Source organism: Lineus longissimus, chromosome 12 (assembly GCF_910592395.1).
Source record: "Lineus longissimus chromosome 12, tnLinLong1.2, whole genome shotgun sequence".
Classification (NCBI taxonomy): Eukaryota; Metazoa; Nemertea; class Pilidiophora; order Heteronemertea; family Lineidae; genus Lineus; species Lineus longissimus.
In genome coordinates this window covers 12,426,702-12,551,856 of record NC_088319.1, presented here as the reverse complement: position 1 = coordinate 12,551,856, position 125,155 = coordinate 12,426,702, and the positions used below count along the sequence as shown (strand labels likewise).

The window sequence follows — 125,155 nt, the reverse complement described above, 5'->3', positions numbered from 1 at the left end:
GACCTGGAGCTAAATTCTTTGAAAAGTCAATTTTCAGGTCTAGAAGTGAGTGAAAAATGTGTATTGGTAATCTTTCGGCATTTATCGGAAAGTACACACTAAGTCCGAGACTTATCTTCTTTCATAACTCTTCAAACTTTTAAAAGCGCAAAACAAGTTACCTGTAAATAAAGTGTGTATGTAAACCTTTAACTATTTAGTTATAAGACTTGGTTGCCTAGAAAATGCAGGCATTAAGTTCAAAGAAATGCAAAGGTTTAGACATGTTGGAGTCATGTAAGAAGTGCGATAAATTTCTTCGGTCAGAAATGGCTGGACATGAATTTTCCACAAGGTTAAAGGAAATTTTTAAGTGCTTAGCATCGTACTAAATACATGAAGAACTTCTTCTTTGAATGATGATACTATTGATAGCATTCAAAACATGCTAACTTCAAGGTAAGCTAATTACTAGAAAGTGTGAGTGACAGAAATCAAGATGAAATATGTCAGAAGTTGCTTTACTTGGTATAAAGTTGATTCAAAGTTTGATCATTCCAAAAAGGTGTGCTCGATTGCTTTCATTGGTAAAGTGTTTCAGCAGAGGTTGTTCCTTTACATCATTCCAAGAAACGCTTTCCAAGTTGCTTTCATTGGTAAAGTATTTCAGGGGATGTTGTTCCTTTACATACTTCCAAGGAAGGTATTCCAAGTTGCTTTCCTTGGGAAACTGTTTCAGATGTCTCTTCTTTAGATCATTTCTAGAAATGCATTCTAAGTTTGATCTTTCTTCGTTTTGAAAAGATGGTGGTGTCGATGAAAATTTGTTTGAATTTTTTCTGTTCAATGTATGTCCCATTATAAAAAACTTAGTTATGCGCAAGATTATTCGATAAATGCGCTATTTCAGTACGGTCTCTGACAACCACTATAAAATATGGCAAATTATCTAAAATTTTGATTCAATAGGCTATACGGTATTCTTTGAGGCACTCAATAGTATAATAGGCCCATATATATTCATGTATATACAGGCCTGTTGATATATATGAGTTGAAAGTTGCATTTGTGATAAAATTGTGTGGGCCCTTAAAGAAGTATGCCGTTCTAATTTATTATTGGCTCAGGAAAATAGAAATGCCATTATACAAAATGCTGTAGTGTAGTTATTATGCACGCAAATTTGCTGAAACTTGGTATTTATAGTATTTGTATATCTGGCTACACAACGGCAAACACAACTAGAAACATTTTCAAATCTAATTATAAATTTTACCATAGTTGCATTGGCCTTTAATGAATTCTAAAGTGGTGCTGTTAAGTTTAATATGTTCACCCATGTTCACGTAGGTTTTTATTGCTTGGGAATAGGAGATATTAAAGAAAGTGTCAGTGCTAGAACTTGTCATATTTCTGAGGAATATGGTACATTTATGTTATATAGTGTTTTTGTTAGAAATCTAAAAAGGTTGGGCAGAAAAAAGGCACAGCCTGTGAATCTTTCATCAAAATACTCTGTCAACTTGAGAAGGAGTGTGCAGTATGAATGGAATTGCCCAGATCTATGCACTCCTCAGTTTCTAAAATTGGAATTTTCGAAATAATTGTAATCGTTGAACGGAATTGGAATTCGTTGGGTACCAATTACCTCATGCACCTGCCATCATTTATGCATCGAGACCAGCCTACATAAATGGCAGCAGTGTCTCGAGCAATTTTGTCGAAAACAATTTTTGGCGCTAATTTGATGTGCGATGGAATTGTGTGCATTCTGGTAACAATGACAACAGGTTTTAGATGATGTGCTTGTGTTTTCAATTGAAACTTGAGGGTTCGCAGAAGTGGTGCATTAATTTGATGAAATGGGGAAATCAATTTGACATAAGTTCATCTTGCAAAAGTTCTCATGACATTTGTTTTGGAGAATCTGGTGTTTCTGAAGTTAGATTGATATTTTTTTCTAGTTCGTCTGAGGTAATAACTGTACCAGTAATAATACTATTGGCAGTGTTCATTGTCTTATCTTATCGCTTCAAAATCGTAAGCATTACCCAGCTTATCCAGAAACCTTCCTGGAGAACCAAGGGCAGCCACAATCTAGCGCACACAATGACACTTCTGGCCAGTTGAAAACGTGGGGGGAACGGGTATTGAACACGGGACCTCCCGATCACAAGGCCTACCCACAACCACGCTGTGGCACCACGCTCCGAAACATTTTGGATGAAATCTGGGACTGATGCTGTTACCAGTAGAGATTTTCTCATTTATTTGCAAATAACAATTAGTATTGATTTTCCAAAGCATTTCCACCAAGTCAGATGACCATCATCAAGATGTTAGATCAAAGAGGTAATTGACATAAATCTCGCAAGAATAGATTAACTCTTTACCAAGAAGACCTTTTAAGTGTCAATCAGATAGAAGTAGAGAATTTTCTGAAAGAGTTAACACATTTCACTCACCCAGAATGACCCGTATCACATTGGAAATGACAAGCCAGTAATTTCTCACCGACATATTTTTGACAAATTAGCCTTTTGTCCCAAAACTGGAAAGTGGAAATCAAGCCATTCAGGAAATTGATATTTCACGAGACAATCTTGCTGATAATGAAATTCCGCTTTTGATTTCGGAATGTCTGCATGGGTACCTGTCTACACCATAACAAGAGTTTGTGAGCATTCGCGAGTGAGGTGTAAAGAGGTAACTTAGTTACTGCGAGGGTCAAGATTCTTTCTTGGTCTTTCAGCAGGTTTTCAAAGACCCCCCCCCCAGTCCTTTATAGCAGACATCTTGCTGTCACACTGAGTCAGAGTTAGAGTTCTGGTTTCTCAATTTGTGCCGGACTATTTTTCAGACGATAACCTTGAGTGAAGTATTCATAAATTTTCTGTCTTATGAAATCTTTGGTGACACATTTCTGTTCTAATTCTAGATTTTGGCCAAAAAAATTTATTTTTATTTGCAACTGAAGTGTTTTGTCTATAATGTTGGCCTACAGTAGAACTTCCCTTAGCGGACACCTCTCTATAAAAGACAACCTCTATAATAAGTGTGTTAGGTTTGGTCCCAGATTGGTGGTTTCCATTTAACTTGACCTATCTAATCAAGACACCTCTCTATTATGGACAGCATTGGTCAGTCTTGAGGGCCGTCCTTAATAGAGAGGTTCTACTGTGTATTGCCATTCATAATCGAGACATCAAAAGTGCCTGTAGACCTCGATCACGGTGAAAGTTTTCTAATCTTAATCATTGTGTCTCCAAGGAAATTTGGAGTGGGTTGTTTTTCAGAATTTGGACTTTAAACGAGAGTATGCAGTTCAAGTCTTCAGTTAGTCCTGGACTTTGACATGAACTTTCATAGAACTGTAAATTGGAGAACAGAATGGAAAACGGCAATTTTTTCAACCAAATGTAGAATATTTTCCTGATTATCAAATTTCCACCCGCTAATTAAAGAACAAATGAAAGATATCTTTGTTATTTTAGTTGTGGTCGACTTTTAGGCCTATAGAATAAAATAGAAACTCGACCTGTTACCTATAGTTACCAGGACTTTTTACTCCAGGCTGTTAAATATCAAAATCTGTTTTCGCCATTTCTTGATGGAGGATGATTTGATGTGTTTTTTTGCGGTTTTGTTTTCCAGGTAAAGTGATTCAATCAATAATGAGACTAATTTGCTCTCGAATTCATGAGAAATTTTTTTCTGATGATTTAGGTATTTTGTTATCTTCATGAAAATGTTGTGGGCCTGCTTGTTCAAAATAAGTTTTTTCACTAACATGTTAAGTCTAATGGGCTTAACTGAAGGAGGTAATGCTAAGTTAATTTAATGCCAGCGTTAGGGACAATTACCTTTACATCTGTCGCTTTGTGAGCATTTCACCGTAATTAAGGAAATCCAGCTTGATGATTTTAAAGGTAATTCCATGGCATATCTTCTATCTATCTCAACAAAAGCTCCACATTACATTGATTTTTAGTTGGTATTCAGATCAAAATTCTGATCAAAATATATATGCCACTTATTTCAACAGTTTATTTCAAGTGACATACCCCGTTTCATTTTGTATACATTTTGGGGCATTTTCGCTGATATGAATGCATTTGGCCTACTTTCATGAATATTTGCCATGTTCGTATAATTTGTTATGATGCATTTTGTGCTAAATAGGCATTTTTATCAAGAATTATTGTAGGTTGTTAGGAGAGTTAATAATGTGCATTATATGGTCAAGTTCTAAAAGGCAAAATGTTGAAACATTCTTCTTTCCCAGGACTGATTGGCTCGGCTTTTGGGAAGGCCTGCCTGATTCTCGGCAATCTGAGGAACCAATCCGGCGGGGTGAATGTGCCGATTGCCAGAATGTAATCACTGAACCCTCTTAAGTGGTCCATCCTTGGGGTCTGAGTGGTTTGTTATTGAGCAAACACTCTAGGAGAAAAAGAACCCTGATCTTACTCATGTTCTATGGCGACAATGTCCTGATAGGCCTTCGCTATACACCTTATTACAGCTATATCATGCATCTCTAAACTTGAACATGTAGAGTAGAACCTCTCTATCGAGGACACCCTCGGGAATGACAAGTGTTGTCCTCAGTAGAGAGGTGTCCTGATTAGAGAGGTCAAATTGAATGGATACAACCAATTTGGGACCAAAATTAGTCTCGTCAATAGAGAGGTTGTCCTTAATAGAGATGTGTCCGCTAAGGGAGGTTCCACTGTAATTGTTAATCTAAGACAACAGACAATCTGGTGCCTGCTACCTTCAGACGGGATGGGGATGTAATCTTGCGATAAAGTAAAGGTTTCCATGGCAACCAGCCTGTTTCAGGAACTGGCAAATATCAAACTCAGAAATTGACTTGCTGCTGAAGAGATATACCCACTCTGAAGTGGATCTATAGTGTTCTCCATCAAAGTCATTTTCGTCGGGTTGCGTGACCAGTTCGAAATGCTATGTGGAATTAATGCTTTGCTCTTAGAATGATTTTGAAGGGCTTTAATGTTAGGCATTACATTGATGAGACATTTCAGATGTTTAAAGGATTTCCGTTTTTTCCCTACTAAAAAGGGCGTAATTTGAGCGCAGAAATGAAAAAATCAAACTGTGCGAAACAAGTTAGGGTCTGAAAGAGTTAATTTGACAGCAGAATGGAAAGCTCTGTGCCTCAGCTCTCTCCGTACAACTTTGAATTTTGGAAATCAGACAAAAAATAATCATTTTAGAGACATATCAATTAGGCTTTCCATGATATATGTAAATCAATTAAAAATTAGGATTTAAAGTGCCTCGAATATTTGAGGACCCTCAAGATTTGAAGAATGGCAACTTCAAACAAATTCTGAAAAGCTCGTGATCTGTAAAATGACAAGTACATGCCATCCAATTATAGATCATAAAGCTAAGTAAATTGCACATTCATGAATATGCGTCTTTTAAAATAAAAATTCATGTACATGCCAAAAACTTAACCAAAATTCATTAGCTTTAGTGTTCTTCTTTGGCATATGGCAATCGACGAAAGTTCTAATGATTCACACATTTGAAATGTTCACGATCATGATGTATGTCACTATGCACCCTTTTCAACATTGTTGGAAAAATACGTAATTATTTGAAACTCTGCTGTAAATGCCACATGTTGATCTGACTGTGCACAAAACTAGTGAAGATCTTTTAGATACAGTTGAACCTCCCTTTTAGCTGACTCTTTTATTTAAAGGACACCCTCTCTATAAAGGACACTAGTTTGGTTTGGTTGTTTCCATTCAATTTGACCTCTCTTATTAGGACACCTCTCTATTAAGGACAGCACTTGTCAGTCCAATGGGTGTCCTTGATAGAGAGGTTCTCCTGTCCATTATATTTCATACTAAGTTGTAGGGGATTTTACGTACAAAGTGCACCTTGCTGCTGATTGTTACCGCAATCACCTTGAAATAAAGACGCCGCAAACCCCACCCGTGTCATGGTATAAAAATGTCCTTGATAGAGAGGTTCCAAGTTAACATCACCTGTATCTCCAAAGCAATTGTATTTCAAAGGGTTAAAGACCATTCCTCAACATTTTCTAAGCGTAAAATGAGTTAATTCTCCATTAGTTGCGTACATCGGTTTTCATCATCTTTTAGAAATTTTCTCCAGCAGTTTAAATGCTCCCATTATAAAAGATAAAGTATAGATATCTGCTCTTATCATTGGTTGCCATGGCAATGCGAATTCATGTATTTGTATGAAATTGTAGGAGACCCATCTCAGTGTAGGCATCATGGATTTTTTCTTAATTTTCGTATGTTTCTGTTTTGAAGATAATTTATCTGATGTAAAATAAGGTGGCCTTAGACATGGCTTATGATATTCTTAGTTCACGGTCTGTTGCGGTGAAACCTCTCTGTTAAGGACACTCTTGGTTGTTTTCCATTCAACTTGACCTCTGTAATCAGGACACCTCTCTATTAGAGGCAGCACTTGTCACTCCCGAGCTTATCCTTAATAGTGGTGTTCTACTGTACTTATTATTTACACAAGTTGAAATATTCAAATTCAAAAACAAATTCGAAATTATCAACGAACGGTATAGGCCTTATAGCTGGCACTTTCTGACCAGAAACAGGTGTAGAGCTAACGAGAAAAGTACTCCACTTTCGCCCAAAACACACAATCTTGATACTTTTGGCATCAGATGAATATGGTATTGAGAATTCAATAAATTGTTGATCATTTCTCTCATCCAATGTTTGTCCCGCATCCCGGTAAAATATATAAGGAAGCCTGTCCTCAATACAACCCAAGAATTTCAGCCCATCCCATCATTTCGAAAGTGAAAACACTGTGGCTCACAGTACTTTTATTTCACTGCCAGTACATATACAGTGGAACCTCCCTTAGCAGACACCTCTCTGTTAAGAACACTAGTTTTGGTACCGAACTGGTTGGTTCCATTCAATTTTAACTCTCTTATCAGGACACCTCTGGATTAAGGACAGTGCTAGTCGGTCCCGAGGGTGTCCTTAATAGAGAGGTTCTACTGTAGTGTATATAATAGTTGTGAAATGAAAGTAGGCCTAACATTTTCCAGTTCAATTTTCACGATATTGATCAGACACAGTTCCAAATTCAATTTCATGAAGAGCATACCTCCTTGATCTAAGGTTCTGAGTGTCTGCTTAATATCTAATGCATGTTTGTATATGTATATATATATAGAACTGAGGGAGAATCGGATAACATATTCTGCTCGATTATATTGTTTTTGCAAAATATATAGATACCTACAAGATGCGTTTTGATACCTTAGTAAAAGTCGGTTAAATTGTTCTGCCTCTCCTTTTGCCAGATGTTTAAGTTTGCCAGAATAACTCTGGATTTCTAAAGTCTATCGACTCAGAATTGGTTACAATATAAATATCTGGCGATCGGTTGCCTGGCAACTCACTGAATTTGAGGTAAATGATAACAGTTGTGCTGGAGTTGATGAGTCTGATCTTGGTTTCTTGATGTTGAAGGAATTTTAGGGATACTGTGAAACCCTTTATTTTTGCGGTCCTATATGTTTGTAAAAACATCATTTTCAGATTTTTACTCCATTTATATCCACGATCGGATGTATTTTCCAATGATGGCGACATTTTAAAGTGATCGAGGATCCATCTCAAGTGCTATAGAGCAGACAAGTGATTAAAATCGCAGCGACTTACAATTCAAATCACATGCGACGATAATCACTCATTTTATGGTCATTGCAGGTCGCAGTTACCTGTGAGTCAAATCAAACCGAGCGATTACCGATTTTGCCCGCAGACAAGAGAGCCTTTTGTTGCACATGGCTGCAATTATAATCGCGGGTAGCTGTGATTTTAACGCTTGTTGGCATGGCGAAATTGAAGAGAGGGGTGCTGAAAGTTCAAGGCATGCTTCAAAGAACTTAGGTGCTGATCCCCCTAGCGCAATATTAGCACCCCTGGGTGCGACTCCAACAGACTATACCTTGTTCACCTCAGTTGATTCAACAGGTTTTCTGCCGGCCACCTCCCGGATTCCCCTTCATTAGCGTAGTCAACGAATCATTAGCTCCGCTAGCAGAAGGAATCCTCTTAACCAGATACTAATTAATCAAGCTCGTTAGCTCAACATATATACCAAGGGAAACGTGATTTTCCCAATGCTGGCAATCCTCATCTCCCATTACTGGAAAACCTGGCAAAATAAGCTGAACAAACAATAATAAGAAGATTTAGGAACGGGAATAAAAAAGTAACTTGTTAAGATATTAGTGATAGTTTCTTGAAACAGGATATGGAATACTTCAGGCTTACTTCACACCTTTTACCTGGATAAATTTGAGATTCATTTCGAGGCGAATTGTATTTTTAGCGCTAAATATGATAATTCCGGGGCATGTTGGCGGTATATATGTTATTATATTCCTGACGGAATATTTGCCAGCCAGGTGCATAAATAAAATTACACCTTGGTAAAATCAATCTCAGATCATTAACTTGTTCATTGGTACAACTTCAGTTGGAAAGATATCATCTTGTATCCCTGTTAAACCTAAAAATATTTTTAAGGAGTTTTATCTCTTTTTTTCATGTCACTATGTACAAGTACATGTACAATATAGGTTTGTGATAGTCATCGCAGTTGGGTCGATCTGCGACTCGATACCAAACCGCGGGGTTGCAGACATGAGATATTTGGTCACACAAAGCAGTAATTATAAGTTGCTGCAATTGAAATCACTCATCTGCGTGCAACTATAGGATATCTTTTCCTATAACCAAGTTTGATTTGGCAAGATCGACGAGAATCCCTTCAAAGGTTTTTTCAAAGACTCCTCAAAAGGGTCAAATTATGAAAAATATCACAACTTTCTCATGAAAGTGTGAAAAATTCCATGGCCTTGAAATCCTGGCAACGGGCGTGCACCAATCGTTCGATAACCAATCCATTTGTTGTGTACTTAATCAGCGGTCTGCTCAACGAGTCAAATACTGTAGAAAATACCATTGAAGGTGTTGTAGAGAAAACAATCTTTAGACATGCATAACCAGCGAGATCCCTTGGCAACAACATCAAAATAATACAATTTATTATTTATTTAGATTTGCATGTATAGGAGTTGTTAACGCTGTGTTCCCCAGCGTGGAGACATATCCTAGAGGGTGGGGAATAGATTTTGGTCGGTTTTTGTGCGGGTATTTTTGTCTCTTTAGGGACAGTTTCCCTCTGCTTTTTTTCAAATTTTAGCCTTTCACCAAAAAATGTATTTCAATTTCATGTATTAAAGCGTGTAGCTTCTGGCTGAGGTGTCCTTCAGCAAATCATTGGAGGGATTTTTGGTTTTTTTCCCCGTTTTGAAAAGACTTTATTTAACAGCAGAAATGGAGATATCTATATACCTCCGCTCCCCGTAGAATTTTGAATATTTGAATTCGGACAAAAATAAATCATTTTAGAGGCATTTTGCAAGTTAGGGCAATTCCAAGGACAGCACTTTTAAACATGAAAAAAAATCATGTTTTGCTGTGGGCATTTTCACAATCTCACCTTCCTATTATCATCTATCCTATCTCATTAAAACATCAGCCGCCCTAATAACGACTCATGGCAAAAGTCCCAACACCAATGACAATCCATCTTTAATCCGCTTTTAGTGAAAAACGGGCAAATTTATGTGGAAAGCTGAAATTGTGCGTTGAGCGTGACTCTTCGTTATTGAATTTCTGTATCCATAGCTTTACATTAATGTACTTCTCAATTAAGCAGCGCTAATTTTATTGGCCAGCAATCACAGATTATTCTATGCATTATTGAGAGAATTCTCTTCGGACTCTTCTTAGTAGTTTCCATGCAAACGCACAAACACGCGGGAGCTGTGCGTAGCCTGGCGGGACATATACAAGGATTTTTCAATGCTTGTTGATCGGTTCAGATGCAGCAGTTCCATTAGACATTTTTTGGATTCGCATTGGAATTTTGAATTGTGCTATTTCTTAAAGGTGCAGTGCACCCGTTTAAATTTGACAGTTATTATTTGAAATTCAAAGTGATGGAACAGTTTCGTTCTAAACAGATTCTTTTCTGCTTATCGTCAAAAATCGGCTGATCTGGAGTGAAGATTTCCCAAACCAGTGTCCTCATCAGAGAGGGTGTCCTTAGTAGAGAGGTGTCCACTAAGAGAGGTTCCACTTTAGTTTCATTATTTCATGTTTTGTCCCTTTTTCTGCAGGCACGGCAAAATGGAAGTGGTCGGCATTGGAACCTGGCAAGTGTCATCGTCGTCAAATTAGTTGTCGTATTCCGTATCATGTTGTTGGTCTACGTTGATGTATTTCAGGTTCTTGAGTATTTACCACATGTGCATATCGATGTTGCTTCTACCCAAGACCAATTATGTTGTGATGGTTCTTTATTGTCTTCTGTGTATCACGGCGGCTTTTACATACCACAACGCAAGGCGATTATGGCGTGACAATCCTTTTGGTCAAATGGATCCTGTCTTCTTTCGAAGAGGGCAAAGGAGTTTTTTTTACCATGGCCTATCGAGATAAGCCCATTAAAGAGTTTAATCATTTAAAAATATCATTTTCTGAGTATCGTTATCAGACAGATACAAATTTGACTTGAGATGATTAGAAATCACTTATTGACTCATATCGAGTCCTATCAGTCTCCTATATTCTGATTTTATGGACTTATCAATCTTTGGTGTGATTTATTATGAGTTGAAAACTAGGTGAATATGATCCTTTTGACTGTCCAGACCTTTGCACTAATAATTTTCATGGTAATATTCCAAAATCTGATATACTTAACTATAGTATTTTTTTTGTCCCATTTATGCCTTGAATCGTTGTATAAATCACTTTTGTGCGATAAATATATTTAACCGTATAGTATAGGCCTAGACATTGTATTTCGTTATGGCAACCACTAAATGTCCCACGTAAATCTTAATTGTGCATTTTGTATATACTGTTCGGTGGTCTGTGGTATTATTTACATATTTTGGTGTTATATATATTCTGTGCAGTTTTATAGAATTTTGTTATGGACTGAGTCACTCAATCTGACTTGACATTCGTGAGATCTTGTATGTGAGTTCCTTGGAGGGTAATATTTTGTGAGGTCTGTTAGATTTTCGTTGTTGTCTATTTTGTAGAATTTAATGATTGATGGCACAATATAGGCTGTGCCATATCACTTTCACCAGTTGCCAATATAGGTAAGGTGATACAATTATAGCCCTGGTACAATTATAGCCTTTGTGTGTATAAATGTATGTCGCAAGTGGTTTTGTCACTCCAGGGTGGCCCAGAAAACTTTCTCCCTCACACAATGGATACACAATAGAATTCTATTGTGCAAGGGAAATGTTTCTGGGACACCCTGTAGTGTATAATTGTACCACTTTACCTTAGGCCTACTTCATGGAGAGTCACAGATTCAAAGTGATTGTAGTTCCTGGTCATTTTCTTCCCTGTTTGGTTCCCTGCAAGGAAAGGATCTTTTGAATGACCCTGGTATGTGAAGTAGGTATCCAGTGAGAGTGATACTCCCTAAATCTAAAAACACAAGACGTCCGTCATACCAGGGTCATTCACATGCTCCTCACCTGGTTGGATAAGGTGTTTTGCCCAAGAGTACAACTCCTACTCATACTAATGAGCCATTGACAGAGCTTTAGGCATGATTTCCTGAAAAACCACAAAATTTACACTCCATTTCCACATTTCGTCATTTTGACTCGGACCAAGGCAATATTTTTCTCATTTTCTGCGAAAACGTCAGAATCTTTGTGTATAGAACAGGTGGAACTTGTATCCTACAAGTATATGTGATCATTTATCAATGTCTCGGAACTTCTACCTTGAAATGGGAAACTTTTTAAGCAGTGATTTTGTGGCAGACATGTTCATTCTGTTGTTTAGGGTAAGGCCAAGGCAAGAAGTTGACTGTTTCACATCCTCTGTCTCAATATTTTGAGTTGGCCTAATTGTTAGTCTGTCTTGATTGAGTCTCTTTCCAGAAAGCAGCATGGACAATTGTCCTAATCCTATATGGACCAATGCTGTCCTTAATAGAGAGGTGTACTGATTACAGGAGATGAATGAAAATGACAGATTTGGAACCAAAATGATTGTCCTTAATAGAGAGTGTGGCTTTTAAGAGAGGTGTCCGCTAAGAGAGATTCTGCTTTTTGTATATAAGTACATGAGATGTGTAAAATTTAAGTGGATTCATCACATTTCTTAGAATGTTTTACACTGAAATGGAATAGGGGGCCATGGGGTGACATTAATTGTCGGAATGGCTCAAATATGCTCACCAGAAATTTGAGATTGTTTACCATAAAAAGAAGGCTGTGAAAACTAGATTAATGGGAAATAGTGAAATTCTTTTTCCTCAAGGAAATGTTAAGAATTGCATATACTTATGCATATAGATTTGTAAAGAGTTTGTCCGACATAATGCCGTGTGCTAGAATTTCTGAACGTATTAGAAACTTTGAGTCACTCGCCTAGTATAGTTTGTGCGAGAATGTTTAAAAAAATTTTTTTACAAAAAAGGACTTTCTCAGAAATATTAGTGTGTGTCATGATAAGAAAGAGTGCTGTGTGCTGTAGGTGTTTAACTAGTCTTAGTCAGAGGATGTGAACCATCCTTGTATATATATACATGACCAAATTTTACAAATTATTTCTCAATATCTCAATATTAGGCTGTAGTGACGTTCTCTCATTGTTTCAGTTGATACTTTAAAGGTCACTAATGAGGCCTATTTCTTGCATAGGCTTTAACCAGTGCCTCCTAGAAAGGATTTTAAGGGTTGATCATAGGTACCACCATTTTGGCGAGAACTTAAAATCGTTAAGAAATGAGAACTCCTTCAAAACGAAGTGAATGCCAATTTCAAGGGCGGGAGTCACTTCATTCAAGAAATACTGTGTCAAGTTGAGGGACGCTAGTGAATATTTTACGTGTACTAGACCAAGGTTTGACAGAGGCAGCTCAACTGGCTCCATAGCCTCGACACAGTAAACTGCCTCTCTAAAAATCTGGTTTCTTGAAAGATTGCAAGAAATCTGTTAACGTTTCGGAGCACTTTTGGAAGTTCTACTTTCATGTGAAATCTGCAAAACATGATGAAATGTCTGAATGTTGGTATTTGTGGCATTCGCGCCCTGACAGAACACGGGCAATAACATGAAAATGCTCTCATAAATTAGCCTGTTTTCGCCATACTCCTGAGAATTCCTCAAGGTAACACGGCAAGTTCCCATCGTGAGATATCTTTGAACAATGTACCATCAAAATACTTCGTAAATGCCTCAATTTCCTGAAAAGGCCAAACTAAATGATTTTTTGGGTTGGCAGCCATGTTACCATAAGGTTTTTACAAGGAACTTTATATATTTGTCTCAAATAAGAGGACGGTAGATAACTGGGAAGATTAGCAACATGACTGGGGCTGTTTTTGTTGCAGGAAAACATGGTGCCTGTCACCTCTGAGGTCCCAGGTTCGATTCCCCGACTACCCCTGTATACTCATGTAATAGAGAGAGCAACTCTCTTCAGCAGTGTAGGTTTCCTCCTACTGTTCAAATTGCCCAGACATTGTCTAAAGAGCCAATTCATGAATAATCCAGGACTTATCAAAACGGGAACTTTGTTTCGTGTGGTTTTATACATTTGGAGAAAAATTTTGTGAATCATTCAGTAATGCGATAACAGGAAACTTTCCGTCATTATCGAAAAATTTCACCCAGACCCACACCATGATAACAAATTACCATTGTGTTAATAAAACTCTCAGAACAATTGAATTCTAAATGATTACATATAGCATATTTGGGTCAGGATATAGAAAACCACAAACTTGTGTTTGTGAACTTTAAACAAATGACTTTTGGCAGTAAACAGGTCGTTTTCTAATTCTCGTTGATAAAAAGGTCAGAAATTTATGGCGTGCCCTATATGGTTGACATTGTGTAGAGAATAATCAGAAAATCAAAGAAATTTGTTTTCGGATCTTATCTACGCGACTTCTGATTAAAGGATCAACCCAGTGATAACTGATATTCATATTTTGTTATGATATTTTGGAATTTTATGTGTTAACCTTTGGGTAGGTAGAACTAAAGACCAATTGGAAAATGTCTTTAACCCTTGTTTATTGCTATACTCCTTTTCACAAGAAAATGGCAAAACCAACCTAAAATGGCTGGGAAAAGTTGTCAGTATTACTTCTTATGGTCTGTTCTTGGATTTTGGCAAAGTAACTATTTTCATATACTTCAGACTTTGAAGTTTCAAAAGAAATATGACATTTTGTTCAAATGTTTCACTTTCTGTTGGAGCGTAGATTATAATTTGAAGTTACAGTAGAACCTCTCTATCAAGGACACCCTCGGGGCTGACAAGTGATGTCCTTTATAGAGAGGTGTCGTGATTGATGCTGGAAATTTCAAAAATAGAGGGGTTAATTTTTGTATAGTGCGTGAGGATGGAAAAACGCCATCCCAGTTTCCGTATCTGAGAAAACAACCTGAAACGGCCAAGAAAATTACCCGACATGTTCGAAATAATTCAGCGCAAAATCTTTAACGAGGTTAATTGTTCTAATTATAAAATCATTTACATCGCGGCATATTTTCCTCATTAAAGTTATTTTCTTTTCATATAAATCTGTCCAAGATTTCTTTGCGAAAACACGAATTCCAGACCACATTTTGTATATTATGTATTTATAATGCCGACAATAAGGCTATTCTTATTTTGCATTAACCCTTTAAGAGTAGTTTTCAAAAAGGTAGAGCAGCAACATTTAAAATGTCTGTAGCATGTAGGTCTTTGCAAAAATGTTTAAAGTTAACGTGACCAGTATCTTTATTAAGGACACTAGTTTTGGTCCCAATTTGTTGTTTCCATTCAATTTTACCTCTCTAATCAGGACACCTCTCTATTAAGGACAGCACTTGTCTGTCCCGAGTGTGTCCTTATTAGAGAGGTTCTACTGTATTTGCTATAGCAATTATAATCATTTCAACATGCCATGGAGACATACATATAAAACTGTGCAGCAGGCTCTTGATCTACCTGGCTCAAGAAATGATATTGAAGAAACCGAATCGTTAGGTGTGAAAGTATATTTTGTAATCTAATGCCCGAGATTCTAAAATGTGCTCTCGGTAAAACGGCTGTTAATGCATATTATGCATATGTAATTTCATATAAAAGTCTGAATTCCTTGGTATCTGATGCACCAGGTATAGAAGGTTTCAAAATGTTGTATTTGCAAAACATGTTTATTTATGTCTGTGTATTTATGAAGATCTTGATCAGATTGGTTCGTTTGTCAAGCAATTACGGTAAGCCTATCTCATTTATCTGCTGGATTGTTGAGGCTTGCACATTTTCTGAAATCATGGGTAGGCCTATTCTACGGTTACCAGGGGGTTAGTTGGGCTGGTTACCAGGGGGTTAGTTGGGCTTGTTTCTCCGTCTGTCTTATGTTTATACAGTGGAACCTCCCACCTTAGCGGACACCTCTCTATTAAGGACAACCTCTCAATTAAGGACACTAGGTTTGGTCCAAAACTGGTTGTTTCCATTCAATTTGACCTCTCTAATAAACACCTCTCTATTAAGGACAGCAGGGTGTCCTTAATAGAGAGGTTCTACTGTATATGATCTTTCATTTTCTCCATTCGTGAGTATCGTCATATTTCCCTATTTTTCGATCTGAAGCCCATTTTAGGCTCTTTAGGCTATAGCCTGAGCTGCGAGTGGCTTATCAGTTGAGCTTATCCTTGATTCCACAGCATTAGGCAACCCGACGAAATGTGAAGGCCGAAGTTTTCCCTTGACCTTCGAATTAACTATATTTCAAATGCCTATCAACAGATATTAATAATTGCATTCATGTAGAAGTAAGAATTACCAAGGCTTATGGAGGATATTAATAAATGAACAGTAATATGGCAGAAAAATCATATATGCCTGGTTAAACATACAACGTTTTGTAACTATTGCATGTTACGTCACACCCTGTAGAATTATGAAAATAACTGCATTTTCTATAATTCTGGCCTCATAATATTTAAACATTTCTGAGATGTAACATTTTTGTAAAAACGAATTGCGCAGCAATTTGTTATAGATTAATCATTTTGTGCTGGTGCTGGTGCAGATGTGTGGAATTCATAAATATGCCCTGTTTTTTGTTGAATTCAGTATTCTCTTCCCAAACTGTGTTCCTCTAAGGTTGTACTGGGATTTAATTGTACCACCATACCTTACCATACATTGAATCATCTTTCAGGAAGGAGTTGTCAAGACTGTCAGTGATAGAATCTTCTCACTTAAGATTTCTGTTCCAGAAGGGAATAGTTAGAAAAATTTGAAAAAAACTTATTTTTTTCTCAAAAAATATTTACGATATTAGTTTTGGTTTATCTTTTCAGAACACACAAACTATGAATGTATAAACTGAACAAAAGGTCGAAGAAATCCTACTATAGGTGTCGCCAGGGACCAAGTCAGACAGAATGGCCAAGGTCGGCTTGCTCAACGCAATATGCGCCAAGCTAAAGACGGACGTCAATGAGCTTGGCACTGAGGCTTTGGTGCAAAATTCCAGTGGCAGCAAAAATGGCCAGGATACGCCATATTCCTCCTATCGAAGCAGTCCGGGGACAGGTCAAGAGCTGTCAAATCATGCCTCATTAGATTTGTCAACGCACGGAACACCGGTGCAAGACTCGCAGGATTCGCCGCGTAAGAACCGGCGCAAGGCAGCGGCGCCGCGATGTTTGAAATCGTACGAGGAGGAAACGTACCAAAAAGACGAACTGGAGGAATTCGAGGCGAATAACAAGGATGTCGATTTTGCGGCGTACACTGGCGATTTGGACGAGAATAGTAACAAGTTAGACGATGAGGATGACGGTGAAAGGTTTGTTGACGGTTCCGACGGTTTCAACGGAAGTGAACCGTTCCGTAATGATCTGAGCGATGATGAGGATGAAGATGGATTCTATGCAAGGGATGATTCCGATGTTGACCAATATCCCGATCTTTCGCCCGACGAGAACTCCAGCGACGAAAACGATTCCAAACCACAAACGAGCAAAGCTAACACTGATGACTTTGGCGCTATCGATCTATCAGTTCAGAAAAGCCGACTGAAAAAAACAAGAAGCCCGTCGCCTGCGCAGAAAGTACGGAACCATGTTCACGTCCCAGTCAATTTGAAAGGGGAGCGCCACCTATCTGGGAGTATTGGGAAGAACTCTGGTGAGGCTGCCGATTTGAAGGACTATGCAGAAAGTACCATGAACGAGTTGTTGAGTATGTATGGCCTGTCCGAGGATTCTGGGGCCATTGCAAAGAACGTCCCGCTGCAGAATTTCTCATCCGGGCGGATTTTGGAGCGACATGTTGGCAGTCTTCATAACGGACGTCCCGTGAACCGCCCTGAAGCAGAAGGACGCAGTGCCCACCTCTATGCAAAATATGCTGAAAGTCTGTCCAAGGGATCCAGTGCTGAAGGTGAGTTTTTGAAGCTTTCTGAATGACACGAAACATTCATGACACTGAGACAGTGGACCCACCCTTTTCCCCTTATCACCAATAGCACCAATAGACGATTTCAAACAAATGGCCACAAATACTCGCGGCATGTTGGTTTAGATGAGAATTTCTGATCGATTCATGACCAAATTGATGAAGCGATGATTTAACGTCAATAATAACGACCGATTTAACATTCTTGTTTTTACACCCGCGGTTAATGCACTCCGATTAGCTCTTAGAGCCAGGTGGCCTATAATGCATCATGGATAATTTTGTTTATTCTAGAATCCATGGTTACGGGTTCCATTTCCTATATTACTGAATCGCATTTGTGGATGCTGTCGCTGAAAAGATTAACATATTTGCGGGATTTTAATATTTTCCGCCTTTCACCCTAACGCAATAGCGGCTCCAACTCATGGCGTAAACACAATCAGTTACTATGGCAACCTTTTCTTTGATTTCAATTAAATTGATATGGGCCATAAACAGATTGGGTGTTTTAATCTGTCGGCGTGGCAACTGGTCTCCGGCCATCATCAACTGGTTAGGTGGTGTATTTTGATATGGTTTAGGCTGTTCCCACAAAATCGTGTCCCCTCGGTTGTGAAGAAATAGTTATACACAATGCCATTGTGCAGTTATTACGCATGCAAATTTGTTGAAACTTGGTATCTATAGTATTTGTACATCTGTCTACACAATGGCATTGTTGAAATTTACCTTCAGTTCATATTTACAAATCACAAATTTTCAAATTCAAATTCAAATGCGAGTTCAATTTTTAATTTTTGATCGAACCGAGTTGGCCTTTAAAATCTCCTGTGGAATTTCATTCTCATTTACCGTGACAACTACCGTTGACGTAATGTCATATTGTAATCAATATCATCAACTAGGGATGCTGAACAAAGTTGTGAACAGCTTGATGGATTTCAACATTTTCTATCAATTAATGCAAAATTCACATTACTGAGTTATTTGTGACGTTAGCGCCGAGAGAACAATGGGCTGAGGGCGCATACTCGCCGGCCGTATCCTAGATACTTCGGAATTGACATGGTCTGATGAACCGGGATCGCACGCTAAATGAGAATAGGCCAAGCCAAGTAACAAGTTGTTTCTTTTACTAACTTTGAGAGCCGTTTGTGGATCGTTACCAAACCTGTCACGCTGCGTTTGATAGGCCTCAGGAATGTCCTTTCAAAACTCAATGATCTCAGCATGTTACTCTAACTTCTTTGCAATATTGAAAAACTTTAACTGATATAAGTGTTGGTATGAACTCAAGAAATCTTACCCTTCTAATAAGCCTTATCTTGAGATATATAGGTCTATGCCTGAGTTGGAATTGCTCTGTTTACAATAGTGGTTCGCTCGGAGAAGTTGAGGAAGAAGTTTCCTTCCACTATTGTCACTTGATTCTCACTGGGTCTGCTACCCAAGAAATAAAACCCACTTTGGCCTGAACGAGGAAATGTTTCTCGTTTCTATGGAGTTTCCTGCGGGACTTTGATTCATCGCCTACCGTCCCGAGGCTTTTACATCAGTGTTGCATTAAAGCGTGAGTTCTGTCTACATTTGTGCGAAACTATGGCGATGCCATTAGGTAAAATCATCAAGGTTTATTGGGACGTTTACGTCAGGTTGTGTATTATTGTAAGGGGTAAATATAGAGACGTGGATGCTGAATTTGAGGAAGTTACAACAAAGGAGACGAAGTTTGTGTAAAAATAACAAAATTATCACGTTCTTGACATTTCTATTATATATCAAATTCAAATCTACCATTAAAGACGGACGACGCTCATTGTGGTTTTCTCACGGACCTGCTGTGCTGGAAGCCATTTTTGTTGGAGAAAAAACGAATATATCGCATGCCCAAGTTGTCCCTTTAAGTGTCCTTTAAAAGGGTTACACCCTTCGTAATTACTTATGGTCCAGGAAAGTAGAATTGCAGTTATATACAATGCTGTAGTGCAGTTATTATGCATATAAATATGTGCTGAAACTTAACGAATGGCGTTGACCTTTAAGATAATGCATCTTGGTGTGGGCTGTGTAAATAAAACCCACTATGCTCCCTCTAAGTTTAAAGGGGATAGGAGGTGAGCCAAACACTTGACCTATGATGAAATCACACCAAACCATTCTTATCATGTATTGCAGGCAAGACTTGGTTATCATTTCTGTTCTTCTCAAATTGGTCTGTTTGCAGACTAATATAAGTCACAACCAGATGGCCAGGATAGGATCACTTTAATTGCAGAGTCCAGGAAGAGATCACTTTAATTGCAGAATCTATGTAAACAAATGTTGTTGATAATGAGTAAACATGAAATCTGACGGCATTTTTCATTCTTTGATAAAATTATGCTCTTCAAGATACAAAGACTGAATCCTGTCCGCCAACAATATGTTATATTTGTGCGTCTTCTGCGGCAAATAAATAGGGAGAAATTACCCAGGATTCAAGTGGTGGCTAATTAATTTGATGCGAAAAGTTGGCCCGCCGCCACTCTGTCTTTAATACACTCGCTATCAGAGTCAGCGCAGTAATTCTGCGTTTTATCATGAAATATTTCCCGCTAATGTGCTGGCAATCAAAATTAACTTTCTCGCCAATTTATACATTAACGAAATGCCGTGGAACGTGGCATGAAGCCTTTATTGTTTCGCTAATAATAAACAGGAATATTGCCGTGAAACGCTCCTTTATTGAATTGCAAACTGTTGCCATGGAAACGTGTGGAGTATTTTTGTCCCAGTTTGATTTTGGTAGCAATAAGTGAAAATGTTATTGATTGGGGTTGGAACGATGCGGGGATCATTTAGATATCAGCGCGGACCACTTATACGCTGAAGCTATTTTCTTGCGAAATTTTAATCGCTTTTCTATTGGTTGTCACGGCAACGCTAAGCTCCAGACCAGGTACAGCTTCTGGGACGCAAAACCTCTTTCCTGAGATTAGCTCCTAGTTAATTCATCGTATTTTCTATTGTCTTGAATAATTCACTCGCGAGATAATAACCACGGAAAACTCACATGTGAGCGTCTTGGCGTCTGTGGGGCACTTTCATGACTTGGGCATTGTCCGTAACAACAAGAATCACTCATAATTAAATCACCGTGGTTACAAACAAAAACAGAACATACACACATATCATGCCAAATAATAAATCTATGTATAAATAATAAAGTGCGTGTCGACGAATTTTCTCCAAGCAGACTAGCTGAGAAGTACTCAAAATGCTTGAACAAAGAAATTATCGTTGTATAATTAGGCCATTGTGGGTTGTCCAAACATTCTTCGTTGCCACGGTTCAAGTAAAGACAACTTTGGGTCGTTTCTAAGGTTTGGGAGAATTTATTATTAGAGTACTTGCACATATTAGCATAATACTTGTACTTTGGTTGTGTTTTGATCCTGGTCTTTTGCAAATTTAATGCCATGTGGTGGTATTTCAGTGTTATGTTTTTTGTTGAATTAGTGGGGCACTATTTGGTGTAAAATAGGAAATGTTGACCAAAACAGATTAACCCATTCAATTACTGGATCTTTGCATACATGTCAAGCTAGGCTAGGCCTATATAGGTTACATAATTTAGCTTAAAAAATGTGTGTTTTCCTAAAATATTTAAAAAAATTTAAGTTGTGCAAGACTTGTTTGAATTCAGTACATGACCAAAAACAGTCGTTGGGCTAATTATCAATTATACACAGGAAAGAGTGATTAATCAAAATGCCAGAAATTCCATCACATTTATTTCATATCACAGAGATAATTTCATAAACAGACCCATTTTGTCGACCAAATGCATTATATTTAAGATATTTGATATATCTTTCATGACGGCTGAACAGAACGTGACCCTGACTTTATTCTTTGCCATTTAATCCGATCATCTAAAATATCATTGGCAGAACGACAACTGTCTAAGTGGGCTATATGTGGCATTAGTTCTATCAATTTCAATGACCCACCATTCATATTTTCCAGCTCCCAGACCTACCTCGAATCACCCGCCTCATGTCCGCAAACATGACGATTATGAGAGGGATACTGATACGCCCCCTAGTGCTGATGCCAGTAACCATACCGCTCATTCCAAGACGGGAGCGAATGTCACCAATAGCCCAGGTAAATAACTTATCACGAAATTGACTACAGTGGGACCTCCATTAGCGGACACCTCTCTAATGCGGACACCTTTCTCTCAATATTTATATAATGCATCCCATAATTCATTTTTCAGGTAGTGGAAAGTTTGTTGAAAGTGCTGCGTACATTCGAGCGTGCTTCAACAAAGATATAGCGCCGTCTTCCGAGGCCAAGTCCCCTGCTGAATCACTCTCCGGAAAGCTGCTCCCTGACTATGCAAAGTACATTAAGAGGTGAGATATTAGAAATAACTTTGAGAAACTTGACAGTTCACTGCCATTTTCCCAAAAAAGATCATCATCTTTTTGACTTGCCGTGTTTCTGAGCGGGAAAGTAGGACTGACTTGACGCTTGAGTTGAAGATTCGGATCTTGGTGCGAGTGGAGTACATACTCCCTTGAGCTCGAGGCTCTGTTTAACCATGTCCTTGAAATCCCGCTTGCTAGAGTCAACAAATGTTTGCTCATCTTTGTTACAGGTTCAACGGTTTTGAGGACTGTAAGGGCACCCACTGCCAGGACATGATGTACCGTGAGCACTACCACTGCATGGACTGCAGCTTCAAAGTCTTCATCAAGAAGGAGGAGATGATACGCCATTTTAAGTGGCACAAGAAACGAGACGAGTCACTCCAACACGGCTTCATGCGCTACAGCCCGCTCGACGACTGTGAGGACCGATTCGGGGAATGCACGCATAATAAGAAGCAGACGCACTATCATTGTTTACAGGTGAGTAACCATGGTAACTGTACTAGGGATTGACAGGAGAATACATTTTATCTAACAGATCACGAGGTAAAACCAACCTAAGTCCTCAGTATTCCTTAAAATCATTATTCCATGTTATGATGAAAAAATCTTTTGATGGAAAATTGTATCTTTCCAGTCCGGTTGTAACAAGGTCTATATCAGCACCTCTGATGTCCAGATGCATGCCAACTACCATCGCAAGGATTCGGCGATTATTCAGGAGGGTTTCCAACGATTCCGCGCCACCGAGGATTGTGGGACAACAAAATGTCAGTTCTATGGGCAGCGTACAACACATTTTCATTGCCGGCGCCATGGATGTGAATTTACTTTCAAGAACAAGGCTGATATGGGTAAGAAGATTTTAGTTTTTTCCCCACCTAAGACTGGCTTTATTTGATAGCAGAAATGTAAAGATCGATGCTTCAGCTCCCTGCAGAACTCTTGGTGAACAAAGACCACACCGCTGCAAGTGAGAAACATGAGCAGCTTGCGTGGACTCTACCTCTGGCCGAGGTCAGAGTCATAAAGGCCAGTAAACCAATTTGGTGCCGAACCATAGTCGCATCCTGCCTTGGGACGAGAATACTCCTGTGAGAATTAGACCTCTAAGTGCAGGGCGGAAGCTGAAGAAGAAGACGCTTGGTGTAAAATCCATATATTTTATTTTCACCTGCAGTGGCGCCGCCAGCCCTTGTGTGGTAGTCTGTGAAACTAACAAGGACTCAAACTACATTTTCAGCTGTTTTTGACTTCAAATGATACCGAGCCTTGTCGTTGCTTTCAGAAAAACATAAAACGTACCACCAGAAAGACGAGGTCCTGAGCAAAGATGGCTTTAAAAAGTTCATGAAATACGAACATTGCAGCTACAGTGGATGTAAATACAGCAAAATCAGCAATCACATACACTGTATTCGAACAGGTAAGGAGGAGTTTATGTCCTTGGACAAGGAGCTTTTACCCTTATTTGTTGGTGAACTTCGAATTTTCAAAATCCGACCAAAAATTGGGATATTATAGGCATATTTTGCAAGTAGAGCAGCTCTAAGGACAACCGTTCCGGAATTCATTTGAAAATGTAATTCCAAATTAGGTTAAAGTTCCAGGATGCGAGTCAGTTGATAAAAAATGCAAAGAATATTCTCTCCAACTCTTATTTTTTCTACCTTGTTCAAAAAGTTGTGTCAATAAAAGATTTGAAATGCAATTTTCAGGTTGCAACTACGTCCTCCATTCAACGGGTCAGCTCTATTCCCACAAACGGAAACACGAACGCCGCGACTTTGAATTTGCCTACAAACGTTTCAAGCAGGAGAGCGGCGATGACAAGGGTTGTTCCTCAAACGATGGTAGCTCCATCGGGGCGCCGAGTGGTGCACCAAGCCCTGCGCCGTCGACTCAGGTGCGCCCGATTGCTCCGCGACAGGCGCTGAACCCCCAGCTCCCACATGGACTAGTGCTTCCACCGGCCCTTTCTTTGCCACAGCAGCAGGCTATGTTCAGCCACGCTCAAAAAGCGCTCATGACCGCCATCAGTCTCCAAAGTCAGGGCGGGAAACCCATCGGCAGCGGGCAAGAAAAACCCAACGATCCAGAATACATGGATTTAGAAGATTTGAAAAACTTTGATACGAAAGTCATAAACTCTGGTACCTCAACGCCGGATTCTTTATCCCCGCCTCCAGTCGTGCATCCTGCTCATCCACATTCCAAATTCACCCTAACTGCTGAAATGCGTCGGCAGCAGCTTCAGTCCGCCTTTGCCCGATACGCATCCGTCCTAAAAAATGCCGAGTTAAATGATTCCCTGAGTCTTCCGATACCCAATTTTATGGCAAATCAGCGGTCTGAAGATGCTGCGTCGCATACTGTTACCCGAGAGGATGGTCACGCTGAAGCCGACAGTGATACGCACACCGTAACTCACAGTGATGCTCCTGCTGAAACCCGCGGTGATGCACATACCGTAACCAGCAGCGATGCACATACCGTTTCCCGCGGTGATGTGGTAATAAAGGAGGAACGTGAGAGTCCCGTACCGGAGGCGTTGCAAGTGAAACAGGAATCTGACGAGATGCCGCAGATGCCACTTTGTGGTGAACAGGTGTTACTAAATCGACCGCTGCCAAAGATTATGGAGAAGAAGGAGAGGGACGAATCGTGGAAAAAATATTTGATCAGGTGAGTCTTTCATAGTGACCAAGCGGTGTTATTCTTCTTCTGATTTTAAATGCTCTCGCTAAATGCGGAAACCATATTTGCTACCATTTTGATTGTAGCAACGTAAGTGCTACACTCGTTCATGCACTCACAAAATGGAGGCCAATACCAACACTCTCTTCCCAATGATCCAAGTTAAAGTCCGAGGCCTTGTGTCACCATGTGCCAACTGCAACCCAGGTCGTGACTGGAATTGTGTCCGATTCAGATCAGATTCTTAGTCAATAAGCTCTTTTTCACAAACAAGGTTTATACAGAGCTTGATAGAAATATTAAAAATTGTGCAGGCACAGCGTGACGCAAGCGTGAAATTGTTCCGGCAGCGAAAGGGTAAAATTTTGGTCTGTTTTATCGCAGGTACACTGCCAATGATCCTTGCCGTGCTCGATGCTCAATGTTGTATAAAGATCACTACCACTGCAACGTGGAGGGTTGTGACGTCATGTTCTACACCAAGGAACGTGTTCGTGAACACGCAAGGTTGGTGCGAATCTTTCTTCTGGATTCTTGATATTTCCGTCTTCAGGTCCTGGTTCTTCAAAACAGATTTAGTCACTAACAATCTTCGAGGCTGCCAGACTGTGGAACTCGTTTGACTCTTCAGTGCGTGAGAGTGGTTCTGTGGCCAGATTCAAAACAGGGCTGAAGACCCTGCTCTTTAAAGTGTACTTCTTGTGAAAGCGTCTGTGAGCAGGACACTTGGAATAGGTGCTCAACACGACACTATTTACTTACCTACGTACTTACCTAGTTCTTACTTACTTACTGAAATGATCTTGTTGTCGCTTTCAGGCTTCATGACCAGGATGAGAAAGTCACCGAGTTGACATTCCACACGACCTCGGCCGATCATCCGTGCTGTGTTGAAGGCTGCAGCATCGAAGGACAGAAACACTTTCATTGTTTGTGGGTAAGTACGCTGGAACCTCCCGAAGCAGACACCTCTCTATCACCTTACTTATCACGATAATATCATTTTAGCTCTGCCCCTGAAATGTTGTGACAAATTCAAGAACGAAGCCTCATGGCCTTATAATACCTGTCTAAATTCTTTCAGCCTGAATGCGACCACGTCATCCGTATGACGGAACCTCCACTGACCCGCCTGAAGCATCACAGATACCATGAACAACAACGAACCAGCGACAACCTCAAATGGCGCATGGAGCGCACAGCGCCGTCCAATGATGGACTCCTCAGGCGGAAACGCGGACGCCCGCCAAAATATCCCAAGGACGAAATCCCACTGGTGCCGAAAGTAAACGTAACAGAGAATGCGATATTCGAAACGAGTACTCCAGTCAGTGTCAAGATAACGCGGGAAATGTTCTTGTTAAGTTCAACAAAGATCGTGAATGGATTCAAAATGTTTGAAGCCGGATTCCCGTGTCCGGATCAACTGTGTAAGCATTTCATGAAGGAACATTATCACTGTGTGCGACCGCGTTGTCATCATGTGACAAATTCGCCGGACGTTATGAACCTCCACGCGCAAGAGTTCCATAATTATGTGTCGATCATGGAAGGATTTGAATTCTTCGACCGTGACGTGAATTGTCGGCGTCCGCACTGTCAGCACAATAAGACCAATCGCCATTTTCACTGTGTTCGACCGCGTTGCGATTACTCATTCGTCCGCCATAGCACGATGTTTCAGCACGACAAGAAACATCATGTAGAATACAAAGCGCCGAAACCAGCGGAAGAACCGGAACAATCCCCGACGTCGACACTGGAGGATTTGAAGTCTAAAACGATCATCAAGGCGTCGGGAACATTCTACCCAATGTCTACCATTCCTCTTCACAAACCCATCGCACCGAAATCTTCCTCAGGTATTCCGCAGCCAGTCCCGATCAAGATGGAGCCGTCCCTGATGCGCCCCGTTGCCAGCATTCCTCCTTTTATAACCACCCAGTCGTCTGCCAATTCAACGTTCTTTGTTCCAATGGCATCAGCAGAGTCCATGATGAGCCTCGTCAGCATGCCTACTGCCCTACCGATTTTCACCGCGCCCATCATGGCGTTTCCTCCCGCGAGCGTGGCGACGCCCGTCATCCGCCCACCGAGCACGCCTACCTCAACCGCAGCATCAGGAGAGATAACGCTACAACAAGCGAGCGCAGCTGCAGAGGCCCTCAAGGACTTAGAGTCCTTGAACCAAGACTCAAACGGAAACGGCACCCTGGAGTCCGGTCATGACCCGAATAATCCCCTTGCTGGTCAGAAATCGCTCCCCCTGACTGTCCTGTTACAGCAGAAGACAGCACACGCACCTCACATGGAAAGCTGGCACAGCCTTCGATCAAAAATGCATTACATCTTAAACCAGAACTGTGGCCGCCCTTTCTGTAAGTTGAAGAAACGTGACCATTATCATTGTTTTGATTGTAATCAAGCGTTCTCTGATCCAGAACGGCTCAAAACTCACGTCGGGCGCCATGGGATAAAATTTGAACGAAATAAACATCCAAAAATGATGGTAAAATCACCGGGATCGTCGCGCACTGGGGCTTTAGATGACGAGGACAGTTCATCCCATGCTTCAGATTTGAATTCGTCGCTGAATCTGAACGGCGAGGAATTTTCAAACATGATGGCACACGCTCAAAAGGATGTCCCGGAAATTGGGAATAATGATATGGATATTGATAACGAGGCTACGAATGACGCCGTGGACGGTAACTATGGCAACTTAGAAATTGATTTGGATAGTTCGTCGGAGATGAACAGTTGGATGGAGGATTCTAATTCGCGTCGCTCGAGTCGTAAGAGAAACTCAACACGTGGTCAGGAGGATGGCGTGGATGCGGATGCGGTTATTGTCAAACAACGCCGCGTGACGAGTCCGCGTGTCTATAAGGATGAACCTGTACCGGATGGTTACACGCGATACTGGGCACACGAGGATTGCGGGCGACGGGGCTGCTCGTATCGCCAGAGTACGACGCACTTCCATTGTCGGCGGAAGAGTTGCGGGTTTGGAATATGCAGCAGAATCCGTATTGAACAACACACGTTACGTCACCAGCGTATCGATAAAATAACTGGGGACGACTTTGAACAATATCGCGCAAACCTCGAATGTGGGTTTCAAAAATGCTTGTATTCGAACCAAGCGACGCATTTTCATTGTTTGAAGTGTTCATTCACGTGCACGGACACGATCAAGGTCACCACGCACCGTAAACAACACAACAAGAAGGACTTCTTCATCTCTCAGGGGTTCCAGAAATATTCACAGAGTCAGAATTGTAAACAGAACTGCAAGCATAATCAGCGGCAGACGCATTATCATTGCATCGTCTGCGGCTCGCCAGTGGTCGGGCAATCGCAGATGGCGCCGCATAGACTGAAACACGCCGGATTGGGGCGCTTTCAGTTGGTGAATGTGACAGACTCTGTTGCGGCGAAAGCAAAGGGCGGAAAGTCTTCTTCGGCTGCTGTCTCTTAATAATTCTTTGGAATATATTCATTGACATTTTTCATCAAATATTTCTTGAATTATCACTCAATTTCAGACTGTTTTGCAGTTTAGGCAGACGGTCAGTTTGTCGTCTGCTGCAGTCTGTCAATTTCCTCTTGCCTGGCTTGTTAGCCTTGCTGAACAGTTTGATGAAATTCACATTGAAATTTATGGAAATGAATAACCTAAAATATTGTTTGAGGAGTAGTGAAATGCATCAAGAATATTTAGGGAAAAATCACCGAATAATAATCACTTGAACATTTGAATAGAATCCACTGGAATGTCAAGTTCACCAAAGTATTTAGCTAAATCACCAAGCTTTGAGTTTCAATCTATATATAAGTCTTTTTATATCAATTTCTTTCACCAGTATGAAGTCCTTTATTTTGTGCGAGATTTATTTCATTATCAAGCAATTTATACCCTGTTTATTTAAGAGTTTGATGTATTCCGATAACTTGGGGAAATTTTGATGAAGATGTCAAAATGGTTGAAATATTAAAGGGATTTTGAAGCAGAAGTGTCGCAAGATAATGCTGGGTCGTTCCTAATGATTGTTCCTGTAGGTACAATAGCGCAGAATGCCTCAAAAACTTGCATAGTTGACACTTTATCAAAATTTCCCATGAGCGTTAATTTCATTTCATGACCAAACAAAACCAGTTATGTAAATAGACCACTTGTACAGCTTCTACCGATATGTTGATTTTTATACTATAGCCATATTAAGGGTCAGGTAATATTTATATTACTAGGTAATGTTTATGTTACTAGGTGATGTTTTATTACATTACTAGGTAATGTTTACATTACTGCACATATATTTTGCCATATTAAAAGCCGTCATTTAAGAAAATCGTTTCAGTTGTAAACCAGGGTTTTTCCCCAAACAAACTGCTTCAATTAATTTACTTAAGTCATGCTAGATTTAAGAAAATGAAAGTTTAATGTGACTGAACTGAATTTATGAAAACTAAAGTCTGTTGTGACTGAACTGAATTTAAGAAAATGAAGGTTTAATGTGACTGAATTTAAGAAAATGAAAGTCTGATGTAACTGAACTGAACTTTGTGGGATTTTGTCAAACTTGGGTTTAATTGTCAACTTTCTTTCTACTGCTGTCCTCATCTAAGTTCTTCCCAAAATAGTCCCAGGTGTGGGCCACTCCCAATAACATGTAGAGCATTCCCGTAATAAAATTAGATGCCCTCCTCCAAAATTTTCTTTGGGCAGGGTTGGCTCTCAACTCAATATCGATTATGATTGTTGTACAGTCCAAATCACAAATGACATCCTTTCTGCTTCGCGTCAGTGGCATGCAACATACGCACGAGTTGTTTGTCAATGACGCACTTATCTCTCTGTTTCGTGTATATAACACACGACTGATGCACGCCATACGTGCAGGGTAGCACGTCAATGACACGAATTTAGGGATGACCATTGTGATTTGGACTGTATGGAGGTTGTCAGGTCTCTATGTTTTCTACCAAGGGTTTTCTAACTGCTGTTTTTAACCGTGTCTGTAAATTATCGATTATGCATCACATAATGCTGCTGTTGACGAGCTTAAAAGTAAAATCCGCCCATAAATAGAAGTGCATGGTGGAGGAAAAAAGTGTTTGTGTCTGAAATTTATGCTTTGAAACTCCTGAAGATATTCAGGTGCCCCTAGCCCTGGAGAATTATGCATTTAGCATGTTTAGGCTAGCCTGTATATTGACCAATAGCTCCTTTAAAGTTTGGCATTGACCAATACCCCCTTTAAAGTTTGGCATTGTGAGTTTTGAGTTAATCTGCTGATCTGCAAACAAAGTGTCATTGCCGTTTTGATTCGCTAAGTTTCTTCCCAGTCCTGCTCTCCACCACCACTTCTGAAATCTTATGCAATAAGACCCTGTTGTTATTCATATTTAATATATCACATTATGAGACTGCTTTCTTGTATCATAGGGTGTTCCAGAAAACTTTAAGCAAGAATTTGTTTCAGTCTGGCCTGTGCTTAATTTTGGTCTAAACTAATATTTTTATTGTTAATTTGAATAATTATCATTTATCTAAAGTTGAAGCTGAGAAATTGAATACAAATTTGGTGAAAAAATAATGAAATTGAAATGCCATACCTACAAAACTTTGAAAGGATAACTGTTTATGACTTTCAAAGCAAAGGCACAATACTGGGCCATGACGCCTACAAATTTATTTGATGTTGATGACTTATTTCGAATTAAAAGTAAAATTAGTCTTTTTAAAAGCTTTTCTGCTACACCCTGTGCAAAATATCTGCTATAATATTTGTCGCTTGGTGTATTTTTTCTACGGTTGTCGTTTTTAATCTTCCTTGCGGTTCACAAATGAAATTTACTGCTGTAGGTCCTTCTTCTGCTGATGTGTTTCTTCAAAATTACATTTTTGTTGTTTTTTATAATCTTCAGCAAACTTTATGCCTGCTAAAATTTCAGAATGGTTCCTAGCTCTGATGTATTGCACTATTCTTTTTTGGCTGTATTTTACATTAAACTGTATTTGGGTGAAAAATACTATACTGTAATTTGACTGTACATGTATTTGGGTGAAATGTACTGTATTTTACATCGCACTGTATTTGAGTGAAATGTACTGTATTTCATATAGTACTGTATTTGGGTGAAATATACTGTACTTTATTTACTGAATTTGGGTAAAATGTACTGTATTTCACATAGCTCTGCACTTGGGTGAAATATACTGTACTTTATTTACTGTATTTGAGTGAAATGTACTGTATTTCATATAGTACTGTATTTGGGTGAAATATACTGTACTTTATTTACTGTATTTGAGTGAAATGTACTGTATTTCATACAGTACTGTTCTTGAGTGTTTTACCAATATTGAACCAAATTTCACCTCTCCTATGCATGTCTAAGGTATAGATTATTTGCTATAAAGTTTGAGCAGCGGACTAAGATTTTATGATCAAACATCTGCAATGTCAAGGTGTTTCGGCATTGAAAAGATGATGCCATATCTTTTAGTTTTTTTCCCTCCAAGGGAAGTAAGATAGTCAGAAAGGTTGTAAGGGTTTAACTGGTACTCAAGCAAGGTAGCAAAAGATGGTGAGGTTCACTATCCCGTGCCGAGAATCTATTCACCAACAATGCCAAGTGTTTGTGTGCGACATCATCACCAGTGTTAGGGCAGGCCTCCCCGTTTTCTCAAAAGCGGATACCATGAATCAGGCTGGAGAAGCCGGTGTCTCCATCCCAAACGAATAAGGATTTAATTGACCAGTTGCGGTAAAAAGTCTTTTGGCATGTCATGACAGCTTGATGAACAGGCCGTAATATGCCACTTAAAAGTTTGTTGATGCACTGAAAACCTTAAAAAAACGTCAATCATTGCTGGATCTCTGTCGTGAATGCTAAACCATCCGATAACGAGGACCATTCTTGGTGAATTGGTTCTTGGACCAGATGGGAAACCTCACTAGTAACTGAAGGTGTCTGCAGAATGATGGGCTGAGGTTGGTTAAACTGTCAGTCATTTAGTTGGAAGTACGTGTAGTTTGGCAAAGAGCATTGCCAAGCTTTGCAACAATGCATAGAAACTATTTATTTTAATTATAATTATAATTTATTGTCTTCTAGAAGATTTTCCCTGTAATTGTCTTTATGTCCTAATGTGACTAAAAATAAATTGGACGAAATTATCTGAATAAGCCAAATGTTCCATGAAATATGTTATAGGTGGGGTCATCTTTCTCAGCAAAATTAACCCAAAAAGGGAGGAAATTGAATAATGATATGAAGTGTCCAGATATTATCGCTACATTAGCTGCGCTTACACCACGAAATATTGGTGGACCAATTGCACTTACACCACCACATTGCCGCGACAAATTGGTTCGGCAATCCATTGCCGATACAAATTGCCGAGCGAATTTGTCCCACCAAGCTTGATGGTCCAAATTCGCCCGGCTTGTTAAAAGCTCGGCTTTGTCGTGGTGTAAGCGCAAATGGATCGGCAATTAGCTAGTTAGATGGTTCGGCTCCAGGCGGCGCTTTCGAAATGGCGCTTTCTGCCAAGGCTTTCCGCGTTCTGCTTATTGTTTGCGCGCCATCTGTAGCCGGATTTTATAACTAGCTGCAGCGCTGGTGTAAGCGCTTGGTGGATTTTCGATGGTGCGGCATTGGTTCCCGAACCAAGATTGGTGGTCCATTTTCAGGTGGTGTAAGTGCGGCTATTGTATATCAGATTCACTTGAAATCATATCCAATTGTTTGAATTTTATTTCAAATCATTAAGAACATGTTTAAAAAGCTTCATTAAAACTATTTCTTTTGAAGTATAGTTTAATAGAATAATATACTCTTTGTGCCAAATATCTATTCTAAGTTTGTATAAAATCAGTCATGTCAGTAGGATACATCGAAATTCTGTACCCTGTTGAATGAGCTGCCTGATAATCTTTTTCATTTCTTGCCTTCGTTTAGTGGCTAAATGTAAACCAAAAGCAATAGTGGTCCAAGGTATGAACCTTGGGGCACACCACACTGCAATACTTAAGCACTTGACCTGCTTTGCTATGGATTGTGACCTTTACATAAGAGCAGTTGGAAACAGTGTCAGGTCATTGAAAGATTGTTTAAAGGGGTATGACGTTTGTTATTACTGCTGGTGCAGAAAAATAGAAGGCATACACAATGCCGTAGTGTAGTTATTATGCATACAAATTTGCTGAAACTTGGTATTTACAGTATTTGTTTATCTGTCTTCACAATGGTAATGCTAAAACATCATACTTAGTCTGTATTTGAGCAACAGCGTAGGCCTTTATTAAACCCAAGTTCATCCTGGTTGCAGAAATTATGTACATTCTATAATGTATAGGACACATGCATGTCAGTATACAGGGTGTAACAGAAAACTTGGGTAATAAAGATGATTAGCATGTTTTGTATGTATTTAGTTCTATAGCATTTATTGTCTTTCGTCAGTTTTAGCTCGCATGGGTGAGCTTATGTCATCACATCTTGTCCGTCATCTGTTGGTCCGTCCGTCGTCCGTCAACAATAGGGGCACATTTATTGGGTCTAGAAAGTTGAAACTTTGATGTGAGGATATCTTATGACAACATGACTCGACACCAAAAAAACCATCACAATTTGACCTACTTCCTATATGGAGACACCTATTGGGCATCTGTACAAGTTGACCCAATTTAGGTCAATTGTGACCTAGTTTATCAAGTTCACAGAGGTCAAACTCTAAAAGTGTCATTGAACCTCCATAATGTATGTCATTAATTTGCATCTGCAACTAAATGATTCCCAGGTGAGCAAAATCTCCCCAGGACATTTCTTTTTTTAAAGATCTTGGTAACAGATGGAAAGCACATGAAAAGCTTTTATTGACTTTGTCGAACTATACCATTGGTCTTCTAGATATGCTGATGGGATTTTAAAGATGTGAGAATCTGGTGACATTTTTGTTGCATATAAAGTTAGTGAGGTAGTTGTTGGAGCCCGGGGCTAATATTCAGGAGGTTGTGGGCTCTTTTCCGACTGTTTTTTCTTCGTATCCTTAAGCAAGACACTTTGAAACACTACCTGAAAAAGGGATATCATGAAATATTGATTACTGCCTGTATGTTTGATTTCCCTTGTTATCCCCAGGTGTGATTATTGTTAGGTTCCATTAATGCTACCTGTTTCTACTAACTTATCTATTGTAATTTATAAAACTTTTTTCAAAAACTTTTTGTGTTTATTTCTGTTAATTCATAAGCCTATAGCTGTTCTCAGTTGTAGTCCTCACAAGTGCCTGCTGATTTTGGGAAGTGGAAGTTCCCAGTTTAGGACACCGAAACTTTGTTCCATTGAGTAGAAAAAAATGGAGAGAAAGTCATATTTAGCCTAAAAAAACCAACAAATTCTACTGAGATTTCCAGGAGTAAGCACTGCTGCTGTCCTCCTGCTTCCTCCCTGCCAGGAACTGCTAAATGAATCCCCAGGTGCCACTGCGTCGAACACAAGCGAGATATTTCAGTTCTGACAAACGATATGGCAGCACTTCAATGGCAAACTCATGCCTGGTGTAAAAGTTGATTTAGTCTCCCTGTTTTAAAAGTCCTGCACTATTATTTGCTGATCCTTCAGTGACTTCTAGGTCAAGACTTGATACTGTGACTGCCCAAAAGAATCTGTTGGGTGGTAGATCCCTGTCCCTGCATTTCTGAAATCTGTGGAGACTGTCCCAGGGGAGGATGTGTCATGTGAGATTGTGACTGTCTTCAAGTGAAAAACTGACTTATGCCCCTCCAAAAGCACCAATAGATGATAATGATGATGATGATGAATATTGACACCAGGTAGTCAATTTTCTTTGAAGCGATACGGTACCAGAGACTTTCTTGGGCGATACGTATTAGCATAGATGTACCCTCCAGAATGGTCCTCGCAAGTGGTTCAATATGCTACGCTCCGGAAGCAGTGGACAGTCTGCTGTCATCTTTCTTTCTTGCATCCCATTCCTGTCGTAACTGGCCTAAAATAGACCTTTTGCTCTCTGTGTCATCTCATTTCGGACAACACCCCGCTCATAGTCACACCCATCTTTCTTCCTCCCGTCTTCACAGCCGTCCCCATGTCGTCTCCGTCTCATCTCAATCTTCAAGACTTCATGAAAGCCTTCTTTCGTCTTAATCTCATCTTATCTCTGGCATCCCGCCTGCTGTCTTCGCAGCCTTCCACTCTCGTCTGTGTCATTGTAAAGATACAGGTGGAATGTCAATACGAATAAGAAATGGGAGAGGGAGTCGGAAGGGTGCACAATCTTTCTACTTTCGGCAAATCATCCCGGCGGACGCACCCGAATCCGCTGGAATATGGGTATTGGCCGGCCCCAGCGTTAGCCCCTCAAATATACACTGAACTTGGGATGTGCGTCGGGCCCGTGTTGAAATGCCGTCCAGTGCCAGTTGGTGCGTTTTTTGCTGATTTGTGCAAAATTCAACATATCTCAAAAGTTCAATGGTTGACCTGCGATTTTTAAAAATATTTTTGTGTAGCGTAAGCAACTGTCTTTCACGGGAGAATGGTCACTGTAAGAATTATTCAGGAAGAAATGCATAATATTTGGGGTTTTCCGTGATTGTCCGGCCCAATTAGCAATATTGCCATGGCATTTGGGATAGTGAACAGAGCCAGGAGCAAATGCGACGCTTATGATTTATTTAAAGAAATAAAATGCCCGATTTAACATCCTGCAGAATAAGGGGAATCGGAGGTTTCCATTGATAGACGACACAAATGGGTTGTCCCTCATGCAATCACATTGGAAACGCATTTTAAAATAGATGTTACGTCCTGTTTAAACGGGCACGTCATCATAACGTACATTCGGGAAAAACTCCCTAACGAGACATCAATCAATCTGAAATTCTCACAAAGTCAGCAGATCGAGTGAGACTTGGCATCGATAATCACCGTTGACGACGCTTGGAGAATGGACGTCATAGTTCCGGTCATGCGCAAAGAGGTTCTCGTCTGCCACGTGGCCAAAATTCTTTTGGCGGGGGCTTGAACATTTCTCCTCAAAAAACTTTGATTTTACGTTTCTTTTCGCAAGTAAATACTTTTTGGGCGGTAAGTTGATAGATAAGATATCATAGCTCAAACATACATAGATTTTGATCTGCTTCTTTCACTTTTGATGCAGTATTTCATGATTTTTGTGCAGTGCGCACAAATTGTCGTGGCGCCCGAATTTTTGACAAATGGGCGTTCATTTCCTCCAAAAAAAGTGTCGAGTAGGAGTTCCAGCATCCTGGTCGAGTTGCCTTATTCAGATATTTGTCTTCTATGCGTATTTCTATGTCTGTTAAACTAGATTTTATAAATAATTTGAGCGTTTTTTCGATTGAAAAACGTGCACAAAAACGGAATACAATGTCTCAGTGCCTGCTGACCATGTGCTATGCCATGTGCATTGTGCGTGCATTGGACTGGGTGTTGAGTTCAGAAGTGTGTGAATTTAAGAGGAGGTAGTGAGATTTAAAGTTTACGCTGACCCTTTCGTGTCGATATGGATTTATCATTTAGAACAAAAAATCTAATGAAAATTGTGATCCTTTTCAGCACCTCGTCAACGTAATGATGATCGAGACAGGAAAATAGTGCAGCTGATCAAAGACCTGGTATAGCACCGTGGTCCTACTGGTTAAGAAATCTAGGCTAGTTCACGACCGAGGGTTGCAGGTCCCGTACCATGGCCAACTTCTCACCAAGATCTGCTGACCCCTGAGGCAACACCATTCGGACTGGAGATCAGAGGACAGCAACAAAGGAAGGACATGTTGCTTCTCGTAGGGGTAATACAGTACCACTGTATACAATGACCCCATTTTTTGTTGGATTCATTTTCACTGAGGGGTGATCAATAATGAGAATTTCAGGCCAGTCTGATTTTCACCAGTTGAGAGGGTGATTACCTGACAGTTATGTGGAGTTCCCCCAAAACTGTTAACTCTTTTATTCCATTTGTAAATTAGCGTTGCTTGTTATGCATAATATTTTTTGGGCCAATCAAGATAAAATTCATAGGGCCTTTTGTCCTTGGCAAGAATTGAAGTTGTGAGAAAAAACACTGATCATTTGTGAAATTTGTTGTAAATTTGTGTTGCTTCTTTTGTCCTTGTGAAATGTAGGTGAGAAGTTCTCAGAAATTCGCATTAACTTTAGACTGTATCACCCAAGTTTCAACTTTGTAGTTCCAGCTCTGGATGTAATTGAGAAATTAGTGCCTTTTTTTCATTTGTAGTTATTAGAATAAAAAGTGTACGATATTGTCATTTGGTTTGCTTAAGTGTATGTCATAACATTGCAGGATTGGAGCTGCAAAATAAATGAAATTATAAGGCTTCATTTCAAACCAAATGCTTTGCAAGGACAGCATTGTCTATGCGTCCCTGTCGGAGTTGACAGTCAAAGATATAATTTCTGTGACTGGCTGGCGCTCCAGAGAAACTCGACCTAGGGAATACTGTGAGTTTTGCCTTGCAATATTAGATGTTGAGTGCCCAAAAAATGTATGCTCCACCCCTGAATTGGTTATGAATAGGTGTTTCTTATGGCTTTGCCATAGGCCTGATAATTTCAGTGGTCTGCCAAAGTGATCTGTATTGCCTTGGACAAAGTCACAACCTGCTAGGATAGTCCAGGAGTGATGTCCAAGCCATTGGTGTCCACAACAACCTTTAAAGTCGCAACCTGCTAGGATAGTCCAGGAGTGATGTCAAAGCCATTGGTGTCCACAACAACCTTTAAAGTGATCTATATTACCTGGGACAAAGTCACAACCTGCTAGGATAGTCCAGGAGTGATGTCCAAGCTATTGGACAACAACCTTTAAAGTGATCTATATTTCCTGCATGGGACAAAGTCACAACCAGTGATGAAACTACAGCAGTCCATTTGTCATTTCCAGCTGCTACAGGACCGGAATATACATTGGCGTGGTCATTTAGGACTCTCTTATCGACATGTATGCTCATTCTTCACACCCCCTGTCAAAACGGCACAATCTTCCATGATGTTTTGCACACAAGACGAAAAGTGACCAATTAAAGAAGACGACAATGACTATGTACAACATAAAACGTCTCGATTGATACAATATCACAACCTGAATCTGGATATTCATACTCCATGTGACATTGAGTCCTGTACGTTCTGACACCCAAGTTATGAATATATATGCATGCGCACTAAGACGCCTAGTGGTCTGTACTGCTACAGGCCCACATTGCTTCAATATCACAATATCACAACCTATGCCAAGAGGTCAATCCTAGTAGCAGCAGGTCGATTTCAGTCCTTCGCCTCGTTCAAATCTCATACGGCCACCTGATGTATGAGCTAGGTGTAGAAGTTTAAAATGTCCTAGGAAAGAATGCCCGGGAAACAAAGTATTCTATTATGCGCTTCAATCTCTGAGCTATTGACGGTCAGGGTCTCTATAGAACCATATTGCAGAATACAATAGGGCCGGACACTTTTTCCAGGGGGGCATTTGTTGCTGTTACACCGGCCTACAATCGGCAAGAAAACGTGGTGACATCGGCTGTTGAGTATCACCTCTTTCTATCCGTCAAGAGCAACAATCCATTAAAAATCAAAATAATTTACATGGGTATTTGAGGGGCTGACGCTGGGGATAAAAAAACGGCCGATGCCCAGGTTGATTTGCCGAAAGATTGTGCACCCTTCCGACTCCCACTCCCATTTCTTATTCGTAGATATTCCACCTGTATCTTTACAATGATATTTGGCCTCGTGCAATTAAAGACATAAATAAGTTATCAGAGTCATCACCATGACTCAGTCAACATATTGTCACAACCTAGCTCACACATCAGTTGGCCGTAAACCTTTGTTTCTTAGCAGCCGCACAACGCCGGCCGGCGCTATCAAAAGCGGCCGCAAATGGTTTTTCTCATGTTCGGATTTACGTATGTGTCGTGTGATAACCCAACCATTCGATCAGAGCAACAACTTCTTTTCTTTCCCCTGTGGTTAGTGACTTTCTGTACCCAAAACTAGGCACACCGCCACGACACCAGTAGTACAGTAAACACGAAAAATGGTCTTTCTCCCGTATGAATATCCACAGACGCGCACGAGGCTTAGTTTGTGATGTTGTCGTTCGTTGGCGGTTTCGTGAAGACCAGTGGACAATTGTTTTTGACTGTTGGTACATGCTGGCAAGGACAGCATCGCTTAGTCTATCCTGTGACCTGTTGTCCGACTCATAAACCGATAGCTCATATGACACACCATCTTGGCCCTCAGTGCATTGGCATTGCTCAGCTTCCAGACAACGCGCGACGGCGGAGGCTTATACGGAGGCAATACCGCTGGAACTTCAGTATAAGGACACACTGAGCTTACGATGACCTCCCCCCCAGCGAGAGCGCTGCTATTCTTTATGACAGTTTTCCATTTGCTGCCACCACACAGGTAGAGTTACACGCAACTCAGACGGTGACAGGTGGAAAAATGAATGGTGCTCCCGGCCATCAATTTTTTTTTCAAGTGATGACAACTGCAATCTTGTTCCATACTGACTGGAGAAAACATGGCATCCCCTTCCCAAATTGTATCCCTCGCCTTGAGACACACCTGTCTCTAATGTGGTTTGGGACAAATTCTTCCCAGAGGCAATGGTCATCATGTCTGATCGAGGCAGTTGTCTACAGGAAGAATCTTTTCAAATCGCATGAGAAACAAGTTTCTCAAGGAGAGGGGTATAAATTGGGAAGGGAATGCCGTGTTTACTGGGGAAGATTGTCCTTCAGTCTGTTTGGGAAGATGTCAGCAGGAAGAATCGTCTCAAATCATATGAGAGACGAGTTTCTCAAGGTGATAGGTACAATTTGGGAAGGGGATGGTGCGTTTCCTTGAGAAGATTGTCCTTCATTCTATTTGGGAAGTTGTCTGCAGGAAGAATCTTCCCAAATCATATGAGAGATAAGTTTCTCAAGGTGATAGGTACAATATGGTAAGGGGATGCCATGTTTCCTAGAGGCTTCTCTCTTCGAAGAATCTGTCCCCAAATGACATGGACTGCTGTCACAAGGCAATGGGTAAAGTTCGGTAATGGGAGACAGACCATCTTTCCTTAAGCAATTGTCAGTATGTCTGTTAGAGATTGTAATATCTTAGAAAGATTTGCCTGTAGGAAAAATCTCCCCAAATCACATGAGAGACAGGTTTCTCAAGGTGATAGGTACAATTTGGTAAGGGGATGCCATGTTTCCTGGAGGCTTCTCTCTTCAAAAAATCTGTCCCCAAATGACATAGGCTGCTGTCACAAGGCAATGGGTAAAGTTCGGTAATGGGAGACAGACCATCTTTCCTTAAGCAATTGTCAGTATGTCTGTTAGAGATTGTAATATCTGAGAAAGATTTGCCTGTAGGAAAAATCTCCCCAAATCACATGAGAGACAGGTTCCTCAAGGTGATGGGTACAATTTGGCAAGGGGATGCCATGTTTCTTAGAGGCTTGTCTCTTTAAAGAATCTGTCCCCAAATGACATAGACTGCTATCTAAAGGCAATGGGTACAGTTCGGGTGGGAGACCATGTTCCCTGGAGGCGATTGTCCATATGTCTGTTAGAGACAATCGTCTCTGAGCATGATTCCAGCTAGGAAGAGACGGATGAAACCACTACTGTCGGAGGGACATGAAGGGCTACTGCAAATGAAGAAAAGATCTGAGAGTACATTCCATTTCCATTTTATTGCATTAGACAGTTGGAAGGATATAATTAGCATACATACACACATAATACAAAAATGTACATTAGACAAACACACATGAGACAACTTCAAACTCCCTTGTTTTTGCAGAACGAATACTTGTTACAAAATTATTTATCCCTCCTGAAGACTGATTGAGCCAATTTGCTATGATGGAACCTAATGTGTTTCTAAAAGGCCTGTTGACAATTGAGAGGGCCTGCTGATAATCATTTCATTGAGAAAACAATACAAAATGTATTACCACTTCTCCTCATACATACAATTAAGTAAATAAATATCACAGTGGGTTTGGATACAATTATTTACACTCTCTTTATGATACACCATCCGTTTATACACTTTATAGTCCATTCATTGGGACTCTAGTTGGAGCTTCCAAACCGAACTACAGGACTATACGGTTAAGGATTGTCAGTTAAAGCCTAATGGTCATTTTGGGGGTCACTCAGATGGGCCATTTTGATTCAGGGTATTTCTCATTCATACCTTGCACCTGAGGAGGTGGACACAATTACAGTTTAACAATAAGAAGATTTCGCTACAAATGGTAGAGAAATAAACCGTACAGAGCAGAAAATGTCTGAATCAATGCACTTTTGTGACGTCATCAGATATCCATCTATCAAGGTAGGATCAGGATTTGGATCCCAGTCCGACATAAACTGACTCATTTTGCACTAATACATCCCAGCCCCGTCTGCCTCGTCACCAACAGCCACTGAGACATCTTCCGTAATAAAGCGAAGGACTTTCTTCATGACTTGACCCTCCTCCTCCATCTCACTCCAATCTGTTGGCCCGGGGTTGTTGAACTTCTTCCCGAGAACACTCCAGAGCGCTTGGCGGAGGTTCTGGAAATAGATAAGAAGGGTCTCATTGGTTTATCTCGACCAGGTTGAGTACCTGCACTGCTGTTGTCCTTCTTCTTTATGGTCAGTTAAGGTTGTCATAAAAGTTTGCAATATTTCTTTTGTTTAAGGAATTGATATTGAACTGGAGGTATTGGTTGTCTCACCAAAACTGCAAGGGTGCATGGAGATGAAATGTAGGCCAGGCGAAGCCCATGTTTTGGCCAACATTTTAGCTCCATCTGAGAACTCTGAAAATGTGAAGTACCAGCTTGTGATTTGATTATGAAATTAACCCCACCCAGTCCAAATCGGCTCAGGGTTGTTGTCACCCTCATGTGATAACTCACCTGTAATTCCAAGGCTTTCTCTACAGTCGTTTCAAACTGGGTCCAATTATCGACCGCCATATTGATATTTTCGTCTTTGGTGCGACTCTTGATCTGTAGATCTCTTCCAAAGAATATCAGCGGGTTAAGCGAGATACCGGTGGAGTCAAAAATGAAGATCTGAAATCGCAAAGGATGAAAATCGAACATCATTTCAGCAAGCTCAACGGACACCTAGCCAAAATGGTGCAAGTGAGAGTTGATTAAGCCCTTTCACTGCAGCAGCCATTAAATTTGTATTTTAGAGGGCATGACGTGCTATGCTCGTCACCCGCACGTTATGGGACCATGTACATGACATGCTATGCAGGTTTACCAGTTGATATTTGTGCAATCTCGGCAACAACATTTGCAAAAAGATTATAAAGTCATCTCTATGCAAAAAAAAACTCGAAAAGAACTCAAAATCCCACTGAAAATACGAACCTTAGAAGTTTTCATCATCTCGAAATAAACTATGAAAGGTTCTGGAATTGGCTGGTCACAATTAACAGACTTTTTAGCCAATTTAACTTCTTCTCCATATGTTATGACTTTATAGTAATGCGCCCTGAAACAGATAGGAACTAGAATTACTTTATTAGAGCAAAGAGTACAGTGGAACCTTCCTTAGCGGACACCTCTCTTTAAGCTATTAAGGACACCCTCTCTATTTAGGACCGTGTGTTGGTCCCAAATTGGTTGTTCTCATTCAATTTGACTGACCTCTCTCATCAGGACTTCTCCCTATTAAGGACAGTACAGGTCAATCCCGAGGGTGTCCTTGATAGGGAGGTTCTACTGTAGTAAGATATCCAACAGAACATACCCTAATGCCTCAACCCTCCTCTGAGTGTTTATTAACCCCACATTTGGGTACAAGCCAACACAGAGGACAGCTCGTAGAAGATTCTCGTTCTCCATGTTGACATTTGCGTCTTCGTCTTCTGCTGAATTAATGAAGCCTTGTTCAACCAGAATGTCTGCAAACTGGGTCCGCCGTTTCTTCAGCTCCTGTGAAGGGAAATGAGGCTTCATAAAACCACGGAAAATACCAGAGTTGCGTAACGCTTATATGGTGCATGAAGAAGTTGAAAATACTGCGCTCAGTCGCACCTGATACCCCTTGGACAAAGACTTAGTTGAGGTCCCAAATTTGTTTTTTCTATTCAATTTAACCTCTTTAAACAGGACATATATAAATCTATTGCACTTGTCAGTGCCGAAGATATCCTTAATAGAGAGGTTCTATTCTAATTCATTAAAGTATAACTCACTGCAGGTTGATAAATTAGAGGTCATAGATCTTCCGAGGACACTCTAAGAACCTCACCTTCAAGATGTTCGGCGAAAGAAAGAATTCCTTGCAGAAATCCTTTGAATTTCCATGCCGCTTGGCTTCACACCATCCGTTATACGCGTTGATAAACATCAGGTGGTCACTGTGGGTTCCTCGGGCTAGAATTCGCTTCTTTTTGTCAGCTTCAAGTCTCTGATCTTCCGCCTTTTAAAGGGACAATATAGGTATTGAGAAACTATGATGTAACATGCCATAGCCAGGCAGGTAAAAGTTAGGTTTTTAAGTCGCCACGTCGCCCTAAAAAATCTGCCAACCTGGTACGCAGGATCTGTTCCGAAGCATTGCTAATGCTCCTATGTACTGAATAAAACATCACTGTCCTGGATTACTTCACTAGCATGTGTATTGAGAGCTAGCAATACTGATACATAGCTGGCCTCTTTTCGCCGGAATTCTGGTCATTTGTGTCTTTTTGGGATAGCATTCCATCCGTGTTGAGGGGTGGAATCAGTTAGCAAGGCGTAAACAAGGCATTGTATATGTGACCCACCACGACAAAATGAGTCGCATGTCGCACAGAAGATGAGCCTTAAATGACACCAGGAAATAATAGAAGAAATTGATGTACTCATATTTCACAAAAGGCAGACAACAGTGAAATGAACAACCAGTCCGTCTCAACCTGTCAAGCTCGGAGCGACATGCGACTCATTTTGTCATGGTGGGTCATATATATTTTAATGCTTTTGAAGGCCATTTCGGCCGTGAGAACGTGATATGAATTTGGTGCAGCAGCGGCTCCCTGAGTGGGACCTCACAAACAACTGAGTCCCATGATTTCCAGCAGGTGCATCCTGACTTACCTTTGGCATGTAACATGGCGACTTATAGTCAATACATGCTGCCACTGTAAGGATCGGATCAAGACAACAGAACACTGCTGCAAATACGATCATCTTGCTTATCTGCGGGTTGACAGGCATTTGAGCCAATTGAGTGCCCAGAGGGGTGAGCTTTTCGTCACCTTCAAAAGCATTCTGAAAGGTTGAGAATTTTTAATGTTAGTTTCGGTTGTGTGAGTTTAATAACGCTGGGACCAGAGTCCAGTATAAGATGATGATTTTACTGTGGGTGTGCTCGAAACGAACAGGGACGTCCCCCAATTCAATACACAAGGGTTCATCCTAAAGCTTAGTGAACACAAGGGTAGGATCAAGGGACACAGCAGACTGGGCGCAGAACCAATGTCGAGGAAAACTGTGGGGAACATAGCATGAACTCGAAATGACAAGCCACTTCATCTCGGCCACAGGACTGTAGCTAATAGTTGAGGCAGGTTGAACACAGCAGAAGAAGAAGTAGAACAGATGGAGGAACGAAGAGAATGCGGTACAGATAACTTACCAATTGGAAGAGGAGCTCGATAGACTTCTCAACTGTGCTGCGTGGAGGTGCCTTCATTGCATTGTCTAGGAATGGGATGATCTTGTCGTCGGGCCTCAATAACTGAAATATTACAAAAATGTTCAATTTACTATTTGATAAAGGTAAATGCAACCATTTGCAGAAATGATGGAAGCAAAATCTAACAAGTGTGTTTTTGCCAACATATGAGGCCGTGAATAAGGGGGTCCACTACCTTTATCTGTAAGCACAATTCCTCCAATCGGATTCGCAGGATCTCTGGCTCATGGTACTCTTTGAGTCGTTTATGCTCAAAACTCGTAAACAGGTAGTAGCAAACACCAGGCCTTAGTCTGAAATCCATGAAAGGAAATAATGAAATGAACTAGTGTAGGCCATCAGCCAAATCCCAACTGTTGTATTCATGACAACATTTTGGGGGCAACGTGACATACTCTTATGATGAATTAGATGATAACATCACAAAATTATTAAGTTCTCACAAGAATAGTTGCATATGTTAACCGGAATTACTGACTTTGATCACAAGATGCATTGCCAAGTGCAATTATATAAGTTCATCACATCACTCCTAGGTGGCTGAACCAAGTGGCAAGCAGGGGTACTATCCTCATGCACCAAATCCCATGCCCAAGTTGTCCCTTTAAGATATATGTATGCAAAGCCCCCTTTAAGATACATGTAAAAACATGGCATTAAATTATGTTATCATGTACTAATTTTACATTTCCTACCTTCCTGCCCGCCCCTTTCTCTGCCGGCAGTTAGCGAGGCAGTTCGGTACCGTCCTCAACTCGGAGAGATTCCGTCGAACTTCATACATTTTCAAGTTCACTTTGCCACAGTCAATGACGTACACAATATCATCTATTGTAAGACTGAAATTAAATCATAAATTCATAATTGGTACTTATTTACGCACTCAGAAATTTTCTAATTCAATCTTTTGAAAAAATGTCCTCTAATGAAAATAAAGTCCTTCAATGAAAATAAATTTCTCTAATGATAAAACGTCCTCTAAGCTTCCATGAAATTCTCACGTTATACCTGGTTTCTGCCACGTTGGTCGCAATGACAACTTTCCGCACTCCCTCCGCTGGACATTCAAAGGCCTTCTGGAGATCCTCAGTGGACATCAATCCACTATGCATAAGGTGAAAAACAAAACAATCCGATTTGAACAGCTGTTCTTTCATCATCATGTCCTGGAGCTCAGCCATTGGACCCCAACCGGGCATAAAGACGAGGATCGCGCCATCGCCCTGCGTCTGGGAGATGTATCTGATGAGTTCCTTGACGAGATGAAGAGCGATATCGTTGCTACTTGAAAGCTCATCGACAATCCTTTTTGTCGTATCAGAATATCTGGAACGGTAAGATTCTTGGCGTCAAAATCAGCCTGGACGCAAGAAAAATACTAACGAAAAGGATGATATAAGGAACAACTCAATAGAATGATAGCTTAAAAATGCATGTTTTCTTTCTTTGTCATTGAGAGTGGGTGGCAAGTCATAGTTCAGTCCTTCACAGTCGCAATGTGGACAGGCTGAAATGATTCAACTCTAATTTCTCCACCACTGCGCTCTGTTTGAAGCCCGGCAGGGAACGACCCGGCCAGAGGATCAAAATGACAAGTAGGAACCATCGGGGACTGAGGAAGAGACATCCTCTTGCAAACAGGGCCTACGACATGACCCCTCCTTACAGGAGGGTTTTGAACCCATGACCTCCTCAGTCAAAGGTTCGGCAATAAAGCTGTGACACACCGCAACAGATCTAGCACTTACTTGACTGGGTCGAGACTGTGTAGCCAAGCTTCAAATGCCCGCCGTTCAGGTTTGCGTGGGGCAGGTCTATATTCTGTACGATGGTTGTAGCTGGAAGCAAGAATCAATTGATAATAGTACAACTAAAACAAGAGGCCAAAGGGCTCAGCTGAAATACATAAATAAAAAACTCCAGGCCGCATGATAGACAGCAGCTGACAATACACTGTCCAGGTAGCAATTTTTGACAACATCCAAAACAGTTACAAGATAACTTTATTTCTAATCACCGGTAGTACTTGTATATTCATTCAGCCTATACTTTTTATTTGGCTCGTGGCTTTCCTGGCACTTGGATCTTAGAGTCTTGGCTCTGGCTTGGGCTCTCATGGCTCATGGCTCATGATGGCTCTTGGCTCTCAGATTAGGGTATCCCTAGGCTATATAAGTAACCTACCTGATCATCTCCACCACATCCTCCAAGTTGTATTCCTGGACAGGGTAGATTCTCCCAGGTATCTCCAACATAGGACAGTTATCTGAAAAAAGAGGAAAGAAGGGTGTTTGGAAGGCTGTGTCGTGTGAAATTGAAATGACCAATTTAAGACCAAAGCAGTACGTGTCCTTAGTAGAGAGGGTCTCCTTAGCAGAGAGGTATCAGCTAAGATAGGTTTCACTGCACTACTTTTGGTAATGTGGTAGATTTTCTAGAGTGTTTACACTAGAAATTGGTGGTTTCGCTTCGAATTGACCTCTCTAATCAGGAGACCTCTCTATCAAGTACTTGTCAGTCCCAAGGGGGTTCTTAATAGAGAGGTACTACTGTACTCACTGTAATACTGAGAAAATAGTTCTGCTCTCAGTGTTGCGCTCATTAAGATGAGTTTCATGTTCTCTCGGTGCGGTAGAATTTCCTTCATGATAATCAGCAGCAGTTCAGAGTTGATATCACGCTCGTGAATTTCGTCTAGAATGAGGTGAGACACCCTGTCCAGGTACCTGAAAAGATGATTATAGAAGTATTGTTAAGTGGGGTGATAGTGGTCCTGGGGTGAAATTGCCCCGCCTCCCAGATTATATTACTCAGGTTATACTATGATCATTTTAGGCCTCTGAGTAATCTTTTAACACCTTATTGAACAGTGATTCATTTGAAATAGAAAATTTACCTTGTATGATTCAAGCTGTAGGTTGAAAAATGTATGGGGCCGCTTTACCCCACTTTGGGCCAATGTCAGCCTCTTACAGTATACTTTGAATTTCTATTACTTTTCAACTGACCTGTCAATTGCTGGAGGGGTTTTGCTTGTGGCAATTTCTCTGTGGTGGGGTCCACCGTATCAACTTACTTGTCAGATTCTAGTCTTTTTAGCATGATTCCAGTTGTACAGAACAGGATGGACCCATTCTCTCTGGGTTTTTCACTGCAATAAACAACTAAATTAGGATAAAAAGGTTAAGTTCAGTTAACGTGATATACAAAAAAATATCAATTTTAAATATATTTCATGTTCAGAGCAAGGACACTATTAGCTCTATAAACAATATTGGGCAGTTGTAATGTAAGAAGGAGGAAACTGACGACCCTGGAGGGAACATAGTACGCTGTCAAAGAGAGTCTCCCTCTATATCACATGAGCATGCCAGGACCGACCGAGAATCGGACCTGTGACCTCAGACGGGACAGGTGCTTACGTTTCAACTACGCCACTCCGACAGACAAAATCTGATAATACTCACGCCTCAAGCCTTATTTGGTATCCAACACTGCTGTTATCTCCACCACATCTTTCTGCTCTTTCCTCAGCAACGCGGTGCGCTAACTGAAACAGATAATGAAATCGAGTCGCTTACCAACTACTAAAGGGCCTCTAAAGTATTCTTCATATTGTTCTGGCCAACCCAAAGGTACTTAGTTGAATTTGGGAATGTGACCAGATCACATTCACCTAACGATCCTTGAGGGTAGGCCGCACCAATGCTGCAGAGTAATACTCTGTTTCACATATCTAGACTTCTCTTTGTTTGGTTTGACTGTTCCGCATACAGACCTTCTGCAACCCTGTCGTTCCCGCTATTAGCCAATATTCTACCCCTGACTTAGAAACAGAGTATAGTTCTTTCAAGATGTCGACTAAAGCCGGTCAACTAAAGACACTATCTGCCCAGGGCTATGAATGATACAATTGGGGATGGACTCGCTTTACTTGTGTGCCTCATGGCGTCAGATACTGATACCCTATCTCAATACTCACATTTATGGTGCTAATCCGTCTCGGCTGGGTACACACAATACGGCAGTGTGACCCCATACCATTCATGATGTAATCATCAAGGATAAACTGAGGCACCTGAGTACTTTTCCCACAGCCCGTCTCCCCGCTGATCACCACAACCTGGTTCTTCCTGGCTGCTATCGTGCCACAGATGAGCTGGAATAAGGATGGGGGAGCACAATTTACACCAAAGCCCAAATCATAGCAATTTTCCTTTTTTTAACATTGAGTTGCGAGCCGAGATCAAATAGGATATTATCAGCTCTATAAATGTAATGTACATGAAAGTAGGAGGAAACCGGACACCCAAGAGGAAACCAACCCTGTTGAAGAGAGTCATCATAAGTGTACTATCTTTTACATCTGGTAACAGTCACAGTTTTGTATATAAATTATTTAGGGAAATCAAATGAGGGGCACCAATCCCCCCAAATAGGGGGTACCAATCACCCCAAAAGGGGCACCAATCCCCGTAACTAGGGGCAGCAATACCCCCCCCCCCCAAAGAAATCATAGAAATCAAAACAGGCAATGAGCTGACCAAGCAGAATTTACCTTTGCATTATCATAAACTGGTAGTTTTTTTCTAATTTCCTGCATTTTCTGGTAATGTTCATTGTTTTGTTTCTCTTCCAACTCGCGTCTGAATCGGTCGTCTTTGTCTTCAGTTGGCGGCGGGGGCGAGGCATTCAAATTTAATCTTCGCATTGTTTCTTGAACTGAAAAAGTGAATCGGACGTGACCATGGCAGCAACATTAGGAAAATCGCACCCGTTCCTGTAGGGCTAAAATAAGAGGCAAGATTGACCTTTGTACAAGTCGAATGAAGGCTATACCAGTCTGCATTAGACTGAAATGGTTTTGTTTCCCCTAATTTGAGATTAAGGTTTGACCAATAATGACCATGAAAACCTATGGCAATTACAACGCCTTCGAAACGAAGTGATTGCCCATTTAACACTTAAAACCTGGGAGGCTGTTCTTGGGCAAACAAAACAACAAACTCCCACCCTTGAAATTGGCATTCACTTCATTTTGAAGGAGCTCTAATTGCTTCAGAATTTCAAGTTCTAGCCCAAATGGTGGTGCCTGTGCACAGTGCCTATAGATTATCAATAGTTGCCCACCGGCCAAAGCACTTTAATGAAAAAGTGCTTAAAAATATGTAAATTGCAATTAAGTGCCTCAAAGTACTTACCATGTCGTCGCTGAGCCATCTTTTTCCTCTTTGTATCTAGAAATGTTACAACATAAAGCTTTTGAAATCAAGAGCAGAACCAAATCACAGAATGATTTCTTGGAAATGGGGGATTCCCCATGTTTGAATAAATTATGCTAATGAGGCCACCATTCATAGGGTGCACCGTATACAAAATGCTCTAGCGCAGTTATCATGCATACAAATTTGCTGAAACTTGGTATGGATAGTATTTTCATGTCGAGACAATTGTTGCCATTGTTGAATTTTGCCGTTGTGGAGACAGCTATACAATTACAGTAGAACCTCTCTATTAAGGACAGCCCAGTGGTGTCCTTAATAGAGAAGTGTCATGATTAGGGAGGTCAAAATGAATGGAAACGACCAATTTGGGACCAAAACTGTTGTCCTTGATAGAGAGGTGGTCCATAATAGAGAGGTGTCCACTGAGGGAGGTTCCACTCAGGCTGTAGTCTGTGAGGAAATATTTATTGGCTCTTTCCCTCAGGTGTTTTTATTCACCCAAAGCTTCACAATCTTGAAGAAAAGATTAGTTAAAAAACACTACTTTACAGTAATTATAACACTGATTTATTTGAAGATGTTAAAGGGGGACTATAGGCAGGAGCAGAGGGGCTTATTTGGCTATCTTCAGGTGACTAATATACACAGTGAGGGCCCTGGGTCACGTCTGATTTAGCACTAAATGTATTCCTCGTACAAGCGAGAATCATTTCGACGTCCTGTGCGATGTGAGAGACTCCTAATGGTGACTTTGTGTAACTTTATATTGCCTGCCTAGCTGCTGCCTATATTGTCCCTTTAAAATGTTGAAAAACACCATTTCTACATGAACTACGTGACTACAAGTGTATAGGAAATCATATGAGAACTACAGTCCAAATCACAATTGACATCCATCTTTCCTGCTTCGCGTAAGTAACTTGTAATCTATGTGCCAGTGACGGACCAGTGACGCACCAGTGGCAGGCTTATCTCTCAATAGTTCGCGCAGCGCGTCAATGGCGACATTATAGACGTGATGAAAATGGACAGTACTTTTCAAAGTGAGACCACACACTACTTAAATCCACACTTTACAGTAAACATTCGCCAATACCTTTACAGTAACACATTCACATTAGCACATTCACAGTAATATGTCATAGTAAAAAAAAAAATGCTACAACTCATTAACAGTAATACCTTAACAGTAATACCTTAACAGTAAGACCTTTACAGTAATACATTTACAGTAATACCTTTACAGTAATACCTTTACAGTAAGACTTAAGGAATCTAATTTAATACTTGCTAACACTAGATCGGAAGAAAATGGATAAAAATTATGGTTTTAAAATATGCTACAACTACTCCTTAACAGTAAGACCTTTACAGTAATACTGGTACAATAATACCAGTACAGTAATGCCTTTACAGTAATACTGGTGAGACCAACAGCAAAGATAAAATGTTGGATCCTAAAAATCAACACTCCATGGCAGAGACATTATAAATTCAAATCCATGCTTTGACCTAAGTATAGTCCAAGTCAAAGTTCGTTTCCAAGATTCTTTGGTTATTGTCCATCATTTTTGAAGTAATCGACAACATATTCCATGACCTTTCCTTCTGTATGTTTTTGCGACCAATTAGTGGGGGCCGGATTCTCAAATTTCTTTCTTAGAACCTTGGAAAAATCTTTACAGATATCCTGAAAATAGACCACAGTATTTATTATTCCTACTTTAGACCAACATACCATAGAACCTCTCTCTTAATGACACCCTCAGGACTGACAAGTGCTGTCCTCAATAGAGGGGTGTCCTGGCTAGAGAGGTCTAACTGAATGAAAACAATCTATTTGAGACCAAAACTAGTGTCCTTGATAAAGAGGTTGTCCGTAATAGAATGGCAATGTTGAAATCTTTATTTAGTATGTACATGTATTTACGCAATTGGAAATTTTCAAATTCAATTGCAAATTTTCAAATTTTTAAAAACAGCATGGGCCTTTAAAAGCAATCAATTCTGTGTACAACATACCTTATGACCATAATGCCCTTCCCTATTTTTTCGAAAGAAGTGCCATGGTACTGAGGAGATTGCTGTGACGTCATGAATGTACACCTAGGGAAGAAAGAGTTTTGATTGGTGAAAATTGCGAGTTGCAAAAACACATTTACACCAACCCTCTTACTACTGTTAACCCTGGAAATTTTCGTGACACTTGAATGAGGAAAATTTGCTCGAAAAATCGTGAAAATGAAACACTTGCAAAAATTTCAGGGTTTACAGTAGAGGAACACCTTTTCCCTTCACTCTCGACTCAATATTTTAGAAGAAGACAGGACTTTTGGCCGGGGCCAAAGTAGTGGAGAATCAATCGCTGAAGATCTGCAGCAAACAGCTGATTTTGCTACGACTTGAGGATATGACATTGTTGCTACGACTTGAGGATATGACATTGTTGCTACGACTTGAGGATATGACATTGTTGCTACGACTTGAGGATATGACCTTGTTGCTACGACTTGAGGATATGACATTGTTGCTATGACTTGAGGATATGACATTGTTGCTACGACTTGAGGATATGACATTGTATGATGGTTACGTAAATCTGACTGCAAATTACTTCCTAACTGAATGGTTTCTTCCAAGCCCCCTCCCCACACACACACGCACACACTCCAGTGTCTTCATTGTATTTCACTGAGATATGCCCACCAGGCTCACCACTCAACTCACCTTAGTAGTCTCCAATTTCAGGTAGTACACAACATAACCATAATTTTCATAGATTGGTTTCTGGAAGTTGACCGATTTCGGGTGGATATATACTTTCTCATCTTGGGATCTGATATAATAATCATATTGGCTGAAATAAGAATAAAACAACAATTTAAGAGATGGCCAACAAAAATACAGAATTCTGTCAAAGGCTTACCTGTTCAGATATACTAGTGCCCCCCCCCCCCCCCACACACGCACACACACACAAAAAGAAAATCACCAGCTCACAAATTCTCATGTTGTAGGGACCGTCGGTGACGTCACGTACCTCCACATTTTGTCCGTCCCCAGGTCCACTACCCGGGAACCAGGCACTGCCTGCCACTACTCCACATTTAAAGAGGTACGCCATTCGTAATTACTGATGGTCCACGCAAATTGAAATACAGTTATTCCCAATGCTGTAGTGCAGTTATTATGCATGCAAATTTGCTGAAATTTGCTGAAACTTGGTAACTATAGTATTTGTACATGTATATCTGTCTTCAAAACGGCAATGCCGACATTTATAATGAGTTTGTATTTACACAATTGGAAATTTTCAAATTCAAATACAACTTTCCAATTTTTAACAAACAAGTACATGTAGGCCTTTAAAGTCAACATTATTAGACTCACCCAGTGTGTTCATTGACTTTATCCACAACAATTGGTCCGATATTCGGATGAAGACTAGCAGAAAGAACGGCCCTGACAACATTTAACTCATCACTATTCCTGTTGGCATCATGATCGGAAGGAGACTTGCTTCCAATAAATCCAAGTTTGAAAAGACTTTCTGCCAATTGCTGGCGTTTTTTGTTCACTTGCTGCAAAAGAACAACTAAGATATACTGTGGAACCTTCCTCAGCGGACACCTCTCTATTAAGGACAGCATTTGTCAATCCCGAAGGTGTCCTTGATAGAGAGGTTCTACTGTATATCTTGTCATCAACTAACATGGCATGCAGTGTTTTTTTTCATCTCTCTTGCAATAAATTGTAGAATGCAAGTGGACATCAACATAGTTAGTTACCAAACGACTCCGTGGTGTACAGTCCTAATCACAACTGACATCCCTTAAATCACCACTGATGCGTAACCCAGCACGTAGGTCACGCTTAATATACATGAAACATAGAGCGATAAGCGTGTCACTGACATGCAACTCGCACATACATTGCACATAACTGACACGAAGCCGAAGGGATGTCAATTGGGACTTGGACTGTAACTGGCAGTTTTTCGTGCCTGTACTCTGCCTTTAACTCACCCACATAGAATAATTGGAGATGAAGTTATCTTGACAATATTCCTTTTTTTCCTTATTTCTCCCCGCATTGACCCATCCATTATAACCATTGACCCACATGAGATGATCGCTGCTAGTGCCGTCTGCCATGATAAGCCTTTGGGCATCAGCTTCACTTCTCTTGTCCTGTAGAACATAAAATGTAGGTTCTCATATGTGACCCACCACGACAAAATGAGTCGCATGGCGCTCCGAGCTTGACAGGTTGAGACAGACTGGTTGTTCATTTCACTGTTGTCTGCCTTTTGTGAAATCTGAGAACATCAATTTCTTCTATTATTTCCTGGTGTGATTTTAGGCTCATCTTCTGTGCGACATGCGACTCATTCTGTCGTGGTGGGTCACATATAGCGCTTAATACTGCAAAACTGTACAGTCTCATTCCCCAAGCCTAATCCAGAAACCAAGGGGTGCATAAAGTGCACTTCTTCGGCCATTTTAGGTCAGTTGAAAGTACCGAGTGGCCCTGGGCAATCAAAATCAAGATTCAAATCACAAAACAGCCTCTTTTCCACAGGACTGCACTTTCGTCGATTGATGACCTTTTTTTGGGCCATGATCCGGGATTGTAAATGCATTTTGTGGAATATTTTTCATACCAGACCAAGTTTAAAGTGTGCATACTACAATCACTTGGAGACCACCAATATTTCGAAAATCATCACCGCGGTTGGCAAAAGTTTGAACAATATTTCCAGATTGTGAATCTGGCTATGCATCCGCATGACTAAATAAGTATTCCTTGGGTACAGCTTGGTTACCTTAGTTATAGAAAACTTTCCGGTAACTTACTAATGGGGCAACAAAGGGCGCCTTGTCTTCAAAGCAGGCTGCAATGGTCAAGATGGGGTCCAGGCAGCAGAATAACGCTCCATAGATCAACAGCTTGCCGATACGCACATCGACTGGGAGGCTTCCCAGATGGACGCCAAGGGGGGTCAACTCCTCGTCTTCATCTAAAGCATCCTAAAAGAAATGAAAACTTTTGATGAGGGCGTACGCCATTTGTTAAAAATTTGAAATTTAATATTGAATTTTTTTAAATTGTGTAAAGCAAGGACATCCTTGAGACTGACAAGTTCATCCTTGATTGAGAGGTGTCCTGACTAAAATGAGGTAAAATTCAATGGGAACAACCATTTTGGGCCCAAAACTGGTGTCCTCAAAAGAGAGGGTGTCTGTAATAGAGAGGCGTCTGCTGAGGAAGGTTCCATTGAACTATATTCCAATACCAAGTTACGGTAGGACCAGGCCTCTGGGGAGAGGTAAGGAAGGCTAAAAAGGGCTAACAGTTTCTTACCAATTGCTTAAGAAACTCAATAGATCTGAGTATAGATTCTTTAGAAGGTCTATCCATTGCTCTCTTGAACAATGACATGATACTACTTCGTCCCAACAACTGAAAAGAAGCACAAACATAAATAGTATAAGTAAGAGAAACTTTGATAGCTCTATTGGTAAAGAGGTGAACCGGTAATCCAAGGTTCTCTGGTTCAATCTCAAGGCAACTTGATTTTTGTGTATATTTCATTCAGTGTTTAGAAAGGGTCATCCTAAACAGCCACCAGCTTGTTCAACGTTTAAAGTCATCAGAATAAAATTGGAATGTCATGAATGAAATAAGCAGGCCATTCCCTGAAAATTTCATAGCATTCAAGTGTTAAGATTTTAAAGGGGTTGTCTAAAATTACAATCGTCAACCACCCCAGTGTTGGCCATCTTGCAAGGATTCGACTTGGAGGAGATTGATTAAAAGTCTTCCCAAGTTACTGGTCACTTGTGATTCTAGGCAACAACATCCGTATCTTGCACCCAAATTCCCAAAGTATATACTGAAACCTGAATCGTAGTGGCACACAAAAACGGTGGAAAAAATCACCTCTATACAGGGCAAACACTGAGGAAGAAGAATACTGAATTCTGTATGTTCTTTCCTAACTCTCACCTTAATTCTAATACACGCATCTTCGAGTCTTGATCGAAGGATCTCTGGCTTGTGATACTGAACAAGCTTCTTCTCCTGGTGTGCAGTGTACATATGGTAACACTCCCCCGCGCAAACCCTGCAAACCAAAGCAAAATGAACCAATATCTGACAATAGCCTCTTGTGGACTCCACACCTCCGGCAAAAAATCGGTCAATGTTATGACACCAATAATGACAACAATCACACAACTGACCGCAGAAGTTGGAACCAATTTTCTTTAAATTGGCACACAGTTCATAATCACTGCTGGTCCATGAAAATAGCAATGCAGTTCTACACAATGCTGCAATGCATTTATCATGATGTTTATAGTATTTGTATATCAGTCTACAAAACTGCCTTATCAGTACAATTCAAAATGTTCAAATTCAAATGCAAATTTCAATCTTTTTGCAAACGGTGTAGGCCTTAAAATGTCATTACCTGCCAGCCCTGCCCCTCCTCTGAGTAGAGTTGGCCTTGCTGCTTGACACTGTTTGCAAAGAACACATATTCTTTCTCGGGTCAAAATAGGAGAGTTTGGATTTTCCGCTGTCGATGACATACACCACATCTTCTATGGTGATGCTGAAATATTCGTGAAAAAAATAGATTACAGTAGAACCTCTCTATCAAGGACTACCTTGAGACTGACAAGTGCTGTCCTTAATAGAGAGGTGTCCTGATTAGAGAGGTCAAATTGAATGGAAACACCCACTTTGGACCAAAACTAGTGTCCTTAACAGAGAGGTGTCCGCAAAGAAAGGTTCTACTGTACATGTTAATATCTAGATGCAGGGGACAAACTCTCAATCGCTATCTGTGTTCAGGTTGACCCTTTCATTATGTCGTGCACAGCACGTCATGCCACATCACCCATAGTGTGGATGACTTGCATAGCACGTCATGCCAATATATACCAACAACTTTTCAATAACACACGAACGCAATCAGAAAACATCAGTTTGATCCGGTGAAACAGATGGTGATATTTGCCCGTTCAGATCAAGAATAGGCCACGGTAAAGCACTGCTCACTAGATTGTAGTCAAGGTGCCATTGCCATCAGTCACTTGCTGGCATATTCTTGGCAGCAGTGTTTTGATTTAGACTTCAAAATCTCCTTTAAGAGAGATGAAACTAACACTACTCACCCAGTTTCGGCAACATTTGTAGAAATGATAATTTTACGGACCCCTTCTTCGGGACGCACCATGACCAAGTCCTGTTCTTCTCTAGGCATCATCGAGCCATGGAGTTGAAGAATCAGAAAAGCATCCGATCGGAAGAGTTGCCGTGACATCAACGTATCGTAGAGTTTTGAGATGTCGTCCCATCCCGGCATAAAGACAAGGATCGCCCCTTTCTCGCTGTTTTCTCTGTCCTTTTCGGTCGCGATGTATCGAATTACCGCAGCCATAAGATCACAATCAATGTGATTACAGTTGAATGAGTTCAATAACACATCTTTAGTGGAGCGAGCATACCTTAAAATGGAATGAGACTATTTTGAGGGGGTGCGCAGTCAAAATCCTCACTCAGGAAAATAAAACTGCAGTTATAAACAATGCTGTAGTTCAGTTATTATGCATGCAATTTCGATGAAACTTGGTATGTATAGTATTTGTATATCTATCAGCACAATTAACGTACAGTACTGTTGAAATTCATATTCAGTACGTATTGGAACTGGAAATTTTCAAATTCAATTACAAATTTTTAATTTTTCACAAACGGGGTCGGCCTTTGACAGTTGAAAGATTCAAAAGGGCCTGTCAGACTTTGAGCAGAAAATGTGCTTGAACAATGGCACATCCTCATGATATGTGACCCATCACAGCAAAACCAGGCGCATGTCGCTCTGAGCTTGACAGGTTGAGACGGACTGTCTGTTCATTTCTCTATTGTTTGCCTTTTGTGAAATATGAGCACATCAATTACTTCCATTATCTCCTGGTGTCATTTAGGCTCATCTTCTGTGCGACAAGCGCCTGGTTTTGCTGTGACGGGTCACATATAAGTTCATGACATGATTGAGGTATAATACATATATTTTCTCAATTTCTGGTTTTGCAGATTACAGAAGAACTCTTTTAGTTTTTCTTTTCTAAAGATATTACTTTGCTCTTTTTATTGCCTTTATTTTAAGGCTTGAATCATGGAATGGTTCCAAAGTTCTTGTAATGGACTTACTTGTCTGGAAGTCTCCTCACCCAACGCTCAAAATCAAAGAACTCTCTTGATCGAGGCTTAGGCCAAGTTTTCTTGGGTTTATATCTGTAAAGAGATACAAATAGAAAAAGGTGTCTTTACAAAATATCTTTTATTAGGCCAAATTCTTCATTTTGTGTATTCTAGCATGACATTTTAATAAGTTTAAATAAATTTTAGTAAGTTGTAACATCCTGGAAGTTTGACATGTTCGATGTATAAAACTTAGTTAAAGGGGTCATGCTGTTTGTAATTAATGGCGGTCCAGAAAGTAGAAATGCAGTGATACACAATGCCGTAGTGCAGTTATCATGAATATGAATTTGCTGAAACTTTGTATTTATAGTATTTATACATCTGTATACTCAACGGCAATGCTGACATTTATATTGAGTAGGTGTTATGCAACTGGAAATTTTAAAATTCAATTATAAATTTCAAATGTTTAAAGAATGGCTTTTAACCCTTAAAACGTCGAATTTCCCAGGATTTCTCAGAAGGGGGTGCATGTCTTCATCCCCAGACGAACTGTCTCCACGAGGGCCCCCATCAATAGCCCCATCACTATGCAAACGACTGCAGAAGATCATTTACGAAGTATTGGAATAAGACGGATTCCCTTGGAGCCGTTGTCTGTTGGGCTGCAATCGTCTGCGCGCGAAATTTAAAAACTGCGCCTAAAAGCGCGGTTGGCTGTTTGAGGGTTGAGAGGATTAAAACACATACTTGGTTAACTCAATAGCATCCTCGAGAAAGAACTTCTTCACCGGAAATGTCCGACCAGGGATTTCAAGCGTCGGGCAATGACCTTAATGGAAAATAAAATTATTATTAAAAACATTTATAGCGCTTAACGTTGTTAAAACTTCTAAGCGCTTTACAATTTATAATAAAACAATAAAACATTAATACATGATATAATAAAAGTCATTACTAAAGAAAACGTGCAAGTGGGATTTTAAAAAAAAAAGGATTCAAAAGAATTTCTTAAAAATATGAGTTTTTAGTGCAGTTTTAAAACGACCCAGGGTACTCTGGCCACGAACACTATTTGGAAGCTCATTCCATAGCCTTGGTCCCACCACTGCGAATGCAGAGGAGCCTATCACCCGGTTTGTGCGGACTTCCTTACAATGTCAGTCAAGGCACTTCCTTTTATAATAGATTCATCCTTTTATAGGTGCATAATTTAATTATCGCAGAAGGCCCCAGACCCTGCTTAGTCCATCCCGAGGTTAGAGCCTTTTACTAAATGTCGTCAATGTACCCCATCATTTCGGGCTGCAGTAGTGAAGTGGTTAAGTGTCTAAAGCATACTAACCACAATATCTTGAGAAACGCTGTGCATTCATTGTTGCACTCATGAGGATTAGCTTCAAGTTGGGTCGTTTTGGAAGAATATATTTCACGATAGTCAGCAGGAAATCAGTGTCAAGATCGCGCTCATGAACTTCATCGAGGACAATATGGGAGACGTCTTTCAGTAGACTGAATCAGAAGAAGGAATGGTATTACAGCAGGGGAAGACATGTCCTCATGACAGAGATCAAATTCAATGGAAACGACAAATTTGGGACCAAATGCCGTGTCCTTGAGGTGTCAGCTTAGGGAGATTCTACTATAGCTAAAAAATGCAGTGAAAAATAGGCAAATGTCAATTACATGTAAAGCTCACAAGGCAAAATCTTACGGAATCACTCTGTAGATGAATTTTATATTGCTTAATAAAGTTGACCATGGCAAAATGAATCTTATCTGAATCGACTAAACTTACGGATTCGACTCCAGAATTTTGAGGACAATTCCAGTAGTACAGAACAGAATGGATCCAGTTTTTCTTGGTCTTTCACTGAAAAACAGACAAATGGTATTAAAGGAACAACTTAGGCATGGGTTTTGCCTGGCCAGGAGGATAATACCCCGGCTTGCCACTATGAGCCGCCACTTGCAGTGTCACACTAATACTGATCTCTGGTAATGATATATCTGCAAGTGTTGCGAGGCAGTTTTGGATATGACTTGTGAATTTCAGGCAGGCACTGTTCCAGTGCATTGTTTCTTTCAGTTCAATGATTTTTCGATTATCCTGTTTGGAGAAGTCATGAAAGCCTCATTCAAAGAAATTAAAAAACCCGGGAAAACTAATTCCAAGAAACCCATGCCAATCGACCTGCAGACAAACTTAAAGGGAACTGAAACCGCCAAGCCAGTTCGTATGACCTCGTTTTCATTTCCCGCATATCGGGTGATCAGAACGAGGCATGAATGAAACATGGCGCCTAGCTGTCAATCATTGAGTGACGTCACTACTATGGAATTTACTACGAAAACTCATGAATGAAAGATCGCATGACTCACATGATTCTCACATGATTCTCAATGATAACAAATTGAACTGCGCATGCTCGGGCACTGGGGGCGGAGCTACAAATCTGAACTCGAATAGGAAGTTGGAAGTTTGACTTTCTCGGCCGGTGAAAGTCGAAAAGTTGAATAAATCGCTCGGCGGTTCCAGTTCCCTTTAAGGCAAAGTTAAAACTTACGCCTCGAGGCCAATCTGGTATCCAACACTGCTTTCATTTCCACCAGCAACTTCCGCCCTTTCGTCAGCAACGCGCTGGGCAACCTGCAGTAGAGTAAAAGTAAACAAGGAGTTACAGGCATTACTGCCGGAGTAAAAGCTGCCATTTTGTTATACAGATATCAGGATATCGAATAGAGGCCAGATCTGCTAATGAGGCATAGTTCAGAATTCCTTTGTTTCTCTGTATTCTTTGGGACACAAACATACATACACTATACCAATCCTGATGGCCAACAGTGGTTCAGGCGTAGGCCTCGTAAATAGGACGTCCTGAAGTTTCAGCCCTGTTGGTAGCACTTTTTGATGCGCCCACTAAGAGGTGTCCACTAAGGGAGGGGCTCAGAATCTGTTGAGATACTTACAGACACGGCACTTATCCTCCTGGGCTGGGTGCAGATGATATGACACTGCGACCCCTGACCTTTCCTGATAAATTCATCCAAGATAAACTGTGGCACTTGGGTAGTTTTTCCGCATCCTGTTTCCCCACTTATCACGGTCACTTGATTGGCGGCAACGGTCTCACAAATACGCTGAAGAAAAAAAAAGACATGGATGTGATGTCAGTTACGTCATAAAAAAAGCAATGATAATATTGAGGTTTTATATAGCGCTTTTCACTGTATTATCTATTGTCTCAAAGCGCTTTACAATCACGAATATTATTACCCAACCTATCCAGAAACCTTTGTGGAGAACCAAGGGCAGCCACACTCTAGCGCACGCAAGGACATTTCAGGCCAGTTGACAGTTACGAAGTGGCACTGGCCAGGTATCGAACCAGTGACCTCCCGATCACAAGGCCGACGCTCAACCGTTGTGTCACCGCACTTCAGGATCAAGACATCACTTGAACACGTGCTCTCATTATTTACACAAGGTACTTGTGCCGTTGCAAAAATGGCATTTATTCCGTTTATTTTTTATCCGAATTCAAAAAAACAAGTGTTGAGGTGAGAGATAATTTCCTTTGCAAGCCAAACATATCTGTACTTTTGTATCCTTACATTATTCAAGGGCTTCAAATCTCAATCATATGCTCAGCAATCTGCGCTCACTGTTCTTACTGGATTTCACCTTTCTCAGCTATAAGCAATGAGCCTAGAAAGGAGAAAGCCAGGAAGAACAGATAGCCCCGATTGCTGCGCTGACAATCAGTGCAGCCTCCATTGAAATAAGTTGGGGAGGAGGGCCAGTGTCATGCCCTCCGGCCAAAGATCTAGTCTTTTGGCTAATAATAAATTAATAATAATAATAAATTATTATTTGTAAAGCGCCTGTATCACTTGATACAAATGTTCACCGGCGCTGGTGAGCTCTATTGAAAAGGAGGGTCTTGAGTTCTTTGCGAAAGGTTGAGACATCCGATGTAGCTCTCAGGGTGGGGGAAAGAGAGTTCCACAGTTGAGGTGCTAAAGTGGCGAATGCTCGACCTCCAAATGTTTTCAATCTATATTTTGGGTTACAAAGCTCAAAACCCATCAAAGGCAATCACACCACCATTAAGGACTGCATGATCATTGATTGTGGCGCTTGCTCAAGGAGAGTATTCGTACCTCTGTGTAACTATGAGCAGGCAAATTCCTCCGAACCTCCTGCATCTTTTGGAAAGAATCATCAGTTTGTTTCTCCTGGAATTCCTGCTGATATTTTCTATCGAGGTTTGGCTGACGTCTCAGGCAATCATCAACAGTCTCCCCGTCATCTATAAAAGGATTATCGGATGAACAAGTTTTTGCAAGTAACGATTTGAATACAGCAGAACCTTTCTATTAAGGACACCCTTAGGACTGAAGACTGCTGTCCTTAATAGAGAGTTGTCCTGATCAGAGATGTCAAATTGAATGGAAACAACCAATTTGATTCTTCATTCTGGTACTGTGGCCACTAATGCAAGCAATGACCTTTTGTTGTGTCAATCTTTCTTCCTTGCCCAAGATAAAATCACAAAGTTAATTACATCAATCGGTGTCCAATTGTAGTAGCACACAACAAACGCTCATAGGGACATTAATATCAATTTACCTGATGAATCATCGGAGATGTCTGACCATTCGTCATCAGACTCAGACTCTTCATCACTGATATCAGATTCCTCTGAATCTGCAGGCTGATAGCGCCGAAATCCGAATCCCGGTCCTTCCCCTTGTTGCTGTCTTCTCTGATAACCGGTATCCTCATCACTCTCTTCATCATAGCCACCAGTGGGCCGGGTGAAATTCCTAAATCCCCCAAATGATTGGCTGGAACCACCAGCTTGGGCACCCTTGGGTCTGCTGGAACCACCATTGGGTCTGCTGGAACCACCAGCTTGGGCACCATTGGGTCTGCTGGAACCACCAGCTTGGGCACCATTGGGTCTGCTGGAACCACCAGGTTGGGCACCATTGGGTCTGCTGGAACCACCAGCTTGGGTACCATTGGGTCTGCTGGAACCACCATTGGGTCTGCTGGAACCACCAGGTTGGGCACCATTGGGTCTGCTGGAACCACCAGCTTGGGTACCATTGGGTCTGCTGGAACCACCAGCTTGGGTACCATTGGGTCTGCTGGAACCACCAGCTTGGGTACCATTGGGTCTGCTAGAACCACCAGCTTGGGCACGATTTGGTCGGCTGGAACTGCCTGGTGGTCTACTTGAACTACCAGCTTCGGATTTACCCCTTTTCTTCTGTTCCATTAAAGCATCGTACGCAGCACGAAGCTGTTGGAACTTTTCCGTGGCACTGCTTGACTTGTTTTTGTCTGGATGCCATTTTTTCGCCAGTTTTCTGAAAGCTTTCTTGATCTCTTCTACTGAGGCTCCTTGGTTGAGCCCAAGCGTTTTGTAATGATCTGTCATGATGTCTGTAATGAAATCATTTACAGTTGTCATTCAAGGCCAGTGCTGATTGTTGAAAATAAGATATTTGTAATCGAATCTGAAAATTCCAATAACGTCAATTTGTGCTGAATATGAATTCAAATATTGCCATTGTGTAGACAGATATTCAAACACTATCCATACCAAGTTTCAGCAAGGTTGGATGCATGATAACTGCACAAGGCATTGTTAATAACTAAATTTCTATTTTGCTGACCCACGAAAAAATACAAAACGCATACCCCTTAATAATTTGAATTTTTTTTATGAATATTCAGCACACACAATTTAACAGGACCACAGGGCGAGTTTCAAAAAGTGAATTCTGCCAGAGGTGAAAGGTTTCACACACATACAACCTGCTGTTGGAGATTAATCCCCAGTTTCTTGATGCGACCTGTAACAGTGTATACGAGAACATGAATTTTGCAATACCAGATGGGGAAACTCCTCACATGTTTTTTACTGGCAACACCATCAGGAACCCCGTTGAATAGAATGCCAACGGATATTGCAACACTTAATTGATTTCTGCTCCAGATGGGGAAATACCAAAAAATACCAAAAAATATACGGAGGCTTCGAAGACATCTACAGCTTCATAACAATGGGCCCGAACTTCCTAACTACAAGAGACAAAAAATATATATTTTGCCATTCAACAATTACACTAAAATAGATTTAAAACGTCTTGTCTCGATGAAAAGAGTTGTTGGGTCAGCAGAAATCAATTAAGTGTTGCAATATCCGTTGGCATTCTATTCAACGGGGTTCCTGATGGGGTTGCCAGTCAAAAACATGTGAGGGATTTCCCCATCTGGTATTGCAAAATTCATGTTCTCATTAAGCTTTCCTTGAATCCGCTTCAAAGCACAATCAGACCCCTTACCAAAATGGTCAATTTGATTTAAAGGTCAATGTCATTGGTGTTCATTGTATTTTCTTGTGGCCCAGGTGAAAAGAAATAAACAATGCTGTAGCGCAGTTATTATTATGCATACAAATTCGCTGAAACTCGGCATTTATAGTATTTGCATACCGGGCTACACAACGGCATTGCTGAAATTTATATTCAGTCCATATCACACATACAATTGGAAGTTTTGAAATTTCAGTTCAATTATCAAATTTATTGAAGAGAGTAGGCCCTTACAATACAAATGAAAGTACATGTAGGCCTAATACATAAAACAGAAGATTGGGAAAGGAAATAGATTTCATCACAATCTGAATAAAATCAATTCAATGAATCACACTAGCACTTTCATTTTGATTCTTGATTCTAAATTGAAAGTTTCAGAATCAAATGCGTCCATTCCCAAATCAGCTAACTATAATATGGAATTTTCCAACTTAAAAATATTAATATCATATCTACATATATTTCCCCCCTGAAATATTCATTTCCAACAAGAAGCTAAAAATTCAGAAAAAATCCTACCTTGTGACAGTAATCCTCCCATCCTAGTGTCTCGAAAATAAATATGTCCCAGCTTTTATAGGAATAATACCTGGTTGCAAACGAAACACACAAACTTCGGATTCACTGAAACTGGACTGTATTGTTAACAAGAACCAACTGTGAAAGAGAAAAACCCCAGGTCAAGTTTCCAGACGGTCATGCCCCACCCCTTTACTAAGGACATCACATCCCCACCCCTTTACTAAGGACATCACATTTTATGTTTTTCAAGTCGTCATCGTTTCTGGGCAATTATTGGCCATACTTGACCTTTGACATCTTCCAAAAACAATACGTTGTAACCTGCCTTAGCGAACACCTCTCTAATAAGGACACCCTCTCTATCAAGGACACTAGTTTTTGTCCCAAGTTGGTAGTTTTCATTCAATTCGACCTCTCTTATTAGGACACCTCTCTATTAAGGACACTAGTTTTGGTCCCAAGTTGGTAGTTTCATTCAATTTGACCGCTCTTATCAGGACACCTCTCTATCCCGAGAGTGTCCTTAACAGGGAGGTTTTACAGCAATTGCAACCATGTTGCAAAGATCTATCGATGGGTCCATCCATGGGCCCAACAATGATCCACGCATGGAGAATTTTGCCTGTGTATAAATCACTTGATTTCATTCTATGATACACATCCAGGACAAATTTTACAATGAAAAAGAAAATGTGGTTGTGGTGGCCTATATCGTTTTTTTTATTGATTATTTTGCGTGGGTAGTCAGCTGATACAATAAGAATCTATAAACACACAAACGAAATCATCACATCACAATCGTATTCAGCTGAATCCAAAAAACAAATAAGTTTCAATAAGTCTTTTTAACTCGCATATTTATGATAGTTAGAAACCATAATTTAGTCATATAAAATATAAATTACGGTTGACCACTGCTAAGAACACATACTGGGTGTACCAAAACGAACCAGTACACATCATCACAACAATACTGCATCAACGCTAGTAAGCTGGTTTTGGTGCATAAATTTACATAAGTCTATTATACATCAGATAGGCCTTTTTACAGGCGCCCGTCAAGGGGCTAAACAGTGTCCGCACAGTTTATAAGCAAGCCGTGATAATAAATTAATCATATATACATGTACACAACATATTTTGTTTGACCTTAAAACTCAGCATATTTTGTTTGACCTTAGAACTCAAAGTTTGAGAGAATTTTCGGGGACTCATGGCCTCCTTAGCCTTTGCTGGAGACGGAAAGCTCTGAACAACAAACCCAGGTAGACAAAGCTCATCAGCCATGGATGGCAAGACATCTGGGAGACTACAAAATGAAACTCAGTCAATGAAGACAGAAAGCTCCAGCCCATTTGTCTTGATTTGCTCCCAACGAATTCTGCAGTGTCCTTTGATTTAACAAATGAATACAGTTTCTCCATTATAACCTAAATTGAATATTGTAAACCACTCAATTTGCACAGGCGTTTAAATTGCGTGTTTCTTTGCGAAAAACAACTTCTCAAAAGTTTATAATACTTTTCTTTGCTGGAAAATAATGCTCGAGAAATCTTCAAGCTAACTTCGTATAAATTTCATATACAGATCAAAGGTTTCATCGCCCAGGAAATGTTCCTATACCATCACTATCCACTGATGGCAACTGAGGCATCTTGCGTGATCTTTTCCAAAAATGTATTCATCACAAAGCCCTCGTTTTCATCATCGGCCCAGTCCGTAGGGCACGGATTCTCAAACTTCTTCTTTAAAACTTCCCACAAGTCTCTACGGAGAGTCTGAAATAGAAAGGCCACCAAAGCGTCAACTTAGTGCCTCCCGGTTTACTCCATCGCAGATTGCATCCTAGCTCATGCGGTAATTTTTTCAAACTTTCCCACATATTTTTGCTTAAAACATTAGTTTTAATGAGATTTTAACTGGCGGAGACTTCATGTTGAAGCAATAAAACATTCCTTGAGGACACTTTCCATGATTTTGGAGAAGTTTGCACGCACTTTTTGTGACAAATTTTGATGTTTTTCACAGCATGTCTGCCGGATCGGTGCATTTAGGGTATATGATGAATGGATGGATGGAAAGCTTTGCCAGTATAAAGATGTGTGTCGACTGATCAAGTATTTAGTTGCGTTACCTCAATCTCTCTGGCCGTTGCCACAGTCGTCTTAAACTTGACCAAGCTGTCGACGGCCACATCAATGTTCCTGTTGGAATCCATATTACTGAGTTTCAGATCTTCACCGAAGTAGATCAGAGGGTTTAGAGAGATGCCAGTGGAATCAAAGATGTACAGCTAGAAAAGTGGAATTGATTATATTACGAGAGATGCCGCTGGAATCAAAGATGAACAGCTAGAAAAGTGGAATTGATTATATTAGGTCGAACTTACAACATACCTGTTTATTTTGAAACTGTTTTAGTTTGAATATTCTTGCACCATAGCAGAGTGACAGTAGTTTTATTTGCCAGGTTGGTTCTGTGTTTTTGGGTCCAGTTGTTGCAGCCTTAGGTTGTGACTACCGGCTACACCTCATCATACCTCAGCTTTTTACCGTCCCTAGGTACACTACCAGGGAACTATCATGCTCAAATGAATGCAATTTTTTTAAAGAACAATCATTTCTGAAGACTTAGGGAACTTTTTGTGCCACAGTGGAACCTCCCTTAGCGGACACCTCTCTATCAATGTCACCCTCTCTCTTAAGGACACAAATTTTAGTCGAAAATTGGTACTTTCCATTCAATATTAGATTTTGTGGCCAGTTCCCCTGACATACACCCACCTTTTTTGTCTTCATCTTTTGGAAGTAGACAATGTAGTCGAATGGAATGGGCTGCGCACAGTTCACCGACTTGACATGAAGCTCAACTTCCTCGTCACCAGTGTCGATAGTGTAGTAGTGTTGCCTAAATGGGAAAACACCAAATGAGAATTTTTCGTTAAATGGTTGACTATTGGCACCACCATTTTTGGCTCTGAGAAACAAGTAGAAATCCTTCAAAATGAAGTGAATGCCAATTTAAGATATAAGAGCCTGGTTGATACCAATAATGAAAGGTGGAGCTTACTTTTATCCAGTCAAAACTATCCATCAATACTATTATGATGAAGCTAATCGTCCCCGAGTGCGTTTGGTATGTTTAGAGTGACCAAGTGCTGCGGAATTGATATTAGGCCATGGGAATGATTAATCCTGTTTACCGTCCGAGAGATTTAAAAAGATGATGAGGCTTTTTTTCATTTTTCATTATTCATTATCGGTTTACAGTCTGATTTACTGGTCAAAACATGCGATTCAGCAAGTTCCAGTAAATGGAAATCAGGTCGGTCATCAACATGAGGCATTGAAAAAATGTCATTATTATGATGAAGAGCCTACCCTGCCAAGTTTTTATTGTGTTTTTCAATCATTTAAGGTAAAGATGAACCACTGGAAAGATTATTTAAATAAAAAATGATGGCAACAATAAAATAAATAGATTTTTTTTAAAATAATGAAAATATTTCATGTTCGTTCAGAACCCATGCGGGAGGTGGACGGTAAACAGGATTAATAATTCCCATGGCCTTGAGGAGGGCATGACATGCACGTCACATACACAATATGGGTCTATGTGCATGACAGGCTATGCACATCAACCACAGTTAAAGGATTATCAATGATTGCCAGTAATAGAACTCACCCAAGACCTGGAATCAATAACCTTTTTGTTTTGATGATCCCGACGTTAGGATAAAGTCCCGCACAAACGACGGCACGGAGTAGCTTCGTGTTAGAGGAGTTCTTGTTGGCGTCCCTGTCTGAAGGCTGATCGGTTGAGATGAAACCGATTTCGTTGAGAATTTGGGCAAATTGTTCTCGGCGTTTCTTCAGCTCCTGCAGTGATGAAATTATCAAAATCTCAACAAAATTTCAAAACTCTGGGAGAAAAGTAGGAGATCAGTGGCAGAGTGGTTACAGCGCTGGGCTTGTGACCAGGAGGTCGTAGCTTACCCGTAATGTATCCGAGGAGAGAAAGTACTTGTACAGATAGCTGTCGAGGTCGCTGCGGCCACAAACTTTTGCCTTCTGCCAGCCTCTAATAGCATTACTGAACATCAGGTGGTCACTGCACGTCCCCTCCGCCAACTCTCGTTTCATTGTGTCAGCCCTCAGCTTAGCCTCCTTTTTCTGGAAAACATTTTAAGGCATAATTCAATACTAAATTTAAACACTTTAACTCAGTATCGCGGCAGATTTCTTCATGAAAATGTCCCTGTTGTATAAACATAAAGGGAGATTGGTGACACAGTGAGTGGAGTGTCAGAAGGTTGCGGGTTCGCATCTCGTAAGGACACGGCTGTGTCATCTTAGTCTCCTTCAACAGGGCACTTCACCCCACTTGCCTATCTATACCAATGAATCAATGGGCACTGTATTAGAGGCAGTATCTATCTGGCCTATACCTGAAGATGTGCTATCAGGTACACTGCGTTCATGATCAGATATTCTATTCATAAACCCCACTCAGTAAACTCGGGGCAGCAAGAAGTGGTTACATAATTAAGCAGCTTCTAATTTTGTATCGAACCTTGGGAGAACCAGGTATATCCATGCAATACAATCCTCAAGCTTGGTGCTCCTAGGATGTATGGGTAGATAGGGAGATCAGTACTGCTACAAAGACCCTTTCGGTCTTAACTCTCCTCAACAAACGTTCTACAAAAGTCGCTCAGATAACCTACTGGGGGCGTAGTGAAGGGAACCTTGTGGTCCAAACACGCAGCCACGCTCAGGATAGGTTCCAGACATCCGAAAATGGCAGCAAACAGGAGCATCTTGCCGATGTGAGGGTCGACTGGCATTCGGGCTAACTGGACGCCGAGTGGGGTCAACTCTCCGTAGACATCCAATGCTTTCTGAAAAGAAGGGGAAACTTTAGAGAATCTGAGATTAGTAGAATAGAATCTATAAAGTGTTTTTCGGATTTATCTGGTACTTGGCTGACCTCTTGTCATTAAACTATTATAGCTTGATCACAAATAGTAATGTTACACACAGCCCTGGGCAGTCGGAATCATAGTTGACAGCCTTCAGTTGACACCGTGAAAGAACATTGGGTTGGCCCACCCTAAGGATAATCTAGTGTTTTCCATCACCACTATCCTTTGGAAAGTGTAATCTGGTCACATTTCTGAGTTCAACTAAGTACCTTGGCCAGAATGACATAAAAAACACTTTACCTGTCACTGGGCCTACTGGGCCTGTGTGAATCTGCCATCTGTGAATGTGGTTTCTCTGAACAGACCCCAGAACACATCCTGGAAGAATGTCCTTTGATTACCAATCAAAGGGAGGCCTGGCCAGAGTCCACACCTCTCCAAGAAAAGCTGTTGGGAACAAAAGGCAGATTTGCGTCACACAGCCACGTTCTTGAGGACCAACAGTGTGAAAGTTTGACCAGTCGTACGCAAAGAAGACTTGGCCTACATCAGATCAAACACAATGTGAGCTCACCAGATTTCTCAGATGTCTAATGGAGCGCTCTATCGCATCAACAGCCGGCTTCTCCATGGCTTGGTCGAAGAAATCCATGATTTTCTCATGTCGCAAGAGCTGGAAAACATAATCAAAACTAACACAATCTTTAATAGTTGATGCGTATAGCCTTTCAAAGATGGTAAATGCTGGCATAATATGAATTCCATGCATGCATTGGCCGGATCAAAGGACAGCAAAAAGAACTTGGGAGTACGATTTGTCAACTCAGGTCCTGAACCGGCCGACCGGCAGATCTCCAACTGTTCTTTATACAGTAGAACTTCTGTTAGCAGACACCTCTCTATTAAGGACACTAGTTTTGGTCTCAAATTGGGTCTTTCCGTTCAACTCGACCTCTCTAATCAGGACCCCTCTCTATGAAGGACAACACTCGCCAGTCCTGAGGGTGTCCTTAATAGAGAGGGGCTACTGCAATTGAAACCAGGCCCAGGTGTAAGCTCATTGTATAAGCTCCGCCAAAGGTGAGCTTAAAATAACACATCCGATGCTATCATAGAAGTTGCTTGGTGCCCACCTTGATCTGGAGACAGAGGTCTCCCAGCCTCGTCCTCAACATCTCTGGCTTATGTTGCTCGACCAGTCTCTCCTTCTGATGGCGGGTATACAAGTGGTAGCAATGGCCCGCCCTTACTCTGAAATGTCCAAAGGTTGCAATAGACTACTCTTAAGGGATACACTGTTCCTCATTACTGGTTGTCCACGAAAATAGAAATGGAATTATACACAATGCCAATATCATGCATACCAATTTGCTGAAACTTGTATTTATTATATTTATTATATTTGTTCCCCAATGGTAATGCTGAAATATATCTAGTTCATATTTACACAATTTTGAAATTCTACTTCAAATTTCGCAAGGGTCGCAACATCGTCGGGAGTAAAACGTAAGATAGTTGCGGAGGATTGAAAATTATGCAACCTCACCTCCCAGCCCTTCCCCGCCTCTGTTTGGAGTTTGCCACACTATTCCAGTGGTCGTCTAGTGTCGAGATATTCTTCCTCGCGTCATAATTCTTGATCTTCAACTTACCACAGTCGATGACGTAGACCACGTCGTCAATAGTAATGCTGAAATTTGTGTGCAGAATGACGATTCAGAATATTTTTAATAAAACTGGGCCCGGGTGTTAAAAATAGGTTAAGCCACCAATGCTGGCGTCACCTTGGAGTTGTCTCTTAGAATTTATTGATTAGTGCATGTATGGTCAGGGCGCATCATGATATATCCGGATACGTCCGGACATATCCGGACATATCTGTTGTTTTATCATTTCCATGACATCCTTTTCATCAGCATCTGCAGCATTAAGGAGTTTTTCAACCAAAACTGAGCCTTCCCTTAACACGCCATTTTACATCCAATGATTTCGATGTTTCCTTTGCTGCACGCTTTTCAATTTTTGCCACGTACCTCGTCTCCGCGACATTCGTAGACAGCACAATCTTCCTCACCCCTGGGGACGGGGTTAGGAACACCTGTTGCTGCTCCTCCATGGACATCATGCCGCCGTGGAGCGGTAAAATAAGGAATCGATCCGTCTGGAAGTAATAGTGCGACAACAACTTATCGAGGAGCTGGGTGATTTGGTCCCAGCCGGTTAGAAACACCAAGATGGCACCTTCTTCTTTCAAGCAGATGATTCGGATCAACGAGACAATGATATCTAGGTCGATCATGTTGTTGTTGTACATTGCTGCCAGTGTCTCCTTGGTTTGATACGAATAGCTGAAAATTGAGATAACGTGACTGTAAGTTGAAAGAGCAGGACTCAAACGTCAAGGGCAGTGGATTCACATTATCGAAGGACTCGAATTTTTAAACCATTGCCAAATTTGACCTTGAAAGCATAAATAGAAATGCTGTATACACAAGGCCATAGTGGATTTATCATGCATATGAATCGGCTGAAGCTCGGTACTTATACAGTATTTGTATAGCCATCTCCACAATCGCATTGTCATAATTTATATCTGTTACAAATTTACAGAATTTGAAATTTTCAAATTCAATAACAGATTTCAAATATTTAGCGAATGGCGTGGGCCTTTAAGTGAACTGGCATTGTAAAGAGACGTAAGAATGACTGATTTACCTTGTTGAGTTAAGCCACGACTGGAACTGTGTCTTATGGGGTCCTCCACGACCACGGAAGGTGCGACTTGGCCGGTACCTGAATAGACACATATAAGAGTCACAGTTGACTGTGAAGAGCCAGGAATTTTAGTTCCTTGAAAGCCACGCCGGTTCATCCAGAAATACAATCCTGGGTTCTCCCGGGGATCAAACCCGGGCCCTATTGTGAGGTAGCCAGCAGTTTTAACCACTAGGCTATGAGGCTCATTCCAAATTCACTCCAAAAGATGAGATCTTTTCCCATCTCATCCACAGGTTTGGGTTGTATTCCTGGTAATGCCGTGTCCAAATTTATGATATTTACTTACGATGTCATTTCCACAACATCTTCGAGGTAATGCTCTTCAACAGGATGGAGGAATCCAGGGATTTTGAACACTGGACAGCCACCTAAAATAGAGACATTTGTTGAAGATTTGGCAATATGAGAGCAGAATATGATGCCTCCATCTATCATAAATGGAACTAAGTCAAAAATTAGCTGCATTTTCACCAATCCTTAGAGCAACCTCATAGCACAGTGGTTAACACTATTGGCTACCAGGCAATAGGGCTGAAAGAACCCAAGATTGTATGCCTGGATGAACCGGTGCAGCTTTCAAGGAAATAATATGCCTGGCTCTTTACAGTCCTAAAAACAAAGGTCCCTCGTATCTGGTGTCTATACCAGGGCAAGCAAAGGACCCCACCAAGTGGGAAACAGGTGTTGCTTGCATGGACTCTATATCTGGCCAAAGACAGATTCACTAGGCCAATGAACCTAATTGGCACCTAACAGTAGTGGCACACATAAAACGATGCAGACATTTTCCCAGGCCTCCTCCAGGCACCACTGCTTGATAAGTTGGAGTGCCTGGCTTGAAAACACAAGATTTAGATAAGATTCTCAGCAAGCTGGGGAATAGCTTCTCGAATAACTATTTTCATGGACTCTACATCTGGTCGAAGAGAGTTCAATAGATAACAAAGAGAATCACATCAAGTTAAATACATGTACAGTCAGATCCGAGTCCTACTCTTAACGGGAAGAAGAGGAGGAAGAGGAGGAGGAAGAGGAAGAGGAGGAAGAGAAAGAAGAAGAATACCCCTTTCTATGGGAATGACACTGGGCTGAATACAAACCATAGTATCTGGAAAACTTCTCCGCATTCAATGTGGCGCTCATGAGAATAAGCTTGAGGTCTGGCCGCTGGGCCAAGATGCCCTTCAGAATGACGAGAAGGAACTCAGAATGGATGTCCCTCTCGTGTATCTCATCGAGTATGATGTGGGAGACAGTTTTCAGGAGGCTGGAAAGTACATGAAACCAACATAATTACAAATTGTAGTAAGGTATAACTACAATAGGACCTCACTATTAACCCTTTCACTTCTGCAGGGTTTTTGAAGTGTACTGTACCCCTGGCCTGCACCCACTCTAGACCAGGCGGCCTAGATTCCAACTTGGCTTTGGAAAAGTTTCATTGAAAAGTAGCTTGAATTATCCAATCTTAAGGACGAGGTGTGCATGGAGTTGCAGTGCTTAAAGACTTATAGGGATTGTGGTTGAATGACATAATTTGAGGGAAATTTTGCAGTACGCATTACTGCGGGACAAAGTTTTACCAGGTAGCTCGGGTCCAAACTTCACAACAGTTGGCAGCATCTATCCATTAAGAATAAACTTACGGGTCGGACTCCATCCATTTGAGTACTATTCCTGTAGTACAGTACAATATTGACCCCTTTTCCCTTGGCCTCTCACTGAAATTGAATAAACGTCTTGCTTCAAATCTCTATTTAGGTAGAAGATAGACTAACAGAATTCTTAGATGTGGTTAAAATCTAATAAAACCAAAAACATATTTATCTTCAAAGTTTGTAATGCATTTTGATTTCACAAACATGCAAGTATTACTTCAAAGTTTGAAGTTTGAATTATACGATTTTGAATATGCTAATATTGACATACTCACCTCTCCATTCGAATTTGATATCCAACAGTACTATCTGCGCCACCCATTCTTTCAGATCGCTCCACTGCAACACGATGCGCCACCTAAAGCAGAGTCATGACTTTTTATATCTAAATTTGTTAATTCTAATCAATGAGCAAAAAGAGTTCCTGAAGTATGGTATATGCATATCTGTCGACACGACGGCAATGTCATTGAAATTCATATTCATTACATTTTTTCGCAACTAAAACTTTTCAAATTCAATCACAAATTTCAAATTTTCAACGAACGGCGTACACCTTTAAGAAGACAATGTGCAGCAGATTGGTTACGCACAGACATCGCACTGATCCTCCGCGGTTGAGTGCAGACGATACGGCACCTTGACCCCTGACCTCTGGTGATGTAATCATCCAGGATGAACTGGGGAACCTGCGTAGTTTTACCGCAACCCGTCTCCCCGCTGATGACAGTCACTTGGCTATGCCTGGAATACTCTATACTCTCGCAAATAGCCTGGAAGAGAATGAGAAGAAAACAAGTCAGCTCAAATACTCAATTTTACTTGACTTAAAGGGTAACTCGTGTCAAATTTCACCATATAATGTTTTAGCTGTTTTTGACAAATGACTACGTCACTTTCTCATAAATCGGTAAGGTTTTCGAATCGAATTGCACATTTTCTAGAAATTGATGGTTTAATCCCGCCGGATGGCTCGCTTCGATGCCGTTTTCGTTGATGACGTCACAACATGAACATTTTCGCGGTCGCGGTGGTTTACATTCAGCGATTTTATAATAAATCTAATCAAAAATGGAAAATTTGAGCTTTACATTTGTGATCAACAAATAAAAACGGACGTATTTCCACAAAGTTGTAAATCACATCATAGTATCACTTTAAACCATATTACAAGGTGGAGTATATGTGGCCAGCAAGATCTTTCCCTTCCTCCTGTCCTGCTAGGGTACAGTTCATCCCCATCGTCCTGGCCTAATTTTCTGTTGACCATCGCCATGTCGTCCTTGGCCTGCCGGGACCCCGTCCGCCTTGCAGATTCCACCTGAAATAACCTACCTTTGCTTCTTTGAAGACTGGCAACTTCTGCCTCTCTCTCTGCATCTCTTGATAGAAGTCATTTGTCTGCTTCTCATAGAACTCCCTCTTAAACCTCTCGTCCAGGGCCGGGTCTGATGTAATACCCTGCCGTGCATTTCCAGCTGAAAGTAATAATAAGACTCGAGAAATCGTTAATAGGGTACGCCGTTCGTAATTACTGTGGTTGTCCAGGAAAATAGAAAAGCAGTTTAAACACAATGCTGTAGTGCAGTTATTATGCATACAAATTTGCTGAAACTTGGTATTTATAGTATTTGTATATCTGTCTACACAACGGAAATGTTGACATTTTAATTTTAGTACGCTTTTATGCAATTGGGATTTTCAAATTCAAGTACAAATTTCAAATTTTGAACCAACGGCGTACGCCTTTAAGAGGCATGGCTCCTAAACTTGCTTTCTGCATGACTGTGTGGGTCTACCCCTTGTTCTCTTGAAATCCTAGGCAAAAGTGAGAGTGCTGTCTAGCAAAGCAGTGTAACAGTGAAAATTGTCCCACACAAGAAAACTACCACATATCAGAAGACCTTATCACTCTCTCCGAACAGTTACTTCCAATGAAAACCTAACAGAAGGGGTTAACTCACCATTAAGTGACATTTTGTCCTTTCAGTCACTTGGCCTCAACCGAAATATTGATATGTCACGATACCAGAAGTGACACTGTTCAAATACCAACATCGAAACTATAGGAAATAATTCTTGCAAAACTTGGCAAGGAAATGATTCGGTGAATCCCCATTCATGGTTTTGTCGTCTTTCTCACAGTGGAACCCCCCTTAGTGGACACCTCTCTAATGAGGACACCCTCTCTATTAATGACGCTAGTTTTGGTCCATAAATGGTTGTTGTCGTTCAGTTTGACCTTTCTAATCAGGACAACTCTCTATTAAGGACCGTACTTGTCAGTCCCGAGGGAGTCCTTAATAGAGAGGTCCACTGTACACGATTTACAGATCTTTCTATTGATCTGTATACAACAGAACCTCCATAACAGGACACCTCTGCTAGGAAACGCGGAACATATTGGTCCTCAACTATTCATGCCCATGCTATCCTTAAAGGTGGTATAGGCAGTAGCTAGGTAGGCAAGATAAAGTTACACCGAATTGCCAATAGGGGTCTCTCTCCAATATCACAGTATATCGAAACTGTTCCCACTTGCATCAGGAATATATTTGTTGCTAAAAAAAAACTTAACCCAGTCCCATAACTGTGCTTAGTCAAATGAAGACCACCAATTTGACCCCTTGCTCCATCCAGCGTATAGTCCCCCTTTAAGGTGTCCCTAATAAGAGGTTTTCACAGCGCTACATGTACAGGTACCCTTGTAATTGTACACTCCCAATTGATCAACAGTATGTTTTCTGAATCTCTTCTAGTGACGAGGACACCTTCCTCGAACAACTTCGTATGACACACATAATAACCACTATATTTCCCCTTGAAGAAGCTACAGGGTGTCTCGAATGGCATACACCTTCAATATCTCTGTTCGGTCGCCAGAATTGTTTCATTTGACAAGAAAAAATGTCTCACCTGAGGTGACCCAGCTTCTCAATGTTACATAGGTTCCTCTCCTTCATTTCAATCGAAAAGTTCTTCTACATCTTGGAAAGGGAGTGGGATGGTTACATACACTTCTCCTTTTAAGGGGGGGACTTTCAATTCCATTGTAACCACCTATTGTATGGTACGAGGGCAAAAGGTATCTCTTGGAACGGCGTTTCTCCTATTTCTCGCCTATTTCTCCTACAGGGGGGTAGGGGGGGGGGAGGAGACTTGTATCCGCCATGACCATCTCCGATGTGGTCGCTTCTGTGTCTTAGAAGACATCAAGGAGCAGTTATAGGGGGGAAAGATCCTCTCAAATCTTTCTCCTGGGGGGGGGGGGGGGGTGTGACGGTCTCTTTTGTGTCCAAGAGGAGCTTAAAGGGACAGCGAGAGGGAAAGCACCTCTTGGAACGTGTTTAAAGGAGTAATGGAGCGGCCTTATCCCTCAGATCTTTCTCCTTTAGGGGGTGAGACATTTGAATCTGCTATGACCTCCTTTGGTGTGATGGTCCCTTTTGTGTCCGGGGGAGCTTTTAAAAAGGGGCAGAGAGAGGGGAAAGAATCTCTTGGAACGGGCTTAAAGGAGTCATGGCAAGGCGTTTTTGCTCGCCGATTCCTTTTTTAAGGGGAAATGAGATATTTGCATCTGCCATTACCTCCTATGGTGTGGCAGCCTCCTGCGAGTCATAGCAGAGCAGAACGGGCACTGAAGGGGGATGGAAACTTCCTTTGCATCCTTTGGTGTTGCCGTCTTCAGTATAATGGGCGGGGGGGGGGGATAATCAAGGAAAAGGTAAATCTAAATGCGCTTCACAAATCACTGAAAATCTCCTTAGTAAATTTTGATCCTGATATCATTCAGACTAAGATTTCTACGTATCACGGTAAGTAATCCAAATTGTAAAGTGATAAAATCCAATATTCCATTATTCGTGTTGATTTCCCAGCAGAACAATCTGATTCCAAGTTGTCCTTTTTCCATCACTGAAACAGTATCTGAAGGGATTCATTCCGCAGGCATTGGGTTCAGATTTGAGATACACAGGAATATAGTGTGTCCTAGCATCAGGCATCAGGTTCAGATTTGAGACACACAGGAATGTAGTGTGTCCAAGCTAGAGGCAAGACAACCTATGCAAATCCTGGTGTTAAATCTCAATCATCATCACCCGATTTTAATCTCAAATCTTAATCTCTCCTCTATAAATCTATAAATCTTCTCCAATTTTTTAATCTTTCCGATTCTATACTTTTTCTTCCACTTCTTAAAATCTTTAATTCTAAATGTCTTCTTCTTCCAATCTCTCAAGTTCTTAATCTCTCGAAGCCTAAATCTTATCAAAGTCATTGACAAGCACAATAAGAAAACAATGAATATCAGTACCAGGTGTTTTATTTACTGGGAAGACAAAAGAATGGTACATGAAGTTGACACCAGGGGGCACCCAAATTATACGATAGATGGAAATCTTGTGATAAAAACACCTGGTTAGAAAGAAACAGAATTTGATTAAAACTGTTTAACATTTTTAATTAAAACGTCGCTCAAAACTAAAATCGCATATAAGTAAAATTCACCTCAGATGTAAACGGTGAAAAATATTCTTTAATTGTTTTAGGAATTTTTAGATAAACGATCGGCCAAAAATGTCACAGACCTTGAATTTTGTTTTGTTTCTTTCAAATTTTCTACATTTTTTTCTCATGACCTTTCCAAATTTTTTGGAAAGTATTTTAACATGCATAAACACGAGACATTTTCAAGGTAGGCCCTTTTCGACTAACACCAAAGTTTGTAAAGACAGACAACTAATCCGAAAATATCGTCTATGTCTTTTTAATCTCAATTTTGCCAAAAACCCATCTAGAGTAATAGGTTTTGACTTCACCAGAAATAATTTCTCCAAGCTTTCCACAGACTTTAGTCATGGCTGGAGAAATCTCGCTCAAGTCATCGGCCAATCTCGAAAGGGTACATTTACTGAAGGGTTTGAGTTTGCCAAAGGAAAAAGTTTAGTCCAGAACGGAACCAGTGTTGAAATTACAGATACAAGTGGGAAATTTTTTGAACTTGGCACAAACTTGATATCTAGTTTCTAATTTATAGTAATCTCTTAAGATGATAGTAAGTAAGATAATGAAAGTCTGATTATCGTGTAATAGGCCCAAGAGTTCGGCAGAATCTTTTTATGCCGGATAGTATGGTATAGTATCGACTTCTGTTGTGAGCTAGTGCGGATATAGGGTGCACACCAAGATGTCCATTTTTGCAGCTGCAATTTAGTATTAGAGATTGGTTTTGGCCCCCATCAATTTGTTACAATCCTAAAAGTTGGAAGAAACCTGGCATATTTGCCAGGTTGATAAAATTGTAATCGCTTTTTTTCAGTAAAACTTTTGCATCAGATTTATATAAAAGAAAACTAAAATGCACCGATTCGGATTGCGTTTAAACTCTTGGACCCCTACAAGATTACACATGAAAGAACTACTTCTGCCCCCTGGTGTATGTTAAAAGCATTAAGTTACAGCTGAAATGACAACTAGAGTTCGATTGGCTCAAAATTTACTGCAAAAACCTGCTCAATAATGTCGTGCACTTAACAAATTGAGAAAGTTATTTTAGCAAATTTATGAGTCTACCAAATATTGTTTCGCACAAATTGTTTATTAATTATTGTTATTATTATTATTACAATAACAAGACAAGTTATCAATGTAAATGAACGCGATGATCACCTGATCTGTACGGTAAATCACAAAATGAAATTTTCACAATATTTTAGATTTTTTGTTGTTTTTTGCTACTCTCTCATGGACATGAGACATTCTACGCACGTTACTTACTATAAATAAAAAATTCTCAACACTATTCTGGTGCAGACATTAGAAGTCACAATACAGACACATCTCTCAAGTATACAGGTATAAATTTCTACAATTTTTCAAAACACTTTCAACTTCAATTTTAACACACAATGCATTTTAATAAACCAAGAAAAAAAATCGAGAGGATTTTTTTAGAATAAAGTCGCAAAATTTGCTAAGTAAATTATTTTCCTTTTATTAAATGAACGCTAAAAAAAATTCCTCCCAATGTATGTTTTCGTTCATGCAAAAATAAAAATTTGTAAGAATGCCAGTTCTGATAATCAGGAGAAAAAAATCAATTATATACATTTCGGTCATCCATGATTATAGTTGCCATTTATTAGATTTAACAATTTTGAATCCCATCACCCCTGCAGTCAATTAAACTCTCCCAACATCGCAACAGTTCAATACCAACTTCAATACATTGGTAGAGTTCAATTTGGATTTCAGGGGGTAATCGAGAAGAAATATTTCTGGTTCTTGGGCATTTCCTAACTTTAAAATCACAAGTTCGCGTAAGTTCTACTTCGGAATCTTCAGATTTGAAGCGAGTGGTACGATTTTCATAACCTTTGCTGAAAAAGACGTGGAATACATCCGACTTCCGAAAAGTGGTGAAATCCTGAAATATCGTGCACTTTTAAGACAGAACATTTACACAAACAAAGTAATAGAAAGAAGATGCACATGCAATGTTTTTTCGAAAGAATCGCATTTTATTTGAAAATCGTACAAATGTCAAATCAGCGCCATCTGCTTTTGATATTCGTGACTAATAGTCTATCAGCGCAGTGGGAATATTCATGCAAGTAGGAAACTTCGATGGAAGAACGAGTTCAGCCCAAGAGCCCGAAATACTTCTTTGGTGGTGAAAATTCATGTACACAACAAAGCTCAAATTCAACTCCTTTGGACACTTTTTAACAGAAATGACGACAAAGTTGCCTCGATGAGAGCAGCACTGCCCCACCATGATGACAAGGTCAACATACCCTGACATTACGACGACTGTCAAGTTACCCAAACAGTTTTATGAGACACACTGTATGAAAGGCTAGGCGATGTAAGACAAATTACCAACCAATCTAAGCATATCCAGTTCATAGTAAGTTGGGGTGGTTCATTGTACATTGTTGCGTACAATATACCAGTGGATTTGTTCAACTTATGATGATCTGGACAGTGAATACATTGAATACAATTGTTAATGCATTATAGGGAATGGAAATTCGTGCTCATAACAGGCCAATATTTCAAAAGAATTTTTCAATCTGATCACGTTAAATGATTTTTTGCATCACAGCAGTTATTGACAATCTTCATGAGATAGCAGGAGATCAGAAAGGGTAATCGATTCAGAAACTATTCATAGTAAAATCTATAAAACGTGCACAAACTTGACAAATGTGACCTTGGTCTTTTTTTCTTGATATTTAGATGTGGCAGATAGGGTTAAGAATTGTTTTGTTTGATATAAGCGAGAATAATGTTGCTGCAAAACGAAATGGGCCTGTTTTGGGCAAAAGATATAATACTTTACAACAAAATATTTCAAGAATATGGTGACATACACTAAAATACAAATGATCGTACATATCGTACCAACCCATTTCGTACATTTGGTAAGATTTCATGTGAATCGGCATAAGAATAATTCGGCCTTAAAATACATCAGAATGGCATGATACATTAATTTGAATATGCAGCGTATGAACTTTGAGATGTTGTTTGTATGAGCGTTGACTGTCCATAGAAGTGTCAATCTAAAAAGGTTCTGATTGACGTTACATCAGAATCTTCAAAGCAAAAGAAAGAAATTTTCGAAAGGCACCTTTTTTTAGGATTTTTGTTTTATGGTGGAGAAAAGTTGTCCAGTTTCTGAAAACCTGTCTGTTTTACTGTATGGAATCGAAAGACATTTAAATTTGCCTCCCTACTTACGATAATAAAGTACAAATATATCAACCAATGTTAAAAACACCAATTCTAGATAATACAATGAAGCTGTGTTAACTGATCAACAACTGCAATCTAATTAATTAATAATCGCACACTAAAATTTACTAACATGATTTCACACAAGGACTTGATAACTCATTAAAGTTTTTCCATCAAAGAGTTAACCAAAGGTTAGAATATCTCCACAGATTTACGCAACTATGATTGAACATTTTATACAATCCTTTGGTATCATGGTCACCGCCAAATTAGCGAATTTTTAATTAACCAAATAATAATTACAATACATCAATAAAAGTGATCCGTCCCATTATACATATATTTTTCTGTTATCTTATGCCCCTTGTCCCCCTAAAAACATTTTTTATCACAATTTACAACTTTGTGGTTTAAATGCATCATTTTGAGTGAAAATACTCTTGTAGAAATATGAAAGAAATAACTACCCAATTTCAAAATTTTATCATTTTATCATTTCAATACAACATTTGACCCACCTCTTCATAATGGAATCTCCAAGCCGGAATTAATGGGATAAACCAACTTTTAGAAATGGGGACATAGTAGGCAATGGATACAGTCAACTGATTTTCACTTTCCCAATGCAGACTAAATCGATGAAGTTTATTTTGCCCCTTTGATGATAAAATCATCACAAAACAACCAGTGCAGGTTTCCACAAATTACTTTTTACACACCGGACTTCCGATCCTAAATGAATCTCTTCCCAGTTAAAAGATTTTCATGAACCCACATGAACTGAGTGTATGAGAAGAAAGTGAAAAATAAACACAGGGCGAACAAAATATTCGCCAAAAAATACGAGTTTCAGGCACAAAATCAAAATTTCACCAAAACATCAAACATTTGTTATCAATTTGGGGTAATTTTTAACAATTTTTTTAATCGTAATATAGTTATTCAAATTCTGTAACTTTTTGGATAAATTCCGTTTTTCGACACTTTTTTCAAAATATCGTCACTTCATGAGAGTTCAACCGTAACACTACTCGACCCACGTGAAAATATACAGTGCATGAAGATTACAAGAAATATAAATCATCGAGTCTCCCGTTCGTGACTGTTATTACTAATTAATTAAAACAAGCTTTAACGATCATTGTGATTAAGAACGCACCACAAGTGCACTAATGGACCCCTAAGAGATTCCTGATCAACACCCAAAATTCCCACGAGAGTTTATCTCAGGGGAATTCTGGGTGCACTCCACCTGCTTTTTCGTAATATTTACAACCTGCTTTAGTTCTGTTGCCCGGACGTCCGGATATGAAAATCGCATAATTATCATAATTTATACAGATTCTATATCTCACGAGGCTGAGCTGTTGGCACCAAGTTGGCATTTTTACACAATGTGATTGAATTGTTCCAAGACAGCAGCATAATAGCATGCAAAAGTGTCAATATATAAAGTTTATTTTACTTTTATAGCAGTTTAAAGCCTTCTAGATGAAAAGTGAGGTCATGAAGATCGTAGCACAAGATGTCGAAGTTCAAAAAGCTAGTTGGTTAGCTCCGTTTTCAGGTTTTTAATTGCGATAGCATCTTATCTCATCACAGGAAGTTTGAATTCAACGGGAGATATCTGGAGCGCATGCATGTAGGCCAGCACCTCGAATGTATAATTCACCTCAAACTTGCCAGAAGTACTGCATAAAACTCTACAGAGAATGCACATAAGATTACGACAATCTGACATGAACTTAGAGTCTGTTTCATCTCAAAGTCATCACCTCCTGTACATATTCCCATATAGAATGTACACACGGTCTCGGCAAACTTGGCCCCGAAGCAAAGCCTATATCGTCAATTACACAAGTTTATGCACAAGATATAAAAATTGTTCTTTAATCCTAATCTCTTCCAATAGACTGTGCTCACTGACAGAACTTGCAGATGGAGTAAAAATGTCACAATGTCTCAAAACGAGTGCTTTCTGCGCTCATTTTACACGTTTTGTTTCGCTCAAAACGTCAATGTTGAGTCGTCCCATTCTAACTGGCTGTCCTTGACCTTCTCCGCCTCGTCTTCTGAACTTTCGATGTCGTCATGGTAACTTGAACCGTCGTCATCCTCGCTGTCACTATCGTCACGGAGTGCAAGGGACTCCGTGGCAAATTCGTCAAAATTCTGTAAAAAAATCGAAAAAGATCATTTAATAGGCATTCATAAACTTGCCAGGGATGTTACAGTGTTCAATCCCTACAATAAGATGTAGCAACTACAGGGTGGCCCAGAATTATGTTCCACTGCACAATAGCATTTTGTGTATCCATTGTGTGAGGGAAAATAATTCTGGGCCACCCTGTAGACCTTGCGATGTCAGCTGGGTTTCACCATGAGCTTAGATCTCTTTTTCCATCGTATCAAAATGCCACTTCAGCATATCAAGAAAGAAACTTGTTTTACTTCAACAATGTTACACTTATTTAACAAACTCCAACTTACACTCATGCCCGCTCCCATGCCCATATCATCCGATTCCATCGGGTTGACCGTGATGGTCAACGCCGAGTTGTCCCATTCCATTTCTTGTTTCTCGTCAACCTGCAGGACCTGCACACGCTTGTGGAACGTCCGGATCCGGATGACGCCAAGGATGATCATGAAGATGAGGAAGCCAACACACACGACGATGATGATGAACATGCCTACACCTGCGAGAGAAGATTATAAGTTTGATTGTCGACAAGGATTTTCACCTGCGAGAGAAGATTATAAGTTTGATTGTCGACAAGGATTTTCACCTGCGAGAGAAGATTATAAGTTTGATTGTCAACAATGATTTTCACCTGCGAGAGAAGATTATAAGTTTGATTGTCAACAAGGATTTTCACCTGCGAGAGAAGATTATAAGTTTGATTGTCGACAAGGATTTTCACCTGCGAGAGAAGATTATAAGTTTGATTGTCGACAAGGATTTTCACCATGTTGGTCTCTATTAAGGACACTAATTTTGGTCCCAAATTGGGTGTTTCCATTCAAATCAACCTCTGTAATCAGGACAGCTCTCCATTAGGGACAGCATTTGTCAGTCCCGATGTTGTCCTTAATAGAGAGGTTTTACTGTAATTATAATCTGTTCACCTTGTATCGCTATATTGGTTAGAGAAATCAGATGTGGGCAAAGGTCACATCACTCATTCAACCTTCTCTTCTTCTCAGGCACTTAATAAACCAAAGTGGAGGAAATCTGCCTCAAAAATAAAACTGGCTACTTACTTGTTCCCTGTACAGCATTAGTTCCAACGCGCTCACCGGTGCTACCCGTATTTTTGTTAGTATCGTAAGCCTTGTAGTTGGGGAGGTGGTTGGCCTGGTTGTTCGCTTGGGCATGGTCTGCATGGGTGTGGGCCTCGGGCAGTGAGTGGATCACCTCAACCTGTTGGAGAAGAGATAAACATTGGTATCATCATCATCATTTCATTATGGTACATGTAGTTCTACACGAGGAGAAGTAGTTAAAGAAATCAAGCGCCCATTTTCAAAAGAAATCTCTTCCGAAACAAAAACTCTTACTTGCAAAAATATACTTAGTTTTGGTCGGATTTCAAGAGTTTAAAGTTCTGCAGGGAGCTGGGGCAGAGCTCTTCTCATACCTGCTTACCTTTAAAATGTTTTCAGGAGGAGAAAAAACAGACATCTTCTAAAAATCACCTCACTTACCGTGACTTCAAAGTCGTTGCTAACAAATCGACCGTTCAATTCCGAGCAGGTCAGCGTAAACGACCGCTTGGTCATGGCTGCTGGATTCCTGTTCAAGTAGTGCACCTCGCGCAGGACTGTCTCGTAATTGATCATCTTATCGGCGCCAGTGATAACGATTCCGCTCTTGCTGACGGACGCTTCAAGTCCCATGGCGTGGATGGCATTCTCGGGTACATTCAGTTTCTCGTCGGCGGACATTGGCGGGAATGTTTTCACGACGCAGGAATCGAGCTTGTATTCTTGCTTGTGGTCTTCGGCTGTCTGTGGCTGCGGAGGTTCTGGAAGGATATCATCAGGTTAGCGAGCAATTAAAGATGGTAATCCATCTTTTGAATAATTCATAAGATGCTGTGAAATTGTTGATTGTCTCTCCAGAAACATCATGCAAGGTCATTGAGTTGAGGGACTTTTGTTGGAGAGATGATGATAAAACTGTCATCGGAGATCTTGCCGATGGCACAAGCAGAATTGGAAACTTCAATGCCAAACACAATGATGGTTAATGATTTCCACAAAATTTATACGAGGACCTCATTTTGAAACGCTTTCGATTTCAGGTAGGCCTCATGGCCTTGTCAGGAATGAATGAAGAGAACCAACTTCCTGCAGGCACATAGTCAGCACCACAACAACCCCACCAAAGGAACTGTTACTCCTTGCCACTCACCAGCATTTGCAAACACCTTGCTCTTGAACAAATACGACGCGAATCTCTCTGCCGTCTTTTCCTTCGTCTCCTTCTCATTCTCCGCGCCCATAGAGGTCATGATGATCAAGTCGGGGAAGATCTGCTGGCCGATCTTTTCGAGTTCTTCCTCCTTCTTTGCCAACGTCTTGATGCCGCCGATCGTGATCTTGGGAGTCTGGCCGTCGAGGACCTGGATGTAGCTGTTTACGTCGGGTACCTTGATAACGCCGCTGTTCTTGCACCTGACGAGGGAAATAGTTGTTAAAAAATCTTGCTAAAGTTTTGCGGCAGGCCCTATTTTCATAAGGGTTGACCATAGGCACCACCATTTTGCCTTGAGCTAGAAAACATAGAGCAATTAGAACTTTTTCAAATTCTGAAAATACTTACTTGATGTTCGTCGTGATCTTGAGGTTTCGTCTACCAGGTGTTGGGAACGTGCGGAAATTGATGTAGCCAACTTGCGACAAGATGCGCTGCACCTCCGTGATATTGTGTCCGTTGATGCTGATCTGGGTCATCTCGCTGTTGTAGGAAATCGACATACCACCGTCCATCAGGTAGACGGCGTGGAAGTCCAGTTTCTCCTTGCAGTTATTCAGGCACTTGATGACGCGGTCGCTCTCCGTTTTGCCACGGAGGATCGAGAGGCCGGCCATGTAGCCCTTGAAGTGCTGGCTGAGTGTCTTTTCCCCGCCTGTGAGAAGGAAGAGATGGGATTCATGAATACTATTGATACGTGTATACAACCGGCAACAGGACATCAACAAAAGCTGACCCATGCAAATCATTGCTCCAGTGATTATTCTCAACTAATTCAATTGGAACCGCACAATGTTAACTTGTTTTCACAGGGCTACTTCAAGAGGCAAAATACAGCTGTATTCTTGTCAAGACACAACTGATCAAACGAAAAGTCACAAAACTATGGCAATATAGAGCTACTGATGTCAATTCCCATCCTGTCCATTCTCTCTCATTAGCTCTGACGACCAACAAATTCTAACATGGACAATGGCCACCACCAATTCCTAAAACCAACCCCTTTTTGACAAGATTGAAAATGCAATGGTAGATTCAAGGTTCTAGTTTCAGAAGTTTCACAGATTTGTAGATGAATTCATGCAAAGATACTTGTATGATTTCACGTATTTCAAAGGTGAATGCTCACCCTGCCAGCAGGCACCAACAACAAGCTTGGTGAAGTGAATTTCCTTGGTCTTGTGGAGTGGCCAGTCGTCGATGATCTCGGGGTTCCGCTTGGTCTCGATGAACGGGCTGCCGTCGATGTAGAGGCGGATCTGCGGGAAATCGACGCTGATGGCGTAGTGATGCCACTCGTTGTCGCAGATCTCTGGAATCCTCCAGCGCCATTCGGCGGGCTTGAAGATGTTCAGGTGACCCTTGCTGTACTCTTGGCGCAGGAGGAACACCAGACGGCAGTTGTGGACGAACACGGAGTAATGATGGCGATTCATCTCTGGAAAGAGTAGGCAGACAGAAGTGTAACTTTTGCAAATGAAATCTCAGTTGAAGAAAGTATAATGTGTTTCAGGTGAAGACCTCACAAGAACAGGTCTTGGACCGGAATCTAAATGTCTCAAAATTACAATTTACCTATCGTTCGACCAAGAGCCAATTCATCTTGACAACATACAAGTTGCAAAGATATCCCTTGAAGAGAGATTCAAATGCGTCAACGAATTTTCAAGGAGAGAGCCTGCATAACCTGCAAGTGAACTGACCATTTGAAAAGGAATTGTCCAACGTCTGGATGAACCCGTAACTGCCATTCCAGAACCAATTCTAAATTCTTGATCTGCTAATGTTACCATGTGCCCCATGAATCAAGATTCCAAGACTGATGACAGATTTAACTTCAAATTCAACCTACCTTCACCGTCGGCATTACACATAATGTGCTCCTTCTCTCCGCGCTTCGTATCCTCGACATTCTGCTCATGCTTCAGCCACGCCATGACGGTGAAGTGACTGCCCATCGTGTGGTTGATCTTGCCGTCGGGAATCTGCACCGCATTGGTCTTCCCGTCGAACGCGTAGATCTGGTCGCTCTCCTTGCCGTCGTCGTGGGGGAGGTCTTTGGTCCAGGAGGAGAAGAGATCGGGGGTAGGCAACAGATCCACACTGCCTGCACTTGCTCCTAAGCGAAAGAAACTCACTGATAGGGAGATACATCATGACAAACCGGGCACATTTCATGGCGAGAGAAACGCTACTGGGTCAGTCATTTTTATCTGCTTCATTTTCAGAACTAAAACGGCCTGGTGAAATAGTCACAGAATATAGAGAAAAGAACACCTTTCTATATAATTTTCGCATCCAAGTGGAGAATAGGAATGAAAGGGAATCAGAGACTGTAATCATCTGTTCCTATATTCCATTCATGAGGGGTTTTTCCTTTCCAGATTTAGTATACGAGTATTAAAGATCAAGAACTTATTAAGACTAGACTCGATCGGTTCTTGGTAGAATGGAGATTCGAAACAATAGCAGCTCAGCAGCACGAATTTCTATACAAGGTGAATGGCGGTGCTTTCGGAGGAGGAAGGGATTCTGGTCCAATGTACATCAGCTGAACAATGCACACTATCAAGAATGAATAAAGACTAGTCTTTATTTGTTCTTGACTATATATACGTACAGCAACTTTGACTTTTTACAAGGGAGATCTATTACACCAGGCCTTCGGTTCATTGTGTCATTTTGGTCACCAAGTTAAGTTAAGGTTAGCTTTTTAAGAAGATACTTCATTGAGGAAGATGGTGTTATATACTATCAGAAACCGATAGCAAGTGGAAGGGTAAAGTGGTACAATTATAGCCTTGACAACATAGAAAACAGCTGGCAGTACACATCAATGCACACATAGGCTATAATTGTATCACCTTACCTTACTAAGTAGTGTTAAATCTAATGTTTTTTAAAATGCAAAAATCTTTCTACGTTTTGTGATCTTGCTTTTCAGGAAGGTTTTTCAAGGAAAGGACAAACCCTATCGTGTCAACATTATTTCCAATCGGGGATAAACAATATGCTAAAATACTCAATGAACAATGAAACGCACTTCAAACATATACAAGTGAGGTGATTGTGCACGACCAGCCCATATTATTTCCGTACGCCTTAATCATATTTGCCCAACTTGCATTCTGTGTTCCATCAAATATTAAAGAGGGCTTCCTGCTAACCGATGTCAAATTGAATGGAAACAACCAATTTCGGACCAAAACTAGTGTCCATATTAGAGAGGGAGTCCTGTTAACAGAGGTGCCCTCTAATAGAGGTTCTATTGTCCTATTCAAGATGGAATTGAACAAACGGCACTAACGGCCGGATCTCATGCAAACAACACTCTGTAACACCAAACCGTAATTTCTTTTACTAAAGTTTTTCTAAACCGTAACTCATTTACGCAATCAAGTACATCCAATACACATTTATCATAATCGCTTTCTAAATTGGCTAGCTGCAGTTTTATTTGTTTTGTGTCGACTAGGGACTTATCATCAATCTCCCATGGCGTTATATTTGTTTTTGCCTCTGCATGCTTTTAGAGCGATTCATGTAACCACTGAGCTGGAACTCTTGGTTTGAAATTCTTGACAGCATCTCTCCATTTGCTGACTTTTAAAGTTTTTTCTCTCATCAATATCAGGCAATATTCATGCTACAGATCTAGGAGCACTTTGCCAATGCAAGAACGGCTTATGGTGCCGTCAAGGAGACACAATAATGAGAAAGGTAGTGACATCTTTGAACAGTTAAAAGAATCTGGATCGCATTCTTCTACAGTCCATCATGTAGTATAGACAGTTAGAAACTCATCAATTTGAAAATCAAATGTATGTGTACGGTTGTATTTTAAATAATTGTGTTGAAAAATACAGAAAAACATTTAGATTTTATAAGTGAATCTGAGAATATAAGTGTGAACTGAAAATCTAGCAAAAAATTGAAATGTGGTAGTAATGAAATTAGGAATAAATCGAAATGAGTTTGAAATGAGGAATGCATGCATGTTATTTCTAACCGATAATGATTATGACAGAGCTAGTGTACATGATGTTGCGATGAAGATGCGTTTTCATGCTTTCTAATATGCAATGTGTAATGCCATCTACATATCAAATAATTCCCACTCATTTTCTCGTGTAATTATTTTGCACTGTATGAAATTACGTTGATTTCTAATCAAGAACTTAACGATTGTCACCGCATTCACACTCATTTGCATGAAGTTGCTCTCAATAACTTCTTGTGATTTTTCCAAAAAATCAGTCGTCTATGAACTCAGACGTCAATTGTAAAAATCAAAAGTCCATTAGCTAAGCAATGCAGAGACTATCATGCATTTTTCTAATTTTTCACTTCCTATACAATTCTTTCATGCAGAATTCTACTTTCATTTTGCTGTAGTTTCTACTTTCTAACGCCCATTTTAGAAGTGGCAATTACCATGCATCATGCCGACTTATGATTGAGCAGGATTCCAATCATTTCCATTCACTTACCATTATCACCTAAATCTTCTGCAATTTTGAAAGTGACACAAAAATGATCGTTACTTCACAAAAGTGGAGCGCTAGTTCTGGGAGGAAATCAATTTTATGACGAGAACGGAGCATAAAATTTTATCGCATTTTTTCAGATCAGCCAATTTCTTGTCAAATGCTTTTTAACCATGTTCTTTCACAAATTTATAGGGAACAGGCGTACACTAATACTCCTTTTTTCCCTCCTTAACTTGACAAATAACAACCGAATAAACAAAGTCAGTTGCTTGAAAAAACTGTAGGAGAATGCAACTTGAGTACTCGCCCAGCATCAATCACAATTAAAATTGTCTTACTAAATTTCCATGATCTAGAGGTATTGGAGAGAGAATACCAGTAATTGATATGAAATGTTATCTCCCGACATCAGATATTTCATCATCAAACGAGGCGAAAGTACACATTATGTTTTAAATTGCTCGTGAGCTGGATGTAATGATTGGACTAAAAACATCAGGTAAATTCACTGTCACGTTTCTGACATTGCGTCCTAATTGTCAATTTATACTGCTCATGACATGTCAATCTTTTCTTTTCCATTTCCTGAACTGCGGGGCATAATTCACTACGCATCACATGACCTATCATGTGATGCAAATTCTAAAAGTTCTAGGTCATAGGATATATTGATGTTTGCCATGGAAAAAATGTTTGTTTGCCATGGAAGTGTTAGGCCTTGTTTTGATCACGGCGGTCCTTGGTACTGTCTGCAGCATCACAACCAAGGACCCCCAGGGGACATTTGATGGCAAAACCTTCACTGTGAGCCTTTTTTAAATAGAAATTAATACCTTGGAGTGGGTCCTCGGCAAATCCCATCAAACGTCAACATATCATTCAGATTTTTTGATTTTTTGGGCCAACAAAAAACAGACAACGTTGTGTGACTTCACCACAATGCAATGTTTACAATACCACAAGTGTGAACTAGTGAATGTGACAGTAAAATCTCCATCCAAAAAATCGCCATGATTTTGTCCCAATTTGACGTCCCAAAAGTACGTTATATTTGTTCATGCACTCACGACTTCTACTTTACAAAACATTTTATATTCCACCCATGTTTTTTTCTCCAACTCGTTTTTGCAGGTACAAAAACAGAATTTTAGCTAAGTTTGGTGTGCGCGCAGTTGGCATTTGAAAATGATGAAAAAATTGTCAAAATATGTGAAGTTCATTTTGAAATAGTTTGCCAGTTCTAAATGTACATGTGCAGACCAATCAAGTGAATATTTTGTCGATCTGCAACTACTTTCACAGTCTGAAGGGGCATTTTTTTCGCATTCAATGCATGCCTTGTTGTTACAACCATTTTGGAGAACTCCAACCATTTTAGCAAACCAAAGTGGTTCAGTAGCCAATGCAAAATCGTTGTAACGTGACTGAGCCTGAACTGACTGATTTAAAAAATTTGTCGGGTTTTTGAGATCAATGAATGAAGAAACGGCCCTGACAAACTCAAATCAGAAATGAACTTCAAGCTAATAATGAGAAAGGAACTCATAATTGTAAAATAAACTTATCGTTTGTTTGTTAGTGTGAATTGTTAGTTGAAGTGACCAAGATGACGCGATAATGTACAACATTTGGACGGGACCAAGATGCCTTGGCACGGGTGAAATGCTGAAGCAAATAAAGACGACAAACCGTGTAGACAGAAACACATATTGGGGCAGAATTATTTTTGATAGCCAATGGTATTTGATTGCTTCACTTGACCAGAAAGGGATGTGACATCATCTAAAGTCATCTGAAATGCCGAGTGTCCGAAGGTGGCAAGTTTTCAGCTCAGACAGGACATTCCAGAAGCCACCATGCCCTCCCCCATCCAATGACAGCCTGTTGCTGTCCAAGAGGGAATACTCTCAAGGCTAAAGATTGGCAACAAGGTTGTGCTACACAAGCATATATCCCAAGCATCAATAGACGTTTTTAGCTTAGGCGGGAGATCTAACAAGCTGGTTGTGTCACACAACCAGGCCTAAGGCATCCAAAGACAGCCTGTCATTGTCCAAGACGGAATACTCCCAAGGTGAAAGATTGACAGCAAGGTTGTGTCAAGTTTGTGCACACAACCAAGACCCTGGGTGTCTGCAGACACTCAGTTCCTGAAGATGACGCTATCCATCCGGGACTGTATTCAGTGGGCTGGGTTAAACAAGTTGATTTGAACAAATGTTCCCATCAACTACGATATATTGAAGCAACTTTAGGCATACTTGTTAGGCAGGATCAATTCTACCGTGGCTATCAAAATTATATTCTGCTACAATATGAAAATGGTGGCATTTCAAGAAATCACAACTCCTCTTAATTGAAATGGATTTTTCCTATCAATCGTTCCAGATAAGTATTTTTTTGTGAGACAGTTGAGGACATGCAGTTAATGGAAAGACATGTCCTTGTGGTGTTTATTCAATGGGTCATGCAGTCATGATATTAGTGCTGCTGTTAAAATCACGCTGTTGTCTTGCGGGGGGCATTCATCTTCACTTCATATATCTGTCCATATAGTCATCATCGTCATCATATAGTTTTCCCCAAGTCAATTTTAAGAACCACAGTCAGTATTCAAATTCTCAAAAACTTCTCAATCAACTGGGCTGTAGTGGGGGTACTAACTCAGCAAATCGTGGTTCATTGCCTTGGAGGGGTGACTAAAAGAAATTGAGCACATCAGTCTGGGCTTAAGTCCAAATCATTTTCAAATTTTTCCCAATTCTCTGTAAATATTGAAGAGTTTGACTTTCCCCCTGAAATGCCACCATGACGTTCTCCAAGTCGTATGCACTCACCACAAAGCTTCCTCTGTGACTTGATCGAGTAGGTATCGCGATCGCATCCCTTGCCGATATGCTTCGTCGTCAGGAAAACGGACGAGGACACTCGCTCCGGCTCGCATGGGACTTCACATTTGTCGAATTTGGCGTGCTCGGCAAAAGCGTTGCGGCCGGATCGAGGCTCGTATTCAATCCTGTTTGGGATACCTGAAAGACAATAGCACAATCTAATATATCTCTTCTTTTTCTTACTCCATGATTGCTCCTGAGTGCTAGTTGCGTGCAACTACAGTTGGGCACTAGTTAGGGATATCAGCCGAAACAATGACTCTCTCTCTCTTCAGCAAGGATGATGTTCATTAGAAGCTAGTCATATTTCTCCCCACTTGGATTGGGTTCGTTTCAGATTGTGACATTCATATCATGAGTTCACTAAACACCTAAACGTCTCATTAATCAAGACATCACTGCCGGAGTTAAAGTGATCAGTCTATTGGTTTACGATGACAAGGTGAACTACACCTGATATCATGTGATGAAGATCCAGTTTCCTTCGGCATCGCCTAAGCTCTTGAAATGGACCGACTGCCAATAAATATGTGACTGATCACAGCAAAAGCTGACGCATGTCACACAGCAGATGAGCCTGCCAGAAAATAATGGAAGAAATTGATGAACTCTGATTTCACAGAAGGCAGACAACAGTGAAAACAAAAACCAGTCTGTCTCAACCTGCCAAGCTCAGAACGACATGCGTCTGGTTTTGCTGTGACGGGTCACATGTGTCGAACATGACCTTACCCTTCCAACCCAAGTCACACTTCTTGTAAACCTGGATATTGACCATGACCGGCTTCGACGTCCGATTTTGACAATCGATCGCCTCGACAGCGAGAATGTGATTGTGTTGCTCATCGTATTTCAAGTCTTCTCCTTCTGCCAGGCGGATGTTTCCTGCAAATATAAATACGAGAAGATGTGAATCGTTTGAAGAAGTCTACAATGGAATTAGTACTCAACACTTAGCCACATTTGTCCAAAATCTTCACACACCTTGGGGAGGCACATCAAGGAGAGCAGGCAGGAGGCTACCAGTGCCAAATTTTCAACTCAATGCATATATTTTTCGCTTTCTCTTCAACGTCAAATCCTCTTGACGTCAACAACAGGATCGCTTATTATCATTTTCACAGTTCTAATTCAGTGGAACCTCTCTAGAAGGACCCCTCGAGACCGGCAAAGGCTGTCTTGATTAGGGAGGTCAAATGGATTGGAAACAACCTATTTGGGACCAAAACTAGGATCCGTAATAGAGAGGGTGTCCTTAATAGGCAGGTGTCCACTAAGGGAGGTTCCACTGAACATGTAATTGATTAGTTTGAGAGGCTGAACAACAAAGCTAACACGCATAGAAAGCCTCCCATTTCTTTTTCACTCTGATGGATATCATACGCAGGTTCGCATATCAACCAACGAGAAAATCAAAATGTCAAGCAAAAACTGCCAATACCGTTGCCAGGGATAATGGGAAACTACGCATCTCTCCATCTCGCTTTGACGGATGTGACTAGCAAAGCGACAGCATCATCCACTAGTCCGATGTCACCTTCCATTGTCACCGGTCGCCAGGCAACCGGCGTTATAATAGAATCGAGATCAAGCCATATAGGTACTCTACCAAGCGCAGTATTATCGTCAATGCCTTATAAGGTCGTGAAAGGAATAATCGCCATCCGCTCACGGTTTGTCCCCAAATTCGCCAATTGATGCCCCGATCGTGAAATTTTTCAAGCTCTGGTAGATTTCTGTAAAATTGCTTAGATTGTTGATCAAGTTAGAAAGTTATGAGAGAAGAATAGCCATGTCAGAAAGATTTCCTGGCTCGAGGCCAAATGGTATCCAGGTAGTGGTGGTCTCTGGTGGTGGAATATGGAACTGCAATAATCAAACTTCCAGATGGTAATTCCGAACCTTTTCGTGCGACATTGGGGGGGGGGGGGGGGGGGCAGTCAGTCAGTCAAAAGCAACCTTTTATATGTACGTGACGGGGCAAAGTCAGAAAAGGTGAAACTTTTGAAATCATCAGAAACATATGAATAGTTTATCAACTACCAACTATCAAAGTGAAATAATGGAAAGATGGCATGCAATCTGAACTACAGTTGAACTTCCCTCTATCCACTGAACTTTTCTGGCATCTATTGATGGACAACAATGGCCGGGTCATCTTTGGTTTACAATGGACAATTGTCAAGATTGTCAAGTGCCACAGAATAAGCACGGAATTAGTTGTCCAAACACCAGAGACAGATGGCACAAGACATTATTTGTGTTTTGATAAGATATAAGATGAATTGAGAACTTTAAAAAACCGACATCTTCCACACAGTTCGATTTAATGCAGCCAACCTATTTTTGAGACCGGTTGTTTCTATTTAAAACAGGAATGGCTCTCACGAAATGGGATTCCCATATTTCAGCCTGTTCGGATGTAGGCCTAAAATGATAGCAGATATAGGCTGTCTATTTGCACTTCCGTCTCGCCCACAAAAAAACCTGGACATTTTCATGTTTGTCTTGTGCAGATTTTCAGTCAAATATTTCAACAGTATTTCAAAGAATGGTGCCAATTGGCCCACTGGAAGTCTTACATGACCCACCAGTCATGATATGTCCTACTTAACGTATATGGTAGTGCCCCCCCCCCCCAAAAAATGAAGGAGGTGCATTTCCAAGCCATATGAAAATTACAAGATCATACTCTATGAAGAGGCCACAGCTCACTTGATGGTGTGATCGACGAAGCCGTGCTTTGAAAATGTCACCCAGCGACAACAATATGACAGACGGAATGAGACTTGTCTCAGCAAACTCATCAGCGCTCAAGATGGGTTTTCAGTGGCGAGAATATGAAAGAATATGATATGTTCATGGCAGCGGATATCACTATTATTGTGGCAGACTGAGATCTCAGATTCTCCGCCTTATTGGTTCAGGTAAAGTTCACAAGGTGAACAGAGAAAAGACACCAAGCTGAGTTGTTAGAAGCAGCAGTGAAACAAGAGGTCCGAGGGCCTGGCACTCAGCTGACACTCTACACATAGTCACAAGCATTTTTTCATATCCCAATAGGTCAGCATTGGATATTTCCCTAGTCTTGAGCAGCGCATGGAGCTTCTACTCCATTTACCACTGCCACCATGGTAACTACCTCATTACAATGAAATGAATCATAACGCTATGACACAGCTCTTACGAAGACCCAGCGAGGAAACCTCGTCATTGAGCACATCAGCATCCACCATTTTTATCGGCAATCGATGGCCACTGCTGGCCGTGGAACAATCCTGGTATCTTCGCTCCCTGAACGCACCATGCTTCTTCCTGATTGGTTGAATTATCACAGTGTCTGTTGCCGGCAATCGCTGCGTGTGCGTCAAGAATATTCGAAATCAAAGTCGAGGCAATTAGGGTAATTACCAGACAACAGTGAGCAACTTTGATCAGGCTGATGGCCTAATACGATATGATTAGTCCTTGTTGTCACCAATGTTTCTGTTCAAGTCTACCAAGAGTAGTTGAATCCACAGGCCATCGAACCCTGGAACTTCCCCCAACCCTGGAGCTATACTTGAATATCATGCACCCACCACATGTCATACATCTGTATGACGAATGAGAGTTTTGTGAATCATGGGATGTTTTCCAACGGAAACATCAATAACTGGTGGTTATATGGCCAACTCTACAACAACATGGTCTCCATTGATGGAGCTGTAGTTGTGATGATGATGATATTCTGCCCTCTGTATATAGCGAAATGCTTTCTATCAAGCCATCCCAAATGCATGAGAAGAGAAGTTTCCATCACAGCTGCATCTCATCAGGGACTGAAGGTCTACCCAGAGCTAATTAACTCTTGCTTTTTTGGGGGGGAGCAGGAACAAAGCCCATTACTTGACAACCATGGACTGTCAGAGTGGTGCAGTGGAAACGTCAGCGACTGACACATCTGAGGTTCGATTCCTAGTCAGTCCACATACTCATGTGATAGAGAGGGCAACTCTCTGCAACAGGGTAGGTTTCCTCTGGGGTCTCTGGTTTCCTCCTACTACAATACATTACATTACTCGTTCCCAATATTGTTTATAGAGCCAATAATGCCCTAGTGCCCCATCTCCCAACTCAATTTTACTTCTTCAAGGAGTCTGACACTCTACAACTATGCTAAGGCACTCTCAGTTCCCTTAGAAAAGGAGTCCGTACTTGACCGAACTAAAATATACGCTCGACTACTACACGACCGTTTTCCCGGTTATGATGCTCTCAGTCATGGAGTGCCACATCCAGCCTGTAAATACGCTTACATGTTCAGTTGTCAGATCCTACAGCGTCTCAAAATGTAATATCAATATTTACCCCGCAATACCAGCGGCGCACAAAGGGGCCCCCAGTACCAATCAGGTCATACCCAATCTCTTAATGTCACATCCGATTGTCTGGCCCTCAACCTCACATACAGCGCTCAAGACTTCCTACCGGAAATAATGATCGACTGTCAGAAACAGTTATTCGTACTTCTGCGTATAAATATCTGTTTTTGGCACTAAATGAATTCTAGAGTGGTCACATTTGTCATATCTTATGCGCACAAGATTAGTTCTGTATCAGGCGGCCATTGCTCGAATTTATATGCGAGAAAATATTCCGAGTAGGCTAAAGGAGATTGATATGCAATCTCCAGTGTCGCAGGTCAATTTCTATGCATAATCAAACACATGCTGTCATCTACTAGTGTTAAGGAGATTGGTCGTATCTTTTGGCACTCTCCAATATCAAGGTTTCACGTTCTGCATCGGTTTCGACTCATAACACTATAATTCATTTGTTGGAGATTTGCCCTGTCAGCTAACACTACCCAATAATATTGTATTCATATTTGGAAATGAAGACGAAGTTTTCAATTTCAGCTCATTTTTTGTCAACGATTTAAAGATTCCGAGTATGATAACGAGTGAATGTTTTTTGTTGAGATTTTCTTCTGCCAAGTACTAGTGGCGAGCTTTAAAATCAGAAGCACACTTGAATAGTCAGAACGTTATAAGCATATAGTTTGCACAAAAGTCTACAATTCGACTGCAACGGGTTTTTAGAAGAATGTGCAACAACTAAAAATACGTGGTCAGACATCCGGATTGGGTTCTTCAAACTCGGAAGTTAATTATAACCTGGCTATTATCAAGATTTGGGTATTTTCATGCCCGGCATTCAACCATAAAAATAGCTTTTGTCATCATTATGGTCGGAATTTCTCACAGTAGACAACTGGCACTGAGAAATTTTCACCGATATTATCACGGCAGAGGTTTTACTATTTGGGGATGTGTGACGGCACTTTTGACCCCATTTCGAGTCAGAAAAATGTCAGCAAACCAATTTGAAACCCTGAACCAAATATACACAAGCATGACAAGTAATTTTGGACTGCTGATGAAAGCATTATTTTATCATTAGTAACATGAAATAGGGGACACTGACATTGAAATTGACAATTATCATAAAATAGGCGAATACTTGCACCAATTTCTATCCTTTTGTGACAAATATACCCTGAATATTGAGACATGCGGCACGTGTTTCCTTGTCCTCTGTTCGATCATTACGAGGACAACAATAATCCTACATTAAATAGATAGCGCTCACAATACAAGACCTTCCACCCGCCTTTTAAGCCAAAAATAAACAACTTCGCGACATTTACATGGTTTCCGCACCTCTCAAATTCATCTCTCAGAATAGATGTTCCTCATCAAAGACTCACTGTCTTCGTGATGAAGGAGATTGCATCTCCAGCAATGACGCGTGATTTTAGTGTTAGCACCCCTCTGTTTGATTAACCATATCAGATGGATTAAGGTCAGCATGCTTAGCCAATTTCTACCCACATTTTTGGTTCTTTCACATGATCCCTGTCAGCCCAACCCCTTCTGATTGAACGCTTCTTTGTCTGACCTTTCCCCAAAGGCCCATCCCCACATAAACTGTGACGCTGCATGGAGTCAAACCAACAATTTCTTGACAGTGAAACTATCACTCTGTGAACTGCCCCATCCTCTCTTTGGACTTCATGACTTTGGTTGTCAAGACTCAGCAAGCACGGTCCCATGACTTGTCAGAGCAAAACGAGGCAGATGTCACACAGAGGATGAGCCTAAATGATAATAAGAGATAATGAAGAAATAGATGAGCACTGATTTATAACAGGAGACAGACGACTGTGAAATGAACAACCAGTCCGTCTCAACCTACCAAGCTCAGAGCGACATTGCGTCGTTGACATCACACGTAGCCAAGAAAGGGTTAAAACCTCTGACATCATAACATACTCTAATGAGGTTTCCTAATTGATTAAGTTGTGCTAAAATCGAATATTGCTCCGTCGTTGTGCAATGTTTGAGCAATCCATTACCATGAATCAGGCCCCGTCAAACACCGGATAGATATTGGCGGCAAATTGCCACAACCAGCATGGAACAAACAGGTTTTTAAACTACACGGATTAAAAACTTATTCTTTATGATCTAGTATACTAATTGAATGGTATTTTTGGTGCCATTTTGATGGGGAGGTTTCCCGAAAAACCTCAGTAAGCAGATTTGTATCCCTAAGGAACGTTTCCTGATGATTATGTCCTATCGCGTTCTGTCACTTCAGACAATCTTTGTTAATTTTATCACAAAAACGTGTCTTAAAGTGAATGAAAGGTTTCTGAATTCAATTTAAAAAGGATTATTTTGGCCGGAAATAGGGGAAGCGTGTAGGCTTGTATACAAACGTAGGCACTTTGAAACCAATAAAGCATAGATAGATCAGCCGATTCGATAAAGACTATTTGCATGTACCCAATCCGTCTAGCCAGGAAGGTTTTGTCACGCAAGGGCATGTCTAATCATGCTTGGGGCCTTTGAGGAAAATCTAACAGAGTTAACTCGGCCCATTAAAGTCTTCCGCTTATTGACTGGAATTGCATGTCTCTTATTGGTTTCTCGACCAAAATCTCCGAACTAAATCACTGAAACTGAAATTTCGTGACGACTTTCTGAAGAGCACATGCAATTCAAGGAAATTTTCAACTCGATGGAAGCCATATTGAAAAACTTGATAAGTCACCATATAGAGGCAACTGATTTCCCTTAAACTTCTCATACACAAGAAATCTGTGCGCAAACCTCAACAAATCCCACTGGGCTCATTGCCTTTTAACTCAATATCTTATATTTCAAAAGATAATCCAACAATTTGCAAAGTCAATCATACTCTGTTCTGTACGATCAATCCACCACCAACGATTGGAAATTACCAATGTCCGGTCTTTCCTGTGAGTCAGACACTGCGTAAGGATTCTGTCCATATTTCCCACACATTGACATCATAACTCTTCCCTCAAAGGGAATCCCCGTCAATCGTGTACTATTTTAAGCTTCTGACGGTATTCCCCAGTGATATGACGTAAAATTGGGTAAAATTTCCCGGAGGATCTACGTATTGTTCAGTCCGATTGATTTAGTTATCGGAATCCAATAGAGTATTGATCATATATCTGCTTACAGGGCGTTATTCACTAGCGATGATCGATAGATATACATACGGTAAGGTGAAGAAAATGGTTGCAAGTTGAACGCACTTGCTTCAGTGTACAAATAGATTAAACTTATTATGCTATTTCTTTGTCTGACCTGACCCCAAGGGCCAATATCCACATATAATGCGAGCTTTGAACTTATTCTGGCAGTCACTTCCATTGACAATTTACTCTCAGATACTTCAAGTTCAACTCCCTCCCAAATACATGCAGTAAGGGGATGTAAAGGTTGAGGATGGCCTCGTCTATACATCCATCTTTGCGTGCGTTATAGGGGGCGCTGGGTGTCCCCTGCAGACTCCAATTGATTACCAACATCTCAAGCTATCTGATCAATAGTATAAATCAATGCCGCTAATGGTATTAGCATTTAGCTCCAATATAGATTCAGCGAGAGGGCATGAAAGTGACAGAGAACTGGGTAGTAGCCCGTTAGTGGCATAGCAGGATATTGAAGAGCTACATCCGGACTCAAAGACACCAACTGAAGAAAGAATGATTATGGTATCGCAACAGACTTAGCAGGTGGATTCAAAATGGCGGATATCTGGCTACTATGCTTCCTTTATTAGCACACGACACATTAACTAAGAATATGGTAGGAACCCACTTGGACTAATTTAGGTCATTGATCGGTGAGACTGTATATCTTTCACTGTCAGTGTTATTCTGAAATGCCTGAAGCCTTACAAAACCTTCGTAAACCACCCATATAGCGTTTTCTACCTTCATAGAAAAGAACTCCGTTTAAAAGGTATAAAAGAACATACGGGTACAAAGCAGATTTGCAGGATTAATAAAACATGATGGGCTCCTTAGAATTCTTCATTCAATCAATATAGATCGTGTTGATAAACCAGCAAAGAACAGGCTAGGTACAAATCCTTTCCCAACTAGGTGGCCAAGCGTCAAGCAGAGGAAGAAGCTACCTTAGATGTGATTACCAGGTTACTGTTGACTTCAACATCGCCAATTTGATCTAATTACATGGCCGCGTGGAAACTCAGATGAACTCTACTCTTGGTAGAGCATTTTCTTGCCGGTGTGCGCCAAACCTCAAACTACCTTAATAATGAACCTACCTTGGTTGTCGACCTCGAAAGGAACATTTGGCGTTATAACTTTGTAGCTGCAGATCTTGTTCTGTTCGGCCGTCCTCGTCTCTGATGCAGTCACCTTGAGGAGGGGTTCCGCATGAGGGCCCTCCTCAATTTTAGCGAAATATGACTCTCTTTCCCACGATGGCCGCGCTACTTCCAGTACCCTGATGTGAACGCGTGCACTGAAATTGAAAGGACGAAAATTCGGTGAACAATTTTGGACAGATTTCTATTTTCGAAACAAGACACCACAATCTCGTTCGTAAATATAAACAATTCTGATACTTTGCACACAGCAATTGACAATCAAAAACCTCTTAGAGACAGAAAGTGGCCAGAACAATGCAAAGAACAATATGAATAACTTGTGTAACTCTTGTAACTGTTTATATCGGTACAAGTAAAAGTCTACATAAGACGTGAACCAAACAAATAAGAAAATTGCAGAAGTGCTGATAAAAGTCTGTAATTGTTTACTGCAACAGACTTTTTTTCACCAAAGACGCACGCTATACACCCCCATATTCAATTAATTGCAATAACGAAAACAGCGCCTAGCATCACTTCCTGCTTGGCACGCAACAATGGCTCCTTCGAAGCGTCATTAGCGCAAATAATCCAATTAGTTACTCGCAGAAGAAAAATGGCGGCGAGAAAAAATGCTATTTGGAGCGTTATCGATCAGCCAAGTGGATTGATCATCCGGCTTCGTTCATCAAACGAAAGCTGAATGATGGACTAGGATGTTGGCATGCTGCAAGGTTTTTTTGGGTTGCAGGGACGTCCCATGGCGGATGGTTGGGTATAAAATGTGACTTACCTGTCTGACTGCAGTTCGGGAGATCCGCAATCGTATGCTACTATACTGAAGGCATAGTTTTGCCGTTTTTCAAAATCTAATTTTTCTTTGGGATTCAAAACTAAGTACGCTTCACCGCTGGTGTGATTTTTCAACTCCACTCCAAACGGAATATGTTGGTCATCCAACCGGAATAATTTGTATCCACAAATAAACTCTGAAAAGACAAAGAAAGAACGTCTGATACGTTTTCGAGGATGATTACTGCAGAAGATTGTTAGCCCTTAAACACCCCCCCCCCCCACAAACCAGCAACATAGCAGTCTTCTTCAGGATGGCCAGGAGTGGCCATAAGTTAAGAGTTACATTGACTCCCTTTAATTTCTCTGATTTCTCCGGCCCAAAATGGCCACAGATTACACCCCGAAATCTTTATCAAACACTACAATCTCTGAGGCTACATGTACTTGAGCATCTGATTCAAACTTTGGAACGCATGATTGTTTTTGTTAGGTATTGATTTGTTTCAATTTGAAAATCACCTTTGACCTAACGCCTCAGGTGCAAATGAATTATGACAAATGATCGAGTGTTTTATCAAGATACATTTGGACTTTATTGGTACACCTGCCTGGTCCAATGTACAACATGTTTAGTCAATGACTAATAACTATTATTATCTCCCCTAAAAAACCAATCGCCTCCATGCTTTGATAAACTATGAGTCATATGATAACACCAACACAAACTTCGTCGAGAGAGGCAAATGTTCACTGATTTTCTACTTGTGAATCTTTGTACAATTACAATGCTAGAATTCAACTTTGCTCGGGCAGAAGTCCAATGATGAGGCGAGCAATTTTGAAATCAATATCGTTTCACTCATTCGAACCCCATAAAATACCTGTAGTTGTAAATTACCGAAGGACTTGCATTGCAACCTGCAAAATGATGCAGCCCCACCTTTTGCTCAAAAGTTGTCATCATATCTTCAGTACGAAAGGGCGACACACATTGCTGTGGAGGTTGGGGAATTTCATACTTACTTGCCCCTCCTAATTTATCACTATCGCTGGCAAAAAGTGGTGGGCTTAACGTCACCGTTTCCTGATTTTCTGAAATGACGCCATGATACGTCTGGACAGCTTCTCCGTTATTTATTAGCACTGGTGAGAAGGCGTTAGGTTCTGCAAAGAGAGGAGGCAAGAAAGCAATTAATAAGAGATTTGTGAGCATTCGAAAAGGCGTCTGTATGGGGAAATCGTTTTTCAATTCTAAAATGATTTAGCGGGGAACAAAACATGCAATGACTGCAATTTGAGCGTCATGCACAAAACGTAACATGTGCGCAAAGTGTAAACATCCAACTTGGGACCAAAACTAGTGTCCTTAATAGAAAGGTTGTCCCTTATAGAGAGGTGTCTGCTAAAGCCAAGGGAGGTTCCACTGTATATCATAACCATTGTGTGTTTTCTTCCGTTTTTCTATAAATATTTCTTCGGGAAGTGAGATCAAAAGGGATCCACTTTTAGCCAACGCATATACGCGGAAGGGATGTGAACTTTGAAATTTCTACTGCAGATGATACCAGAACCCCAATATTGGAAATTTCTTCAGATATTGCAGATCCAAAAGTCTTCAAAATGAATTCAAAGAGACTTTCATAGAAGGTGTTAAAAGAAAAATATTTCAGCTTTGTTTTTGAACCGAGAACTGTCCTCATGGTTGCGGCTAGGCAGTATATGGGAAGATGAAGAGATTTTTTTTTCAAACTGACATTTTCCACCTTTTCACATCATTACAAAAGGTGTCTTCTGCAACTCCGCGCAATAGAAACTCATCACAACAACATCTGCGCAAACCATTCTGAACGCACGCAATTAAATGAAGAAATAATTCATCTTTGAGAGTGATAACTCATTTATTTCTAATAAAGTTCTTCAATTGCAAAGAAAGCTTTCCATGCCAAAACCAATAACTAGACCATTACCAAACAATCCAGGAAAACTGAGAATCGCAGCGAGGAAAACCCGCAAGTAATCACATTCAGACGCTGCATTATTTTGCCAACAATGGCACAAACATCACGAAAAACATCGGCAACATCCTGGTATTTTCCTGGGAAAGGTCGTAGCGGGAATAACAGATGCATGACAGGATGTAACGACACCCTTGTTTTAAGCCCACACACTTCTCTCAGGATACCAGAAATAACATGCACGAATCTCAACTGAAACTGACCATTGCTGATGAATAGACCTCTAATTTCAAAACCTCTTCCAGAACGCGCCAACTTCCACAAGGGAGTCGTAAACGCGAGGTTTACCGGTACAAGACTCGAAGGACCAGAAACGGTATCACAGCGTATGTAGCTAACGTGCAGCCATATTGATTTTGCGCGGAATGAATTAGCGCGAAGACTGGCAAGAGAACTAGTCATCTTGTATGGATATGGCTTGGCAAGCTGTGTTGGTTAACCCTTAGTTGCAGGGCTGATGTAGGGAGAGAAGTAATGGTGAAGTCTTAGGCTCCAATTGCCCAGCAACTAAAGACGTGTTTTATGTAATTAGGTATTGAATGTCTCATTTTACCACTGTCTGCCAGGGAGTTTCGCTTGGTTGTACAAATAACAACATCTAATGTCAATGATTGAAAATTACAAGCAAGGCTAAAAATCTATATGTAACTGCAAATGACAGTTGCATCTGTATTCACTAACACTATTCCAGCAGATCACAATGCCAGAAAGTCGGTACCAAAGGCATTCCACCAGTCTGGCTTGGCTGGGAACCCCAGATACAATATGTAGCTTTTGAGACAGCTTTGTGGACATTTTGGGCCCTAAATGCCAAAGACCATTTTACAATTCTTTGCAAATGTGCTTTTTATGTGTTTCTTATTGTAATGATTCCACAGAACATCAGGTAGGTCAACTGAGGAGACGACTCTCATAAAATCATCACAAAAGAGTCTGTGTAAAGTGATCCAAACAGACCATAAACAGCTCACCAGACGATTTTATATAACTTTTCTAAAGGTGAAAAACCTGTCCCAAAACATCTCCTGTTAAATGTCAGAAAGGCATCCTGTGGCATGACAAAGACATCCTGTCCCAAACAAAGAGATGTATCCGTCTGCCGGCATCTTGTCCTCAAGCAATCTGTGAGTGCCCGAGATGAGCAGTCAAGCACACCTCGTCAAATCGTGCGACTATTCGAGGTATTGAATGAACTGCGCAGTAAATTTCTCGTTTCCGTCCCCAAAATATGAAAGGTAAGGAAGCAGACGTGAAGATGTACTTGACCCAGTACGAAAATGTAGTTTGAGTCATGTTGAGTGGACTTGTGCTTTGCGTATAACAATTTGCTTGAACATGGGCAGGAGCAGTCCTCGGGCAAACTTTTCTTGAGTTTGCCCCATCAGTTCCCATTTAAGCAAGAGCTTCAAATCAGTATGCAGTAAAAACGTTTAGAACAAGGCACATGGCCTTCCTTCACTCTCCTTCAAATGTCTGTCATCACAAAACAAGAACTGCCTCGAGGCCCTTTACACAATTGCCCCACGGGCCAATCGCTGGTTCAGTGGTCGCCATGATGGTTAAAAATTGGCACTGAAGGAGGAGGCTACATGTAGTTCCCTCAATGGACGATGCAGACTTGCTTGAAACCGTCTCAGTATGTAAGTGTAACGGCTTTGGCAGAAACCGGCTGAGATCAAAAAGCAATATGCCTTGTCACAAGAATGAAGAAGTTACTCCGATGCTTTGTGAAAAGACAGTCGACCTGACATCGAACGAATCTAATTTCCCTTCCGTAAACGAAGGCAATTGGTGGTCACTGATCATTACTGATGCTTGGACTGCCACAAGGAGCAAACTTCGTGTGATGAATGTCACAAAGGATGACCATGACCGCAAGCAGTCGTCTGACGGTAACGGCATGATTGCTTTCAATTTATTCTTACTGGATGGCTAAGAAGAGGTAGATTGAAGGGCAACAAGGTTAGGATTTATACAGAGCGTCGCGAAACGCAAGGTCAAACTTGAAATTGGTTGATGGGGGTGTTGAACATGTACCGTCAGGTTGTTCACATACATAAAATCTCAGACACCAAGAGGCATAGGGCACTCAGTTTCAATATCTTTTTATCCCCACTCCAGCAGAAAACAGCAAAAGTCCAGGTATGCAAGAAAAAACGAAAATTGCAGGAGCTAAAGAAGAACCTCCTTATTAAGGTCATCCTCCGGACTGATAAGTTCTCTCCTCAATAGAGAGGTGTCCAGATAAGAGAGGTCAATATGAGAGGAATCGAACTAATTAGTGACCAGAACTGGTGTCCTGATTAGAGCACGTAAACCCTCTGCGGGAGTGATCCATAACTCCCCTGGCTCAACCTAAATTCATGAATGACGTCAGTCACTCCCGCTAAGCTCCCGTGAGAAACCCCACAGGAGAGAATCATATCTCCAGTACACATTTCTTCTCACGCCCCCAGATCATACTCTTCAACTAAAGAGTTCAACCCCGTCTAAATTCAACTGAAGCAAATCAGGTCGAAGAGAAAATCACCGACGACGAGAGCAAAGCGGTGGACCAAATAATAGAATGAGATCGGAATAATCCGTCACCAAATGAGACCGCTAAAACATGCAGAATCTGATATGGACATAATGCGGTATGCAGACGTCCCGAAGACCATCAATATTCCGTGAAGGTTTCTGTCTTGGCAGAGATATGATACGGCGGTACAGCAAGCTTGCACTGGTTGATTTGGCTCCAAGTTTGATGGCTGATAAACGGAGAGGTGTGGGAATACCAATCATTTGCAAATAATGCCGGATCGAACTGTCATCAATCTGATTCTCTCAGCAGATGACCTTTTTATAAATGTCTGCTACCAGTCTTCTAGAACAGATTATTTTTTTCATTATGACACTAACAGTGAATGTGATTTTCAACCTTACTGCACAATTTGCCTCTTTCCAGATGAGCGCGTCTTGCGGTGGAGATTTCGAATTTTTCTCAGTTTATGGGGTCAGGGTCTGTACCAACTAGTACCGGCTTGCTTTACTCACAGCTAATATTCCCTCATTTCTTTATCCTCTATCAGCCTAGACTACCATCCATGTAGGTCATGATTACATCTCCCTTTGCTAGTTGTCTACATCCAATTTGTAACTCAAGAAATTGGAGAATTCCCAGTGAGTACACCAACAGAAGGTCAGTGATGAGTCAACTCAAAGAGAATCCACCAGGTTCTTTTTTGATAGCAAAGCACTTTTTATCAGTTAGGATGCAATCTTTATCATTGGCCAATTAAACTGATCTGGTGGGAGAAAAACCCTGGAGTTTCACCAAGTTGGATGTGACATGGCAAACCCAAAGAGGGCCACGAGCACTTTTGCGATAGCTTTTAAGATTCTGTTCAATTTCTTTCCACCACAACATCCTTAGGGGTTTGCTCTGGAAGGATAACATCACCTGAATACTGACCATTACAGACTCAATGGAACGCCAGCTTGCCCGGATTTTTAAAATCATAATGCCAAACAGCAGATTCTGAGACCCATGTGGATCGACAACATGAAACCACTGAATATTTGGTGTGTTTCTGTTCCGAACGGGCCTCTCTCGGGGCCAGGTGAATAAATTCAGTCTTGGCAATTCAAGGGCAGACACAGTCTAGATAGTCTGGAAGATTTATACAATTTCCCAGGCAAAAGGCCAGCTAATGAAGTACTTTCTGAACACACTGTTGCAATTTGACTGAAGAGATCAAAATGCCAGGCAACGTTCCCCACCATATAATTGCCAAATTACCAAATAACGCCAAAGGCTTTTAGGAGAGCAACATAATTTCAAAGCAAGAATACCGGTACTCCGTTCCTCATTTGCTCCAAGGTTACTCAGAAGTAACACTGACTTTCACGAACAGAAGAACCAATCGCAGGCAAACCACTGCTGCAAGCGGAATTCATCGCCTCATTTCCCCGACCACTCACTCAGACATTGCAGTAGATCCAATCATCTTTTCGTTGCCTATGGGCTCACATGGTCAGAACAGGTGGATCTGAGCCCGGCATAACTAAATCAAAGTATCGAGATAATAGCTTCAGCCTTCCTGGCGAGAGGGCTTTTTGCCAAAAACACTCATTAGGAGTTGCGAGGAAACCCTTGGGTTCTTTATAAACCAGAGATCATTTCAACTAACGTTTGCCAGAATGCCAATTCATTTTGCGTAGATTTTCAAAGGTTTTCCAATAGGAATGGATTGCATCGTAGCTTCTGCTGCTCTAGAAGTTGGCTTGATATGTAAACAACAGGATTTTGGCAAATACTGGGTGAGGATTATAAAGGATAGACAAGATGGAGTCTCCGGATGAATCGAATAGCAGATTCTAGCTTGGCGAGTGGGAGATGGAAGTGATCTTAAGTTTTTGTAGCAATATAAGCCGCTGAAAGCTGCATGGAAATGAAAACCGTTGATGGATGCCAGGAAGAACCACTCAAAAGTTCCATGACTAGACCACTGTTTGCAATCAGCAAAGCTGCTTGGGGATTTGAAAGTTCTCTGCAAACGAAAACTGTTGATGGAGCCAAGGGAAGACTCAATCCAATTCCTCCCAGCATTTCGAGATGAGGATGCTGTTAGAAACCGCCATGCTTTAGTACGATGGGATTTGCAAGTACTACGATCTGCTGCTGAAACCTTGGTCTTGGAATGCCACTTTCCTTCAATGCACCAAACAAATCTGGAAAGGTTAATTTTTGCAATCAGCCATGCTGGCTTCTGCATATTCACCTGTGTGCGGATGACTGGTGCAATGAATCCAACTCCCATACGATTTCTCAGTCAGTAGATAGAGAACTTTTTTGAATAGCGCACATTTTTCTGTTAGCAAGAGCATGCTGCAGCAATGTGGAGTTGTTGCAGGAAGCAATTGGGATGCGTGCGAGGATGAAGGCTTATATGAAACAGACAAAGCAACACACTCTGTCCTTGACCTTAGCTCATTCGGCCGTGTCCAAGAAGGAAATCTGCTGACCAAAATTGTCAACAGACAATTTTTACAAGGGATCATACAACTCTTGTGAAAGATTTGACATTTTCCGATTTTGTTGGAAGGTTTTTAAAAAATTATATTCCAGTTGCCGTTTGTCAAACATTTCCAGTTTATATAGCTCTGCAGTTAGCTTTTATTTTCTGGGTACTGATGTCAAGATCTTTGATGATTTTTCATCAAGTTAATTCTACCCATCAAAGGGTTCGTTCAACCAAGAAATTCACTGCGCAATACATTGTTTTTATACTGACAATATGCCTTCGATTTTCAGCACTAGCGAACTTGTATTTGTGCAATACGCAAGCGCAAAGACAACAAGCCATCAGGACTTCGTACAATTACCGTGTTGACGAAAATAGATGCTGCGTTCAGATAGCTCTCAACGCATCAGGTTGGTTGACGTGATATTTCTCATAGCCATGACAACGGTAGCCTACATCATCTTTGATGTCTAAATGGCAACATCCAGGCTAACTATTGATCTAACGGGGCTAAGGTTTCCCATGCTAACAATACCGCTACATGGTAAAGAGCAGTGACGGGCATGTGACGCTGTGAATGTTTATGTATATTCTGTATACCGGATGTCGTTAAGGCTCATTTAATGGCGTGCGAAAACAAAAATAGAACATGATACAAACGACATTTTTAGAAGCCTGGAGGAATACAGAATGTATTTTGCAAATAATGATTTATATTTCAAACCAAGGCCCTTGGGTGTTGTCAGAAATCTGAATACAGATTTCAAACTATGAGGGTAGAATTTCGAAATGTTTGTTTTGCAGGGAACTCTTTCATATTCATGTTTGTTGAGCATATTGTTGATGTTTATTTGAAAACATCTCAACGAAGTTCCGTTGAAGGTTGAAATTTCCTTTTTTAGCCACAATATCACCATAAAATATATATCAGACCCCACACGTCTATATTGGCAATCATTGCAAAAGACTTTTTATCTTTCATTGTCCAAATTAGAAGTCGTCAGTTTTTAGCAAAACAATTACATGCACCGTACCTCAAACCACAATCAAGAGAAAATTCCGATGGCTATTACATGTATTAACCAACCTACATGTACATGTAAAAAGTACCCAATGAACAGAACTACACCCCAAAAATACGAATTTCGAGCAATTTGCGATCATGAGATCGCGAGAACATGCATAACAATAATTGAGAACATATAATTCATTTGTAATTGGGCCAATTGGCAAATTATTCCAAAGTTTTTGTCAATTCTGTGTCATTACGCGTGTCATTATGTCTGAAATCACCCAAGATCGAAGTTCTCCTATTGTTGGCTGCATTGAACTTTAGCACATGTACAGGTAATATATATTGCTCAATGGGAAACATCCTGGTACTCACCATTAATGGCGGATATAATTTGGAACAATGGGGCGAATACAATTTATCTATTGATTAACTTTGGCTTTCGATATTTTCAACGGCTTGAGTAAAGACCAAATACAAACATAGTGTCAATGCACTTTAAGGACCATTGGTATTATCAAGGGCAATATTACCCGGCCAGCTGTAGTATACCCAGTCACCTCCTATTCTACATAAGTAGTTTCCATCAACAAATTGCATAAAAAAGGAAAAATTCTAAATCTGACTGAATTATCTCGCTTCTCTTAGTCTTATGTTGACTCTGATTCGCCCCGAGTTAGCTCTACATAGATCGGATGCATCTTTTCAAAAATTTCTGCGCCAATCTCGGCGGGCATGTTGGCAACAATTTGTTGAAGAGGTCTTCATTTGGAATAGAGCACTTCGCTATATTGTGTGTCAATCATGTCATTGTCACCATGTACTTCATCCGGCCATGTCTGAGACGGAGAAAAAGCTCAGATAAGCGTTCTTTGAATATTTTGTCTGGTTTACAGTGACAAGTAAGTATAATCCAGGCACGCAGAGTGTTACTTCTTCCGATACTTTAGCCAAGAAACAGGCCAATTACATGTACTTCAAAAACAATTTGTCATTAGAAGTGATGTTTGCAGGACAGCCACTACATCATACCTTTTTCTCTTACAAAAAAAGTATTTCTCATTTAACCGAACATTTTGAAATGGCTCTACCTTTTAACCTTTGTGATTGTTTGTTGCTTCATTAAAACATTAGTTACAAGTTTGAGTATCGGTATGACTGGACTAAAGACTTTTAATTACCAAACATTACCAAATATCGCAGACATTTGCTATTTTGTGAGTTTGCACTATCACCAGCCATGAGACGGAAGAGATAGACAGCAGGTTACCATGGCAACGCACTCCCTATCCATGCGCTACATAATTTAGAAGACAAAATGCCATACATGTCTCAAGTATCAGTGACAATGACGCGTTTAACTAGAAAATGTGCTGTACTTATTAGGAAATTTCACCTGCCTCATCTTTTAGTGGAATTACGGTGTATGGAATGAATGTACATGTATAGCATAAGCCATTAATCATCGGAATTGCCAACACACTGGATTTTCATTACATCAAACTGGTGTAACTGTAAAACATGAATAATACTCCCAAACTACTGATCACTAATGAATTGAATTGATGTTTTTTTCTTGAAAGCTCAAGGTACCTTTTATACATGTACCAATGCAATTTTCTCAATTCCCAATTGACAACATTTGCGCGTGCTTATTTTGTTCAAGACAAGGCAGAGATCAGAGAGAGCCAACCAAGGGAAACTGATTACTGAACGCCTGGAGTACCACTAAGAAGATTACATGCAGTCATGTACATTGTAACAGAATAGATCACAATGTTGTGATGGTTGATTTTTTACATGGAAAGACAAAAAGATAACAAGCAAGGAATCCATACAGAGCAAACATTTGTCACATTAATATTCTATTTTCTGAGCTAGAACTAATCTCCACGCCCACTTACCACAGTGATTTTACTAATTTTCGGAACTACACGACATGTCATGATCTTCATGGAACAAAAATAGCACTTCACAACAAATTTGCATAAAACACACCATAACTTTTATCCAGGATGTGTTGAGGTGTAAAGCAAAGAAAGTTGTCAGAAGTGTGTACTCTGTCATGTCAACAAGTCCGGGATAAGGGCAGGCAGTACTCACGACAACACTCCTTTTCAAAAATAATCATAAGCTGGCCTACACACATTGTACAGGACACAGACATAGATCCACAAACAATGAGCTTTAGAACTTAGAATTGGACTACTTCTGGTCCAAACAGATAGGTCTCTGCAAAACATGTTTCACAGCTCATCCTTAACATCAAGAATTATTACCCCTAATTAAGTTTTGACTCACATTCACAAGGTTTATTGTACCCGGTAGTGTTTGATCAATTCAACTGAACACACACAGAACAGTCCACAACACTTACATCATGAACCATACATTGAAGAATAGATGGACACACCACAATACAGGACTTAACTGCCTCAATATCATCACTGCCCTGGCTGAGGATGGACTGAAGACCCATGACAGAAATCTTAGGTGGTTGTGAATATACCAATGGTAACTCATGAGCTGGTTGTGACATCTCAATCTGCTTGGTTGTGACAGGACAGGTTTTCATCAGTGGATCAGTTGGAATAGATATTTTTTCCTCCATCCATCAGATCTAACTATGCTTCTAGTTCTAAGGTCTAAGGAGTAGCCGAATTTGCCAGCATGGATGAAGACTTTGCTGACAAATTATTTTTGACATGTTGCTGCCAGATTTGTTCCCTGGTTAAGGGTTTTCTGATCTTCGAGCAGCAGAATGTTTCCCTACTTATTTCCATCACCATTACAGTGATTCATCCATTTCGTTAATCTGGCTTGAGTTGGGAGTTTTCCTCATCCTGTTTAACTTTAGTTTCACTTCCATTCACGGATTTCTTCGGACTTTTTTGGACAAGCTCAAAGTCAAAAGTTCTTCATAAAATGCGAGACGAACTTGTGATGACCTTAAACATCATGATATAGACATGTCTGAACAGATTAATTCCCAAGTACTTGTAAAACCTTTCACATCCATTCTCCCATCTCCATACACAGCATCCACAGCAACAAGAACTCCAAAATTTTCCTTCAATCCTAACCATTTCCGGCTCACTAAAACACTGTTTAAACGAAACAGAGATCGACAAAACTGAAAGAATCAATTTATATCAAAACAAGGCACATATTGCGAGATAACTGACCCACAAGAGAGGAAAGGAGGGTTTTGGAAGGGTCTGTATCCGGGTTGGCAAAACTGACAGACAGAAATTTCACAACACTGCTTTGCTTGCACTGTCTTCAGACATAGATTTTCATGATTTCGTGGTTACTCACCCGATGTGGTTGAAACAAGGCTTAGACACACGGCACCCACAAGGGTGGCACACCACCAAGAGGAATACATCCTTAGGAATATTCACATGTGTATTTACAGTTTGTATAAGTCTAGGAAGGAACGAAAAACGGTACGAATAGTCCGACTTCACAGAGTAAATGATTCAAAATGGCTTCTTCTTGTTGATTACTTGGGATGGACGTAATTGAGTCACGTGGTTTTCTGCCATTCTTGTGTTTGGTTTGTCTCCCACTTAAAAATCATGTGTAACTATTGAAGTAGGAATTTTGTCATGAACCATGAGAAAATAATTAACTCCATATCGTACTGATTAATAATTAACTTTAGCTGTACATTATTTCAATTATATTTTTTGAGCTTACTAATTGTCTCAGTGATATATTTTTCATCGGATTAGGAGGACAACCAATTATTGGATGACCGGAACCATCCAAAGGACGCGATTTGTTACATCCTCGATGTACACATGGAGAGATGTCGGAGTTCTTCTAGTAATAACAGGTGACGCCACCGTTAGGTCACGAGTTCCTATACGCGGGAAATACGAATGCGCATGTGTGGCCTTCACAGCTTTAGATTTTTTTTTTAAAGGGATGGCCCTCTGTAGGATTTGTGTAGGGGGGGGGGGGGGGGTGTTCCCACCTTGGGCTTCTGTTAGCCAGGATTCATACTGGTGATAAACCATTCAATGGAGACTCGGATGAATGCATGTGATCATCTGAGGAATCAGATATGGATTCATACTGGTGATAAACAATGCAAACTCAAGTGACCGTGAGGACGAGTCCTGGTAACCACCCTAATACTCCTTTAGCGTTTCTATCACCTACATAGTGCCAATGTATTGCAGGGCCTATGGAAAGTAGTATTATCAGACCTTTTTGTGTCTTGGAAGCACCCCAGAGCTCTTGTGCATTTTGAAACCATGGTTTAGACCTAGACTCTTGCAGCAGCCTGATTTGGTCATCCTGTTTATCTTCCTATCTGGGCTGTCCTTGTTGTCCCAAATAAATGCAGGGAAACTGGTGTCTATGGTGGAGTCAGAGGGAGGCTGTGACTGAGGTCATGGATCAATGATGAGAGAGCTATGATTGTGACTTCTCTGTCTGTGGGTTATCTGTAGTTGTGCCATTGTTTAAAGTACGCCTCTCAACCGGCTTGAGCCTGTCGACACAATATATGTAAGGATGTACAGTAGTGCCGTTTCTGTCCTTTGTCTTTGGTTATCACAGCGGACATGCGCGTCACAAGCATACCCTGCTTTACACACAGCAAGAACAGTCAAATGGTGACGTCATTTAGGGTGCAGTAAGGGCACATTTTGATGCCAGTGGAATACCCAGTATGAAAACAGCTCGAGTGTTGTGTGGTATTGAACTACCCAGCATAACAAAGATTATGATCAATGGAGCCTTCTCCTTGGGGTGCAAAGGTCAGTACGCTTGTAGTCCAACACAGTGGTTATGGTCGTTGCAACCTTTTGCATAATCCACTAGGTAAGATGACTAAGGGGTGACTGAAACTGACAACACCAAAAGTGTGTCATTTCGAACTTCCATTCGGGTGCAAGACATAGGAAGCAGTTTATTTGACCTATTTTTAAGTCAAAATCAGGTAAGCACGACGGCTCCGGTGAAAAGTTTCAATGAGAGGCGAGTCAATAAGAAAAACACTGTCTCTCTTTCAAAAAACCTTTATTGTTGTACATTCCAAGGAAGACACATGACGAATTGGAACATCGTGTAGGAGGAAACCCGCATTCCGGGAGAAAACCTACGCAATCGGAGGGAGTCGCCATCTCCATCACACAGGTGACAGGTGCTTATGTTTAAAATGAGTACATGTACATACATTGCACATTATTTTTTTGCTGCACCACTCCGAAAGCCCAATACAAGAAGAGGACCCGGAGATAGGACAGTAGCACTATCCCTTTAAGACATGGTCAACTTCTTTACAAGATATCACAAAGAAACACTGATAAGTGTCCTTGCAACACAATGCTAAATTGAGATCAAACACAATAGACTCAACTACTCCACCACAATGGTTTGAGTTAGCACTAAACCTCTTCATGCATTCATCATGTTTATATATACATGACTAGCTATTGTTTGTTAGCTGACAATAGGTTTGGTCACTGCTGTTGATTTGCAGGACCCAATTTGAATAACAAAAGAACCACATTTCTCATGGTCACTGGACAGAGCTGGCTGCAAATTAGCATTACAAAAGGAGCAGTTCTGACATGTTATTTGCATGACAAAAGAGGTGACCTTGACATGGCAAAGATTAAAAGTTGGGTTTGCCATACTTTTTGCCAAGTCATGGAGTCTATAGATCTCATTTATTTAGACATTTTACCAAATATTTAGTTTACATACAGGATTTACAAATACATTCATACAGGAACGTCTAAAAGTTGACGTTTTTAAATTACACTTTTCTCGATCAATTCAGTATTAAATCCAAAATTGTCATGACGACAGGTACCATTTTGCTCCCGTATTATCCAAGAGATGTACTCATGGAGAACATCATCATCAACAATTTGGGTCCCTGGTAAGCCGTAACAAAACATGCATGCATGCCACCATTGTCGAATGACAGGCTTTGACAACGGCTCACTGTGTGATCACTCGGGAAGGATCAGTCTTTTAATTTTCAATAAAACAGTGAGAGTTTATCCAACTGTTTTAGTTCAATTGGAAAGATGTTTGGTATTTCAAGAAAGAGGAAATTCAAATTCAACTTATCACTGTTGGTCAGTTGTCTCAAGCATGAAGGTACATGTACTGAGCAACTAATCCAGCCGGTATGATATAGGGTCCAGGGCATCGGAGCCCAGGCCATGTCAGTTGATTCTGTGGTACTGATGAGATCGAGAAACAGCATGAAAGGCCTACGGTTCCATCAGACACATGTGTTCTTGTTTCGTGGGGTCAGCGAAACAAGAACACATGGACCCCATGTCTAAAGTGATGGATATAATCAAATGAATATCTGATGAATTCGGTGATTTTTTAAGTAGAAAAGTTTGCCTGAAAGAATTTCAGGGTCCTGATATGCCCAAGGCGACTGTTGGCTCCTCTTGTAGCCACAAACAACCCCCCCCCTAAATTGTTCTTCCTTCTTACATTAAGCACAAAATTTTGCTTTAAAATTATTTTGTTTGGGTTTTGGCATGCCTTATTGGCTCCCTTGTTAGCTAGAAACAGCCCAACCACCCATAATGATAATTTCAATTCCTTCATTGGATAAAGGTGTAAAATTTTGAACCATGGTGTTTATAAGTCATGGTCATAACCAAGCATAGATTAAAAGAATCTATGCTTGTCATTAGCAAGGTAAATATTTACCTTCCCACCATCAGAAAAATTAAAATTTTCGTTAAATCACCTTTCAATCAGATATTTTGATAAAAAGATAAGGCCTGCGGTGACAAAATACAATCTAACCGTCGTACTGTTACTTGACGGCGATGGGAGAAAGGTTGGGATGTGCTGGGTCAACAACATCCTTCTCCCTCCTGTGGGATGGCTCATCATGCTGAAAAGAAAAAGACAACATGAAATTAAGGTTGTACATGTTAGGAGCACATGCAAAGTTGTCAAGGGGCCATTGTGCTCACTGTATAGATATCTATCTCTGAAACCTTCGTTCAGGACTCTAACTCTTAGTGCTGCTTTGGATTAGGAAGAGACACAAATCTGTGTACCTCCTTGACATGCGTGATGTCATTACAATGACTAATTCTATCCTTAGAAAATGAGCAGTTTAAGTTCTCAGTTTCAGAGGGAGGTAACGAACTGTAGAATTGGAGAAGGTTTATCCAAGTCATTTTTGGGATTTCGGCATTGATACAGAGCTGGAGGTTTTGGTTGTCTCACCAAAACTGTGAGGGTGGAGCTAAAATGTAGACCAAAATCGAGGCGGAGCTGAGGTTTAACTCCACCCGCGCGGTTTCGGTTAGACAATCAATACCGACGTTGCACCAACTCAAGTTGCCTAACCTCTGAACTCAAAACAAGGCTTCGCTTGCGCATGCTGCATTTACAATGTCAAGTGCGGTTCATTCTAAATCCAGGTGTTTTAGAATACTAGTCACAATACGATTTTCATCAGAATTGCACAGATGATAGTTTTAACCAATTCCTTATATTGTACATTTTTGTAGTGCGGAAAAAGATGTTGACCACCAAATACTGCTTAAGTAAAACATTACACACTTTTACATCTATCTGTACTGAATGCATATACCTTTCTTGTGAGATTTACACTTTTTAAAGGTTCATATTTCATGGAATAATGGCACTTTACTCCAGGAAGTATAATGCCCCTCCATGTGACCATCAAATTCATCAAGATTTAGCTCGAATTTTGTAAGTTCAGAAATGTTTTAACTGCATGGAGTTTGATTGATGGTCATTTGAATAAACCACATGTCACTGTTCTGAATGAAGTGATTGAGTTAATACTTGCAACCAGTTATGATAAATTCCTTGCCAAGATATGATGGAACCATTTCAGGGAAGTTGACTGAGGTCACCGAATAACCTACAGCGGCTTAGGCTTCCAGCATTACTCTAGTTTGGTTGATCTAAGACCAGTTCTGAATAATCAGAATTTTTATGGACATGGTTATTCGACACCATAATACATGTTCAACTTGGAACCGAGTTGGCCATTGGCCATTACGTCACTGTTCCAGCTTGGCCTTTGTTTTGATTTAGTAATAATTTTCGAATTGAAAAAAATTTTCGAATTGAGACCCTTTGCCTGTTTGCTTTGCCTCCTTATTGCTGTCCCGCTGCCACAATGCATGACGTTCTTACAAGAAAAGGCAGTACATAATGGGCAATGTGCAGAGAGTAAGAAAAAATTCAGGTAGGCCTACTGTGAATACAATGAGGCTGTTCCTTTGCCCTCCCATCAGTCCCTAATCTAGAAGTACGACTGTTTTCATGTTTTCAAAGCATTTTCCTTGTAAAAACCATATTTCTGAATGATGGAATCATATGGAAGAACAAGCTAATACATCTGGAGAATGTAAACAGATAAGGTTACGAACATTCTTTATTGTCTAGTTCTTTTTGCAACATTTTATTGTTTTACAAATTAAGATTGGTCCAAACTATCATCACCGTGAGTTTGATGAAAATCGCACTGTAATTGGTGTCGCAAAAACAGCGTTGGAAAATTTTTCCTCAACAAAGCGCTCACGATCTCTAAATCAGGCCATCAAGGACATTTGAAAAACTGAAAATTATTTGTTTATATTACCGTGTGATGGCATCCTTCCGAAGGTATGAGATAGGCTGTCCTATGGTGGCTGCAGGATCATGTCAGGGCTCTATGTCCGTAGCTTTCCCTAAGTCCAGAGAGTCCTTTCGGAGTTGGATTGTCATTATAGTCCATCAGAAGATTGTCATTATAGTCTATTAGAATGACGGCCATTTAAGTGTTCAATCCATCCCCACAGCAAACACGTTCCCTTCCTGATCTTAGCGAAGGTTCCCCTTGAATTGGTCTGTCAAGGCATCGTTTGCTGAACTGTGGTTCGTCACTCCTGCACATATCCCTCAGCGCAACCATTTGATCCTCTGAATCCACTCGACCCTCGGTCGTCTGCCCGTATCTGTGAGCGACTGGAAAACAAAATTTAAGGTTACTCCATTGTTCTACCATAATTAATGCACTTGTGCCATGAGGGCCTTTCATTCAGTTTCATCAAATTCACCAAAGTAGTTTAAAATGAGAAGTCTGTAATTTGAAATTTCCAATTGCACAAATATACTTTACTACTTTACCATATATGCGTTAGATTCTTTCATCATCAAAAATCTTTGAGAGTCACATCTACCATAGCACGAATTGTAGATCTTGGTTGAGTGGTTGGGTCTTCTCGACAGCCATCATCTCAATCTGCAGAGGGCTAGATAACAGGAAAAATACATTCAAGGACCTGTCTTAAAATAAATAGATTGAAACCAAAAGATTTTTTCTTTTCATTTGGGTTAGATGGTTGTCACTTCAAGTGTCAGGTTTCGTTTTCATAGACTTTCTGGCTTCACCTTTATCTCGCCTTTCAGGGAAACTTATATGATACCGTGGCGTCCGTCGTCGTCATCGTGCCTATCTTTATATGTTTTCCCAACATATTTCAAAGTTCTGCTTTGAGAGAATGATGCTCATATGAGAGCTTATTGTGAAGGGTGCAGGTTCAGAGATATGAAAACGATTTTTTTTTCTCCTTAACTGCTGGTTTCAGGACAGTTATGAAGTTTGTTTCATGAGTAGATATAATATCAACCACGACTAAGTGATGCTGACCCTCTAGACTGCAACATCGTCTTTTTTGTCCCTTGTCCTTGTGTCCCTTGTCCTCGAGTCCCTTGTCCTTATTTCCCTCGACTTTGCAGCCCTTGTACAATGTTGGTTCGAGCTGCCTAAAAAGAATCATATTTTTTGTTGAGGGGTTTATCTAATTTCTGAGTGTTTCTACTGCATGCTGCGTTCAGACTGAATCCGATTTAAAACTGTTTTCCATTGAGCACTCTCCGGAATACGAATTGGCTGCACCAATTTCGAAACGGCTGCACCACACTTGGCCTAATGCATATGCAAACCTATGCAATTCGATTTGAAAAGTGCAACTCTTGCCGCGTATTGTAGTAAAGTGCCTTTCGCAGATGAATGTGCCTGCCCTTTGTTGTAATTAGTAGATAATCAAGACAGGAACAAGCTAGTGTGCATGCCCCCTGCCAATAGACTTGTTTTAATACGTATTAACGCCTACACCACAAGTTTCAATGAGAATCAGTAAATGCATTTAAATAAAGCACATTCGATTGTATTCTGGAACCAAATTGGTTGAAGCGGTTTCAAAACAGTATGAACAGAATTGAGTGTAGCACCCCAATACATATAAAAGTTGAAATTGTACGTCAGATTGATAATTTTTTCTGAGTTATTTCAACATCTTTGTAATGTTTCTTTTAATCCAGACGTAACTGAGGACTAAGTGATGCTTACCATGTATGGCTCCAACATTGGCAGCAACATATCCTTGGGTCCTTCCAGTGTCTTCTTGGCTGACAAGCTGGAGGCCGGCTCTCCTTCTTCATCGCCGTCTTGTCAATTTCAGGGGGTGTATATTTTTAGCTTTGTGAAGCACAAGGAGGTTAAGAACACTGTTGTTATCCAAAGAGCCCAATGTCTCTGTCATTAGCACTAAACTGGTTTAGCACAAGTACCACACGGACACGCCTGACATTTCGTTCGACGAAATTCCGCAGGCTAACAACAGGTCTTAACCCCAGTCATTCCATCACCCTCGAGATCAGGTAGGGGGACGCCGGCCGGCTATTGCGTACTATTGTTAACATTCGTACGACTAATCCCATCAACACTCTACAACAGGCGATATTGTGAATGACTAGCGACACGCAACCGTTTATTGCCCCCATCAATCAACCACAATGACTCAAGGGGAACATGTACCTTGAACCTAAGTCCATGTCATCACCGTTGAAACATAGATGAGGACCGTGGAACAAAGTGGCAAGCATGCCTGGGACTCAGCCACCGTGCTTTGGACATGAGATGAGTTAGACTCAAGTCGCCAGTCACGATAACCAAATACACCAAGCGTATAGCTTGAATCGAACCCGATCTATCATCGTCATTGGTCACCTGGCCTGGCCTGGACAACTGAAAGCTGAATGAGTTAAAATAGATGATAAGCAGGAACCAAAAGAATAACAACTATAATAGCTAGAAAACTACGATAGCTAGATCTACGATAACTACTCTAACAACTAGAATAACAACAATAGCTACAAAATGAGCAAGTCTGTGATCAGACACACTTCCAACTCTCACAACAGTCACCATAGCCACCCCCCACCCCCCACACGACCTCCCGCACCCTTTTTCTATCCCGTCTCAAACACACACTCACACACGCACCCGCACACATCATATACTGTGGTTACGACTTTTGAACATCCATGAATTGCTGATGGAGGCATCACTGTCAATCTTTATAACATGTTCAAAACTTTGGGTACATTGTAGCAGTGGCTTTATTTGTGTTTTTTATAAAAAAATATTTTTGGGATAAAAAATTGCAAAATGTAGACCGAGATAGTTTTGAATCCTTGATCTCTCAGGAAAGTGCACATGAAAAGGTCCTTGCAATTTGGATAAAGAATTATGTGATTTGTGATATTCTTAAAGTTTCAGTATTAGTTCATGTACCTCATTGATAAGGCTTGGTCTATGACAAGTGTTTGACTTGCTTATTGGTTTGTTATATCTTTCACTAGTCATACTTACAATATTCAACTCTCAGTGTGTGGCTTCAATCAGTTTTCACCACGTGATTTTGCTTTGAAACTGAAGCGCTGGATGCAGGCAAATCTGCAATAAGCTTTGTAAGTTATGTCTTTAGCTTGCTAGGAGATTGCTAGGAGATTGCTAGGAGATTGCTAGGAGATTGCTAACTAAGAGTGACACATTTGGTTGTTTTACAATTTTATTCTAATAACAGTAAAAAATATTTGACAGTGGCAACTCAATCAACAATTTGGGCAAGTTGTTACTTGATGCATACCCTTCATCCAATCATCTGTGGTTCATCCAAAAATCTTCGGTTGCAATTGCGGACAATGTTTGTGGTATCTGTAATGATGAATTGAAACAAATGGATAACGCACTATTACAGCAATTCTGGTGTTTTTAGTCATGAAATTACTGCCTAAATAAGATGTTGAAAAACATCATTTTTAGTCATGAATTAGGTTTCTTTCATAGAATTGATGGACTTTATTCCTTTTATTTATACAAAGTTGCCATTCTTACGACTTGCAATAACAAGGATTTATACAATTTTGGGAATTAGGGAGTTGAGATTGGAGTTGGGGAAGGGTTTGGGTTAGTGCTTGGAGGAGGGTTAGGGTCTGGGTTAGGTTTAGGCAAAACACAAAAGTGAATATGACTGTCGTAAGAATAGCCAGTAGTTTGTATGTAAAATCCAATGGGACCATCATAACAACAGCTGCAGCCTTGTACTTATGTTAACAATGTGAGCAAAACTCGTGATCAACCCAAAACTAACAACCAATGAGATGGCATCATCGCTTCAAATATGGCCTCCTGATTTAGTGACTCGACTGTACTCTCCAGTTCTTTTGCGCAAAAGCACGCAATTCTCATATCTTTTGTCATTTGACAGTGGCACCTCTCAACCAATCGGAAAGTCAGAATCTTATATACCTACATGTAACCCTTCACCTTGCAAACCATACCAGCGAGAATCTTTCATTGCAATTGCGGACAAGGTGTGCGTCATCTGTAATGATAAATTGTAAATGTATAGTTCCAAATTCCTTAAGTTGAGAGCATTTTTTTTTTCATTTTTAGCTTAGGTGACTTATAGTAGAATAGCTATTCGAGTGGTGTCTAGCTGTTAATCCCTCCGGTTGGTGTTATTAAGGGCCTCTATGGTATAAGTATTACCCGGAGGACATTGTCACCTCTGGACCGCATGACCTCCAAAAACAGAATCTTGTATGATTTGTGGCATTTGATAGGATTCTGGTGTAAGAAGTTTAAAGGTTCTTGGAGGTAGATTCTTTCTCTGTATTGAATGATACCTGCATATTGGATCATACGAGCTCAATCAACAGAATTAATTTTTCCCGCTAAAAAATACAAGGGGAAAATACAAAGACAAGTTGCCCTCTTCAAAAATCCATTCGGCCTACAAAAATAAAACACGAATAACATCAAGATTCAGTTAGACAGAAGGTGATATACCCACCTTGTAGAAGATTTGTGCTAAACACAAGTAATTTTGCTATTTCATATGTTGAAATAAGTCAAAATTCGAGCAAAACCATGTGCTCCTGGCTGCAATGAATGTTCAGCCTGCACTACACAGTCAAAGGCAAAGCAAGCATTGGAAAGCATAAAGTGTGACAGGTAGTGGTTTTATGTATAACACTCCCACACATTCTTTCAAAGTTGGCATTGTCTTTTGTCACTCCAAACAATCAAACAAAGGTGTCAGATGGCTAAGGCTAAGGCTATTCAAGTTGGTAATGTGATTGGCCATGGAACAAATCAGTGACAAGTTTGATTTGGGAGGGATGAATTCAGAAATAGTATAGGGTGTTAATCAATAGTGTTGCTAGTTGTAATGTTAAATATTTTTTCATAATTGGTTTTTTTCCTAAAACAGTTTCGTCCAATAAAAACCAAAAGGAAGATATGATGCAAACCTGATTGATGCTAAAGTGAAATATCAATATCAATGCTATTTAACCATTTATTCTTCTAAATATCACAAAATGACAACTTGGACATGTTCTCAAATATCAACATTTTTTGAAAATTTTCTTGATGACACAGAAGACAATGTCAGTCTGAGTACTGAACCAAGATTTGGGGTGAAAACATCAAAGTCTAGTTGATCAAGAGGGAATATCATTTTT

The 125,155-nt window shown here is 40.5% G+C and overlaps 5 protein-coding genes and 1 long non-coding RNA gene across 12 annotated transcripts; 1 reads left to right on the top strand and 5 right to left on the bottom strand.

Annotated features, from left to right (window-relative positions):
- Positions 1–16,473: 16,473 nt before the first annotated feature.
- LOC135496634 (zinc finger protein castor homolog 1-like) lies at positions 16,474–33,885 on the top strand. The gene is made up of 10 exons (XM_064786052.1): positions 16,474–17,550; positions 21,577–21,717; positions 21,833–21,971; positions 22,217–22,469; positions 22,627–22,843; positions 23,278–23,415; positions 23,708–24,674; positions 25,071–25,193; positions 25,506–25,623; positions 25,771–33,885. The coding sequence occupies exons 1-10, from the start codon at positions 16,548–16,550 to the stop codon at positions 28,165–28,167; spliced, it is 5,496 nt and encodes a 1,831-aa protein (XP_064642122.1). The 5' UTR covers positions 16,474–16,547; the 3' UTR covers positions 28,168–33,885.
- A 6,560-nt stretch (positions 33,886–40,445) lies between these two features.
- Positions 40,446–49,753, bottom strand: LOC135496688 (ATP-dependent DNA/RNA helicase DHX36-like). The gene is made up of 18 exons (XM_064786155.1): positions 49,669–49,753; positions 49,026–49,189; positions 48,450–48,626; positions 47,935–48,017; positions 47,544–47,618; positions 47,027–47,193; positions 46,652–46,733; positions 46,216–46,305; positions 45,476–45,793; positions 45,163–45,306; positions 44,643–44,760; positions 44,408–44,509; positions 43,867–44,040; positions 43,037–43,207; positions 42,533–42,717; positions 42,151–42,274; positions 41,686–41,844; positions 40,446–41,338 (listed from the first exon to the last, which is right to left on the bottom strand). The coding sequence occupies exons 1-18, from the start codon at positions 49,685–49,687 to the stop codon at positions 41,165–41,167; spliced, it is 2,526 nt and encodes an 841-aa protein (XP_064642225.1). The 5' UTR covers positions 49,688–49,753; the 3' UTR covers positions 40,446–41,164.
- Positions 49,754–50,249: 496 nt separating this feature from the next.
- On the bottom strand, positions 50,250–64,842 carry LOC135497121 (ATP-dependent DNA/RNA helicase DHX36-like). Of its 4 annotated transcripts, none has more exons than XM_064786850.1 (19): positions 64,822–64,842; positions 62,543–63,364; positions 62,074–62,222; positions 60,880–61,050; positions 60,477–60,559; positions 59,708–59,782; positions 59,255–59,421; positions 58,660–58,741; positions 57,916–57,999; positions 56,877–57,209; positions 56,168–56,311; positions 55,702–55,819; positions 55,057–55,155; positions 54,549–54,722; positions 53,718–53,882; positions 53,083–53,273; positions 52,420–52,549; positions 51,715–51,798; positions 50,250–51,382 (listed from the first exon to the last, which is right to left on the bottom strand). In XM_064786850.1, the coding sequence occupies exons 2-19, from the start codon at positions 63,357–63,359 to the stop codon at positions 51,248–51,250; spliced, it is 3,201 nt and encodes a 1,066-aa protein (XP_064642920.1). In that variant the 5' UTR covers positions 63,360–63,364; positions 64,822–64,842; the 3' UTR covers positions 50,250–51,247. The 4 variants fall into 4 exon arrangements, with proteins under 4 accessions (XP_064642920.1, XP_064642921.1, XP_064642919.1 ...); XM_064786851.1 differs by lacking the exon at positions 64,822–64,842 and adding an exon at positions 63,816–63,949; XM_064786849.1 differs by lacking the exon at positions 64,822–64,842 and adding an exon at positions 63,836–63,949.
- Positions 64,843–65,527: 685 nt separating this feature from the next.
- On the bottom strand, positions 65,528–76,349 carry LOC135496837 (ATP-dependent DNA/RNA helicase DHX36-like). The gene is made up of 18 exons (XM_064786383.1): positions 76,149–76,349; positions 75,520–75,662; positions 74,778–74,957; positions 74,460–74,542; positions 74,173–74,247; positions 73,627–73,793; positions 72,813–72,894; positions 72,464–72,541; positions 71,782–72,096; positions 71,295–71,438; positions 70,882–70,999; positions 70,323–70,421; positions 69,551–69,724; positions 68,820–68,996; positions 68,509–68,702; positions 67,608–67,731; positions 66,959–67,117; positions 65,528–66,602 (listed from the first exon to the last, which is right to left on the bottom strand). The coding sequence occupies exons 1-18, from the start codon at positions 76,159–76,161 to the stop codon at positions 66,453–66,455; spliced, it is 2,475 nt and encodes an 824-aa protein (XP_064642453.1). The 5' UTR covers positions 76,162–76,349; the 3' UTR covers positions 65,528–66,452.
- A 2,141-nt stretch (positions 76,350–78,490) lies between these two features.
- Positions 78,491–114,822, bottom strand: LOC135496836 (calsyntenin-1-like). 4 transcript variants are annotated; one of them, XM_064786378.1, is made up of 15 exons: positions 114,635–114,822; positions 104,307–104,447; positions 103,282–103,477; positions 102,444–102,643; positions 94,521–94,673; positions 93,735–93,926; positions 90,898–90,915; positions 88,260–88,526; positions 87,537–87,845; positions 86,756–87,062; positions 86,345–86,607; positions 85,636–85,955; positions 85,192–85,351; positions 84,418–84,626; positions 78,491–84,099 (listed from the first exon to the last, which is right to left on the bottom strand). In XM_064786378.1, exons 1-15 carry the CDS (start codon positions 114,702–114,704, stop codon positions 83,935–83,937), a joined length of 2,970 nt encoding a protein of 989 aa, XP_064642448.1. In that variant the 5' UTR covers positions 114,705–114,822; the 3' UTR covers positions 78,491–83,934. The 4 variants fall into 4 exon arrangements, with proteins under 4 accessions (XP_064642448.1, XP_064642450.1, XP_064642451.1 ...); XM_064786380.1 differs by having other exon boundaries at positions 88,260–88,523; XM_064786381.1 differs by lacking the exon at positions 90,898–90,915.
- A 2,992-nt stretch (positions 114,823–117,814) lies between these two features.
- On the bottom strand, positions 117,815–123,337 carry LOC135497310 (uncharacterized). The gene is made up of 6 exons (XR_010448797.1): positions 123,274–123,337; positions 121,692–122,376; positions 120,990–121,105; positions 120,467–120,591; positions 119,940–120,304; positions 117,815–118,205 (listed from the first exon to the last, which is right to left on the bottom strand). It is a non-coding gene; the product is annotated as an uncharacterized LOC135497310 (long non-coding RNA).
- Positions 123,338–125,155: the final 1,818 nt, after the last annotated feature.

Excerpts from the sequence above, each read along its gene's own strand:
- LOC135496836 (XM_064786378.1), bottom strand. The coding sequence starts at position 114,704 with ATGTATTCCTCTTGGTGGTGTGCCACCCTTGTGGGTGCCGTGTGTCTA. Across the intron at positions 104,448-114,634 it reads CCTTGTTTCAACCACATCGG|AACCTAACGCCTTCTCACCA; the intron begins GTGAGTAACCAC and ends CTCTCTTTGCAG. Across the intron at positions 103,478-104,306 it reads TGATAAATTAGGAGGGGCAA|AGTTTATTTGTGGATACAAA; the intron begins GTAAGTATGAAA and ends TTGTCTTTTCAG.
- LOC135496634 (XM_064786052.1), top strand. The coding sequence starts at position 16,548 with ATGGCCAAGGTCGGCTTGCTCAACGCAATATGCGCCAAGCTAAAGACG. Across the intron at positions 17,551-21,576 it reads CAAGGGATCCAGTGCTGAAG|CTCCCAGACCTACCTCGAAT; the intron begins GTGAGTTTTTGA and ends CATATTTTCCAG. Across the intron at positions 21,718-21,832 it reads GAATGTCACCAATAGCCCAG|GTAGTGGAAAGTTTGTTGAA; the intron begins GTAAATAACTTA and ends TTCATTTTTCAG.
- LOC135497121 (XM_064786850.1), bottom strand. The coding sequence starts at position 63,359 with ATGACAGATCATTACAAAACGCTTGGGCTCAACCAAGGAGCCTCAGTA. Across the intron at positions 55,820-56,167 it reads AGGAGGGGCAGGGCTGGCAG|GGTTTGCGCGGGGGAGTGTT; the intron begins GTAATGACATTT and ends TTTGGTTTGCAG. Across the intron at positions 53,274-53,717 it reads TCTCCAATTATTCTATGTGG|CAAGTGAACAAAAAACGCCA; the intron begins GTGAGTTAAAGG and ends GTTCTTTTGCAG.
- LOC135496837 (XM_064786383.1), bottom strand. Across the intron at positions 67,118-67,607 it reads AAAAGATGAAGACAAAAAAG|CTGTACATCTTTGATTCCAC; the intron begins GTGGGTGTATGT and ends CCACTTTTCTAG. Across the intron at positions 66,603-66,958 it reads CAACGGCCAGAGAGATTGAG|ACTCTCCGTAGAGACTTGTG; the intron begins GTAACGCAACTA and ends TTTCTATTTCAG.
- LOC135496688 (XM_064786155.1), bottom strand. Across the intron at positions 48,018-48,449 it reads GACGGATTAGCACCATAAAT|TTAGCGCACCGCGTTGCTGA; the intron begins GTGAGTATTGAG and ends TATCTGTTTCAG. Across the intron at positions 42,718-43,036 it reads TTTCGCCGAACATCTTGAAG|GAGCTGAAGAAACGGCGGAC; the intron begins GTGAGGTTCTTA and ends TTCCCTTCACAG.